This window comes from Ornithorhynchus anatinus, chromosome 5 (genome assembly GCF_004115215.2).
Source record: "Ornithorhynchus anatinus isolate Pmale09 chromosome 5, mOrnAna1.pri.v4, whole genome shotgun sequence".
Lineage (NCBI taxonomy): Eukaryota > Metazoa > Chordata > Mammalia > Monotremata > Ornithorhynchidae > Ornithorhynchus > Ornithorhynchus anatinus.
In genome coordinates this window covers 13,659,811-13,802,965 of record NC_041732.1, presented here as the reverse complement: position 1 = coordinate 13,802,965, position 143,155 = coordinate 13,659,811, and the positions used below count along the sequence as shown (strand labels likewise).

The 143,155-nt window shown below is 48.1% G+C and overlaps 2 protein-coding genes and 1 non-coding gene across 9 annotated transcripts; 2 read left to right on the top strand and 1 right to left on the bottom strand.

The window, feature by feature from the left end:
* The first annotated feature begins 24,005 nt into the window (after positions 1 to 24,005).
* On the top strand, positions 24,006 to 44,592 carry SCAMP5 (secretory carrier membrane protein 5). Of its 7 annotated transcripts, XM_029065112.2 has the most exons (10): positions 24,015 to 24,175; positions 25,186 to 25,254; positions 27,267 to 27,279; positions 33,707 to 33,779; positions 34,496 to 34,624; positions 35,607 to 35,728; positions 38,971 to 39,127; positions 40,131 to 40,232; positions 41,860 to 41,977; positions 44,047 to 44,592. In XM_029065112.2, exons 5-10 carry the CDS (start codon positions 34,545 to 34,547, stop codon positions 44,239 to 44,241), a joined length of 774 nt encoding a protein of 257 aa, XP_028920945.1. In that variant the 5' UTR covers positions 24,015 to 24,175; positions 25,186 to 25,254; positions 27,267 to 27,279; positions 33,707 to 33,779; positions 34,496 to 34,544; the 3' UTR covers positions 44,242 to 44,592. The 7 variants fall into 7 exon arrangements, with proteins under 7 accessions (XP_028920949.1, XP_028920945.1, XP_028920944.1 ...); XM_029065111.2 differs by lacking the exon at positions 27,267 to 27,279; XM_029065115.2 differs by lacking the exon at positions 35,607 to 35,728 and having other exon boundaries at positions 24,019 to 24,175.
* Positions 44,593 to 56,573: 11,981 nt separating this feature from the next.
* On the top strand, positions 56,574 to 95,712 carry PPCDC (phosphopantothenoylcysteine decarboxylase). Its single transcript, XM_029065807.1, has 6 exons — positions 56,574 to 56,621; positions 70,581 to 70,790; positions 89,655 to 89,750; positions 90,576 to 90,704; positions 94,388 to 94,556; positions 95,399 to 95,712. The coding sequence occupies exons 2-6, from the start codon at positions 70,632 to 70,634 to the stop codon at positions 95,482 to 95,484; spliced, it is 639 nt and encodes a 212-aa protein (XP_028921640.1). The 5' UTR covers positions 56,574 to 56,621; positions 70,581 to 70,631; the 3' UTR covers positions 95,485 to 95,712.
* A 43,991-nt stretch (positions 95,713 to 139,703) lies between these two features.
* LOC114812664 lies at positions 139,704 to 139,841 on the bottom strand. Its single transcript, XR_003760315.1, has one exon. It is a non-coding gene; the product is annotated as a small nucleolar RNA SNORA7 (small nucleolar RNA).
* Between the last annotated feature and the right edge of the window lie 3,314 nt (positions 139,842 to 143,155).

The following is a 143,155-nucleotide window of genomic DNA, read 5'->3' as shown; positions in this document are numbered from 1 at the left end:
CACGCAGATCTACATCTCCGCCCCTGTCCTCTCCCCCTCCCTTCAGGCTCGCATCTCCTCCTGCCTCCAGGACGTCTCCACCTGGATGTCGGACCGCCACCTAAAACTCAACATGAGCAAGACTGAGCTCCTCATCTTCCCTCCCAAACCCGGTCCTCTCCCAGACTTCTCTATCACCGTGGATGGCACGACCATCCTTCCCGTCTCTCGGGCCCGCAATCTCGGTGTCATCCTTGACTCGTCTCTCTCGTTCACCCCACACATCCTATCCGTTACCGAGACCTGCCGGTTTCACCTCTACGATAACGCCAAGATCCGCCCTCTCCTCTCCACCCAAACGGCTACCTTACTATTACGGGCTCTCGTTATATCCCGGCTAGACTACTGTGTCGGCCTTCTCTCTGACCTCCCTTCCTCCTCTCTCTCCCCGCTCCGGTCTATTCTTCACTCCGCTGCCCGGCTCATCTTCCTGCAGAAACGATCTGGGCATGTCACTCCCCTTCTTAAACAACTCCAGTGGTTGCCTATCAACCTCCGCTCCAAACAAAAACTCCTCACTCTAGGCTTCGAGGCTCTCCATCACCTTGCCCCTTCCTACCTCTCCTCCCTTCTCTCTTTCTACCGCCCACCCCGCACGCTCCGCTCCTCTGCCGCCCACCTCCTCACCGTCCCTCGGTCTCGCCTATCCCGCCGTCGACCCCTGGGTCACGTCCTCCCGCGGTCCTGGAACGCCCTCCCTCCTCACCTCCGCCAAACTGATTCTCTTTCCCTCTTCAAAACCCTACTTAAAACTCACCTCCTCCAAGAGGCGTTCCCAGACTGAGCTCCTCTTCTCCCTCTACTCCCTCTGCCCTCCCCCCTTTACCTCTCCGCAGCTTAACCCTCTTTTTCCCCTTTTCCCTCTGCTCCTCCACCTCTCCCTTCCCATCCCCACAGCACTGTACTCGTCCGCTCAACTGTATATATTTTCGTTACCCTATTTATTTTGTTAATGAATTGTACATCGCCTCGATTCTATTTAGTTGCCATTGTTTTTACGAGATGTTCTTCCCCTTGACTCTATTTATTGCCATTGTTCTTGTCTGTCCATCTCCCCCGATTAGACTGTAAACCCGTCAAACGGCAGGGACTGTCTCTATCTGTTGCCGACCTGTTCATCCCAAGCGCTTAGTACAGTGCTCTGCACATAGTAAGCGCTTAATAAATACTATTGAATGAATGAATGAATGCAGTAGGAGTTCAATAAATACTGCTACTGACTCTTCAAGGAGACTTTGAGGTGACATTTATTTTAAAAAGGAGACAAAACTGTTATCTGCCCTGGATGGTTCAGGCATTCATTTATTTGGAGGCAGGGAGCTGAATCATATGACCTGTTCAAATGTCCAGGATTCTAGGATTCAACAAAAACTTCTCACCACTGGCTTTAAAGCTCTCCATGACCTTGCCCCCTCTTAAGTCATTTCCCTTCTCTCCTTCTACAACCCAACCCCCACACTTCGCTCCTCTGGTGCTAACCTTCTCACTGTGCCTTGATCTCACCTGCCTCACTGCTGACTACTGGCCCATGTCCTACCTCTGGCCTGGAACGCCCTCCCTCCTCAAATCTGCCAGGCCGTTACTCTTTCCGGCTTCAAGCCTTAATAAAAGCACATCTCCTCCAAGAGGCCTTCGCAGACTAACCCTCGCTTTTCCTCATCTCTCACTCCCTTCCACATCACCCTGACTCTTTCCCTTTGCCTTTCCAACCTCTCCCTGCTCCACAGCACTTACGTATATATCTGTAATTTTATTTAGTTATATTGATGTCTGTTTACGTCTATTGATGTCTGTCTCCCTGACTCTAGACTGTGAGCTCGTTGTGGGCAGGGATTGTCTCTCCTTATTACTGTATTATACTTTCCCAAGCTCTTAGTACAGTGCTCTGCACATAGTAAGTGCTCAATAAATGCGATTGAATGAGTGAATGAACCCCTTTCCTGATTCATCCTTCCCTGGTCACCCAAACCACATTTCCTGGGCCTGAAGTGCTGACTACCTTCAGTCTCTAAAACTGCCTTTCTATAAGGGCAGGAGCTACAGACAGAATCATTTCTGGGAGTCCCCTGTTAGCCGAAAGGGGATTAATCCAGCAGTCCAACCTCAGTGCCTCCCGCTAGGGCCCGGCTGTCTCAGACCTAGTTGGCAGCTGTACCAGAGTGCATGGTAGGTAAGGCCAAGCCTGGCGTTGGAATGGGTCACGTGTCTCTCTTCAGGTGAAAGTTAGCAGTAGGAGATGAGCTGCTGGGCTAGGCCGGCCATTTTTGGGATGGGGATGGGAGGGAGAGCAGATCTCTCCTTTCAATTGGAAGCTCCTCTCTCTAGACCGTAAGCTCCTTGTGGGCAGGGATCGTGTCTAACAACTCTGTTGTATTGTTCCCAAGTGCTTAATTCAGTGCTCTGCACTCAGGAAGCACTCAACAAATGCTACTGATGGATTGATCGATTGATTTGTCTTGACTACTGAGCCTCCTCATTGACCTCTCTGTCTCCTGTCTCTCCCCATTCTGGTCCTTCACTCTGTTGCTGGGATCATTTTTCTAAAAAAAAATTCAGTCTATGTATCTCTACTCTTCAAGAAACTGCAGGGGTTGCCCAACCACCGCCACATCAAACAGAAACTTCTTACAATTTTTAATAATAATAATAACAATAATAAAAATCATTATTGTTATTATTATTACTGTATTTGTTAAGCACTAGCTACATGCCAGACACTATACTAGGTGCTGGGGTAGACACAAGCAAATCATGGTGAACTCATTCACTCCCATGGCTTCAACTATCATCTCTACACAGATGACACACAAATCTACATCTCCTCCCCTGTTCTCTCTCCCTCCCTCCCTCCCTCCCTCCAGGCTCGTATCTCCTCCTGCCTCCAGGACATCTCCAGCTGGATGTCTGCCCTCCACCTAAAACTCAACATGTCCAAAACTGAGCTCTTTATCTTCCCTCCCAAACTCTGTCCTCTCCCTGACTTCCCTGTCACTATGGACGGCACTATCATCCTTCCCGTCTGACAGGCCCGCAGCCTTGGTGTCATCCTAGAGAAGCAGTGTAGTTCAGAGAAGCAGTGTGGTTCAGTGGAAAGAGCATGGGCTTGGGAGTCGGACGTCATGGGTTCAAATGCCGACTCCGCTACTTGTCAGCTGTGTGACTGCGGGCAAGTCACTTAACTTCTCTGTGCCTCAGTTACCTCATCTGTAAATGGGGATTAACTGTGAGCCTCATGTGGGACAACCTGATTACCCTGTATTTACCCCGGCGCTTAGAACAGTGCTCTGCACTGAATGAATGAATGAATGAATGTAAGCGCTTAACAAATACCAACATTATTATCTTCGACTCTGCTCACTCATTCACCCCACACATCCAATCCGTCACCAACACCTGCCGGTCTCACCTTCACAATATCGCCAAGATCCACCCTTTCCTCTCCATCCAAATGGCTATCATACTGGTACAAGCTCTCATAATATCCCAACTGGATTATTGTGTCAGCCTTCTCTCTGATCTCCCTTCCTCCTGTCTCTCCCCACTCCAGTCTATTCTTCATTCCGCTGCCCAGCTCATTTTCTTATAGAAAAGCTCTGGGCATGTCACTCCCGTCCTCAAAAACCTCCAGTGGTTGCCTATCAACCTTCATACGGAACAAAAACTCCTCACTCTTAGGTTCAAAGCTCTCCATCACCTTGTCTCCCCACCCCACCCCCACCTCACCTCCCTTCTCTCTTTCTAGTGCCCACCCCGTACTCTCCGCTCCTCTGCTGCTCACCTTCTCACGGTCCCCCGTTCATGCCTGTCCCGCTGTCGACCCCGGCCCATGTCCTCCCACTGTCCTGGAATGTTCTCCCTCCTCACCTCTGCCAAACTAACTCTCTTCCCCTCTTCAAAGCCCTACTGAGAGCTCACCTCCTCCAGAAGACCTTCCCAGACTGAACCCCCCCTTTCCCTCTGCTCCTCCTCCCCTCCCCTTCCCCCCTTCCGCCCTCTTGCTCTTCCCCCTTCCCCTCCCCTCAGCACTATGCTTTTTGTATATATAATTTATTACCCTATTTATTTTGTTAATGAGGTGCATATCTCCATGATTCTATTTATCTTGATGATGTTTCCTTGTTTTGTTTTGTTCTGTTTTGCTTTGCTGTCTGTCTCCCCTGTTTAGACTGTGAGCCCGTTATTGGGCAGGGATTGTCTATCTGTTGCTGAACTGTTCATTCATTCATTCATTCAATAGTATTTATTGAGCGCTTACTATGTGCAGAGCACTGTACTAAGCGCTTGGAATGAACAAGTCGGCAACAGATAGAGACAGTCCCTGCCGTTTGACGGGCTTACAGTCTAATCGGGGGAGACGGACAGACAAGAACAATGGCAATAAATAGAGTCAAGGGGAAGAACATCTCGTACTTCTTAGTACAGTGGTCTGCACATAGTAAGTGCTCAATAAATACTATTGAATGAATGACTGTTGGACACAGTCCCTGTCCCACGTGGGGTTCACAGACTCAATCCCCACTTTATAGATGAAGTAACTGAGGCCCAGAGAAGTGAAGTTACTTGCCCAAGGCAACAGACAAGTGGCGGAGCTAGAATTAGAATTATATTAGAACCTATGACCTTTTGACTTCCAGGCCTGTACTCTGTCCACTATGCCAAGCTGTTTCTCACTGACATTATTCTTATTCTTATTATTAAGTGCCATCGAGTCATTTCTGATTCATAGCAATTCCATGGATATACTTTCTGCAGAACGTCCTGTCCTTTGCCACAATCTTCAACCTTTCTAATGGTTCTTCTGTTATCGTTGTTATGGTCTCTATCTAGCTGCTGGTCTGCCTCTTCCATGTTTTCCCTGGACTTGTCCTAGCATTAATTAGTATCTTCTCCAGAGAATTAGTCCTCCTGGAGAACTTTAAAGCACTTTAAAGCACTCAATCAGCTTGTTTTTTCCTACTTTATTCCTCAGATCTCCTACTACAACCCAGCCCACACATTTTGCTCCTCTAATGAGAAACTATTGTCCGTACCTCAGTCTCATCTATCTCACCACTGACCTCTCTCCCACATCCTCCCTTTGGCCTGGAACTCTCTCTGACAGACCCCATTGCCCCACCTTCAAACCCTTGTTAAAATCACATCTCCTCCAAGAAGACTTCCCTGACTAAGCCCTTATTTCCCCTACTCCAGCTCCCTTAAGCATTTGATATTCACCCCACCTTCAGCCCCTCAGCACTTATGTTCATATCTGTAATTTATTTTAATGTCTGACTTCTCCTTGAGACTCTAAGATCCTTGAGGGCAGGGAATGGGTCTATCAATTCTGTTATACTGTACTCTCCCAAGAGCTTGGTTTAGTGCTTTGCACACAGTGAGGGTGCAATAAATACTATTGATTGATTGATTGATTGATTTGTGTCTCCTTAAAACAGGGCAGGGTTTGAGGCTTAAATAGCAGCAAGAGGGATTTGGGAGTAAAGTCCCAACTTCACGTGGGCCTGGACCATGTGTTTTGGTCTGTTGTTCTCTCCTGAGCACTTAGAGCAGTGCTTTGCACTCAGTAGGGGCTCAATAAACACCACTGATCGATTGCTGGACCATGTGATAAACTTTCTGATCTAATCACTAGGCCTTGCTGAGATTAGAACCCAGGTCCTCTGACTCCCAGACCCAGGCTCTTTCCACAGGGCCACCAACTCAGAAAGAGGGATGTCTCCCCTGTTTTATCCATTCTCCTTGGAAAGAGCCCATCTCCTGTGCTGCTTAGCCCACAGTGTCTTGGTGTTTTGACCACCAGAAAGTACTGAGCTTCTGGCCAACGGGCAGCCTGACATTCCTTTTGCAGCTGGGCTCCCTCCTGGCTCCTGGCAGGCTTCAGGGGCAGAGTAGAGTTTGGTTCCTGGGGGCCAGAATTGGAAATCAAGGAAATTAGGCAAGGAGAAATCCAGCTCTGGGCTAGCAAGACTTAATCCAAATTAAAATGCATTCTTCCGGTCAGGGTCTGTACTGGTATTTTGGGGTTTTTTTTTGAGATGACGGCTGCTGCCGCTGCTTCTGCTTCCGTCCTCCGGTTGCCTCGTTGCTATGACACTGCAGTGGGTGGGCAGGGTTGAGGAACACAATGGCAGGCTGATGGGGAAATAGGATGGAAGATTTAACATTGGTTTCAGGAGAGGAACAGTATCTCCTTTCTGACATCTGCTAGGGGGCTTAGGTGCACGGAGTTAAGGGAGGGAGGTCTTGGCTGAATTTTTTATTGTGCTTTTTTGGCCAGTGTGCTTCCACATCGACTAACTCACAGTACTTTTGGAAGGGAGGGTGAGCCACACATTATTCTCTTCATTTACAAGTGGGAAACTACTGCCCAGGGAAGTTTAGTGGATTGCCCCAAGGCCATTCAGCAAGTCAGCAGACTAAACTGCAAACTCCTCCATGAGACTGGACTCTCCTTGAGAACAGGGATTGTGTGTAATAATCATAATGATGGTATTTGTTAATGCTAACGGTGTGCCAAGCACTGTTCTAAGTGCTGGGGTAAATACAAGGTTATCAGTTTGTCCCCCGTGGGGCTCACAGTCTTAATCCCCATTTTACAGATGTGGTACAGAGAAGTTAAGTGACTTGGCCAAAGTTACACAGCTGATGAATGGCAGAGATGGGATTAGAACCCATGACCTCTGACTCCCAAGCCCATGCTCTTTCCACTAAGTCTTCCTGCTTCCCAACTCTAGTGTACCAACTCTACCCCTCTATTACTCTCCCAAGCGCTTAGTACAGCGCTCCACAGGCAGTAAATAGTCAATAAATACCATTGATTAGCTGACTGATTGATGGCATCACCTAATTGTTATTCAAAAATTAAATGCTCAAGGATTGATCCATTTAAAGATTGGAAGTGAAACAGGCCTGTGTCCATAAATCCTCTGATGCCAAATTATAGGAGGCTCTGGAAAAGTAAGTCTGACCTGTCTCCATCAATCCATTGGATAAAGGTTCCCTTTTTAGTATATTCTGAATGAAATAGCCTTGGTGTGGGTGGGGCCTTGGTAAGGATGGAGCCTGATTGTGGATGGAGCCTGATTGTGGTTGGAGCCTTGGAGTGAATAATAATAATAATGATGTTGATATTGACTAAGTGCTTATTAGTCTAGTTGATATTGACTAAGCACTGTTCTAAGTACTAGGATTAATTCAAGTTAGGTCAGACACAGTCCCTGTCCCACATGGGGCTCATAGTCTAAGTAGGAGGGAGAATAGGTATTTTAGAATCCCTATTTTAACAGTTGAGGAAACTGAGACACAGAGAAGTTAAGTGACTCGCCCAGACAGGTGGAAGATCTGAGATTAGAACCCAGGTCCTCTGACTTCTAGGTCCTTGCTCTTTCCACTAGGCCATGTTGCTTCTCTAATGCAAACATTCTTCCACTCAAATCATTTCCGTATAAGTCAGTTATTGTAAGTCTCTCTCCTTGCTGGCAGGGAGAGTGTTTACTTACTTTAAGAAGTAGTATGGCCACATAATAGTAATAATAATAATGGTATTTCTTAAGCACTTACTATGTGCCAAGCACTGTTCTAAATGCTGATTAGATACAAGGTCATCCGTTTGTCACACATGGGACTCACAGTCTTAATGTCCATTTTACAGATGAGGTAACTCAGGCACAGAGAAGTTAAGTGGCTTGCCCAAGGACAAGTGACAGAGCCGAGATGAGAACACATGTCCTTTGACTCCCATGCTCTTTCCACTAAGCCATGCTGCTTCTCTAGCTCAGGCCTGCTAGGAGAAGTAGCGTGGCTCGGTGGAAAGAGCACGGGCTTTGAAGTCAGAGGTCATGGGTTCGAATCCAAGCTCTGCCTCTTGTCAGCTGTGTGACTGTGGGCAACTCACTTCACTTCTCTGGGCCTCAGTTACCTCATCTGTAAAATGGGGATTAAGACTGTGAGCCCCACGTGGGACAACCTGATTCCCCTGTGTCTACCCCAGCGCTTAGAACAGTGCTCTGCACATAGTAAGCGCTTAACAAGTACCAACATTATTATTATTAGTCAGAAGAGCTGGGTTCCAATCCTGATTTTGCCATTTGACTGCTTTGCGAACCTTGGAAAAGTCACTTTTCTATGACTCAGTTATTTCATCTGTAAAATGGGGATTCCGTGCCTGTTCTCCCTCTTATTTAGACTGTGAATTCCATGTGGCATGAGGACTGCCTTGTATCTAGTACACAGTTCTTAATAAGCACTTAACAAATATCCCAGTTATTACTTCTTTAATACACTCCTCCAAATGTTCAGTGCAGGGCTTCGCATGCAGTAAGGGCTCAGTAAATGCCATTCACTTTATAAATGCCATTAATCGATTGACTGATTCATTCATTCAATTGTATTTATTGAGCGCTAACTGTGTGCAAAGCACAGTACTAAGTGCTTGAAAGAGTACAATATAAAAATAAGCAGACACATTCCCTACCCACAGTGAGCTTACAGCTTAAAGGGGATGACAGACATTAATATAAATAAATAAATGACAGATATGTACATAAGTGCTGTGGGGCTTGGGATGGTGGGGGGATGAATAAAGGGAGCAAGTCAGGGTGATGCAGAAGGGAGTGGGAGAAGAGGAAAGGAGGGCTTAGTCAGGGAAGGCCTCTTGGAGGGGTTGTGCCTTCAATGAGGCTTTGAATGTGGGGAGAGTAATTCTTTCAGATTTAAGGAGGCCAGAGACAGGTCGTGGGAGAGAGGTTGGCAGAGAGAAAGATGAGATCGCGGTACATTGAAAAGGTTGGCATTAGAAGAGCGAAGAGTGTGGGCTGGGTTGTAGTAGGAGAGTAGTGAGCTGAGGTAGGAGGGGACAAGGCGATTGCTTTAAAGCCAATGGTGAGGAGTTTCCATTTGATGTGGCGGTGGATGGGAAAACACTGGAGTTTCTTGAGGAGTCAGAAAACATGGCCTGAATATTTCTGTAGCAAAATGATCTGGACAGAAGAGTGAAGAACGATACAGGAGTTGGGGGAGACCAGAGGCAGGGAGGACTCTCTTAGACCAAGCAAATTTCTGCCCATGGATCAGATGCAGTGATTCAATCCAGTGCAAGGGACAGCTCTGGTACATTTCTGAGCCCACCACTTCTGCCTCTGGAATCTACCTGGCTACAAACCAGCCATGGGTGCAGTTATCAATTTCCTAGAACAATGGTGGGTGTGGACTCCTGGATATAACCCCAGGTAGCCAGGGGCTTTTGCAGTTTAAATCCCATTGCTGTCATAAAATAGCAAATAGCAAACAGCATAGTTGCCAATCATAATAATAATTGTAGTATTTATTAAATGCCAAGCACCATACTAGACACTGGGGGATTTACAAGATAATCAGGTTCGATTCTGTCCCTATCCCACGTGTGGGTTCACAGTTTACTGGGTAGAGAGCAGGTATTGAATGAAGTGACTAGCCCAAGGTGAGCTTGTATGAGAACCCAGGTCCTCTGACTCCCAGGCCCAGGCTCTTCCACTAGATCATGCTGGCCTGGATCCAGCACTGCTCTGAAGGCAGAGTTGCCCATCTGCCTGTGGGCCAGGAACAAGCTGCTGTTCTGCTCTAGGGTCAGGCTCATTAACCTGGTAGGTGTTGGTGTCAATTCTCTTTTTGGGGCTCCTGGCTACCGTCCTGGGCCCTCTTGTCTGCCCTGGATTTACTGAAAACAACCTCCTGAAATAGAAGATGGCATCATCACCAAAAGCAGCTGCTGGCATGAGTGCCAGCCTTTTCTCTGTTTTAGGAATCGCCAAATCCTGTCAGAAGGGCCGGGAGGTGGGGCCTGGGGAGAGGCAGTGGAGGGAGTTGTTGGGGGGTGGGTGGCGGTGAAGGACAAGACCGACCTGGAGCAGGAAGGTTGGCGACTTTGGGGTAGTGACTGTCAAGGTTCAGGAAGGGGGCAAGTTCTCGCTGCAGGGGAAGAGAGATGAGGGAAAGCAGGAGGAAGGAGGAGGGAGAAACCAGCAGAGGCAGAGAAGAGATCTGAGAGCTGGGTGGCTTGATGCCCAGACAGATGGTTTAACAAGGTATAGAGAAAGAAAAGAGAGAAGGGAAGGAGATTGAGGGAGGTAACGGATATTAGAATTAAAATTACTGAAGCTGTCACTGCTCACAGAAAAACTGTATCCATGAGTGTCATTGGAACCGAGTTCTTTTGCCCAGTTCCGCTTTGCCCAGGAGGCTACAGTCACGGGTATTGTGGCTTCTTGTCAGTCAGGGTGGGCACTGAACAGACCCAGAAACAGACAGCAAGGTGGAAAGGTGGGTCCCACTGCCAGTAAGAGATGTGTTTGGAGTGTTTTTTTTGCGGGAGAGGGGCTGGTTGGCACAGAGCCATCCACACGTTCTCTGCCAATAGAGAAGTGGAATGAAGGCACTATGAGGCAGCTGGTAGGGAGAATGGGTGCAGTCTGGATCTGGGCCAGGATTCTCCAAAACCTCAGCAGCAGCAGACACCACTAGGCTTGAACCTCTAGCAGCTTGGCATATTGGACAGAACACAGGTGGGGGGTCAGAAGGTCATGGGTTCTAATCCTGATTCCACCACTTGTCTGCTGTGTGGTCTTGGGCAAGTCACTTCACTTCTCTGTGCCTCAGTTACCTCATCTGTAAAATGGGGATTAATTCTGTGAGCACTACTTGGGACATGGACCTATTTGCATGTATCCACCCCAGTGCTTAGTACAGTTCCTGGCACAGAGTAAGTGCTTCACCAAAACAGTAATAATAATAATAATAGTAAGCTATGTTAAAATGATATCCAGAGTGGCTCTGTAAGGACGGGCTGGGAGATGATTTCCCACCATCTGGTGAAACTCTGGAGACAAGCTAACACCAAAAACAAGAAAGCAAGGAGAGAGATGGAGGGGAACAGAAAAGAGACAAAGAGAGAGAGTTATAAAAATGCTGAGTTCTGGAGATGTGGAATTCCAGGTCAGAATCTGGCTGTGGAAGGAAGCCCCGACCCTCTGAGACTCCAGAGCAGGGGCCTCTGTGGAGCAGGGGTTGGGAGGCTTATGAAAAACCCTCCATTTGCTCTTGGCTTTACTAGGTATCTGTTGCACATTTATATCTTCCTCCCTTTCCTCCACCCTCATTTACAGAGGCACAGGAAGGTCCATGTCTTAAGAAAAAGAGAGGCCATGTGGTCTAGTGGATAGAGCACAGGCCTGGGAGTCAGAAGGACCTGGGTTCTAATCCACCCTTAGCCACCTGTCTGCAGTGGGGCCTTGGGCATTCTGAGTGCCTTCGTTAACTCATCTGCAAAATGGGAATCAAGACTGTGAGCCCCACGTGGGACATGGACTGCGTCCAATCTGATTAGCTTGTATCTCCCCAGTGCTTAATACAGTGCCTGGCACCTAGTAAGCACTTAACAAATACCATAAAAAAAGAGGAAATGAGGCACAGATAAGCCAAGTTACTTGTCCAAGGTCACGCAGCAGAACAACGATATAGCCGGGATGAGAACCCAGGTCCCCTGATGCCCAGGCTTGGCTTCTTTCCACTGGGCTCTTCCCTGTCTTGGTTACCAGAGGACAAGCCCATAAGGAGGTTTAAGCTATCACTGAAGCTATCATCATCATCATCATCATCAGTGCTATTTATTGTGCACCTACTATGGGTAGAGAGCACTGTACTAAACACTTGGGAAAGTAGAGTATAACAGTACTCATTCACTCCCATGGCTCAACTACTCCTTCTATGCAGATGATACCCAAATTTACATCTCCAGCCCTGATCTCTCTCCCTCTCTGCAGTCTAGCATTTCCCCCACCTCAGAGAAGCAGCGTGGCTTAGTGGAAAGAGCCCGGGTATGGGAGTCAGAAGTCATGGGTTCTAATTCTGGCTCCGCCGCTTGTCAGCTGTGTGACCATGGGCAAGTCACTTCACTTCTCTGTGCCTCAGTGACCTCATCTGTAAAATGGGGATTCATTCGATAGTATTTATTGAGCAATTACTATGTGCAGAGCACTGTACTAAGCGCTTGGAATGAACAAGTCGGCAACAGATAGAGACAGTCCCTGCCGTTTGACGGGCTTACAGTCTAAACGGGGGAGACAGACAAGAACATTGGCAATAAATAGAGTCAAGGGGAAGAACATCTCTTAAAAACAATGGCAACTAAATAGAATCGAGGCGATGTACATTTCATTAACAAAATAAATAGGGTAATGAAAATATATACAGTTGAGCAGACGAGTACAGTGCTGAGGGGATGGGAAGGGAGAGTGGAGGAGCAGAGGGAGACGGGGGGCGGGGGAGGAAAGAGGGTTAAGCTGCGGAGAGGTGAAGGCGGGGCGGTAGAGGGAGTAGAGGGAGAAAGGGAGCTCAGTCTGGGAAGGCCTCTTGGAGGAGGTGAGTTTTAAGTAGGGTTTTGAAGAGGGGAAGAGAATTAGCCTGGCGGAGGTGAGGAGGGAGGGCGTTCCAGGACGGCGGGAGGACGTGGCCCAGGGGTCGACGGGGGGATAGGCGAGACCGAGGGATGGTGAGGAGGTGGGCGGCAGAGGAGCGGAGCGTGCGGGGTGGGCGGTAGAAAGAGAGAAGGGAGGAGAGGTAGGAAGGGGCAAGGTGGTGGAGAGCCTTGAAGCCTAGAGTGAGGAGTTTTTGTTTGGAGCGGAGGTTGATAGGCAACTTGGGACAGCCTGATGACCTTGTATCTACCCCAGAGCTTAGAACAGTGCTTGGCACAAAGTAAGCGCTCAACAAATACCATCATCATCATTATTATTACATTCTCCCATCACCTCAGACCCATTCCCTGTCCACAACAAGCTTTAAGCTATAATAATGATAACGAGCTCCACCGTTAAACTGTTGTCAGATCTCTCTAGCTCCCAACTCTCTGGAGATCTCTCCGGCTTGCCCTGTCCTCTCTAAAGCCGGAGAGCAGAGTTGAGGGGGTGGTCTTCAAAAGACCACCCGGACCTGGGAAGCCCCAGCTCAACAAAAGGGGAGAGAATGGGCCGGGAAAAGACCAAAGAGCCAAGGCGCCCTCATGTGGCCTTGGCGGAACATTTCCTGGGCCTGGGACAAAACGTCCCACATCAGGAGCGGCCTACAACCTCTCCATTTAATGGAATTGATCCAGGGCCTACAGGGAGCAAAGCACTGAACTAAGGGCTGGGGAAGCTTACAGTGAAAGATAAACCACACTCTGTCTCTGGCCACCTTCAACTGTTCCCTATCTAATGGCTTCTTCCCCACTGCTTTCAGACGTGCCCTCTCCTAAAAAAAAAACCCCTCCCGTGATCCCACGGCTCCATCCAGTTATTGCCCCATTTCCCTCCTACCAGTTTTCTTGTTTTTGTCCGTCTGTCTCCCCCGTTTAGACTGTAAGCCCATCAATGGCCAGGGATTGCCTCTATCTGTTGCCGATTTGTACATTCCAAGTGCTTAGTACAGTTCCCTGCACATAGTAAGCGCTCAGTAAATACTATTGAATGAATGAATGAATGAATGAATGAATTCCTCTTCAAACTTCTTGAGCTAGTTGTTTATACCCACTGTCTCAAATTCCTTTCCTCCAATTCTCTTCTTGACCCCCTCCATTATGGCTTCCATCCCCTTTGCTCCACAAAAACCGCCCTCCCAAAGGTCACCGATGATCTTCTTGCCAAATCCAACGGTCTCTACTCCATCCTAATCCTCCTTGACCTCTCAGCTGTCTTTGACACTGTGGACCACCCCCTTTTCCAGGAAACACTATCCAACCTTGGCTTCACTGGTACGGTCCTCTCCTGGCTCTCCTCTCATCTCTCTGGCCGTTCATTCTCAATCTCTTTCATGGGCTCCTCCTCTGCCTCGCACTCCCTAACTGTGGGGTCCCTCCAGGTTCAGTTCTGGGCCCTCTTCTATTCGCCACCTATACCCACTCCCTCGGAGAACTCATTCGCTTCCATGGCTTCAACTACCACCTCTTTGCGGATGATTCTCAAATCTACATCTCCAGCCCTGATCTCTCTCCCTCTCTGCAGTTTTGCATTTCCTCCTGCTTTCAAGACATCTGTACTTGGATGTCCTCCCATCATCTCAAACTTAACATGACAAAGCCAAACTCCTTATCTTCCCACCCAAACCCTGTCCTCCCCCTGACTATCCCATCACCGTAGATGGCACCACTATCCTTCCTGTCTCATAAACCAATAACCTCAGCATTCTCCTTGACTTCTCTCTGTCTTCAAGCCACATATTCAATCCCTCACTAAATCCTGTCGGTCCCACCTTCACAACATTGCTAAAATCCACCCTTTCCTCTCCATTCCAACTGCTACCACATTAATCCAATCACTCATTCCATCATGCCTGGATTACTGCATCAGCCTCCTTGCTGACCTCCCAGCCTCCTGTCTCTCTCCCTTCTCCAGTCCATAGTTCACTCTGCTCTCTGGATCATTTTTCTACAGACACATTCAGGACATGCTTCCCCACTCCAAACTCCAGTGGTTGCCAATCCACCTCCGCATCAAGCAACAGCTCCTCACCATTAGCTTCAGAGCACTCCACCACCTTGCCCCTTCCTACTTCACCTCACTACTCTTTTACTACAACCCAGCCCACACACTTCGGTCCTCTAATGCTAACCTTCTCACGGTGCCTCGATCTCATCTATCTTGCCCACGTCCTTTCTCTGGCCTGGAATGCCATCCCTCCTCAAATCCAACAGATAACTACTCTCCCCACCTTCAAATCCTTATTGAAGGCATAGCTCCTCCAAGAGGCCTTCCCTGACTAAACCCCCCTTTCTTCTTCTCCCTTTACCTGGCCTTCTGTGTCACCGTAACTTGCTCCCTTTATCCTTCCCCCCTCCCAGACCCACAGCACTTATGTACAAATCTGGAATTTATTTATTTATGTTAATATCTGTCTCCCCCACTCTAGACTGTAAGCTTCTTGAGGGCAGGGAATGTGTCTGTTTATTGTTGTATTGTACTCTCCCAATCGCTTATTACAGGGCTCTGCACATAGTAAGCACTTAAGATATACAATTAAAGGAATGAAAGAATAGTAGGTAAGATGGATTTTAAAATAAGTGACAGGTAGGGGAAGCTACAAAGTATAAGGATATGGACATAGGTACTGTGGGGGAATCTCCCAAGTGGCTGGATATGTAAGAATTTTCAGTGATGTGAGGCTGGTCAGTTCCATTCTTCTCCACAGGTCTTGACACTCAGGTGGTGGTGAGGGGACAGGTTAGGACCTCACTCTTTAAATGTCATTTTTTTTAAATGGTATTTAAGTTCTTACTATTTGCCAGGCACTGAATTAAGCACCGGGGTAGATATACGATAATCAGGTAAGATACAGCCCATATTTCACCTGGGGCTCATAGTCTTTATCCCCGTTTTACAGATGAAGAAACTGAGGCATAGTGAAGTTAAGTGACTTGCCCATGGTCACAAAGCAGACAAATGATGTAGCCGGGTCCTCTGACTCCCAGGCCCATGTTCTTCCCACGAGGCCATGCTTCTCATAGTTGCAGCAGGTCATTCATTCATTCAATCGTATTTATTTAGCGCTTACTGTGTGCAGAGCACTGTACTGAGTGCTTGGGTGAGTACAATACAATAGTAAACAGATACATTCCCTGCCCCCAGTGAGGTCAGTCATGGTGAGCAAGGGCTTACACATAACCTTGTCAATTCCTTACAGGATGGGTGGGAAGGAATTCCCTGGGGAAGCAGAATCAGACTTATTACTACTACTAATAATAATAATAGTAGTAGTAGAAATATTAATGTGGTGTTTGTTAAAAGCTTACTAGATGTCAAGCATTGTTCTAAGTGCTGGAATAGATGCAAGTTAATCAAGTTGGATATAGTCCCTATCCCACATGGGGTTCACATTCCAGGTAGGAAAGAGGACAGGGACTGAATCCCCATTTCACAGATGAGGAAATTGAGGCACAGAGATGTGATATGACTAACCCAAGGTCGCACAACAGACAAGTGGCGGAGCTGGGATTAGAATCCAGTTCCTCTGACTCCCAGGATCAGGCTCTTTCCACTAGGCCATGCTGCTCCTTTGAGATTTTAAGATCTTCAAGGTTCAGCAGTGGTCTGGAATTTGCTCCCACAAACAAGCCTGACCTTCCTGGTTTCAGATACACAAATTTGATTCAGAGCTGGGAGAGGGGGTGGGAGCAAGGAAGAGGACAAGGGTTAGAGAGGCTGGAAGGGGAGGGGAGAAGAGGAGGAGGAAAAAGAGGACGAGGACGAGGAGGAGGAGGACGAGGAGGGGAAGGGGGAACCAGTACCTCTGGCTCTTAAGGAAGCCAAAGTGTTAAATGTGTTCTCATCTTGCAGAGGGATATCAAACCGAATCAATCAGTGGTGGTTATTGAGCATTTTTTATAACAGTATTTGTTAAGCGCTTACTACATGCCAGGCAATATAATAAGCAAAGGGGTAACTACAAAATAATCAGGTTAGACACAGTCCCTGTCCCACACAGGCAGGGCTCACAGTCTTAATTCCCATTTTACAGATGAGGTAACTGAGGCCCAGAGAAGTGAAGCAACTCGCCCAAGGTCACATAAAAAATTAGCCACTCTCTGAATTAGCTATCGGAGAACGGCAAGACTTCAAATACATTAAACTTTGGCACAAATCCAAAGCCTGACCCTTGGCCACACAAACCCATTGCATTCCTCTTCTCTCCAGATCCTGGCAGAGCCAGGATTAGAACTCTGGTTCTTCTGACACTCAGGCCCATGTTTTATTCACTAGACCACACTGCTTCTTGTTCCTGAGCACTGTAGTAAGGGGATGAATGATATCTGAGAATGATTTCAAAATCAAAAGTCAGGCTAGGAAATCAAAGGTCAATTGGAAGCTACTGATCAGTAACTCAGTGAATTAAGACACAGCATGGAAAGCAAGATCCCATCTCCAGCAGGGAGCATAGTGTATACTTTCTTCTTTCAATTTCTGAGGTTCCAGTTGTCTCCTTTTGCCAAACCAGCCTCCTCTTCATCTAAGACTGGGGTGCAGAAAACTCCATACCACCCTCCTCACCCCCCGGCCACCCGGGAATGTTACAATGCCAAAATTTACAGTCTTGCTTTCCCCCCAGGTGTCCTTGTTTTCAGCATGGTTGCCCTGACTGTGAGTTCGACAACGACCAAGCCCCTTTTTAAAAAAAAAATTACATTTGTTAAGTAAGTCAAGCTTACTGTGAGTCAAGCATGGTTCTAAGTTAATCAGGTTGGACACAGTTATTATCTCACTTGGGGCTCACAGTCTAAATAGGAGGGGAACTCCTATTCAGTTCATGTTTTGTAGAGTAACGGCTGACCTCAGGGTACATGAATAACCTCCTGGCTTGTCCTCCCCCTTGCATCAGTGGTCCATCTTTGAACCATTTCACTACCGTTTTTTAAATGGTGTTTGTTAAGGGCTTACTATGTGACAAGTACAGTTCTAAGCACTGGGGTAGGTATAAGTTTATCAGGTTGAACTGAGTCCCTGTCCCACATGGGGTTCACAGTCTAATAACAGGAATTGAACTCCCCTTTTGCAGTTGAGGAAATGGAGGCACAGAGAAGTTAAGTGACTTTCCTAAGGTCACACAGCAGGCAAGTCGTGGAGCCGGCATTAGAACCCAGATGCTCTGGCTCCCAGGCCTGTGTTTTATCCACTAGGCCACTCTGCTTCCCAACTCCTCCCCATCTCCCTGCCGGCTTCTCCACCACTGTAGGCCCCAGAGCGGAGAATGGAGGACAGGCACCAGTCAATACCCAATTGGAGCAGATTTAGAGGATGGACAATATTTGAAGCCAGGAGGAATGGAAAAATACATTTTTGGTTTTCCTATAGGTTTCAATCAACTAGGCTCCCTCTGTCCTCCATGGTATGGACAATTGAGAGTTTAGTTATAAGTCAGAATTTATCCTCTTTTTCTCCAATTTCAAGTTGGGTTTCTCTGAGAAACATGGAGACATTTTTCTGGCCATCTCCTAATAATAATAATAACAATTATTATTATTACTATTATTGTATTAGTTAAGCACTTACTATGTGTCAAGCACTGTTCTAAGCACTGGAATAGATGCAAGTTAATCAGATTGGATTCAATCCCTGTCCCACTTGGGACTCACAGTCTAAGTAATAACAATAATAATGATGATGGTATTTAGTAAATGGATACTATATACGTGCTATCTGCTAAGCACTGTACTCTGCTCTGTTTCGGATTCAAGATCATCAAATCAGGTATAGTTCTGGTACCACATTTGGCTCCCAGTCTAAGGTGGAGGAAGAACAGGTATTTCACCCCCATTTTACAGTTGAGGAAACAGAGGCACAGATCATTTAAGTGAATTGCCGAGGGTCACATAGCAGGCAAATGACAGGGCTGGCATTAGAACCCAGGACCTCTGACTCTTGGGTTCATTCTCTTTCTACCAGGCCACGCTGTTTCTCTGGACTATTTTAGTCCAGGTCTTTGGGGTGATTCTGTCTTCTGTAGACTGTGAGTTCCTTGTGGGTGGAGAGCACGTCTTCCATCTCTCGTGTACTGTACTTTCCCAAGTGTTTAGTACTGTGCTCTGCATACAGTAAACACTCAATAAATACTATTAATTATTTGATTGATTGGCTCCAAAGCAATTGCATTTGGAACCCTATGTATCAACAAGATGGCCACCGAGAGGTGATGCGTAACTGTGTTCAACCTGATTGTCTTATGTCCCAGCACTTAGTAAGGTGTCTAGCCCATAGTAAACACTTAACAAATGCCATTTAAAAAGTCTCCTAGAGTTCTTCAAGTCAAGGATAGATCTGCTAGGCAATATGCCCTAGCCCATATCCTAAGAGTCTTAAAGGATCAGGCAGGCGTTAAAAAAAAGAAAGCAGTGGGCGTAAATAACTCTTGATACATTCTATGCACTTATTTCACTTGGAATTATGAACCAGAGAAGACTGTGGAATTTCTTCAGGGAGAGGCTTCTGTTCTCCAGCCAAATGAGATTTGGGAGCAGGAGGAGGGAAGCAGATACTGGGAAATATCAATCAGTGAATCACTGACATTTATTGAGTGCTTACTGTGTGCAGAATATTTTACTAAACACTTGGGAGAGTGCAGTACAACCGAGTTAATAGACACATTTCCTGCCTATAAGGAGTTCAGGTAAATGGGGCTCATTTCACAAGTTGGATGAAGTGTTTGAAAGTCTAGGAGAGGTACCCACCTGCCTCAGAGGGCTTAGAAACAATCTCATCTGGAGACAGAGGGATGGACAGCATGATCTCTGGAAAACACTTCCAAGTCTGTGTTTTAATGGATCCACAAGATCTTGAAGACTATGGATCAACTCAAGCTAAATTATACAGTAATGGCTGTCCAGTAGTTTGATAGAGAGGGGATTACTTCTCTGTTCTGCTGTTTTTCAGGTTCCCTTTGTATTATCCTCAAGATGGAAAGGAAAACAGAATCCCTCTCCCAACTGTTGCAGAGACTAGGGGCAAGCTCAGGTTCTAGGGAAGGGCATGAGCCAGGTAGAGTCAGGCTGGGATGGTGGGATTAGAGGGGATCCTCTATTTTGCCACCAACTCCTTGACTACATCCTCCCTCTGGTCTGGAACTTCCCCCTCTTCATATCTGTTGGACCAAAGTTCTCAATTTCAAAGCCCTCCTAAAATCACAACTCCTTCAAGAGACCTTCCCCAACTAAACTGACACTCCGCCTACTCCCATTCCCTTCTGCATCACCTATATGTACTTGGATCTGTACCCTTTAAGCCCTCGTTTTCTCTAATCCCTCTCCCTCCTGTGTCACTCCTGCACTTGGATTTGTACCCTTTATTCCCCCCACTCTCAGCTCCACAGCACTTACATACCTACCCATAACTGATTTTAATATCTGTCTCTCCCTCTAGACTCTAAACTCCATGAGGGCAAAAAAGGAGTTACCAACTTTATTGAATTATACACTTCCACCTGTTTAATTGAATCCCCATTTTGCAGATGAGGGACCTGAGGCACAGAGAACTTAAGTGACTTGCCCAGGTTCACACAGCAGATATATGGTAGGGGCCAGGATTAGAACTCAGATCCTCTGACTTCCAGTCCTGCACTCTTTCCACTAGGCCACACTGCTTCTCCTACACTGACTTGTCCAAGATCTCATACCAGGAGATTGGCACAGCCAGGATAGAGAGCTCTGCACACAATAAGTGCTCAATAAATATCATTGATTGATTGGTAGTCTAAGTAGGAGGGAGAACAGTTTTGTTCTGTTTTTATCCCCATTTTACAGATGAGGAAACCTAGGCACAGAGAAGTTCATTCATTCATTCATTTGTATTTATTGAGTGCTTACTGTGTGCAGAGCACTGTACTAAGCGCTTGGGATGTATAATTCGGCAACAGATAGAGACAATCCCTGCCCAACAACGGGCTCACAGTCTAAAAGGGGGAGTTGTGACATAATAGTCATTATAATAGTAATAGTATTTGTTAAGTGTTTACCATTTGCCAAGCCCTGTACTAAGCTCTGGGGTAAATACAAGATAATCCGTTCTCATATGGGGCTCACAATCTAGGAAGGAGAACAGGTATTGAATCCCCATTTTGCAGATAAGGCAACTGAGGCTCAGAGAACTTAAGCGACTTAACCAAGGTCACACAGCAGGTACATGGTGCATCCAGGATTAGAACCTAAGACCTCTGACTTCTAGGCCTATACACTTTCCACTAGGCCACGCTGCTTCCCACACTGACTTGTCTAAGATCTCATACTAGAAGAGTGGCACAGCCAGGGTAGGGTGATATGAGGAGAGATGGCAAAGAAATAAATGGAAAGAGTGAAATAAAATGTCAGAGAAAGTTACAGGAAGAGACTGAGAGCTGCATGCCCCCAGAGAGACAAAGAACACACACAAATACAGAGACAAAAACGGGGCCTCTCAGTGCTTACATATTTATTTATACCCTTTCTTAGTATATTTGTTTATTCAATTTTGCATTCAATTATTCTTTTTTATTACTCTGTTTATATTTTTTTCTTTCTGTCTTTCCCACTATTGTGTAAGCTCCTTATGGGCAGGGGTTGTGTCACTTGTCTCTTTTGTACTTTCCAAATACTTAGTACAGTGCATTACATCCAGTGGTTACCCAATAAATGTTATTATTACTTCTACTTGAACTATACTACAGAAAAACACAGAGGCAAAAGAGGAACAAGAAAAAAAAGAAAGAGCATGATGTGGGGAGCCAAAGGCTCTAAATGGGGAGGAAATATACCTGTTCTCCCTGCCCCTTAAACTCTGAGCCTGTGCGGGACAGAGACTGATTGTATTGTATCTATCGTAGTGCTTAGCACAGTACTTAGGCCAGAGTAGGGTCTTAACAGATGATAATATTATTATTAATGTAATCATTATTATTATTCTTAATACCAATAATTTTGCACAGGGTGAACCCAACCACGGGTTGAATACTTTTGCAAAATGCATGTTTCTGGTTCTCTAAGAATATTTCTCTTGTTAGCCAAATAACATTAGGATGATGTATTACTTTTTTTGTTTAGCATTGTGCAGATAAGAACTCAGAGTGGAATTGTATAGAGGAAGATGAATTTCAGAAAATGTGCCTCTGAGAGACAGAAAGAAAAAGCAGATTCTTGGGTCTGAGGTGAATCAGTCTGGGCCAAACTCTCACCAAAACCACCCAGCCAGCATGGCACAGAGAGCTGCCAGGCTAACTGGCTAATCTACCCTCTGTTCATTCGAGCTTCTGGCCTGTCTGCTGTGCCCAGAGACTGAAAGAAGGTTTTCTTTGGGAGAGAGACACTGGTGGGGTTTATTTGCCTGGAATAAAGGCTGATTGTTTGCTGCTGAGGGGCACTCTGCTCCTCCAGCTCTGAGGGCAAGGCAGATGGGCAGTCAGCTCTAGCAAGAGATAGGCAGAGGTGACAGTGGTGGCCTTAATGGAGGGGGGGAGGTGAAGAAGGGACCTCCATGACCCCCACCTAGGGAGGGAAGGAATCAATCAATCAATCAATCAATGGTACTTATTGAGCACTTATTGTGTGCAGAGCTCTCTATCCTGGCTGTGCCAATCTCCTGGTATGAGATCTTGGACAGGTCAGTGTAGGAGAAGCAGTGTGGCCTAGTGGAAAGAGTGCAGGACTGGAAGTCAGAGGTCATGGATTCGAATCCAGGCTCCACCCCTTGTCAGCTGGGTGACCTTGGGCAAGTTACTTCACTTCTCTGTGCATCAGTGACCTCATCTGCAAAATGGGGATGAAGACTGAGAAACAGCATGGCTGAGTGGAAGGAGCCCGGGTTTGGGAATCAGAGGTCATACATTCTAATCCCGGCACCACCCCTTGTCACCTGCGTGTCCTTGGGCAAGTCACTTCACTTCTCTGTGCCTCAGTTCCCTCATCTGTAACATGGGGATGAAAACTGTGAGCCCCACGTGAGACAACGTGATCACCTTGTCTCCCCCCAGCGCTTAGAACAGGGCTTTGCACATAGTAAGCACTTGACAAATACCACCTATTATTATTATTAAAATGGGGGTGAAGCCTGTGAGCCCCAGGTGGGACAACCCGATGACCTTGTAGCTAAGCAGTGCTTAGAACGGTGCTTGGCACGTAGTAAGGGCTGAACAAATCAGCACATAGGTCATGGGTTCGAATTTCAGCTCTGCCACCTATCAGCTGTGTGACTGTGGACAAGTCAATTTACGTCTCTGTGCCTCAGTTCCCTCATCTGTAAAATGGGGATGAAGACTGTGAGCCTCATGTGGGACAACCTGATGACCCTGTATCTACCCCAGTGCTTAGAACAGTGCTCTGCACATAGTAAGCACTTAACAAATACAAAAATTATTATTACAGTGCTCTGCACGTAGTAAGCGCTCAATAAATACTATTGAATGAACAAATACCAACGTTATTATGACCCCGTATCTCCCCCAGCGCTTAGAACAGTGCTGTGCACGTTAGTAGTAGTAAGGGCTGAACAAATTAGTACAGTGCTCTGCGTGTAGTAAGCGTTCAATAAATACTATTGAATGAACAAGTACCATTCATTCATTCAATAGTATTTATTAAGCGCTTACTACGTGCAGAGCACTGTACTAAGCGCTTGGAGTATACAAATTGGCACAGATATTCATTCATTCAATAGTGTTTATTGAGCGCTTACTATTTGCAGAGCACTGTACTTAAGCGTTGGAATGTACAAATCGGTAACAGAGACTGTCCCTGCCCATAGATGGGCTTACAGGCTAATCGGGGGAGACAGACAGACAAAAACAATAGCAATAAATAAAATCAAGGGGATGTACATCTCATTAAAACAATAGCAAATAAATAGAATCAAGGGGATGTACATCTTATTAACAAAATTAATAGGGTAAGAAAAATATATACAAATGAGCAGACGAGCACAGTGCTGAGGGGAGGGGAAGGGAGAGGGGGAGGAGCAGAGGGAAAGGGGGGGAAAAGGGGGCTTAGCTGAGGAGAGGTGGGGGGGGCAGAGAGGGAGCAGAGGGAAAAGGGGAAGCTCAGTCTGGGAAGGCCTCTTGGAGGAGGTGAGCTCTCAGTAGGGCTTTGAAGAGAATTATTAGTAGAAATAACCAACGTTATTATGACCCTGTGTCTCCCCCAGCGCTTAAAACAGTGCTCTGCACATAGTAAGCGCTCAATAAATAGTATTGAATGAACAAATACCAACGTTATTATGACCCTGTATCTCCCAGCGCTTAGAACAGTGCTGTGCACATAGTAAGCGCTTAACAAACTATGAGGGTGCTCAGTGGCGCCCCCTCCCGGCCGTGTCCCCCCCGCAGCACCTCGGACAGCACCGGGGGGGGGGGAAAGAGCGGCTCCGTCTTCTCGCGAGAACTAAGGGCTCCACCTTGAAAAGGTGGGCGAAGATCTCGCGAGAGGGATTGCTGCAAGAGGCGAAAGCCCAGCGGCCGGCCGCGGGGGGAGGGGCGGCTGCTGCTGCAGCTGCAGCTGGAGCTGCGGGACCTCGTGCTGCTGCTGCTCCTGCTGCAGCCGAGGCTGCGGGAGCGCCAACCCAGGAGCTGCAGGCCCGGAACGAGCCCCTGCATCCTCCCCCCCGGGCATTGCATCCGTCTCCCTGCGGTGAGTCCTTGGGCTGCGTTTGGAGGGTCCCCGATCCGGCCAGTACATAGCCCGCACGATCCTGGATTAGAGCGCCCAGCGCGCTGACGGCTGCTGCAGAGACCGAGCCTCCCCTGGCCTTTTACCTCCTGCAAAGTGTGTGGGGGGTGGGGGGGCTTCCTGCTGGACCAGCAGGCCGGGTGACCTTCTCCCCCTCTGCAGAAGGGTGGGAGGCTAAATGGGATGCACTGCTGAAGATGCCTTCGGAGTTTCTGTGCTGAAATCCGCGCCCCCGCCCGCCCCAACCTTCTCCCTTCCCCCGGAGGGAGATGGTGACTTCTTATTGACGTAAGGATTTATAGATCCACAGCCTGCTCGGTTACTTAGGAAACACCAGTTGGGGCCCGGCTTCTTTTTAAAGCCTTTCCTCTTTGGGGCTGTCAATCACCACCATCAATCGAGGGTATTTAGCGAGGGCTTACCTGGTGCCCCAGCGCTGTCCTTAGCACTTAGGGGAGAGTACAGTACCGCGGAACTGGAGGACCCAGATCCTGACCACAAGGACCTTATAATCCTCAGGGAGGGGGGGATTGAGAATATGGAAGGCGGGAATGCCATCTTTTCCTCTGCTTTGGGCTGATTGCCAACAAGCGGCTCTAGGTCGTGGATTTAGGAGTTAGGCCATTTAGCAAAGTACTGTAAATCTCTCTACAAAAGACAGGTAAGGGACACTTGGATGGGGGATGTTTATATTTTTTTTATTGTTCCCCCCCCACCCTCCGCTCTCCTTATCCGACCACCTGGGCGACTGTGGACAAGTCACTTCCTCTCTGTCGGCCTCAAGGCATCTCCCCCCAAACGATTTTGGGGAGAGTATGAGATAATGAGTGAATGATTTTGATCTCTTTGGAGATTGGTGCAGAGCGTTGTCACCTTGTTATGATTTTCTGAAAGAGACTTGCCTCCTAATTTCTTCTTTCTCCTCTTTTTTCCTTCCTTCCATCCCGATCTCTTTCCACTTTCTCCTCCAGGATCTTTGCTTTCTACCCAGATTGGACTCTTCCAGAGAGCATTTGGACATTTGCCCAGTGGCTTTTGGGGTAAGCTCTTTTGTGCAGTATTTGGGGGTGGTAGGGAAGAGAAAGGGAGCAGCCTGCCCCTAATTCTGTCTCCCACTGATGTCATTCTGGATATCAGTCATTCCCACAAGGCTCGGTCAGCCAGTCAATCATCTTTATTGAGCACTTACTGTGTGCAGATCACTGTACTGAGTGCCTGGGAGAGTCCAATAGAACAGACACATTCCCTGCCCCAAATGAGCTTATAGTCTGGAGGGGGAGAGAGACATCAATAAAATTAAATAAATGAAAGATATGTACATAAATTCTGTGGGGCTGGAAGCAAGCCAGGGTGATGCAGAAAGGAGTGGAAGAAAAGGAAAAAAGGGGCTTAGACAGGGAAGGCCTCTTGAAGGAGATGTGCCTTCCATAAAGCTTTGAAGCATAGAAGAGTAATTGTCAGATATGAAGAGGGAGCGTGTTCCAGGCCAGAGGCAGGATGTGGATGAGAGGTCAGCAGCAAGACATGAGCTTGAGGTTCAGTGAGAAGGTTAGCATTAGAGAAATGATGTGTGTGGGCTGGGTTGTAGTAGGAGAGTAGTGAGATGAGTTAGGAGGGGGCAAGGTGATTGAGTGCTTTAAAGCCGATGGAAAGAATTTCTGTTTGATGGGGAGGTGGACGTTTAAACCACTGGAGGTTCTTGAGGAGTGGGGAAACATGCCCTGAACGTTTTTATAGAAAAATGAGCTGGGCGGGGAAGGAGAACAGGTATTGAATCCCCCATTTTGCAGATGAGGGAACTGAGGCACAGAGAACTTAAGTGTCTTGTCCAGGGTCACACAGCAGGTACATGGTGCAGCCAGAATTAGAACCCAGGTCCTCTGACTTCTAGGCCTGTACTCTTACCATTAGGACACGCTGCTTCCCCTACATTGACTTGTCCAGGATCTCACACCAGAAGAGTGGCACAACCAGGATAGAGCGATGTGAGGAGAGATGGCAAAGAAATAAATGTAAAGAGTGCAAGATAGTGTCAGAGAAAGTTACAGGAAGAGACAGAGCCGTACACCCCTAGAGAGACAAAGAGCATGCACAAAGACAAGAGACAGAAACAGTGCCTTGGACAGGATTGGGTAGAGACAGGAGGGAGGGAGGTCAGTGAGGCATAGGATAAATACTTAGATTAACATTCTAGCCCTTTGGATGGAGAGGAAAGGGCAGATTTTAGCAATGTTGTGAAGGCGGAGCTGATAAGATTTGGTGATGGATTGAATATGTGTATTGAGTTAGAGAAGGGAGTCAAGACTTGTGAGACGGGAAAGATAGTGGTGTCATCTACAGTGATGGAAAAGTCAGAGAAAGGATGTTTGGGTAAAAAATTAAGGAGTTCTGTTTTGGACATGTTAAGTTTGAGGTGATGGTAGGACATCTAAGTAGAGATGTCTGGAAGGTAGGAGGGAATGCAAGATTGCATAAAGGGAGAGAGATCAGGGCTGGAGATTTGGAAATTATCTCCATAGAGGTGGTAGTTGAAGCCATTTGAATGAATGAGTTCTCCAAGAGAGTGGGCATAGATGGAGAATAGCAGGGGACCCAGATCTGACCCTTGAAGGACACCCAATGTTAATAATAATAATGATGGTATTTGTGAGCGCTTACCATTGGCCAAGCACTGTTCTAAGCACAGGGGTAGTTACAAGGTAATCAGGTTGTCCTTGTACATAAATCCTTTCTAGACTGTAAACTCCCAGTGGGCAGAGAACGTGTCTACCAACTCTGTTGTATGAGGGGGCGGGAGGCAGAGGAGGAGCCTGCGAAAGAGACTGAGAAAGAGAAGCCAGAGAGATAGGAGGAGAACCAGAAGAAGATGGGGTCAGTGAAGACGAGGTTGGATAATGTTTCCAGGAGACAGGGATGGTCAACAATGTCGAGGGCAACTGAGAGATTGAAGAGGATTAGGTTAGAGTGGAGGCCATTCCCACTTGGAAGCTGTCTAGGATTTAGGAATGCTGGAATTGCTGCCTCTAATTTATTTTCTTTTGTCTTCCCCAAGACAGGGGACATTGGTAAGTCTTTTCCCATCTCCCTTGAATGTTGAGAGGCTGTTCTGAGGTCTGTGCATGGAAAAAGAAACTGCCCTTCCAATGACTCTTTATTTGTCCTTATTGTTCTTCTCCCTTTGCTATCGGTTCTTGTATTTTAAGTGACTCAATCAGTTGTATTTATTGAGCACTTATTATGTGCAGAGCACTGTACTAATTGCTTGGTAGACTACAATATAACAGAGTTGTAGACACTTTCCCTGCCCACAGGGAGCTTACAGTCTAGAGGAGGGGTGACAAAGTAAATTATGGCTGTGTACGGAAGTGCCGTGGGGCTGAGGGTGGGGAGATTATGGATACAAATCCAAATGCCAGGGCAATACATAAAGGAGTGGGAGAAGGGGAAATGAGGACATAATCAGGGAAGGCCTCTGGAGGAGATCCGTGTGATTTTTTTTCATAATAGTAGGGAAAACGTGGGCTGGAACTCTTCTGGTCCTGTTCAAGGTCATATTTAGTGGTAGTAGCAGGAGCATTTATTGAGACTCACCGTCCAATCAATCAGTGGTATTTATTGAGTGCTTACTGTGAGCAGAACACTGTACTAAGTTTTTTTGTTTGTTTTGTTTTTAATGGTATTGGTTAAGTGCTTACTATGTGCTAGGCATTCTACTAATGCTGGGGTAGATACAAGATCATTGGGTTGGACACAGTCCCTGTCCCACATGGAGCTCGCAGTCTTAACCCCCATTTTACAGATGAGGCAACCGAGGCATACAGAAGTTAAGTGACTCGCTCAGATCACACAGCAGACAAGTGACAGAGTGAGGATTAGAACCTGGAACCTTCTGACTCCCAGGCCCGTGTTGTATCCACTTGGCCACACTGCTTGGGAACATACAATACAATGGAGTTGGTACACAATCCCTGCCCACCAGGAGCCTACAGTCTTCAGAGGGGAGACAGATATTAAGGACGGAGGAATAACAAGCGCTTAATACAGTGCTCTGCGCATAGTAAGCACTCAATAAATACTATTGAATGAATAACAGAGTATAGGGATATGCATATAAGTGATGTAGAGCTGGAGTATCAAAGCGTTTAAGGGATGCCCAGCCAAATGCATAGGCGATGCGGAGGGAAGGGCGTGTAGGGAAAAGGAGAATTTAGTCAGGGAAGGCCTCTTGGAGGAGAGGTAATTTTAGGAGGGTCCCTGGACCCATTACACCGGCCCTCTGCCTGCAGATGTTAAATGGACTCATTTGGGGGCTCCCCTGGAAATTGCGGTGGATCATCTCACTGCCTCTGCTTGGCTTCAGGTTTTTCCCGCCTCGTTGATGGTTGGACACATTATGGGGTACTCAGGGCTCTGGGATTCTAGTTCCTAGAAGGTTGGTGGGGCCTGGGTCACCTACCATTAATTACCCTCTCTGGGCCTCTTCCCCATCTCTAAACCTGCACTGTGCCTCGCAGGGCTGGGCTAGGGATGAATTAGATACACATGGGAAACACTTTCAGTTCCAGTGAAAAGCTGCTAGCTGAGCACATTTTTCTTAACTATAAAGGCCTTTAGAGCTGTTTATCTTAGGGAAGAGCTTCACCCCACCCCGGTAGCCATTCAGTTCAATAACCCTGTGAGACTATTTGATTTTCTCCCCCTTTTACAGATGGTGGGGTGGCGTCTGAGGCACAGAGAGGTTTGGGTTTTCTCCAGGATCACAGAAGACCTTGAGACAGAATTTTTGTATCTAATTTGCCATGTTGCCTCCTTTCTGTGCTAGAGGTCACCATTCTTTCTTTGGTCCTCTGTCATCTGTCCTTGTTTCTTCATTCCTCTTTGACGACCACATACCTGGGGGGTGGGAGGGCCAGGGAGGAACTGGGTCTCTCCTGGAAATGAAGGGTGGCTGGGGTGTTCTGAAACCATGGTAAAAGTGATGATTTTGTCCAAATTAAACTGCTTAGCACAGTGCTTGGCACATAGTAAGCCCTTAACATTCATTCATTCTGTAGTATTTATTGAGCGCTTACTGTGTGCAGAGCACTGTACTAAGCGCTTGGAATGTACAGTTCGGCAACAGATAGAGACAATCCCTGCCCAATGATGGGCTCACAGTCTAATCGGGGGAGACAGATGACAGAGCAAAACAGAATGAAACAAAAATGAGACAACATATCACGATAAATAGAATTGAAGGGATGTACACCTCAATAACAAAATAAATAGGGTAGTAAATAATATATACAAATGAGCCCAGTGCGGAGGGGAAAGGGGGGAGGAGCAGAGGGAAAGGGGGCTCAGCTGAGGGGAGGTGAAGGGGGAAAGGGGAGGAGCAGAGGGCGGAGGGAGCCGAAGGAAAAGGGGGTAGCTCAGTCTGGGAAGGCTTCTTGGAGGAGGTGAGCTCAATTGTTGTTCTCAGCAAACCCTGAGAAGCAGCGTGGCCTAGTGGATGAAGCCCCGGCCTGGGAGCCAGAGGACCTGGGTTCTAATCCGGGCTCTGCCACTAGGGTGACCTTGGGCAAGTCACTTAACTTCTCTGTGCCTCAGTTACCTCATCTGTGAAATGGAGATTAAGACGGTGAACCCCTTGTAGGACAAGGACTGTGTCCACCCTGAATATCTAGTATCTACTCCAGCGCTTAGTATAGTGCCTGGCACATAGTAAGCACTTAACAAATTCCGTTAACTCTAAGTCTCTGACATCTTAGTATAGTAAGCACTCAATAAATACTATTGAATGAATAACAGGGTATAGGGATATGCACATAAGTGATGTAGAGCTGGAGTATCTAAGTAGTTAAGGGATGCCCAGCCAAATGCATAGGCGATGCAGAGGGAAGGGCATGTAGGGAAAAGGAGAATTTAGTCAGGGAAGACCTTTTGGAGGAGAGGTAATTTTAGGAGGGTCCCTGGACCCATTACACCGGCCCTCTGCCTGCAGATGTTAAATGGACTCATTTGGGGGCTCCCCTGGAAATTGTGGTGCAATGACATCTTCATGGCGAACTCATTCAGCTGAAGCTCTTTCTCAGTATTCCCCAGCGAGCTGCTCAGCTAAGCAGTGCTCTCCTGGCCCCCTCTGAACCCACCACCCAATTCAGCGGCCCACAAAGCTCAGCTTTCCCACACTGTCCACCCAGCAGTGACCACCCAGCTCTTCTGCACAGCTGCCCACTCCCTTCCTGAACGAAGCCTGATCCCACCAGGCTTTACTCATGGTGCCCTGGCGAGGAGAGGTGAGGAGGGAAGGACTCATCTCCCCACTCCTCAAGAACCTCTAGTGGTTGCCCAGCCACCTCCTCATCCAACAGAAATGTCTCACCATTAGCTTTCAGGCACTTGGCTCTCTCCCTCCTACCTTACCTCGCTCATCTCCTTCTACAGTCCAGCCCACACAATTTGCTTCTCTATTGCCAACCTACTCTCCAAACCTGTCTTCTCTTTCATTCATTCATTCAATCGTATTTATTGAGTGCATACTGTGTGCAGAGTAGTAATAATAATAATGTTGGTATTTGTTAAGCGCTTACTATGTGCAGAGCACTGTTCTAAGCGCTGGGGTAGACACAGGGGAATCAGGTTGTCCCACGTGGGGCTCACAGTCTTAATCCCCATTTTACAGTACTGAGCACTTGGAAAGTACAGTTGTGCAACAAGTAGAGACAACCCCTACCCAACAACGGGCTCACAGTCTAGAAGCGGGGAGACAGGCAACAAAACAAAACAAGTAGACAGGCATCAGTAGCATCAATCTAAATAGAATTATAGATATATGTGCATCATTAATAAAATAAATAGAATAATAAATATGTACATATATACATAAATGCTGTGGGGCAGGGAGGGGGTAGAGCAGAGGAGGGAGTAGGGGCAATGGGGAAGGGAGGAGGAGCAGATGAAAAGGAGGGCTCAGTCTGGGAAGGCCTCCTGGAGGAGGTAAGGCTTTGAAGGGGGGGAAGTGTGCTAGTTTGGCGGATGTGAGGAGGGAGGCCAGAGGTAGGACGTGGGCCAGGGGTCAACAGCGGGACAGGCGAGGACGAGGCACAGTGAGGAGGTTAGCGGCAGAGGAGCGGAGTGTGTGGGCTGGACTGTAGAAAGAGAAAGGAGCTGAGGTAGGAGGGGGCAAGGGGATGGAGAGCTTTGAAGCCAAAAGTGAGGAGGTTTTGCTTGAAAACTTCATGCTGCCAAGCCCTTGCCCACGTCCTTCCTGTGGCCTGGAGGGCCCTCCTCATTCATATCCAACAGACTACCACTCTTCCCACCTTCAGAGCCCTCCTAAAATCCTATCTCATCCAAGAGGCCCTCCGTGATTGGGCTTTCACATTCCCTATTCAGCTTCCCTTCTGAGATGCCTGCGCCCTTGTATCTATATCCCTTGAGCACTTTGATTTTCACTCCAGCCCAACAGCACTTATGTACATATCCTTCTATAATTCATTGTAATGTCTGTATCACCCCTTCTCTCTCTCAGCTCCAGTGGGACAGGGATTGTACTGTACTCTCCCAAGCACTTAGTATCAATCAGTCAATCGTATCTGTTGAGGGCTTACTATGTGGAGAGCACTGTACTGAGCCCTTGGGAGAGTAGTATACAACAAACAGTATTAGCAGACACATTACCTACCGTACTAAATGCTCAATAAATACCATAGATTTTATTGAATATCATCAATTCAGACACAGTTCCTGTCTCACATGAGACTCCCAGTTAAAGAAAAATAGAGGATAGGTATTTAATCTCCATTTTCAGTGAGGAAGCTGAATCACAGAGAAACAAAGTGACTTGTTCAAGGTCCCACAGCAGGCAAGTCAGACTCTCAGGCCCAAATTCTTTGCTCTAGACTGTAAGCTCGTTGTGGCAGGGGATGTGTCTATCAGTCAGTCAATTAATGGTATTTATACTCTGCTGAATCAAATTCTCCTACATAGTGCAGTAGTCTGAACACAGTAAATGTTCAATAAATACCCTTTATGTATTTAGATGCCCCCTTCTCCAGCCAGCACTTAATATTCAGTGATGGGGCTGGGTCAGCTGGGGGACTTTGTATCAAAGTGCTTTCAATTAGGCTCAGATTTCCTTCCACAATTTCAAAACCCCAACTCCGGTGAAAGGCCTCGCCTGGGCTTTCTCAGTCATCACACCTGCCACCCGCTCAGCCTGGCTGTGCTGAAACCATTGCTTCTCTTGACCGTGAGCTCGTTGTGGGCAGGGAATGGGTCTGATGTTATGTTGTACTCACCAAAGCACTTAGTACAGTGCTTTGGAGATCCTTGGGTAGAAGTAAATCCAGCAACCCACCCCACTGACTCTGGGGCCACTGCCTTGGGAATGTAGTGTGGCAGGGACCACCAGAGGCACAGGGAGTGAGGGGGTCTTGAATTGACTTCTCAGAAGCCTCGAGCACCCCTGGCTCTTTACTTCCATGTGGGCTGTGAGGGACGGTCGGCAGCCCTGCCTCCACAGGAAGGCTCTGTTACTTGGCTGGAAGGAGTTTCTCGGCCAGGGCCTTAGCATCTGATAGGCAAAACGGGTATTTTCCCAGCCCCCTCGGGTATTTGTAGGAGCCCTTGGGAACATTTCTTCCAACTCTGTCGTATTGTACTCTCCCAAGCATTTAGTACAGTGCTCTGAACATAGCAAGTGCAACATAGCAAGTGCTTAGTAAATACCACTGATTGGGAAGGGGAGAAGATGTCTTTAGGAGTTGATAACTCAAACAGTCTCGGGAGAGTGGGACAGAGTGATACCTGGGAACTGGCCAAACTGTCCCTTCCCCTTATAAGGCCCCATGTCTTCCCTTCTCCCTTGTTCTCAGAGCAGAGCAGATGTTTCAGGCCTTGAGGCCCAGCCACTTCCTTCAGAGGGATGGCTGGGAGAATGGTATCGGGGTGGGGGGGTGTAAGACTCCTCTGGATCTTCACTCTGGTGTCTCGACTGGGTGGGTGTCTCTGTAGGGGAGAGTGAGGCAGCGTCCCAGCCCCCGATATGGGGCCGAAACAGGTCACATGCAGGTGGGGCCACCTTTTGCGAAGCCCTGTGGCTGAGGGGGCCAAGGCACCTTTGGAACTGCCTCAGTGATGATTATCAATCAATCAGTGGTATTTATTGAGTGCTTCCTATGTGCAGAACACTGTTCTAGGCACTTGGGAGAGGTGGCTGAAATCCTTCGGGAGATTTCAGAAGACCCTATAAATCAGGTTCCAGCTGGCAGGACAACCCTCTGTCTGGAAGCCTTCAGGCAGAGCGTGACGAGAGCCTTGTTCTCTATGCCTCTTGTCCCACCCTCCCTCTCAGGAAGGAAGTATATTAGTCATATTTACCCAGCAGTCAAGTGAATTGATCCGGGCTGGGGAAGGAGAGATGTCGGGCTTTGACCCCAGAGGGAGAGGGTGGAGTCGGTGAGGTTGGACTTCAGAATGCCTGGGCCTGACCTCTCCGATCTCTTCCAGCTCAGGACTGGAGTGGTGAGCAAGTCGCAGACCAGCTGAGCTGCCCACTAACGGGCTGGTGCCACCATGGCAGGTAAGGAGACACCTGGGGAGAGGGAGCTTTTGGGCACACACCAGTGATACCGGAAATTCTGTTACTGGCCCCTGACATTGTGAAGTCTCATTCAAAGCAATTCTGAGCCTGCCTTTTCCCCTCTGTGGAGAAGTTAGCCAGCTGTGTCCGGGCATCCTTGCGAGCTGAAGGATTAGAAAGCCTGGGGTTTTGCCTTCTGTTTCATTTGGGCTCAAAGGTGATCCAGGCTCCTGCTGAACCGGCCCAGTTAGGACAGGAAGTAGCTTAGGGATTGCCCCAGGTGTGCCTGGCAGCCTCTGGGGGCCAGGATTGGGTTCTGGATGGGCTACCCACAGAAAGAGGAGTGGGAGCTGAGGGCATCACAAAGCTCCTTCTGGTGGGAGCTGCTGACTGGGCTACTCCAGGACCTCCAGCCTGACCCTAGCGGGCTCTCGCCTCCTTCCTCAGCTGTACCCCACCATCCATCTGCCCCTCCAGTGCCCAGAATTCTGGAGGGCAGACTAGGCGGTGGCCTGGAGTTGTGGGGGGCTTGTTCTTGCGGGCCACCCGGGCCCAGGGATTTCAGCGGTGGCCTGGGGGACGATTGATTCGCCATCACTCAGCGATGGACTCCTTCTCGGAAACCCCCGGGAGTGAAAAGAGCCACCGGGAACCCCCGCCCCCCCCCCCCCCCACGTTCCCTTCCCCATGGGACATTTCTTTTGTCGCTGCTCTAGAGAAAGTGAACAACTTCCCCCCGCTACCGAGGTTCATCCCCCTGAAGCCATGTTTCTACCAGGACTTCGAGGGCGACATCCCCCCACAGCACCTCACCATGGCCAAGCGCCTCTACTACCTCTGGATGCGTGAGTCACAGGCCGGGGCCCTGGAGAGGGAGGTTTGGTCCATCTGGGTCTGCTCTGTTCCCCTCAAGGGTTGCAGGTCCTCAAGGCTGGTCCTGTGGAATCTGGGGTGTTTTGGGGTCCCCTTTCCACTCCCATACTCTAGTTGGGCCAGAGGCCTATTGGATCCAATCCCCAGCTTCCTTGTGAGTTTGTGTCCTTCTCGAGGCCTCAGTTTCCCTCTCTTTAAAGAGTGCAATAAACTTCCTGGCTCCCTCCCTGCTCTATTGGCCATGTCCAGCCTCAATCTGTTCCGGAAAGGCAGTAGACCAACTTTGGGCCCTGTTTATTGTTAGTATCCCTGACCCTTCTTCCTGTGGAGGACAGGGGAGGGCCCATTTCCTTATCCAGGAGGCCCTCTCTCTTGACTTGACAGGGTCTAGGTAGAGTAGGGGAGAGGTCCTCCGCATGGGGTGGAGGGCACAGATGGTCTCTCCCCACCTGAGTGCTTTCCTCGCTCCAGCTTTCCTCCTCCAGTGGCGGCCTGTGGAGGAAGCCGAGGGACCAGCTGTGACCTCTTATTGCCGGGGCAAGCTCAGAAATCTAATCCGTGTGTGAGAGAGATGGGTTGGAGAGGAAGGAGTCATCCTATTCCAGTCGTGTTTTCCTGTTACTAAAAACTGCTCCTAAGGGAAATGGCCTAGGTCATCTTGGCAAACTGAGGCCCCCAGCCTGCCAGCCCCTTCCTAGCCCCCTCTGGGCCCACCCCCCACCCTTTGTCTTTCAAGCTGATTTCACCAGCAGTGGGAAGCCCAGAGGTTCTGTTTGGGGGTGAACAGCCACCAGGGAGACAAGATTTGGGTTTCCAGGGCCGGTGAGGGGAGCCACCTCTGCCCTGCAGGATGGGCTCTGAAGTCAGGCCCCCGTTGCCACCCCAACCATGGAACGACTTCTGGCTTTCCCGTACCTTGCAGTCTTTGTGGCGTACCCCTTTTCTGTTCCGCAGGAGGGCTTGGGACCCTGGAGGACCCTCGGGAGAGAGGTCCTTTATTTCTTCCCCGCATCACAGACCAGAGGGAGAGAGGGGATGTCTCTCTGACTGGAGCTGTTCAGAACAAAGTGAAGTGGGTGAGGAGAAGGTTTGGAAATCAAGTGTGAATTTGTGCCACATGGAGAGGCAAACAAGGTTATTCACAACCCCAAAGTGATCTACATTAATCAAATTAACTAGATAGGGTTTTTTTGTTTGTTTTTTAAATGGTATTTGTTAAGTTCTTATCAGGGAATGTGTCTATGAACTCTGTGGTACTTTCCCTAGCACTTAGTACAGTGCTCTGCATACAGTAAGTGCTCAGTAAATATCATTGATTGATTTGATTATGTGCCGGGCACTCTAAGTCCTGGGGTAGATGCAAGCTAATCAAGTTGGACCCAGTCCACGTCTCATGTGGGGTTCACAGTCTTAATCCCCACTTTACAGATGAGGTCACTGAGGTACAGAGACGTTAAGTGACTTGCCCAAGGTCAGACAGCAGACAAGTGGTGGAACTGGGATTAAAACCCAGTGCCTCTGACTCCTAGGCCAATGCTTTTTCCACTAGGCCGCTCTGCTTCTCTGCCAAAACTATACTTCCTTTTAGCCCTGGGTTTACCTAACTCCGAGTCTAACTCCCCTGCCATGACTTCCTTAAATGAACACTATCTATAGCCACCCTCCTGAGGGAGAAATTCAGAAGGTGGACTTCATGGTCACCGTCCAGTTCTCCTCTGGAGCTGGGGCATTTGCTGAGCATGAATGCATTAGTTTTATTGTTCTGTTGTACCCACCCAAGTGCTTAGTCCAGTGCTCAGCACACAGTAAGTGCTCAATAAATACGATTGATTGATTGATCTTATTTACAAGACCATGTTAAAGCTTGATCATTGAGCAGGGCTATGACCCCAGGGTGCTGTTGGGACAGTACTTATCAGCCGATGAGAAACAGCGTGGCCTAGTGGAGAGAGCCTGGGCTTGGTAGTCAGGGGAACTGGGTTCTAATCCCAGCTCTGCCATTTAACTGCTCTGAGACCTTGGGCAAGACACTTAACTTCTCTGGGTATCAGTTTCCTCACCAATAAAATGGGGTTTCAATACTTGTTCTCCCTTCCCTTTAGACAGTGAGACAGGGACTGAGTCTGATCTGATTATCTTGTACATACTTCAACACTTAGTATAATGTTAGGTTCATAATAAGCCCTTCACAAGTACCACAATTATTATTATTATTGTTATTATTGACTTGTTCCTGGGCCCATACTATGGCCCATCTCTTCTCCAAGAAATTTAAACAAACCCCCAAATTGGGAGAATCTCAGGTGTCTGTAAAATATTTGGCTACCTTAGAGGTCTCTCTCCAAGCAGCAGAAAGCATAGGGATTTTGTTTTGTTTTTTCAAGTTTTAGGTGTCCTCTTACTTCTGCCGCTCCAACAGGAGAGGAAGCAAAGTGAGAGGCAGGCTACCCCCAGCTTTTCATTCTGCTGCAGCTCCCCTCTCCCCAAGCTAATTTGGCTCTGAAAGAAGCAACGTGGCCTAGTGGATAGAGCTCGAGCCTGAGAGTCAGAGGACCTGGATTCTATCCTGGCTCTGTGTTATGTCTGCTATGTGACCTTGGGCAAATCACTTATCTTCTCTGTGCCTCAATTAGCTCATCTGTAAAATGGGGATTCAGACTGTGAGCCTTATGTGGGACAAGGAACGGAGTCCAACCTGATTATCCTGTACCTATCCCTGCGCATAGTATAGTGCCTGGCACATAGTAAGTGTTTTAGTAAATAACACTGAAAGAGAAAAAGACAACGCCCCCCCCACACCCCACATATGGCCCAGTTCTAAAACCATCAGATCCTTGTTGAGAGGAGGGAGCCCAAGCCTGAGGGAGTAACTTCTGCTGTTGCAGAGCCTGGGCCCAGCCTCTGTCTCTGCCCTACCTTCTCCCCTCTCTCTCACAGTGTCCACCTTCCCACCCTGGCTGGGGGTGGACGGTGGCACCGGAGGAGATCTACCCCAGCACTTACCACAGAGCTTGGCACCTAGCAAGCACTTAATGGTATCACAATGAGTGGTCTTCTTTTTATTATTGTAAGAGATAGAATAGAACCCATTGCCTCAGTACCCCAGGAATGGGCAATCTTCTCAGACTGTGGAGGAATTAGGGGTGGGAGGCTCCTGGAAAGGGGTGTAGGGGTCAAAATCCAGAAGCTATATCTGATACCACAGTTCTCTCTTCCAGCAGCCTCCTTCACTGCGTTCAAGGCCGGCCACGCTCTGAGGTCCAAAGCCTCCAGCCTCACATCCCCACACTCGCCGTCGTTGGTCTCAGCTGGCAATTGCATCTGCCCTGCCCTGTCCTCTTGCCCTCCTTCACCCTCCCTTTGGTCCTAGTTAGGAGTCTTGAGTAAAGTCACTTCTCCTCTGGAGGCCTTAGGGTCCCCCTTCCTAAACAATCACTCAATCAGTGGTAGTTATTGAGCACTTACTGTGTGCAGAGCACTGTACTAAGCACATGGGAGAGTACAGTATAACAGAGTTGGAAGACATGTTCCCTGCCCACAGTTTATTGTTTAGGCGGGAGTGTATCTATTGATGAGATTTCCAAGGAGAAATTAAATATACTTGGCATTCTTGGGAAGACAGGTGCTCCAGGGCTGTGCTGAAAAGATGCCAAGGCAAGCTGGGGACTATATCCATGAACTCAGAGATGATTTGAAACTGCTTGCGACGAATAGCAGTGCACCAATCCCAGCCTTCTGCCCCAGCTTGAGATAAAGAAGAGATTGATGTGAAGTGGGGAAAAAGCCTGGAGGAAAGAGCACAGGCCTGGGAGTCAGGAGATCTGTGTTCTAATCCCGGCTCTGCCACTCACCTGCTATGTGACTTTGGGCAAGTCACTTAACTTTCTTGTGTCTGTTCCCTCATCTGTAAAATGGGGGCAGCATATTGATTCTCCCTCCCCCTAAAAGAGTTTCCCCCAAGTGGGACAGGAACTGTGGGTGCTAGATTATCTTGTAATCCACCCCAGACCTTAGAACAGTGTTTGGCAAGTAAGCACTCAACCAATAGCATAATTATGATTATTATTATTATTATGTGCATATCCCTCCTTGGTCAGGCTGGGAGCCATAGGCTGAAGGAGACACTCCATGTCCCCTACCTTTAGGAGCTCACCAACCTACTGGTTCTGTTTTTATTCTTGGGGAGCAAAGCCTCAGACTCTATCACCCCCCCGCCTTGGAAAAGGTCATTTCTACTCCTGACTTTATTTTCCCACATTTTCTGTGTGCTCCTTTGCTGTGTGTGTTTGTGTGTGTGTGTATGTATGTGTGTTTGCAGTGAACAGCATCACCTTGGCAGTGAACCTGATAGGCTGCCTGGCATGGCTGATTGGAGGCGGTGGAGCGGTTAATTTTGGACTGGCATTTCTCTGGCTCATTCTCTTTACACCCTGCTCCTATGTCTGCTGGTTTCGCCCCATTTACAAAGCCTTCAAGTAAGTGAGCGCTGTTGAGCTCAACCTTGTTTTCTCTCTCGGTCTCAGTCTCTTGGTTTCTGTTTCTCTCTATCTCTGTCTCTGTTTCTATGTTTGTGTGTCTCTGTCTCTCCTTAAAAGGCTGTCCGACCATCCTGCCCCTGCCCCAGCCCTAGATCCCTTGATCTTGTGGTGGTGACACAGAGTGACAGTCTGTCCTCTCAGCTGATCCCAAGCCCAACGTGAGAGGCTCAGCCTTTCAGAGCCTGAGGAATCAAAAGGGGGGGGTGGCGTAAAGTCATTTTTATTGAGCGCTTACTGTGTGCAGAGCACTGTATTAAGCTCTTGGGAAAGTACAATATAACAGGCAATTCAAGTACAATACAAGGCAGCCATGTCCCAACTTGGCTCAGGCTGTCTCCTCTTTGGGATTCCTGGGTCTCTTCAGCCTCTGGGTGGAGAAGGGCCATGGTTCTGGGCCAACCACCTCTTCCCGGAAGCCCTCCAGACAAAGGCCCTGCTGGGTCCTACTTCACTGAACAGAGCCTTTGCGGGGTGCCAAGAAGAGCATCGTGCCAGGTTTCCTTCCCAGGACTAAATTTAAGGAGAAAATTTCTAACTCTTTCCTTCTATCACCCTAATTCCTCTCCCACAATGGACTCCCATGACTTCCTATCCCTCTGCCAAAGAGACTTCATGATTTGTCATCTTGTCGATGTTGCAATGGATCTTATAGCTGGGGGCTGTAGGGGGAGAGGAGCAATCAGCCAATCGATTCCCAGTATAGACTGAACACTTCATGGGTGCAGAGCACTGTGCTGAGTGCTTGGAGAGACCCAAGAGAGGGACCCCTCAGTGTCTACCTCTGCTACTGAGGCACTTTATAGCCCCCGACTTCCTTGGAACTCCTCGGGTGTCCCCCCCCCAGCCCCCACCCCGCCCCATCCATTTCCAAGATCGTCTCCTGGAGCGATCCGAAGGTGCTTGGAACTTCTAGAACCAACAGGGCTGTCTCGGTTTGCAGGACGGACAGTTCCTTCAGCTTCATGGCTTTCTTTTTCACCTTCATGGCCCAGCTGGTGATCAGCATCATCCAGGCTGTGGGCATCCCAGGCTGGGGAGTCTGGTAAGGAGAAAGAAATCACGTTGGGCAGGATGGGAGATTCACCAGTCTGGGTGGAGGGTTGCCTTTCAGCCTTGGTGGGCACCTGGGTGAACTCTGAGGGAAAGGAGCAACCGTCTGGAGTCGGAGTTTGAAAAGTAAGGGGAAGTTGGGGGAAGTGAGCTTTGAGAGACTGGGCTTATAATGGAGGGCAGAGAAGAATGGGCTCGCTCTCACAAAGGAGGAGAAACATCTTGGAATGGCTCTTTACGAAACAGTTCATGTGGGGGTTCAAAACTGGTCTCCTGCAAGAGGGGTTGGGCACAGGGAGTGTCTGGTGAGCAGGGAATCCCCAGGTAGATGAGACATGGTTCTTCCCTGTCAGTCAGTAGTGCTTACTTACTGAACACCTACCGTGGACAGAGCAATGTACTAAATTCTCGGGAAAAGACAATAAAGGTAAAGGAGAAGCAGCGTGGCCAGGTGGAAAGAGCACGGGTCAGGGAATCAGAGGGCCTGCGTTCTAATTCCGGCTCTGTCAGTTGCTTGCTGTGTGACCTTGGGCAGGTCACTTCATTTGTCTGTACTTCAGTTTCCTCAGTGGTAAAATGGGGATTCAGTGCCTGTTTACCTTCTACTTAGGCTGTGAGCCCCATGTGGGACAGGGACCGTATCCAAGCTGATTAACTTGTGTTTATCCCAGTGCTTAGAGCAGTACTTGGACACGTAGTAAGGATTTAACAAATACCGTAATGATAATAGTCATAATAAAAAGATGCCTGCCCTTAAAGAGCTTACAAGGAATCATGTGTACCCACTCTACTAAATTGTCCTCTCCAATGCACTGAGTACAGTGCTTTGCACATGGTAAGTGTTCAGTCAGTAGTCAATCAAGATTGATTAATGGGAGACAGACACAAAATACTTTACAGTTAGGAGGAAGAAGAGAATGGAAAGTTAGGTAAGTTTTTAAGTACTAGAGTAAGCAATAGTAATAGTATTAAGTGCTTACTTGCTAAGTGCTGGGAAAGAATACACAATTGGGAATTGGACCTACTCCCTGTTGCCTGGGAAGGGCTCAAAATCTAAAATTGATATGTTCCAAAGTGCTTCAAGTGTGTAGGAAAGAGCCCCAATCTGGGAGTTAGAAAGACCAGGGTTCTAATCCTCACTCTGCCACTTGTCTGCTTTGCAACCTTGGGCAAGTCACGTTACATCCTGTGCCTCAGTTCCCTCATCCCTAAAATGGGGATTAAGACTGTGAGCATCACTACAGGGACTGTATCCAACCTGATTATTTTGTATCTACCCTAGCATTTAGTACAGTGCCTGGCACACAGTAAGACTTTAACAACTGCCAGAGGAAAAAAAAAATTATAGCGAGAGCTGTAGTCTGGAATATTTGAAAGGGCAGAGAGTTTTGGCCAGGGAAAGAGCACGACAAGGGACTGGAGACAGATGATTTGAGAATGAGGCACAGTGAGGTTAGCTTTGGAGGAACAAAGACTGCGAGCTAGGGTGTAGTGGGAAGAGAGAGTGGTTAAATAGGAAGAGTGGGAGCAGTGGGCGCCTTAAAGCCGGCGGACGGGAGTTTCTGGTGGATGCGGTGAAGAATGGCAGCCGTCAAACTCTCTCCGGACTCTCCCCGCAGCGGCTGGATCGCAACCATCTCCTTCTTTGGGACCAACGTCGGGGCCGCAGTGGTGATGCTCATCCCCACCATCATGTTCACGGTCGTGGCAGTCTTCGCCTTCATCGCCCTTAGCATGGTAGGTGGTTCCTGGGGGTGGGGGCGGACGAGACCAAGGCCAGGCATAGTGGGGAATGGGCAAGAACCAGCCAGCAGAAGCTTGGCCTAGTGAAAAGGGTCCGATCCTGGGAATCAGGGGACCTAGTTCTAATCTTGGCTTCCCCATTTGCCTGCTGCGTTACCTTGGGCAAGAGACTTCAGTTCTCTCTACCTCACTTTCTTCATCTGCAAAATGGGGATTCAAACCTGTCCTCCCTCCTACTTAGCCTGTGAGCCCCATGTGGGACCTGATGATCCTATATCTACCCTAGCGCATAGTACAGTGCCTGGCATGTAGTAAGCACTTAGCAAATACCACAATCATCATAATCAGTCAACTCTGTTGTGGGGTCTGAGCCTTCTGCCCTATAAAGTTCTGGGATGGGTGCATTACCCTGGGTTACCTCATCTGCCCCCAGTACTCCTCAATCAGTCTGTGGTATTTAATAATAATAATAGTAATAACAATGGTATTTGTTAAGCACGTACTATTGCCAAGCACTGTTCTAAGCATTGGAGCAGATACAAAGTAACCAGGTTGGACACAGTCCCTGTCCCACATGAGGCTCACACTCTTAATCCCCATTTTACAGACGAGGTAACTGAGGCACCGAGAAGTGGAGTGACTTGCCCAAGGTCACACAACAGACAAGTGGCGGAGCCGGGATCAGAACTGGGGGGAGAATAGGTACTAAAGATTAGGTATAGCTGACCCCTGGCCACAAGGAGGTTAAGCACTGTGGCTAGGTGGAAAGAGCACGGGCTTGGGAGTCAGAGGACATGGGTTCTAATCCTGCTCAGTCACTTATTTGCTGTATGATTTTGAGCCATTTAAGCTCTCCATGCCTTAGTTACCTCATATTTAAAATGGGGATTAAAAATGTGAGCCCCATGTTAGATAACCCGATTACCTTGTATCTACCCCAGCACTTAGAACAGTGCTTGGCACATAGTAAGCGCTTAACAAATACCATATTAATAATAAGTAGCTTGCAGTGTAAAGGGGGAGGCAGTCGTTAATATAAATAAATGAATTTATGCATATTTACAAAAGTTCCATGGGGCTGTGGGTGGGGTGATTAAGGGTACAGATCCAAGAGCAAAGGTGACGCAGAAGGGAGTGGTAGAAGAGGGAATGAGAACTCAGTCAGGGAAGGCTTCTTGGAGGAAGTCCCTGGTGATAGTTCCACTGTATTAGGGAAAGTGTGGGCTGGGAGTTGGAACTCTCGTATCCTATTCAGAGTCATATTTTGTGGTAGAGTAGCAGTAACACTTATTGAGTGCCCACTTGATGGAAGGCCACTCTACTAGGTCCTTGGGAAGTACCTGCCTACAAGAAGCTTGACCTCTATCAGGGGACACAGAAAAGTGATATAGCTGTTGTACCGATCAGGGTCCCACATAATAGAGGGCCCCACCAGGTGGGGAAATGTCAACATCGGGCTTCTCTACTGGCCTCACTCTGGCCACACCGGAGTGACCAGCATTATTAACCTGCAGCGGCAGGAGCCTGAGAAGGTTGAGTGCTTTCGGGGCAGGAAAGGGAGCCCCCCGCCCACCCACTCCTATACCACCCATGAGCCCCTGAAGAAGGATCCATACTTACAGAAAGGAAAGTTCATAGAGAGGGGGAGGGTGGGAGGGGTAGACAAGCTCTACATCCCTCAGTCAAGCAATGGTATTTATTGAGCACTTATTGGATGCAGAGCACTGTTCTTGGGAGAGGACACTACAATAGAGTCGGTAGACACGTTTCCTGCCCACAATGAGTGAACAGTCTAGAGACGAGCTTACGTCCTTCTCTTGATTCCTCTAATTCCCCACGTTGTCCCATTTCTAATCTGGCCCTGACATGAGTGACCTTGAGCGAGTCCCTTCCCCTCCTTTCTGCTCCAGGTCCCATTAGTGAACCGGGGAGAATGGACTCTGCCCCCCCCCCCCAGCCCCCCTCAAGAGAGGGGTGCACATCTGCTGAGGTCTCAGAGTTGTCGGATGGGATAGGGCCAGCCCACTCCACCCAACACCCTTCTTGTTTCTGTCTCATTCTAGGTTCATAAATTTTACCGGGGAAGCGGAGGAAGCTTCAGCAAAGCCCAGGAGGAGTGGACCACGGGGGCCTGGAAGAACCCTCACGTCCAGCAGGCGGCCCAGAATGTGGCTGTGGGGGCTGCCCAAGGTGCCATGAACCCGCCTCAGACGCAGTACTCTGCTACCCCCAACTACACCTATTCCAATGAGATGTGAGCTGGAGGCTGCCCGAGGCAGCGGTGGCATTGGCGGGAGTGGGAAAGGGGGCAAGAGGTCGAGCTGAGACCACTTCACACCATCTTGGTGATGGTGTGTGGGGGGGAGAGGTCCATTCTTTTTCTTTTATCTCCCTTCTACTTTGTAAAAATATATATTATATATCTCCCTCCCCACCCCCCACCACACACACACAGACACAGACACACACCTCTCCCCTCTCCCCCGTCTCCCGGGTTTTCAGTTCTCGGCATTTGAAGAAGTCGTGAGTCAACCTGCAGGACAATTGTGCTGTGCGGTAATGCCTGTGTGTTTGTGTTTCCTTGTGAAATAGTGTACAGTGGAGATTTACATTGTCGTGGTAGGTGTGTGTTTAGGACTATATCAACTAAGAAACCCACAAAATCAGCCAACAACGTATATAGCTCACTGGACCCTGTATCTGCCATGAGCTAAATGGACCTCTCTTCCTGGATTGAAGAGGGATCAGGCCAACCCGCTCACGGTGTCTTCTCGGGGGCCGGGACCGATCTGAGAGGAGAATGGAACTAACCCATCCCAACCCAGGAGTTTTCCTTTGGGCCTGTATGCCGATGGCCCCCTCCAGGACACTTGTCCCCCTGAGGCTGGGGGGAATGGGATCTCAGGACCCTCTTCTCCTGGCATCAGCCAATAAGTTTCACCCCCTTGGCAAATGGGCCTTTTATCCCTTGACGTGTGGTCAGTATTAGAGTGCAACTGGAGTTCGTCGGGCACAGATGCCAGGGAGGGGCGGTGGCTGTCCCTCCAGAGAATGGGGTCAGCCTCCCCCTTCGCTGTATGCCCTGGGGCTCACCGGGGACTTCTGATCCGGAGAATGGCGGCAGGTGTCTTCCGCCTTATGACGGAGAATGACATTTCCCTTCACAGGGCCACGTGGAAGTCGGGGGGGAGCCGATTTGGTGGGGAGGGTGGGGTGGATGTGGGCGGGGGGGGGGGGTGTGGAGATGAGTTCGCCCCGGAGCCAGGCTAGATTCAGCATGTGCATCCTTGTACAAATGCGAGAATCCGAGAATCCGGGCTGTGCAGATGTGGGAGGGGAAGGGCCCCTGCTGGTTGTTGACCTCCGGCCATTCTAAATGACACGTGTATACAAGCCCAGTTTTTTGACTGGCAAATGCCATCTGAACACTCCCACTGAATTGTGGGAACTGACTGCATTGTAGGAAAGGGATCCTCTGGAAAGGAAATTCCGCCTAACTTTTTTCCAGAAAGTAAACCCTGCCCAATCTCTTCCCCTTCCTTCTTTCTCGCTCCAACCACTGAATTTCTGTGCAAGAGTTTCAGTGTATCAGCTGGTTGTCAGGCCTCAGACTAAGAACCTCACCAACTTCTCTGAGATTTGCCAACTGTTGACACCCCCGCCCCTTTCTCCTTAGGCTGATCCTGACTCTCTTATGCAGGACTTTGTGATGAGTCCTGAGCAGGGCAAACACTTTTCTTTTAATGGAATCACTCCTTGCCAGTCCCTACGGCTTTTCAGGACCAGCCTGGAAGAATGCATCTTGATTAGAAAGGAAATCTAGTAATCATTAATTTATGGGGGAAGACTAGGCCTCTCCGACCAGCTGAACCAGTTCTAGTTATGGTGCCATAAAGCCAGGATGCCGTTCCCCTGGCAACAGGAAAGATTAGCTTTGGGCCTGGTCCTTACCAAAAGCCTCAAAGCCTGATCTAGGAAGGCTTCACTGCTTCTTCCCTGAAAGGGATTAGATCTCTACAGAGGAGATGAAAGAAAGCAGAGATCTGCCAAGGCTTTCCTGCTCAGGACCCACCCCTCTTTGATTGGGTCCCCAAAGTCACCTGGAGAATTGTCAACCTGAAACCCTCAAGGGAAGTGAGATGGAAGCCTCTCTGCATCTGAGAATTCTCACCAGCTAAACATTCCTCATCCCGAGAAACCCAAGGGAGGGAGAAGAGCATGTTTCCTGGGAAATCTCCCCTGATTTTTGTTCCCTTTTTCGAAACCAAGGAAACTCCTGAGTCTCTGAATTTCACTCCTGGGATACCCTTGGATCCCACTGCCTCTCCCCTTCTATCCTGCCTTCCCCACGGTGCAATCTGTCCATTGTTTATCAACCCCAGAGGGCAGGTTCTAGCTAAACCTAGACCCTGGTTCCCAGAGACATAGGCATTTCCCCATCTGGCAGGCGTGGGCACATAGTCCTGTCATTTACCCCAGGGGAAGGTCTTGGTCCTCGGAGAAGCGCCATTTTGGGTATGGTCAACCACAGTGGACAGCTTTTAGAACTAGAAAGAAAAGCAATCCCGTCCCACCCTCCCCTTCATGTCTATATTCCATTTCCCTACCGTGCACTGAATTCTGTATAGTACCGGTTAGTATGTCCCTGGAACAGACTTTGGAAACCCTTGGAGAGGGAAAAAATCCAGAATTTCAGTTCCATAGGTGGCATTTAAAGAAATCTATTGTCAGATGTGGCTGTTGGCTTTAATTATGCTTCTCTCCCTAAGCTCCTCCCTGCACTCAAGCTCATATTCTGCTTGTTGTCCAACAAGTCTCTGGGTAGAGCTTGGATGAGTCTGTCTTGGTCAAAACACAACTGACATTGACCTTCTGAAAGGCCTTTTCTGCCCCGGTTGCCATGTCATCTCATCTCCCGACATTCTTGATCCTTTCAAGAATCCTTTGTTCCCCTCCTCCCTTTCCAGCAGCGAATCCCCAGCTGATATCCGAGGAAAGACCCCTTGCTTAGCGGTTTGAGCCGGAAATGGGAGCTCCTGGATTCTCATCGTCGGCTTCCAGGGTAGAGTTCTTCACTTTTCTGGATCTCAATTTCCCTGCAGGTCCAGTAGGGCTTCCCGATTGAACTCCTTTAAGAGGATTATGAGCCAGGAACGCAAAGTAATATCTGCAACAAGATACAGTTAGTTGTTGGATTTGAAGAAAACACACCAAGAGATGAAACTTGTTCTTTTTCTCTCCCCGGATCTCTGAAAAAGGCTATTTCCTTTTCAAACTGATCCGGTTCTTTACCCCCCTTCTGCTTCCTCCCTTGGGAAATGGCAATAAGAGCCCAGGTCAGGGCCCGGATTTTTCTGGTGCTGTTGATCATATCTCATTTAGATCTGGGTGTAACTGGTATGACTTTCTTCGTTTAAGCTGAAATATCTGCTTTTTCCCTGGAAAAGGATGAAGTCACGAGATGGGGGTAACTCCCTCTTCTCTGCCCATTTCCTAGAGGGCATTCTCTCCAACTGGGACTTAAGGTCAGACTAGATTGACTCCAGTTCTCTCCTCAAGTTCAATCCACTCAAACCCACTCCGGTTCCCTGGGCCCACCTGCTGTTTGGGGGCTAGTCATCTTGAGGAAGAATGTCCCGACGACTTCTGGTTAGTTATCCATGTATGCTGGTCCCACCTACAGGGTCAACTCAACCCACCTTCTACTTTGTAGGGGAGGACCAGGCCAACACAACCAGCTGGGAGAGGGAGATGGCCAGGTGGTGTCCCCCCCATGTGTCTATGTATCTCTAGGCACTGGTCCTTGGGCACCCCTTTTTTGGTGGGGTTTGCTTGCTGCATGAGGCCTGACTGGAGTTCAGACTCAAATGGGACTCTGCTGGCTTCGAGCAGGGAAAAGAAGGGCAAGAAAATGGGAGGGAGACGATGTAGGGACACCAGTGCGAATGAATCCCACTGTGGTGTGGATGGTTATGTCTCTTTGTTTGTAGACTAATGCCTTTTTTATTTTTTTTTGGAAATACTAAACTGAATGGAAATTATTTTTATGTTACTTGGGGCCACTCTCACGAGTCAACTGAAAAGCTGCTGTTTCCTCCAAGCCATTCCGCATCTGTTCCTGATAACTCAAAGTCAACTCTTGAAACTGATTAACAATAAATGAAAATCCTGATTGCTGCTCAATGTGTCCTTCCTGGCTTGCATTGGTGTGGGATTTGCTGAATCCAAAAGCCCATTGGGCAGGGGGTTGAGGGGAACACCTTACCCAGTTGTTAATAATTGTGGCATTTATTAAGTTCTTACTATGTGGCAAGCACCATACTAAGTTAGATACAAGGTAATCAGATCAGACACAGTCCCCACCCCACATGGTGCTCTTAATTCAGTAGAAGGGAGAACAGATATTTAATCCCCATTTTACAGAGGAATCATGCTTGCTGTGTGACCTTGGGCAAGTCACTTAACATTTCTCTGTGCAAGTGGCAGAGCCAGGATTAGAATCCAGGTCCTCTACCTGGCCCAGGTTCTTTCCACTAGGCCAGTTTTTCCCTTTTTCTAGAGACAAAACCAAGTCATAGTCTTGGAGCTCTGTCACTTCAGTTAAGGCTGAAAGGAGAAGGTCCCGGTGTCCAAGAAAGCCCAGCTAACTATAAATCTTTGAGAGCTAAGAAGGTAAAATGAGGAAGAGGACATAAACGTTAGAGTCAAAAAGAAGGCAGGGTTTTGGTGATGTCAAAGAGAATGAGTGGTGAGAGAAAGGGGTTGGATGAGTATATAATAATAATAATTGTGGTATTAAGCACTTACTATGGGTCACAGCCCAACTCTCTCTATATAGTTCAAGTATATGTATACTTGTGGTAGGTGTAATGAAAGGGAGGTGTCTTTCCTGCCTCTACACCCAGAGCATCATCCCCCTCCCCTACCCTGGAGAAGGGGCTGAATCTGATTAGACTGGGGGTCCCCCACTCCCCACTTCTGGGCTTCAGTGTCTGCACCCTCTTGGACTGAATCTTGTGTGGAACAGGGACTGTGCAATCTGAAGATCTTGGGTCCACCCTAACCCTTAGCAAGTGATCAACATGTTGTAAGAGCTTAATACATGCCTCCATCAACCATAAAGTAAAGGTGGGGGGTACTGATCTCAATAGGGCACAGACAATAAAAGGTACTTTTTATTGTAATGTTCTCAGATCTAGGGTCTTCCTACCCTAATCTTTTTAAACAGTTCCCTCCTTGGCAGGGGGTCCTAGACCTCTGCTGTCTTCCTTGTCATGACTCAAGTTCCACAAACCAACTTGGGGCTCACCCTCCTGCCAGAGGGAAGCAGTGTGGCCTAGTGGGAAGAGCAGGGGCCTGGAAGTCAGAGGACCTGGTTCTAATCCTGGATCCACCAGTTATCTGCTATGTCACCTTGGGCAAGGCACTTCACTCTGTTTCTTCATCTGTAAAATGGAGACTAAATAGCCCTTTAGAATGTGATCCCCATGGGGGACCGAGACTGATTCTGACCTGATTATCTGATATTTACCCCGGTGTTTAGGACAGAATAAGCCCTCACAAGTACCACATTACCAGGGGCCTCCCTCTTCCTGTTCAGTACTACTAATAATGATGGTATTTGTTAAGCACTTATGATGTGTCAAGCACTATTCTCAGGGCTGGACAAAGAGGTGTCCCACAAGGGGGTACAAGGCAGGCCCTGAGGTGGGGTGTCATGGTCAGTGGGGACAGGATTGGGGAGGGGGACCCCTGGACAGTTCCAGGGGGACACCTCCCAACTAGCCAGCTGCCTCCAGAGAGGTATCATTGTGTGGGAAAGCAACGGAAGGGTTGTCTGAGGCCCTTCACCGGCCTCCATCCCTCTAGCCTCTCCCACTTCATCTTCTTGAATGGTCCTTTGGCATACATCTCTCCACTCCTCAAAATCCTTCATTGATTCCCATCTCATTCTGTATCAAACAGCACTCAGCTGAGTTGGCTTCCAGGCTCTCTATCACCTGGCCCCACCTCACCTATCTGCTGTCTTCACCTACTTAGCCCCAAACCCGCCAGGCTCTTTATTTAATTCCCAAACCAATTTTCTAGCTGTACCTCACTCTAGACTCTCCTGCCTCTGTCCCCTCATTTATTCTATTTGCTATGCATCCCGGCTAGACTACTGTATCAGCCTTCTCTCTGACCTCCCTTCCTTCTCTCTCACCCCGCTCCAGTCTAGTCTTCACTCCGCTGCCCGGCTCATCTTCCTGCAGAAACGATCTGGGCATGTCACTCCCCTTCTTAAACAACTCCAGTGGTTGCCTATCAACCTCCGCTCCAAACAAAAACTCCTCACTCTAGGTTTCAAGGCTCTCCATCACCTTGCCCCTTCCTACCTCTCCTCCCTTCTCTCTTTCTACCGCCCACCCCGCATGCTCCACTCCTCTGCCGCCCACCTCCTCACCGTCCCTCGGTCTCGCCTATCCCGCCGTCGACCCCTGGGTCACGTCCTCCCGCGGTCCTGGAATGCCCTCCCTCCTCACCTCCGCCAAACTGATTCTCTTTCCCTCTTCAAAACCCTACTTAAAACTCACCTCCTCCAAGAGGCCTTCCCAGACTGAGCTCCTCTTCTCCCTCTACTCCCTCTGCCCTTCCCCCTTTACCTCTCCGCAGCTTAACCCTCTTTTTCCCCTTTTCCCTCTGCTCCTCCACCTCTCCCTTCCCATCCCCACAGCACTGTACTCGTCCGCTCTACTGTATATATTTCCATTACCCTATTTATTTTGTTAATGAATTGTACATTGCCTTGATTCTATTTAGTTGCCATTGTTTTTACGAGATGTTCTTCCCCTTGTCTCTATTTATTGCCATTGTTCTTGTCTGTCCATCTCCCCCGATTAATAATAATAATGATGTTGGTATTTGTTAAGCGCTTACTATGTGCCGAGCACTGTTCTAAGCGCTGGGGTAGACACAGGGGAATCAGGTTGTCCCATGTGGGGCTCACAGTCTTAATCCCCATTTTACAGATGAGGTAACTGAGGCACCAAGAAGTTAAGTGACTTGCCCAAAGTCACACAGCTGACAAGTGGATGTTGGTATTTGTTAAGTGCTTACTATGTGCCAAGCACTGTTCTAAGCGCTGGGGTAGACACAGGGGAATCAGGTTGTCCCATGTGGGGCTCACAGTCTTAATCCCCATTTTACAGATGAGATAACTGAGGCACCGAGAAGTTAAGTGACTTGTCCAAAGTCACACAGCTGACAAATGGCAGAGCCGGGGTTCGAACCCATGACCTCTGACTCCAAAGCCCGTGCTCTTTCCAGTGAGCCACGCTGCTTCCCTAGCGTGGTTTAGGATTAGACTGTAGATTTAGCGTGGATTAGACTGTAAACCCGTCAAACGGCAGGGACTGTCTCTATCTGTTGCCGACTTGTTCATCCCAAGCGCTTAGTACAGTGCTCTGCATATAGTAAGCGCTCAATAAATACTATTGAATGAATGAATGAACTCTCACACTCTTCAAATCCAACAGACCACAGCTCTCCCCACACTCAAAGCCTCTTAAAATTCCCTCCTCCTTCAACAAGCTTTCCCTGCTTATTCCCCAATACCCAAGCTGTATAAACCTGTCAGCCATTTCTTGAAGTTCATTCATTCATTCATTCATTCATTCATTCATTCATTCATTCGTATTCATTCAGCGCTTACTGTGTGCAGAGCACTGTATTAAGCGCTTGGCAGAGCACAATACAACAATAAACAGTGACATTCCCTACCCACAACGAACTTACAGTCGAGTAGGGGTGACTAGCTTAGTGGAAAGAGACCGGGCTTGGGAGTCAGAGATCGTAGGTTCTAATCCCAGCTCTGCCACTTGTCAGTTGTGTGACTTTGGGCAAGTCACTTAACTTCTCTATGTCTCGGTTACCTCATCTGTAAAATATGGATTAAGACTGTGAGCCCCACGTGGGACAACCTGATCACCCCAAGTTTACTGATCACCTCAAGCTTAGAACAGTGCTTGGCACATAGTGAGCACTTAACAAATACCATTATTATTATTTTTATATTAATAAATAAATTACAGATATGTACATAAGTACTGTGCGGCTGGGAGTGGGGAAGAACAAAGGGAGGAAGTCAGGGCACTGGAGAAGGGAGTGGGAGAAAAGGAAAGCGGGGCTTAGGGAACACCTCTTGGAGGAGATGTCCCTTCAGTAAGGCTTTGATGAGAGTGAGAGTAATTGAGGATGGAGGACATTCCAGGCCAGAGGCAGGATGTGGGCAAGGGGTCAGAGGCGAGATAGACAAGATCGAAGCACAGTGATCGAGGTTAGCATTAAAGGAGTGATGTGTGTGGGCTGGGTTGTAGTAGGAGAGTAGTGAGGTGAAGTAAGAGGGGACAAAGTGATTGAGTGCTTTGAAGCCAAAGCAGTCAATGGTGAGGACTTTTAAATTTTTCTTCTTCTTCTTATTAATAACATTAGTATTTGTTAAGTGCTTACTGTACTTCCAAACACTGTACTAAGCACTGGGGTGGATACAAGCTAGTCAGGTTGGACACAGTCACTTCCCCATGTGGGGCTCACAGTTTCAATCCCCATTTTACAGATGAGGTAACTGAGTCCCAGAGAAGTGAAGTGACTTGGCCAAGGTTACACAGCAGACAAGTGGCAGAGCTGGGATTAGAACCGGGGCTCTTCCCCCCTTCAAAGCCTTATTGAAGAGGCCTTCCCAGACTAAACCCCACTTTTCCTCATCTCCCACTCCCTTCAGCGTTGCCCTAACTTGCTCCTTTTGTTCTCCCCCACCCATCCCAGTCCCACAGCGCTTATGTATATCTTCATAATTTTATTTACTTATATTGATGTCTGCCTCCTCCCCTCTAGACTGTAAGCTTGTTGTGGGCAAGAATTGTCACCATTTATTGTTGCATTGTTCTGTCCCAATCACTTAGTACAGTGCTCTGCACACCGTGAACACTTAATAAATATGATTGAATGAATGAATGAACCCATGACCTTCTGAGTCCCAGGCCCATGCTCTATCCATTAAACTATGCTCCTCAGCATTTGTGTATACATATTTGTTCAAGTGTACATTCAACTCTTCATTTTAGGGTATTCCACTTGTAAATATTCACATACTTCTCTTCCCTGTTAAAGTATAAGCTCCTCGAGGAAAGCAGTGTGGCCTAGAGGAAAGAGCCCAGGCCTGGGAGTTGGGGGAAATGGGTCTTAATCCCAGCTCTGCCACTTGCCTGCTGTGTGACCTGGGGCAAGTCATATCACTTCTCTGGGTCTCGCTTTCCTCATCTGTAAAATGGGGATGGAAAGCTGTTCTCCCTCCCACTAGGCCTGTGAATCCCTGTGGGATAGGGACAAGGACTGTGTCTGCCCTGATTATTCTGTATCTTCTCCGTGACCTTGGTCTCGGCAGAGTAGCATTTGATCAATTCAGACTTCCTTCTCACCCCGCTCCCAAGCCTTCGGCGGCCTTGGGAGAGGTGTGGGACTTGGGAGGCCTGATGTCATTACCAGTACTCCAAAAGCCTGAGAACTGAAAACACAGATCATCTCTGGGATGCAGCATGGTCTAGTGGAAAGAGTCTGGGCCTGGGAGTCAGAGGATCTGGGTTCTAATAGCTCTGCCGTGCGTCTGCTCTATGACCAATTTCTCTCTGCCTCAATTCCCTTATCTGCAAAGTGAAGATTCAATCCCCGTTTTCCCACCCACTTAAATGTGAGCCCCCCGTGGGATCTGGTTATCTCTCACCTACCCCAGTGCTTAGTATAGTGCTTGGCACTTAGTAAGCACTTAACAATACCACAGTTATCATTATCCAAATTCCTTTCCCAATCTGTTCTCAGAACCACTGAGCCAAAAAGGACCAATCTTTTAAGCAGAGTTGGTCAAATGGGAAATATGAGGGAGAAGGAATTCTAGATGCCTTTTTTTTGGCCCTTTGTCCCAGTACCCTGAGAAAAATTCCTGGGAAGCCAAAAAGTCTTAGTTTTAAAAGTCTGAGAAATGAGCCCTACTGGCCTTTAGAGGGTCTTTTCCATCTCTGGTATTGTCATCTCTAAGACAAGGGCCTGGATAATCACATAAAGTGATTAACTCTCTAGAGCCTGGGCAGGTCACTTCATTTTTCTGAGTCTCGGTTTCCTCCTCTGTAAAATGAAATACCTATTCTCCTCCTAGACCATAAATTCCTTTTGGGCAGAGAACCTGTCTAGTATTTTACTCTCCCAAGACCTTAGTAGAGTGTTCTGCATACAAAAAGCACTCAGTAGGTGCCATTCACTGATACATTGCTGGCTAATTACTAACTGGATAATGCAGACTTAACTGTAGTTCCCTCATGAATTTCTTCCCAACCTCAGTTGGGGAGGAGAAGGAGTTGGCCTCTGCTCCCTTGGGTGAAAGATTAGTTTCTGCTTAGGGGTGTGTCTTTGGGCCGAGGCACTCCTGCACATACTGAGATATTCTGGCATCACACATGCCGCCAAACGGCAATTTATCGGGCACATTTTTCTAATAAAAGCTGAACTGAACTCCACCACCAAGACCTATCACCCCTGGGAGTCAGGGAACCTGGGTTTAATCCCAGCTTGGCCAGTTGCCTGCTGTGTGACATTGGGCAAGTCACTTAACTTCTCTGTGTTCTCTTCCTCATAAGTGAAATGGGGGTTTCAACACCCGTTTTCTATTCTTTGTAGACTGTGAACCCCGTGTGGAACAAGGACTGTGTCTGATGTGATTGTTCTGAATCTATGTCGCATAGTGTAGTGCCTGACACCTAGGAACTGCTTTACAAATACCACAATTACTATAATAGAAGCAGTGTGGCATAGTAGGTAGAGCGTGGGCCTGGGAGTCAGAAGGTCATGGGTTCTAATTCCGGCTCCGCCACTTGTCTGCTGTGTGACTTTGGGCAAGTCACTTAACTTCTCCAGGCCTCAGTTCCCTCATCTGTAAAATGGGGATTAAGACTGTGAGCCCTTGAGGGACAGGGACTGTATCCAACCCAATTTGCTTGTATTTACCAAGATACACTACCAGAATGATTGCAGATGGAGGCGGGGTGCTCTGGGAGAGATGTGTCTATGGAGTCACTGTCGGTCAGATACCCCAGTGCTTAGAACAGTACATTCATTCAGTAGTATTTGTTAAGCGCTTACTATGTGCAGAGCACTGTACTAATCGCTTGGAATGTACAATTCAGCCACAGATAGTACATGGTTCTAAGCACATAGTAAGTAATTAACAAATACCTCAAAACCCTCCAGTGGTTGCCTAGAGAAGCAGCATTGCTCAGTGGAAAGAGCACGGGCTTTGGAGTCAGGGCTCATGAGTTCGAATGCCAGCTCTGCCACTTGTCGGCTGTGTGACTGTGGGCAAGTCACTTAACTTCTCTGTGCCTCAGTTCCCTCATCTGTAAAATGGGGATTAAGACTGTGAGCCCCACGTGGGACAACCTGATTCCCCTATGTCTACCCCAGCGCTTAGAACAGTGCTCGGCACATAGTAAGTGCTTAACAAATACCAACATTATTATTATTATTATTATCAACCTTCGCATGAAACAAAAACTCCTCATCCTTGGCTTCAAAGCTCTTCATCCCCTTGCCCCCTCCTACCTCACCTCCCTTCTCTCCTTTTCCAGCTCAGCCCGCACACTCCGCTCCTCTGCCCCCGCTCACCTTCTCACTGGGCTTCGTTCCCGCCTGTCCCGCCATCGACCCCCGGCCCACGTCCTACCGCTGTCCTGGAACGCCCTCCCTCCTCACCTCCGCCAAACTAACTCTCTTCCCCTCTTCAAAGTCCTACTGAGAGCTCACCTCCTCCAGGAGGCCTTCCCAGACTGAGCCCTCCTTTTCCCACTGCTCCTCCTTCCCTCCCCATTTCCCCGACTCCCTCCCTCTACCCCTTCCCACAGCACTTGTGCCTATTTCTATATATTATTGTTACTCTATTTATTTTATCAATGATGTGTATCTATCTATGATTCTCTTTATTTTGATGATATTGACGCCAGGCTACTTGTTTTTGTTTTGCTGTCTCCCCCTTCTAGGCCGTGAGTCCGTCGTTGGGCAGGGATTGTCTCTATCTGTTGCCCCGTTGTCCGTTCCAAGCGCTTAGTACAGTGCTCTGCACATAGTAAGCGCTCAAGAAGCAGCGTGGCTCAGTGGAAAGAGCACAGGCTTGGGAGTCAGAGGCCATGGGTTCGAATCCCGGCTCTGGCACTTAGCTGTGTAACTTTGGGCAAGTCACTTAATTTCTCTGTGCCTCAGTTGCCTCATCTGTCAAATGGGGATTCGCTGTGAGCCTCACGTGGGACAACCTGATTCCTACCCCAGCGCTTAGAACAGTGCTCTGCACATAGTAAGCGCTTAACAAATACCAACATTATTATTATTATCAATGAATGAATGAATGAATGAATAAATGAATAAATGAATGAATGAGCAAATGCCGCCATTATTATTACAGTCTTCGGGCTCCCGGGGAAAAACTACATTTCCCACAAGGCCGCGCGATGCGACGAGTCTCGCGAGACTTCTGGCCAGGGCGGCGGTGGCCGTTGACGGCGAGGCCCAAATATCGCGAGAGTTGGTGGGTGAGTGCGGGAGGAAGGAGAACAATGCCCGGGTGAGCAGTGGGGTCAGGGGTTGTGTGATGTTGGGGTGGAGGCGGGAATGCAGGGGGGCGAGGCGGGGAAAAGGAAAAGCCGGTCACGTTGGACTGCTGCAGTCTTCTAAATTACCTCCCAGCAAGGCACTGTCAGGGTGGAAGGACTGAGCATAACAATAATAATAATGTTGGCATTGGTTAAGCGCTTACTATGTGCAAAGCACTGTTCTGCACATAGTAAGCGCTCAATAAATACTATTGAATGAATTATAGTAAGCGCTCAATAAATACTATTGAATGAATTCTGCAAGGATACAAGGTGATCAGGTTGTCCCACGTGGGGCTCCACAATCTTAATCCCCATTTTACACATGAGGGAACTGAGGCACAGAGAAATTAAGTGACTTGCCAATGTTGGTATTTGTTAAGTGCTTATTCTGTGCAGAGCACTGTTCTAAGCGCTGGGGAGATAGAGGGTAATCAGGTTGTCCCACGTGAGGCTCACAGTCTTAACCCCCATTTTACAGATGAGGTAACAGGCCCAGAGAAGTTGTGGCTCAGTGAAAAGAGCGTGGGCCTCGGAATCAGAGGTCATGGTTTCGACTCCCGGCTCTGCCACTTGTCAGCTGTGTGACTGTGGGCAAGTCACTTAACTTCTCTGTGCCTCAGTTACCTCATCTGTAAAATGGGGATTATATGTGAGCCTCACGTGGGACAAACTGATTACCCTGTATCTGCCCCAGCGCTTAGAACAGTCCTCTGCACATAGTAAGCGCTTAACAAATACCAACATTATTAAATGACTTGCCACTCAGCTGACAAGTGGCAGAGCTGGGATTCCAACCCATGACCTCTGACTCCCAAGCCCAGGCTCTTGCCACTGAGCCACGCTGCTTTTAGTTGTCCAATCTGTAATTAATAATAATAATAATGGTATTTGTTAAGTGCTATGTGCCAGGCACTCTTCTAAGCGCTGAGGTGGATCCCAGCAAATCAAGGTGGACCCAATCTCTGGCCCACATGGGGCTCAACCATCTCAATCCCCATTTTACAGTTAACTAGGCCCAGAGAAGTGACTTGCCCAAGGTCCTACAGCAGACAAGTGGCAGAGCTGGGATTAGAACCCATGGCCTTCTGACTCCCAGGCCTGTGCTCCATTCATTCAATCGTATTTATTGAGCGCTTACTATGTACAGAGCTCTCTACCAAGCGGCTGGAATGTACACTTCCGCTACGCACGATGTGCTAAATGCTTTGGTAGACCCAAGATGATCAGGCCCAACCCTGCGTGCCCTCGTGGAGAGAGCCTGTTTCAGGGAGTCAGAGGACCAGGGTTCTAATCCCCGGTCTGCAACTCGTCCTGTTGTGTGATGATGATGGTATTTGTTACATGCTTGCTATGTGCCAGGTACTATTCTAAACGCTGGGGAGATACAAGCAAATCGGGTTGGACAGAGTCCCAGTCCCATGTCAGGCTCACAGTCTCAATTCCCATTTTACAGATGAGGTAACTGAGGCCCAGAGAAGTGAAGTGACTTGCCTGAGGTCACACAGCAGACAAGCGGCCGAACCAAGATTAGTACCTTCTGACTCCCAGGCCCGAGCTCTATCCGTTACACCAAGTTGCTTCTTGGGCAGGTCACTTTTCTTCCCTGTGCCTCAGTTTCCTCATCTGCAGAATGAGAATTCAATGCCAGCTCTCCCTCCTATTGTAGACTGTGAGCCCCATGTGGAACCTGATTATCTTGAATTTACCTCCATGCTTAGTGTAGTGTTTGACACATAGTAAGTCCTTAACAAAGATCACAATTATTAATTATTATTATAATAAACACTTAACAAATACATAATCAGCTACTGAGGGGAGTAGACCCAATCGTCTTCTCCCATCGTTAACCTGGGGCAGTGGGCCCTAGTTTTTCATCAAAGCAGTACATCAGTCAAAATATTAATGGTATTTATTGAGCACTTACTGTAAACTGAGCACTGTAGCAAGCAGTTGGGAGAGTACTAGCATCTTGGGAAAGAGCAGCGTGATTTAGTGGAAAGAGCCTGGGCCTGGGAGTCAGAAGGTCGTGGGTTCTAATCCTGTTTCTGCCACTTGTCTGCTGTGTGACCTTAGGCAAGTCACTTTATTTCTCTGCCTCAGTTCCCTCATCTGTAAAATGGGGATTAAGACTATGAGCCCCATGTGGAACAGGGATGGTGTCCAAACCAATTTGCCTGTATCCCCCTTCCCCATCTCTTCCTTCCCAGTGTTTAGTACAGTTCCTGGCATATAGTAACCGCTTAATAAATACCATGATGATGATTATTACAATACCACAGTTGATAGACATGTTCCCTGCCCACAACGAACTTAAGCCAGGTAATACACCCTAGATGGGGGCAGGTATATAGTTGTAGAGGGGAGGGTGGAGAGGGGACTTCATTTCCCCTAAGAATGAAGTCTTAGGGAAGGCTTCTTGAAGGAGATTAATCAATCATATTTGTTGAGCACTAAGCACGTGGGACAGTTAAAAAAAAAAAGTTGGTATTTGTTCAGCACTTACTATGTGCTGAGCACTGTTCTAAGCGCTGGGGTAGACACAGGGGTATCAGGATGTCCCACATGGGGCTCACAGTCTTAATCCCCATATTACCTCTGTAGATGAGGTAACTGAGGCACAGCGAAGTTAAGTGACTTGCCCACAGTCACACAGCTCCCTGACGCTGTTTAGTGCCATTGTTCTTGTCTGTCCATATCCCCCGATTAGACTGTAAGCCCGTCAAACGGCAGGGACTGCCTCTATCTGTTGCCGACTTGTTCATCCCAAGCGCTTAGTACAGTGCTCTGCACATAGTAAGCGCTCAATAAATACTATTGAATGAAGTGGCAGAGCTGGGATTCGAACTCATGACCGCTGACTCCAAAGCCCATGCTCTTTCCACTGAGCCACGCTGCTTCTCTACAACACAACAATGTAACATATACACATTACCTGCCCATGAGAGTCCAGAGGGGGAGACAGACATTAATATAAATTATGGATATATACATAAGGGCTGTGGGGCTGAGGGTGGGTGATGAGTAAAGGGAGCAAGTTGGGACAGCGCAGAAGGGAGTGGGAAAAGACGAAATGAGAGCTTACTCAGGGAAGGCCTCTTGGAGATGTGCCTTCAGAAAGGCTTTGAAGCTGGGGAGAGAAGGGAGAGTAATGATCTGTCAGTTATGAAAAGGGAGAGCGTTACAGGCCAGAGGTCACAGGATGTGGGCAAGAAGTTGGTAGCGAGGTAGAGGAGATGGAGATAGAGTGAGTGGGTTAGTATTAGAGGTGCTAAATGTGTGGGCTGGGTTGCAGTAGGAGAGCAGCGAGGTGAAGTAGGAGGGGGTAAGGTGATTGAGTGTTTTAAAGCCAATGGTGAGGAGTTTCTGTTGGACGCAGAGGTGGATGGGCAACCACTGGAGGTTCTTGAGTGGGGAAACATGGGCTGGACGTTTCTGTAGAAAAATGATACAGGCAGGATGTGATGTGATATGACCTTCTGGGTGGAGGAGTCTGCAGATGGGGTCCTGGGGTGGTTGTGTCTGCAGGATAGTCAGGGCTGCTGGGAAGCCCCTATTTCAATCAGTGCTGTTGATTGAGTGCTTCTGGAGTGCAAAGCACTGCCCTGAGCACTAGTTGTATTTATTGAACACTTATTGTGTGTAAAAATTGTACTAAGCCCTGGGAAAGAATACACATGTGGGAATTAGGGCCCCCAGCCCATAATAATAATAGTAATGATAATAGCTGGAATTTGTTAAGCTCTTACTAGGTGCCAAGTACTGTATTAAGAGCTGGGTAGAGACAAGAAAATCAGATAGGAACAGTCTCTGGGGGCATACAGTCTAGGTAGGAAAACCAGGCATTTAATCCCCATTGTGCAGATGAGGAAACTGAGGTGGGAGAGACATGATTGAGGTGCAGCCAGAAGGTGGGTTTGAGAGGGAGGAAGAGAGCGAGCTGGAGAGTAGTGTGGGGGGGACCCAGCGCTGAGCTCGTGAAAGAGCTGCAGATAGGGGTGATGAAGCAGAAGAGGAGTCGACGAGCGAGGGTGGAAAGAAGCAGTCAGGAGAAGAGCCAGGTTAATACGAAAGCGAGGCCTGATGAGGTTTCCAGAAGAGAGAGGGCCCAGAGAAGTAGTGTGGTCTACTGGAAAGAGCCCAGATCTGGGAGTCAGAGGACCTGGGTTCTAATCCTAGATCTGCCACTTGTCTGCTGAGTGATCTTGGTTGGACAAATCACTTGACTTCTCTGGACCTCAGTTTCCTCATCTGCAAAAATGGAGAGTCTGTTCTTGTTTTCCCTCCTTACTTATAGTCTCTGCCCCTTATGGGGCTCACAGTCTGTCCCCCCAATGATCTTGTATCAGACTATCAATTGTATTTAATGATGATAATAATAATAATGATGGTATTTATTAAGCGCTTACTATGTGCAAAGCACTGTTCTAAGCGCTGGGAGGGTTACAAGGTGATCAGGTTGTCCCATGTGGGGCCCACAACTTTCATCCCCATTTTACAGATGAGGGAACTGAGGCCCAGAGAAGCGAAGTGACTTGCCCAAATCACACAGCTGGCGAGCAGCAGAGCTGGGATTAGAACCCATGACCTCTGATTCCCAAGCCCAGGCTCTTTCCACTGAGCCACACTGCTTCTCGTATTTATTGAGCACTTATTGGTTACAGAGTACTGTAGTAAGCACTTGGAGAGTACATTATAAGAATGTAACAGAATTGGTAGACACGTTCCCTGCTTATAATGAGCTTACAGTCTAGAGGGGGAGACAGACATTAATATAACTATATTACAGATATGTACATAAGTGCTGTGGGACCAAGTCGGGGGTTGAATAAAGGGAGCAAATCAGGGTGACGTAGAAGGGAGTGGGAGAAGAGGAAATGAAGGCTGAGTCAGGGAAGGCTTCTAGAAGGAGTTGTGCCTTCAATAAGGCTTTGAAGATGGGGATGTTTGTCGAACATGAAGAGGGAGGGTGTTCCAGGCCAAAGGCAGGACGGGTGAGAGGGGTCCGTGGTGAGATAGATGAGGTCAAGGTACAGTGAATAAGTTGGCATTAAAGGAGCGAAGTGTGTGGGCTGCGTTGTAGTAGGAGATGGGTGAGGTGAGGTAAGGGGTAAAATGATAGTGTGATTTAAAGCAGATGGCCAAGAGTTTCTGTTTGATGTGGAAGTTGATGAGCAATCCCTTGAGGACTGGGGGAACATGGACTGAATGTTTTTGTAGAAAAATGATGCGGGCAGCAGAATGAAGTATGGACTGACTTGGGGAGAGACCACTTCTTACAGGGCTCATTGCCTTGATTCTATTTAGTTGCCATTGTTTTTACGAGATGTTCTTCCCCTTGACTCTATTTATTGCCATTGTTCTTGTCTGTCCGTCTCCCCCCATTAGACTGTAAGCTCGTCAAACGGCAGGGACTGTCTCTATCTGTTGCCGACTTGTTCATCCCAAGCGCTTAGTACAGTGCTCTGCACATAGTAAGCGCTCAATAAATACTATTGAATGAATGAATGAATAAACAAGCCTGAAATCTTGGCATTATCCTCTCATTCAACACACATTTTAAGCTATCACCAGATCGTTCTGTCTTCACAGCATCACTAAAATCTGCCCCTTCCTCTCCATCCAAACTGCTACTGTACTGATCCAAGCATTTAGCATATCTCACCTTAAGTAGTCACTCAATTGTATTTATTAAACACTTACTGTGTGAAGAACACTGTACTAAGTACTTGGGAGAATACAATATAATGATAAACAGATATTTCCTGCCCACAGCGAGCTTATCCATTCATTCAATAGTATTTATCGAGCACTTACTATGTGCAGAGCACTGTCCTGAGTGCTTGGGAGTGTACAGTACAACAATAAGCAGACACATTCCCTACCCACGGTGAGCTTACAGTCTAGGGGGAAGACAGTTATTAATATAATTAAATAACAGATATGTATGTAAGTGCTGTGGGACTGGGATGAGGGGGTTGAATAAAGGGAGGAGGTCAGGGTGATGCAGAAGGGAGTGGGAGAAGAAGAAAGGAAGGCTTAGTCAGAGAAGGCCCCCGCTTACATTCTAGAGGGGAAGACAGACATTAATATAAATGAATTGCAGATGTACGTAAGTGCAGGGGGGTTGGGAGAGGGGATGAATAATGGGAGCAAGTCAGGGCGATGCAGATGGAAGTGGGAGGAGAAAAAAGGAGGGCTTAGGAAGGCCTCTTGGAGGAGATGTGCCTTCAATAAGGCTTTGAAGGAGGGAGAGTAATGGTCAGATATCAGGCTAGAGGCAGGACATGAGCGAGGGGTCGGCCGTGAGAGAGGAGATTGAGGTACAGTGAGAAAGTTACATTAGAGGAGCGGAGTGTGTGGGCCGAGTTGTAGAAGGAGAGTAGTGAGGTGAGGTAGAAGGGGGTGGTCGACAGTGTTGAAGATGGCTGAGAAATTGAGGATTAGGAAGGAGTAGAGGTCATTGGATTTGGCAAGAAGGAGATCATTTGTGACCTTTGAGAGGGTGGTTTCTTTGGAGTGAAGGGGAAGGAAGGCAGATTGGAGGGGGTCAAGGAGAGAATTGGAGGAGAGGAACTTGAAACAGCGGGTGTACACAACTTGCTCAAGAAGTTTGGAAAGGAAAGGTAGGAGGGAGGTGGGACGATAACTGGAGGAAGCCGTAGGGTCAAGGGAGGGTTTTTTTAGGTTAAGGGAGATATGGGCATGTTTGAAAGCAGTGGGGAAGAAGCCATTAGAGAGCAAACAGATGACGATGGCGGTCAGGGAGGGAGGAAGGGAGGGGGCAAGTGTTTTGAGGTGTGAAGGAATGGGGATGGATGCACAGGTGGAGGGGGTGGATTTTGAGAGAAGGCAGGAGATCTTTTCTAGAAATACTGCTGGGAAGTGTTGAATCTGTTGCTGAATTCTACATTCCAAGTGCTTAGTACAGTGCTCTGCACATAGTAAGTGCTCAATAAATGCTATTGAATGAATGAATGAAAGGGCAGGAGGACAGAGGGACTGGGGAGGGACTATTGCATCAACATTCTCACTGACTTACCTGCCTATTTTCTCTCCCCTGCCCAGTCCATACTTCAGTCTGCCACCTATATAATTTTTTTAAGAAGTTCAATCTATGCTTCCCCACTCCTCAAAACATTCTAGTGGTTGCCCATCCACCTCTGCATCAAATAGAAACTCCTTATTATTGGCTTTAAGGCCCTCAATCATCTCCCCCACTCCTACCTATCTTTATTCGCCCTCCCTTCTGCATTGCCTATGAACTTGGATTTGTACCTTGAAACACTTTTCCCCATAAAACACCTGAGACCTGAGTTCTAATCCCAGCTCTGCCACTTGTATGCTGTGTAACCTTGGGCAAGTCACTTAACTTCTCTGTGCCTCAGTTCCCTCATCTGTAAAATGGGGATTAACTCTGTGAGTCCTATTTGGGATGGGGATTGTGTCCAACTCAATTTCCCTGCGCTTAGAACAGCACCTGGCACATAGTAAGCGTTTAACAAATACCATAGTTATTATTAATGCTATTTTTATTCACTGCACCCTCAGTCCCACAGTGCTTATGTACATATCCTTATTCTTTCCCATTTCCTCTACCTGTAATTTATTTTAATGTCTGTCTCCCCCCTCTAGACTTTAAGGTCACTGTAGGCAGGGATCGTGTCTACAACTCTATCATATTCTTCCAGGTACTTAATAGAGTGCTATGAACACAGTAAGTGCTCAATAAATACTGTTGACTGATGGATCCTGACTCCAGTCCAGGACTCGTTTCATTAGGCCTCACTGTTTTCCAGAAGAGGAAGTAATAAGAGTATTAAGATATAGACAAAAAAGCTACTGGTGACTGTGAGTACTTAAGTACTTAATAATAGTAATAATAATGTTGGTATTTGTTAAGCGCTTACTATGTGCAGAGCACTATTCTCAGCGCTGGGGGAGATACAGGGTACAGGGTCTGTCCCACGTGGGGCTCACAGTCTTAATCCCCATTTTCCAGATGAGGTAACTGAGGCACAGAGAAGATAAGTGACTTGCCCACAGTCACACAGCTGACAAGTGGCAGAGTTGGGATTCAAACCCATGACCTCTGACTCCCAGGCCCATGGTCTTTCCACTGAGCCACGCTGCTTCTCTAATTTGAGAAGGACTCATGACCTAGTGTAAATATTAATAATAATTGTGGCATTTGTTAAGCACTTACTATGTGCCAAGCACTGTACTAAGCCCTGGTGTCTTGTCTTATGCTGTCGAGTTGTCTCCTACCCATAGCAACGCCATGGACACATCTCTCCCAGAACGCCCCTCCTCCATCTGCAATCGTTCTGGTCGTGTATCCTTAGAGTTTTCTCGGTAACAATATTCAAGTGGTTTACCATTGACTCCTTCCAAAGCACTGGGGTTAGATACAAGATAATCAGGTCTCACAGGGGGTTCACAATCTAAGTGGGAGGAAGAACAAGTATCGAATCCCCATTTTGCAAGTGAAGGGAACTGGAAAGAGCATGGGTCTCGGAGTCAGAAGACCAGGATTCTAATCCTGCCTCCACCACTTTTCTGCTCTGTCACCTTGGGCAAGTTACTCGACCTATCTGGGCCTCAGTTTCTTCATCTGTAAGATTCCTGTTCTCCTCCCCATTAGACGTTGAGCCTCAGGTAGGTGGCGGAAACTGTGTCCGATCTGATTGGATTGTATCTACTCCAGGGTTTAGCACAGTGCTGGGTACATAGTCATCCCAATATGTATGGTCTCTAATTGAGAAGTCTGTCTCCCCCAGTAGATTGTCAACTCCTATAAGGCAGATACCACAATTTCTGATATACTCTGGTCTCCGCCTCCCAGGGATACAATAAATGTGATGGATTAATTGTTTTGCAGGCTTTAGGAAGGTGTTCAGTGTAGCCAACTTAGATTTCCTTGACTGTAATGTAGAACTCTTCCCTCTGGTCCGGTCCTTGCGGGAAATAAAATGTTGTTTACTGTCCCTCTTATTGCTGGATATTTTCCCACGGGAGCTAAGAACAGCATGTTCATTGCCAGTAGCATTCTCAGTTGGGAAGGGACCCTCACTTTTGTGGGTAAATCAAGCCTTTGACCGAACCCTTCCCACCAGCTAGTTTCCAACGGAGCAAAGAAGAACCAGAAGGCCCGAGGCCCGTGACTCATCTCATGCAGAATCCGCTGACGAGCCAAGTGCCACTTTGGGAAACCAGGAAGGACTGTCTTCAGCCCACCCCACTGGGCAAATAAATGGGTCCCGCAGGTTCAGAGTAGAGTGACAGTTTTACATTCCCATGTCCTGGTTTGGGTTTTAATCCCAGCTTCAAACAAATACAAGGGAATGGCTCTAGGATTTCAGGCTCGAAGCACGTTTTCCCAGTCTTTCCATTGCCCTGGACGGCAGAGGGGTGAAGGAAGCGGAGGTGTCGGTGATGAGGGACCCTGGTCTCTAGATGAGTGGTTGGAGAAGGCAGGACTCCTGGGTTTGGGACCTGACTTGTGGCACAGGCGCTGTTAGGTAATCGCCTCTCTGAACTCCAGCTTTCCCTTCTTCTGGAACGTTACCCCTGTGGACTACAGAGGTGTTTTGCAAATGGGGAAACTGAGCCCCGGCACGGTTAATCATTTTCCCACAGACACCTGTCTCCCGGAGCCAAGGAAAAACAAGCTTTCCGATTAAATCTCTGGTAATGGCCGGGACATTCCGTCCTGGGCTCAGTCTGTCGGACACAGGATGAGCCTCCGACTTTGGGTTTGGGATGTGAATGGCAGGAAGACTCTGCTCCTGCCACCCACCTCTGGTACAGAATGGCCCGACTCTCTGGGTAAAACAAATAGGGGCCTCACCCTCTTCTGTTTAACCCCAGAATAAACGGGCATATTGGCAGTCCTGAAGATCGAAAACCTAAGTCTTCCGCATCCTGTGTCTTGCCCTTGCAACCCCCGCCCCCTCCTCCCAAACCCCGACAGTGGGGGCGGAGTGCGTTTTTCAACTCAACCGCCTTGAGCTGGTCACTGAGGCAGACGTCCGGGGTCACTTAGGGTCAGTGGGGAATGCTCATTTCTGGGTTGTCCATCTGTGACCTTGGGAAAATAGGAGCAGTTTAGCCTAGTAGAATGAGCGCAGACCTGGGAGCCACTTATCTGCTGCATGACCTTGCACAAGTCACTTCACTTCTCTGGGCCTCAGCTTCCTCATCTGTCAAATGTAAATTAAATCCTACTCCCTCCTTAGACTGTGAGTTCCACGTGGGACAGGGACTGTTTCCAACCTGATTAACTCATATCTGCCCCAGCACTAAGAACAGTGTTTGACACATAGTGATTGCTTAACAAGCAACATTATGGATGTCCTCCCGTCACCTCAAACTTAACGCGTCCCAACCAGAGCTCCTTATCTTCTCACCCAGACCCTGTCCTCCCCCTGACTTTCCCATCACTGTAGATGGCACCACCATCCTTCTTGTCACACAAGCCCGGAAACTTGGCGTTATCCTTGATTCCTCTCTGTCATTCAACCTGCATATTCAGTCCGTCACCAAATTCTGTCGGTCCCATCTTCACAATATCTGCCCTTTTTCTCTCCATCCAAACTGCTACTACGTTGATACAATCACACATCCTATCCCACTTGGATTACTACATCAGCCTCCATGCTGACCTCCCAGCTTTCTGTCTCTCCCCACTCCAGTCCATACTTCATCCCATTGCCGAGGTCATTTTTCTATAAAAACATTCCCCTCCTCAAAAAACTCCAGTGGTTGCCCATTCACCTCCGTATCAAATAAAAACTCCTCACCATTGACTTTAAATCACTCCATCACCTTGCCCCCTCCTACCTCACTCACTTCTCTCCTTCTACTATTTAGCCTGCACACTTCACTCCTCTAGTGCTAGCTTTTTCACTGTGCCTCGAACTCGCCTGTCTCCCTGCTGACCCCTAGCCCACATCCTGCCTCTGGCCTGTTCCACCCTCCCTCCTCAAATCTGACAGACAATTACTCTCCCCCCATTCAAAACCTTATTGAAGGTGCATCTTCTCCAAGAGGCCTTCCCAGACTAAGCCCCACTTTTCCTCATCTCCCACTCCCTTCTGTGTCACCCTGACTTGCAGCCTTTGCTCTTCCCCCTTTCCCAGCCCCACAGCATTTATGTACATATCTGTAATTTTATTTATTTGTGTTGATGTCTGTCTCCCTGCCTCTAGACCGTAAGTTCGTTGTGGGCAGAGAATGTCACTGTTTATTGTTGTATTGAACTTTCCCAAGCACTTAATACAATGCTGTGCACACAGTAAGTGCTCGATAAATATGATTGAATGAATGAATGAAAAAAAAGAACCCTACCCTCTCCTCTCCTAATGAATGGTTCCCATCGCTGACATGACTGCTCTGAGACCCTAGAGTTGAGTTCATCCCTGTCAATCAATCGATGAATGTATTTATTGAGCACTTACTGTGTGCAGAACACTGGACTAAGCGCTTGGGAGACTACAGTACGAAAGAGAAATTATAGACAATTTCTGCCCACAAGATCCTTACAGACTAATGGGAGGAGCAGACAATAAAATAAATTTGAAGTGGATATCAGTGGTATTTATTGAGTGCTCACTATGTGCAGAGCACTGTACGAAGCACTTGGGAGAGTACTTTATAGCAGAGTTGGTAGACACGTTCCCTGCACCCAAGGAGTTTACAGTCTGGAGTGGAATATGTTACGTAAATGTCATTGATAACCTGGGTGCTTCTCTAACTGAAAATCTTAGAGAAGCAGCGTGACCTAGTGGAAAGAGCACGGGCCTAGGGGTCAGACCACCAGGGTTCTAATCCAGGCTCTGCCACTTGTCTGCTGTGTGACCTTGGACAAGTCACTTTGCCTCTCTGAGCTTCAAGTTACTTCATCTGTAAAATGGGGATTAAGACTATAAACCCTATGTGGGACAGGGATTATGTCCAACTTGATTATTTTATATCTACCCAAGTGATTAGCAGAGTGCCTGGCACATGATAAGCACTTAATAAATACCATTTTTAAAAAATTCTGCTGACTCTTGTCCATGTTGAAGAAAAACCCACAGCTCTAGTTGTTTAAATTAGCCCAGCAGGTCTCTTTTTTTGTTTTTCCACCACCCTTCTTCCCCTTCCATTCACTTTATTTCCCCTTCTTCCCCTTCTATTCACTTTATTTATTCCCCAGCATGGGGGCTGGGAGAGTCAGGTGGGAAAAATGGGGCTGGATTGTCCCCTGAGACCCTTTTGGCCAAGAGGACCCATGGACCCATGAGAGTAGTTGGCAGTCGGTCGTGGTCATGGCATCTACTGAGCACCTATGAGGTGCAGCGCACTTTACTGAGTCCTTGGGAAAGTACCACAGAAGTACAAGATACATTCCTGGCCCAAAAGGAGCTTACAGAGAAGCAGTGTGGTCTAGTGGAAAAGAGCCCAGGCCTGGGAGCCAGGGCTCCTCAGTCCTGCTCTGCCACTTGCCTGTTATATGGCCTCGGGCAGGTCACTTAAATTCTCTGCCTGTTTCCTCTTTTGTAAAATGGGAGTTTAACCCCATTTTCCCTCCCCCATAGGCTGGAAGCCCCTGGTGGGACAGGAACTGTAACTTTATCTTGACACACAGTAAGCGTTTTACAAAATCTATTGTTGTTATTATTATTATTATTATTATTATTATTACATCCTAATGGGAGGAGATAAATATAAAACTGTTTTCCGCTCCCCGGATACCCTCACCCTAAATGTGGCTTCTGTGTTTGCATGCTGATTTGTACAGTCCTGCTAGATTAAAAACTCGGTGAGGGAGGGGTTCGTGCCCTCCTACTCTCTTGTTCTCTCCCAAGCGCTTAGTCCAGTGCTTTGCACACAGGAAGTACTCAATAGATACTAATGATTGTTTGGCTTGGTTGGTTCTGGGAGGGAACTGTACATCATTCTCCCATGTGGTTGGGAATCCTCTAGACCGTGGGCTCATTGTGGGCAGAGAACATGTCTGCCAACTCTTTTGTACTGTACTCTCCCAAATGCTTAGTACAGTGCTCTGCGCAGAGTAAGCACTCAGTCAATACTACTGATGGGTGGGTTGGGCTGGGTTCCTTTTCTCTGATTCTAACTTTCATGGGGGTAGGCACTTACCAGCAGATGCACCTGAGTGAGAAATGTTTAATACTACTACTAGTAATAATAATTGAGGTATTTATTAAATGCTTCCTTTGTGCCAAGTACTGGGGAAGTTTCAAGATAAGCACATCAGACACTGCCCCGATTCGAATGGGGCTCACAGTCTGAGGGAGAGTGGGTATGGAATCCCATTTTATGGATAATGAAAAGAAACGAAGTGACTTGCCCAAGGTTATATAGCAGACACGTGGTGGGGTCAAGATTAAAACACTCCTGACTACCAGTCCTGTGCAGTACCCACTGGGCTGGGCAAAGGAAAAGACGGAAGCTGAACCTGAACATTTGATCTTCCCCACTATAGAACGGAGCTGGCTCATTCCCGCTCATTCTTGCCCTGGGTCCCTCTTCACTCCTCTTGGCCAAAGCTTCCTGAGAAGGCTGGTGCAGCGTGGCCTAGTGGATAGAGCAAGGGCCTGGGAGTCAGAAGGTCATGGGTTCTAATTCCGGCTCCCCCATATGTCTGCTCTATAACCTTGGGCAAGTCACTTTGCTTCTCTATGCCTCAGTTACCTCATCTGTAAAATGGAGACTGAGACTGTGAGCCCCACGTGGGACCGCGACTGTGTCCAACTCTATTTGCTGGTATCCCCCTCAGCGCTTAGTACAGTGTCTGGCACATAGTAAGCACTTAACAAATACCATCATTGTTATTATTGGCGTGCCCGTGGAGTTTCTCAGCCTGCTGGGCGACCACCCCCCAGCTGGCGCTGCCCACTGGAAGATGGTTCCTTTTCTGTTTTTAGGCCCCAGCTCTTGCCGAGGAAACACGAAGGTGCAGCTTGGGTGTCTCCTTAATGTCTGAATCCCAAGTCACCCATCCAAAGGCAGTTCCCCTGCCGCCTGACAAGTCAGAAGCTCCTCCCAGGACGCTCCACATCCTCGTAGGAGTCACCGGGAGTGTGGCTGCCCTGAAGTTGCCCCTTCTCATCTCTGGCCTTTTGGAGATCCCAATGGTGAGTACACCACCCAATTGAATTAACTAATGTGCCAAGCACTATTCTGAAGCACGGCGGTCCCTTTGAGGGAGGGAAGGAGAGGACCCCGTGTTCCGCTGGACATTAAGGTTCTAGAAGAATGAATAAGAACCCTAATAATTATGGCCTTTAAGTGCTAACTGTGGGCCAATCAATTAGTCAATCATAAAGTACAGTTCAATAGAGTTGGTAGATAATCAGGCCCACAAGGAGCTTATGGTCTAGAGACACATAGCGCTTAACAAATACCATGATAATAATAAATATTCTTAGAAGGGGAGACAGACAATACAATCAGTTTCAGATAGGGGAAATGGCAGGGTGTAAGGATATGTACCTAAGTGCTTTGGGGCTGAGGGCAAGGTGCAGATCAGGGGCTTAAAGCTTACAAATTTGAATGCCAAGCACGTACTAAGTGGAGGAGTAGACACAAGATAATTAGGCTGGACACAGTCGCTGTCCCACACAGGGCTCGCAGTCTAAGCAGGAGGGAGAAGAGGCATCGGATCCCTGTTTTACAAAATGAGGAAGCTGAGGCATAGAGAAATGAAGTGACTTTTTATTTTTTGTGCTTTTTTTAAAATGCTGATTACATGCCAGGCACCGTGCTGAGAGAGATCCACGCTAAACAGATTGAACACAGTCCATGTCCCACATGGGGCTCACAGTCTTAACTCCCGTTTTACAAATAAGGTAACTGAGGCACAGAGAAGTTAGGTGCCCTGCCCTAGGTCACATGGCGGACAAGTGGCGCAGCTGGGATTAGAACCCAAGTCTTCTGAGCTCTTTCCACTAGACCACCCTGTTTCTCTAGGCCACTCGAATTTTGCAGGCAGTGGCTGATAAGTATTTAGGAGAATCAGTCCACCGAGAACCAGTTCCAGGGCTCTGTGCCAACGGAGAGGTAAATAAATGCTGACTGGTAGCGCCTAGTGGGCAGCGGATATGTCTGCCAACTCTTTTATATTGCACTCTCCCAAGCGCTCAATTATTCATGCAATCATATTTATTGAGCACTTACTGTGCGCAGAACACTGTACTAAGCACTTGGGAGAGTACAATATAACAATAAACAGACACATTCCCTGCACACAGTGCTGTGCACACAGTAAGTGTTCAGTGAACAGTATTGATTGAATGACTGATTGAAATGACTGAGGAAGTTCTTCATTTCAGTCATAGGATGCTCTTAGGGAGCTGAGAAAGCTTTTACATGTCTGTCGCCTGCTCAGTCTCCTTCGTGTTTTTAGATTGTGAGCCCAGTGAGGGCCAGGGATTCTGCCCATTTCCCATCTGTGTATTATTTCCCAGAGTTTAGAACAGTACTCTGCACACAGAAAGTGTTTAATAAATTCTACTAATACTACTGAAGCAGCGTGGCTCAGTGGAAAGAGCCCAGGCTTGGGAGTCAGAGGTCATGGGTTCTAATCCCGGCTCCACCACCTGTCAGTTGTGTGACTTAGGGCAAGTCACTTCACTTCTCGGTGCCTCAGTTACCTCATCTGTCAAATGGGGATAAAGACTGTGAGCCTCACGTAGGACAACCTGATTACCCTGTATCTACCCCAGCGCTTAGAACAGTGCTCTGCACAAAGTAAGCACTTAACAAATACCAACATTATCATTATTATTACTATTATTGTTATCATTCTCTGGGCCTCAGTTCCCTCATCTGTCAAATAGGGATGAAGACTGTGAGCCCCACATGAGATAACCTGATCACCTTGAATTCCCCCCCTCCCAAGTGCTTAGAACAGTGCTTGGCACATATTAAGTGCTTAATAAATGTCATCATTATTACTGGCTCTTGCAGTTAGCTGCCTTCCCTGCCAGCCATCATGACTAATAATAATAATAATAATGATAATGTTGGCATTTAAGTTCTGACTGTGTGGAGCACTGTTCCAAGCGCTGGGGTAGATACAGGGTAATCAGGTTGTCCCACGTGAGGCTCACAGTTAATCCCCATTTTACAGATGAGGTAACCGAGGCACAGAGAAGTTAAGTGACTTGTCCACAGTCACACAGCTGACAAGTGGCAGAGTCGGAATTCGAACCCATGACCGCTGACTCCCAAGTCCGGGCTCTTTCCACTGAGCCACGCTGACTATGTCCAGTAGGTGGCGGTGTTGCCATTGGGCCAGCATCTCGTTTCTGCAATTCCGCAAGAAACTTTCCCCCTTTTGGATCAAACATTGCCTCCTTTCCTGCACTCCCCAGCTCTTTCATCCCCCCAGAAAAGCTAAGCGTAATCTGCAGAAACAGTCAACCAAGCATCACCGTCATCAGCATTAATAGTATTCATTGAGTGCTTAATCATTCAATAGGATTTATTAAGCACTTACAGTTGTGCAGAGCACGGAGCTAAGGATTTGGGAAAGCACAACAGAACAATAATCAGTGACATTCCCTGCCCACCACGAGCTCACAGTCTAGAGGCAGGGAAACAGACATCCATACAAATAAATAAAATTGCATATATGTACATAAGGGCTGTGGATTTGGGGGCGGGGGGGAGAGCAAAAGGAGCAAGTCAGGGTGATGCAGAAGGGAGTGGGAGATGAGGAAAAGTGGGGCTTAGACTGGGAAGACCTCTAGGAAGAAATCTGCCTTCAATAAGGCTTTGAATGGGGGGGAGAGTAATGGTCTGTCAGATTGGAGGAAGGAAATTATAGGCCAGGGGTCCGTGGTGAGACAGGTGAGATCGAGGCACAATGAGAAGGTTAGCACCGGAGGAGTGAAGTGTGTGGGCTGGGTTGGAGAAGGAGAGAAATGAAGTGAGGTAGGAGAGGGCAAGGTGATGGAGTGGTGTGAAGCCAATGATGAGTTTTTGTTTGAGAGGGAGGTGGATAGGCAACCATTGGAGATTTTTGAGGAGGGGAGTGGCATGTCCTGAATGTTTTTATAGAAAGATGATCCTGGCAGTGGAGTGAAATATGAACTGATGCGGGGAGAGACAGGAGGTTGGGAGATCAGCCAGGAGGCTGATGCAGTAATCCATGCAGGATTGGAGAGAAGGATTGGAGAGTACAGTATAACAATATGTCACAATGTGCCCACAGTGAGCTTACAGTCCAGAGGGGCGGGGGGGACAGATATTAATATCAATAAATAATAATAATGTTGGTATTTGTTAAGCGCTTACTATGTGTCGAGCACTGTTCTAAGCGCTGGGGTAGACACAGGGGAATCAGGTTGTCCCACGTGGGACAGTGGGACAGTCTTCATCCCACAGTCTTCATCCCCATTTTACAGATGAGGTAACTGAGGCACCGAGAAGTTAAGTGACTTGCCCAAAGTCACACAGCTGACAAGTGGCCGAGCCGGGATTCGAACCCATGACCTCTGACTCCAAAGCCCGTGCTCATTCCACTGAGCCACGCTACTTCTCTGAAGAGAACACCACTGTCTCCCCGTCGAGGAATCTAACCCCCGTCTCCCGCGTGACAGGCGGGGATACTCACCACTATACTAACGAGGAAACGATAATAATAATGTTGGTACCTGTTAAGCGCTTACTAGTGCAGAGCACTGTTCTAAGTGCTGGGGGAGATACAGGGTAATCAAGTTGTCCCACGTGAGGCTCACAGTTAATCCCCACTTTCCAGATGAGGGAACTGAGGCACAGAGAAGTAAAGTGACTTGCCCACAGTCACACAGCTGACAAGTGGCAGAGCCGGAATTCGAACTCATGACCTCGGACTCCCAAGCCCATGCTCATTCCACTGAGCCACGCTGCTTCTCTAATTAAATCAATAAATGAATTATAGATATAAGTAGTATTGTAGTGCTGAGGAGCAAATCAGAGTGATGCAGAATGGAGTGGGAGAAGGGGAAATGAGGGTTTAGTCTGGGAAGACTTCTTGAAGGAAATGTACCTTCAACAGGGCTTTGAAGGTGAGGAGAGTGATGGTCTGTCGGATATGAAGACGGAGGGTGTTCCAGGCTGGACGCAGAATGTGAGTGAGAGGTCGACGGTCTGATAAACGAGATCGAAGTGCAGTGAGTAGGTTGGCAGTAGAGAGAATGTGCGAGCTGGGTTGTATAGGAGAGCGATGAGGTGAGTTTGGAGGGGTCAAGATGATTGAGTGCCTTGAAACCGAAGGCAAGGAGTTTCTGTTTGATAATAATAATGTTGGTATTTGTTAAGCGCTTACTATGTGCCAAACACTGTTCTAAGCACTGGGGTAGATACAAGGCAATCAGGTTGTCCCACACGGGGCTCACAGTCTTCATCTCCATTTTACAGATGAGGTAACTGAGGCACAGAGAAGTTTAGTGACTTGCCCAGGGTCACACGGCTGACAAGTGGTGGAGCCGGGATTAGAACCCATGACCTCTCACTCCCAAGCCCAGGTTCTTTCCACTGAGCCACATTGAACCACTGGAGTTTCTTGAGGAGTGTGTTGACATGTCCTGAATGTTTTTGTAGCAAAATGATCTGGGCAGCAGAGTTCAGTATGGTCTGGAGTGGGGAGAGACAGGAGGCAGTAAGGTCAGTGAGGAGGCTGATACAGTAATCAAAACTGGGTAGGATAAGTGCTTGGATTAACTTGGTCGCTGTTTGAATGGAGAGGAAAGGACAGATTTTAGTGATGTTGTGAAGGTTGAACCTATAGGATTTAGTGATAGATTGAATAAATGTGTTGAATTAGATTAAAGGCTTGAGAGACAGGAAGGATGGTGGTGCCATCTACAGTGATGGGAAAATCAGTGGAGGACATTATTTGGGTGAAAAGATAAGGAGTTCTGTTTTGGACATTTTAAGTTCGAGGTGTTGGCAGGACATCCAAATGGAGATGTCCTGAAGGCAAGAGGAATTGCAAGGCTGCGGAGAGAGAGCAAAATCAGGACTGGAGATGTAGATTTAGCAATTATCTGCATAGAGGTGGTAGTTGGAGCCTTGGGAGTGAGCAAGTTCTCCATGGGAGTGGGTGTAGGTGGAGAATAGAAGGGGACCTGGAACTGAACTTTGACCACAGTTAGGGAGTGGGAGGCAGAGGAGGAGCCCACAAGAGACTGAGAAGGAGCAGCCAGAGAGATAGGAGGAGAGCCAGGAGAGGACAGTGTCAGTGAAGCCGAGTCTGGATAATATTTCCAAGGGAAGGGGGGTGGTTAGCAGTGTCGAAGGCAAGAGAGAGGTCGAGGAGGATTAGGATGGAGTAGAGGCCGTTGAATTTGGCAAGAAGGAGATCATTTGTGACCTTTCACAGGGCGGTTTCTGTGGAGAGAAAGGGATGGAAGCCAGGTTGGAAGAGGTCAAGGAGAGAATTCATTCATTCATTCATTCAATAGTATTTATTGAGCGCTTACTATGTGCAGAGCACTGTACTAAGCGCTTGGGATGAACAAGTCGGCAACAGATAGAGACAGTCCCTGCCGTTTGACGGACTTACGGTCTAATCGGGGGAGATGGACAGACAAGAACAATGGCAATAAATAGAGTCAAGGGGAAGAACATCTCGTAAAAACAATGGCAACTAAATAGAATCAAGGCGATGTACAATTCATTAACAAAATTAATAGGGTAATGAAAATATATACAGTTGAGCGGACGAGTACAGTGCTGTGGGGATGGGAAGCGAGAGGTGGAGGAGCAGAGGGAAAAGGGGAAAAAGAGGGTTAAGCTGCGGAGAGGTAAAGGGGGGGTGGCAGAGGGAGTAGAGGGAGAAGAGGAGCTCAGTCTGGGAAGGCCTCTTGGAGGAGATGAGTTTTAAGTAGGGTTTTGAAGAGGGAAAGAGAATCAGTTTGGCGGAGGTGAGGAGAGAGGGCGTTCCAGGACCGCGGGAGGACGTGGCCCGGGGGTCGACGGGATAGGCGAGACCGAGGGACAGTGAGGAGGTGGGCGGCAGAGGAGCGGAGCGTGCGGGGTGGGTGGTAGAAAGAGAGAAGGGAGGAGAGGTAGGAAGGGGCAAGGTGATGTAGAGCCTTGAAGCCTAGAGTGAGGAGTTTTTGTTTGGAGCGGAGGTCGATAGGCAACCACTGGAGTTGTTTAAGAAGGGGAGTGACATGCCCAGATCGTTTCTGCAGGAAGATGAGCCGGGCAGCGGAGTGAAGAACAGACTGGAGCAGGGCGAGAGAGGAGGAAGGGAGGTCAGAGAGAAGGCTGACACAGTAGTCTAGCCGGTATATAATGAGAGCCTGTAACAGTAAGGTAGCCGTTTGGGTGGAGAGGAAAGGGCGGATCTTGGCGATATTGTAGAGGTGAAACCGGCAGGTCTTGGTAACGGATAGGATGTGTGGGGTGAACGAGAGAGACGAGTCAAGGATGACACCGAGATTGCGGGCCTGAGAGACGGGAAGGATGGTCGTGCCATCCATGGTGATAGAGAAGTCTGGGAGAAGACCGGGTTTGGGAGGGAAGATGAGGAGCTCAGTCTTGCTCATGTTGAGTTTTAGGTGGCGGGCAGACATCCAGGTGGAGACGTCCTGGAGGCAGGAGGAGATGCGAGCCTGAAGGGAGGGGGAGAATCAATCAGTTGCATTTATTGAGTACCTACTGTGTGCAGGGCACTGTACTAAACGCTTGGGAGAATAAGTACAAACACCAATATAGCAGAACCTTCCCTGCCCACAATGAGTTCACAGTCTAGAGGGGGCAACAGGCATTAATATAATTGAATTATATAATGTTATAATTATATATAATATATAAAAGAGAATTGGAGGAGAGAAACTTAGACAATGGGTATGGACAATCCTGGCTCTACCAATTGCTTGCTATGTGACCTTGGGCAAATCACTTAACTTTTCCATACCTCAGTTTCCTCTCCTGTAAAATGGGGATTTAATCCTACTCCCTCCTACTTAGACTATGAGCCCCGTGTGGGCCAGGGACCGTGTCCAAATGGATAAGTGTGTTATCTACCCCAGTGCTTAGAATGGTGCTTGACGCGTAGTAAGTACTTAACAAATACCATAAAGCAAACAGACAAGGAGTTTGGAGAGGAATGGTAGGAGAGAGATGGGACAATAACTGGCGAGGGCCCTGGGGTCAAGAGAGAGTTTTCATAGGATAGAGAAGACATGAGCATGTTTGAAAGCAAAGAAGAAGCCATTGGAGAGTCAACAGTAGAAGATGGCAGTCAGGGAGGACAGAAGGGAGGGGGCAAGTGCTTTGTTAAGATGTGAAGGGATGGGGTCAGATGCCTAGGTGGAGGGGGTGGATTTTGAGAGAAGGCAGGAGACATCTTCTTGAGTTTCTTCTAGGAAAGATGGGAAAGTTGAAGAAGGAGCAGAAGGAGGGTGGGACTGGAGAGGAGCAGCAGAGGTTTTAGGGAGATCATGCCTGATAGTTTCAATTTTCCCAATAAAGTAGGTGGTGAGATAATTAGGGACAAAAGCTAGGGGAGGCCGGGGGGGAGGGGAGTATGAGGAGGGAGTTAAAAGTCTGGAACAACTGAAGAGGGCATTGGGCATGGGTGTCAGTAAGGAGGGAGAAATAATTTTGCCTGGCAGAGTTAAAACACACAAGGATGAACACGAGGTGGATGAGGTTGACCTGCTATCTAGATTTCCTCTGGCAGCGCTCTGCAGCTCATGTACAGGAGAGAAGGAAGCGAACTGCGGAGGTGACCCAGCACCGTGGGTTAGTGGTGCGAGATTAACAAAGGGATAAGGGAGTCAGTGAATTGAGATCATTAGAGAGGGTGGTGTTGAGGGTGTCAGTTTCATCATCAAGGGAAGGTAGTTTGGGTATGGAGGTTAAATGGGGCATGATGACTTGCGAGAATTGGGTGGGGCCAAAGATCAGCGGTCCCGTGGGGGAACACGACAGATTTGTGGGGAGGAGGTGTGTGGGAGAGAAGGCAGGTGAGGAGGTTGTGGTCAGATAGACGGATTTCAGAGTTGGTGAGGCCAAAGGTTATGCAGTGACTAGAGATGAGCAGAGTACTGTTCTTAGTGCTCGGGAGTGTACATGTAAGAGAGGGAGAAGCAAAGGGGAAGCTGGTGAAGTTTACTGTCAGAATGGGCAAATCTATAATCCAGTTCTAGGGTTTGGTGAATTGATAATGCCTCCTGGATGTTCAAAACTGGGATCCATGAGTCTCTAAAGAGATAGTTTGGGGAGGATAAGATTTCTGAGGGAATAATGGTAAGTAGTAGATGACCAGGGAAGTGGATCAGCCAATTTGTTGAGAACCTACCATGCGCAATGCATAGTCCTAAGCTTTTGGGAGAGTACTAGTAGAGCAAGACACTTGTAATTCAGCGGGGTAGACGGACATTAAAATAAATTATAGCGTTAAGGGCATTGGGTGTCTACTCCACCACGGTTTACCATGCTAAGTGTCCGGGGAGTTGAAAACAAGCAGTAACACAGTCCCTACGCAGAAGGGACTCATTACATGCAAATGAGAGGTGGTTATAGAATATAAACATAAGTACATAGTGCTTCAGTGGGTAGGGATAGAGAAGGAAGGGGTATCCAAAATGCTTAGGTAGTGTGGAAACATTGAAATGGCATTAGAGGGGAATATAGGGTGGGGAGATGAGATATTAATCTAGAAAGGCCTCCTGGAGGAGATGGCAATTCAGAAGGGCTTTGAAGTTGAAGAGAGTGGTGGTCTGCCAGATGGCAAGCAATCCAGCAGACTGGTTCCAAGTACTCAGTGCACTGCTTGACGAGAGTGAGGCCCAGTGAGTAGGTTGACTTGAGAAGAAGGAAGCGGGCGAACTGGGATGTAGTGGGAGAGGAGTGTAGAAATAGGAAGGCGGGAGCTGACTGAGTGCCTTAAAGTAGATGGTCAGGAATGTCTGCTTGGTGCAGAGATGGACGGGCAGCCGTTGGAGTTTTTGAGGAGTGGGGAGGTGTGTGGGTGGAGGTTTACTGCCGTTCCTTGGGGAATGAAGCTAAGACTGCAGCGCATTTTCCCATGTCCTCCAGGATCTAGACCAGACAGAGATGTCCCAGTAAACAGATGGAAAGCCAGTAGGATGACTGATTGTGGGAGCTGACTCACCCTCACACTCCCCTCCCCCCTCTCTCACATTCACATCAGGATTTCCTGGGGTTTAGGAGGAGGAGGGAGAAGAGGAGGAGGAAGAAAATGGGAGGGGGGGCAAGAGGAGGAGGTCTGAGAGGGAGACCCCGACCACTCTCCTATTCAACTGAATGTGTATCTGGAGGATTAAAGAGGTAACAGTTTCCTCCGAAGTTGTTGGTGGAAAAATAGTCACTCGTGAAGCAGCGTGGCCTAGTGGAGAGGACCGGGGCCTAGGAGCCCAAAGACCTGGGTTCTAATTCTGGCTCCGGCACTTGTCTGCTGCATGACCTTGGGCAAATCAATTCACTTCTCTGTGCCTCTATTTCCTCAGCTGCAAAATGACAGTTCAATGCCTGTTTTTCCTCTTATTTAGACTGGGAGCTCCCGGAGGGACAGGGACTGTATCCAGCTTGGTTATCTTGTGTCAATCCCAGCACTTAAAACAGTGTTGGTCCAAAGTAAGCTTTTAACAAATACCATTATTTAAAAAAAGCATAAAACTCCCCAGTTCAGGGTTGACCATAAAGTCTGGGAGTCTCCTCCTTTGGACCCTGAGCTCACTGTGGGCAGAGAACGTGTCTACCAATTCTGTTGTATTTTCCCAAGTGCTTAGTACAGTGCTGTGTCCCAAGCACTCAATAAATACAATTGATGGTGACGATGATGATGGTGAATGCCAGATAAACCTCTTTTCCTGGGGAACGAATAGTAGGAACTACGGTGGCCTTGTTCACACTGGGTCCCCTTGTACAGCTGGGACACTGGGCCGGGTTTCCCACCCTGGCCAACATTTTGTTGAGAATTGGTGATCCAAGTTATACAATCCCAGATGTAAATCCGGCCCGAGCCTCGATCAGCTTATTGTGTGCAGAGCACCATACTAAGCGTTGGAGAGTATACAACACAACAATATAACAGACACATTCCCTAACCACAACAAGCTCCTAGTCTAGAGGGACAAACAGGCATTAATATAAATAAATAAATTACGGGTACATACATAAGTGCTGTGGAGCTAACAGTGGAGTGAATAAAGGGAGCAAGTAAGGGCAACGCAGAAGACAGTGGGAGAAAAGGAATTCAGGGAAGGCTTCTTGGAGGAGATGTGCCTTTAATAAGGTTTTTGAAGGTGAGGAGAGTAATTGCCAGATATGAAGAGGGAGGGCGTTCCAAACCAAAGGCAGGACATGGACGAGAGTTTGGTGGTGAGGTAGATGAGGTTGAGGTACAGTGAGTAGGTTGGTATTAGAGGAATGCAGTCTGCGGGCTAGGTTGTAGTAGGAGAGTCGTGAGGTGAGGTAAGTGGGGACAAGTTGATTTAGTGCTTTAAAGCCGTTGGTATGGAGTTTCTATTTGATGCAGAGGTGGACAATTACTGGAGGTTCTTGAGGAGTGGGGAGACATGGCCTGAACATTTTTTAGAAAAGTGGTCTGGGCAGCAGAGTGAAGTATGGACTGGAATGGGGAGAGGTTGGAGGCAAGAAGTCAACAAAGGGGCTGGTACAGTAATCAAGGCGGGTTAGGATAAGTGTTTGGATTAACGTGGTTGCAGTTTGGATGGAGAGGAGAGGGCAGTTTTTAGTGATGTTGTGAAGGTTGAACCAACAGGATTTACTGATAGATTGAATATATGCATTGAATGGGAGAAACAAGTCAAGGATACCACCAAGTTTTATGGGCTTGTGAGAGAGGAAGGATGGTGGTGCCTTCTACAGTGATGGGAAAGTCACGAGGAAGACAGGGTTTGTGTGGGAAGATAAGGAGTTCTGTTTTGGGACATGTTAAGTTTGAGGTGATGGCAGCATTTCCAAGAAGAGATGTCTTGAAGGCAGGATGAAATGTGAGGCTGCAGAGAAGGAGAGAGATCAGGGCTGGAGATGTAGATTTGGGAATCATCTGCATAGAGGTCATAATTGAAGCCATGAGAGTGAGTGAGTTCTCCAAGTGTGTGGGTGTAAATGGAAAATAGAAGGGGACCTAGAACTGAACCTTGAGGGACTCCCACAGTTAGGGGGTTGGAGGCAGAGGAGGAGCCCACAAAAGAGACTGAGAAGGAGTGGCCAGAGAAATAAGAGGAAAACCAGAAGAGGTCAATGTCACTGAAGCCAAGGTTGGATAAGGTTTCTAGGAGAAGGGGGTGGTCAGCAGTGTTGAAGCTAGCAGAGAGGTCAAAGAGGATTAGGATGGAGTAGAGGCCAATGGATTTGTTAAGAAGATCATTTGTGACCTTTCGTGTAGGCAATTGGCTGTAGGAGTTTGGAGAGGAACGGTAGGAAGGAGATAGGACACTAACTTTAGGGACCCTTGGGGTCAAGGGAGGGTTTATTTTAGGATAGGGAAGATATGAACGTGTTTGAAAGTTGTGGGGAATATGCCATTGGAGAGCGAATAGTTGAAGAAAGTTGTCGGGGAGAAGAAGGGAGTGTTTAGATAAGGTGTGATGGGATGGGATCACAGGTGGAGGGGGTGGATTTTGAGAGAAAGCAGGAGAAACCGTGTCAGGAAAACTGCTGCCAGGAGATGTTAGGGAGGAGGAGTGGCAAACAAGGCAGGAAGTCCAAAAGTCCAAAGAGACCAGTGAGACCAGCCGAGGCCATGAGGTGGAGATGGTCCCAAAGTCATGCTTACGCCCAGGCCTGGAAAGTCTTATGTGGAGCCCAACTAAGGGATTTTCCAGGCGGGGCCAGCCCAGTGTGATTCATCAGGATTTGGGGAAGAGCCAGGTTTGGATGAAACTGAACAAGAAGAATAGAAATGATGGTATTTATTAAACACTAACTGTGTGTCGGGCACTGTACCAAGCAGTCAATAGATCAGAGTCGTATCTTTTGATCCCTTACTGTATGCAGAGCATTGTACTAAGTGCTTGGGAGAGTGTGACAGAGTTGGTAGACATGTTCCCTTACCACAAGGAGCTTGCAGTCTAGAAGGGGAGACATAAATTGAGGATATGTAATATAAGTTCTGTGGGCTGAGGGTGGGTAAATAAAGGGTACAAATCCATGTGCCCTAGGATAGATACAGGACAGTCAGGTTGGAAACTGTCCCTGTCCCACTTGGAGCTCCTAGTCTAAGAGGGAGGGCAAATAGGTAGCAACCCCATTTTTCACATGAGGAATAATAATAATTGTGGTATTTATAATAATAATGATGGCATTTATTAAGCGCTTACTATGAGCCAACCACTGTTCTAAGCACTGGGGAAGATTCAAGGTAATCAGTTTGTCCCATGTGGGGCTCACAGTCTTAATCCCCATTTTCCAGATGAGGTAACTGAGGTCCAGACAAGTGAATTGACTTGCTCAAAGTCACACAGCTGATCAGTGGCGAAGCTGGGATTAGAGCCGACGACCTCTGACTCCCAAGCCCGTGCCCTTTCCACTGTGCCACGCTGCTTACTACGTGTCAGGCACTGTACTAAGTGCTGGGCTGGATCCAAGCAAATCAGATTGGACACAGTCCCTGTCCCACGAGGGGCTCACAGTCTCGATCACCATTTTACAGACAAGGTATTTGAGTCCCAGAGAAGTGAATTGACTTGCCCAAGGTCACAAGCTGACAAGTGGCAGAGTCAGGATTAGAACTCCATGACCTTCCGACTCCCAGACCTAGGCTCTTCCTACTAGGTTATGGGTGGGTTGTGTGGGATCTTTGTGCTGGTTACGATTAAATGAATGACACTCTGCTTAGTCTTAACCATATTTTTTAATTCTAGGTAAGCTAAAAGATGTTGGCTTGGGTGAGACTAATGTTCATCTACCATTTTGTCTTTAACAATGACAGCCAGATATTTTGTTAGGATGCGTTTCATCACACATAGGGATATAGCGTTTAACATCTCTAACTTTTCTCCCTCTTCATCCCTAACTGTGTCTTCCGTTAGGCTACTGTGGGCAGATTTGTCCAAACCTTCTGGAATCTGCCACTCTTTTTGGCCTGTACAGCTTCTCGAGGTATCAGATTCGTTATGCTGACTGCCTGCTGGGTGAACAAGATTTTCCTTTTTTCACTTTGAAGTTTCAACCAATCAATGATATTTATTGAATGCTTACTGTGAGCAGAACACTATACTAAACGCTTGGGAGAATCTAATTCAACGAGGTTATCTGTACCCTGCTGCTGAGAGAGAACAGTAGCTGCTTATAACTCAGGTCCCAGTCCACCTGCCATTGCAGATGAATGTTGAAGAAGAAAATAGACAGGGATGGTTTTTCCATAGGGAAAGTGAAAAGCAACATGGCCTAGTAGGAAAGAGCACAGGCCCGCGTGTCAGAGGACCTGGGTTCTAATCCCAGGTCTGCCTGCTGCATGTCTCTGCACAAGTCACTTCACTTCTCTGTGCTTCAGGTTCCTCATGTGAAGGATGATGGTAAGCCTCGTGTTAGACAGAGACTCTGTATAACCTGATTATCTTGAAGCTTCCCCAGCATTTAGTACAGTGGTTTGCTCATAGTAAGCACTAATAAATACCATAATTAATTAATCCAGTTGTGATGATAGTATTTATTAAGCGCTTACAATATGCTAAACTCTCTGCTAAGAACTGGGGCAGTTAACCAGATGGACCAGAGACAGTCCCTGGCCCACAAGGGGCTCACAGCCTAAGAAGCAGCATGACCTAGTGGTTAGAGAATAATGTTGGTATTTGTTAAGCGCTTACTATGTGCCGAGCACTGTTCTAAGCGCTGGGGTAGACACAGGGGAATCAGGTTGTCCCACGTGGGGCTCACAGTCTTAATCCCCATTTTACAGATGAGGTAACTGAGGCACAGAGAAGTTAAGTGACTTGCCCAAAGTCACACAGCTGACAAGTGGCCGGGCCGGGATTCGAACCCATGACCTCTGACTCCAAAGCCCGTGCTCTTTTCACTGAGTAGAGCACAGGCCTGGGCATCAGAAGGACCTGGGTTCTAATCCCAGCTACGCCACTTATTATCTGCTGTGTGACTTTGGGCAAGTGACTTCACTTTTCTGTGCCTCAGGTACCTCATCTGTAAAATGGGAATAAAGACTGTGATCCCCATGAGGGATAAGGACTGTGTCCAACCAGCTTGTATCTACCCCAGTGTACAGTGTCTGGGGAGTGCTTAACAAATGTCATAAAATAAAGGAGGGAGAACAGGTCATTTCATTCCCATTTTACTGATGAGGACACTGAGTCCCTAAAGAACGAAGTGACTTGCCCATGGTTACCCAGCAGTGAAGTGGTGGAGCTGAAATTAGGACCTGGGTCTCCTGATTCCCAGGACCATGCTCTCGCCATTAGAGTAAAGCTGTTTCACTCCCCCATTCTCACACTCACAGTCATAATAATTGTGGTATTTGTTAAGGACTTAGAATGTGCCAAGCACTAAACTACATGTTGTGGTAGACATAAGATCATCAGGTCCTCTATGGGACTCACAGTCTAAGTAGGAAGGAGAACAGGTATTGAATCCCCACTTTGCAGAAGAGGCAATTGTAGCACAAAGAAGAGAAATGACTTGCCCAAGGTCACACTCCCAACAAGTGGTGGATCTGGGATTAGAACCCAGGTTCTCTGACGCACAGGCTCTTTCCACCAGACCATGTTGCTTTTTTTGGTCATCTAACTGAGGAACCAGGGCTCGGTGGCTGGAGAGGATTCTGTTTCAGAGGATTGGTGGGGGGAATCCCCAGGGCAAGGAAATTTGGGATTAATCTTGGGCCTAGCCCAGGCCCTAACCTAAGTAAGCACTTAACAAATACTATTCAAACCCACTGCCCCAAAAACACAAACGGTATCCAATCTGGTGACCTTGTATCTAACCCCCATGTGTAACAGTGCTTAGCATACAGTAAGCACTTCACAAGTTATAGTGCAGGGCCAGACTGCCCCTGTCTGCCTGCCTACTGACCAGTGCCTTTTTCTGGAATGGACTGGGAAGGTTCCAGCTCTGGTCCTGGACCAGTCTCTGGAGCTGGAGCCCCACCGTGACTGGAGAGAGGCCTGGAATTCGTGGCTCTGCTGAAGTAACTGAAAGTACCTTCCTCCCACTCTTTATCTTGTAGCAGAGAGCGTTCTTGCCAGATGCAGATGCTGAAGGCTGGGGGCCACTTCTCTGTCCTTTACTTCCCAGTAGGGGTTTTCCTCAGGCTCCGATTTTTTCTTCAATTAACCTGCACCGCAAGGTGGAGATCTGGAGGGGATGTGGCTCTTTGAATGGGTGATAGTTGCGGCCCCAAGAAAACAACCGTGGTATTTATTAAGCACTTATGTGCCAAGCACTGTACTAAGCTCTGGGGTCATAAAAGCTCATCAGGTCCAAAGTGGGGCTTAAAGACTGAGTAGGAGGAGGACCAGGCATTGAATCCCCATTTTGCAGGGGAGGGAACTGAGGCCCAGAGAGGTCAAGTGACTTGCCCAAGTTCACACAGCAGGTACGTGGTGGAGCTGGGATAAGAACCCAGGTCCTCCTTCCACTAGATCATGCTGCTTCCCTAGTGGCAGCTGCGCTCAGAGTAGCGCGAAACCCAAACCAAAGGAAAATTGAATGTTCGCTTAGCTCCCTTTCCTTGCCCTCCCTTCCCCCTTGTCTGCCTCATCCCCCCTTGGGCAGGCATTGGCAGCCGGAAGGAAAGGCTGATTGAGCTCACCCCAGCCCAGTTGGGTTTAGCTGTAGGATAATAGTGACGGGATTTATGAGGTACTTACTATGTGCTATACACTGGGGCAGATTCAAAGCCATCAGATCGGGCACAGCCCAAGATGTTGGGTGACTTGCCCAAGGTCTGCATAGCAGAGCTGGGATAAGAACCCGGGTCGTCTTTCCACGGTCCCACCTGGAACTCATGGCCTAAGAGGGAGGGAGAACAAAAATTTCATCCCCATTGTGCAGATGAGCAAACTGAGGCTTAGAAAGGCTAAGCGACTTGGCCAAAGTCAGGCATTCTGCCCCCCTCCCCAGAGCCAAGGGTCCTGGGGCTCAGGGGAGCCACAAGCTGACCGACCAGGTCCCTGGGAGGAGCTCTTCTCGGCTTTAGGCCCCGGACTGACAGCGCCAGGATCCAAAAGACTGTGTTGGCTTTTGTTGACTCTAATCTCCCCGTGGGCAGGGATCACGTCTACCAACTCTCTTGTACTTTCCCAAGCTCTCAGTACAGTGTTCTGCACAGAACAGTCACTCGATAAATAGCATTGATTGGGTCTGCCTCCCCTGTGTTCTCTTGAGTTCTCGGGGGAGAGGGGGCACTGAGACAGCTGCCCCTAGAAACATGCCCCACTCGCATAGATTACCCCACCCAGCTCTCCCCTCCACCCAATATACACACGCTGCTAGGATGCCCGATTCAGTGTCGGTTACTTAACTGGCAAGGCAGGCCCAAGGGCATGGCCAAAGTCAACACGCCAAATCCTGTATCTGGGTCTCCCCAACCGAACGAAGTCCTGTTTGGTGTGGCCGCTCCCAGTGGCCGAACCTGCCCTGGCCTCGAGACCCTTTTCTCACTCCCAGACTCTCGCTCCCCTCTGGGGCGGGGGCAAAATTCAGTTCTCCACGTGACAGATACCACCAGCCAAGAACATGTTGTTCTTCAGTAAAATCTTCGAGATTTCCAGCCCTGGGCTTCTCTGGCTTTGCTCTTCAATTTTTAAGTGTTCCCGGCAGGACTCGTTGCCCTCTTTCCCGGCTGAGGATGTGTGTTCATTCATTCAGTAGTATTTATTAAGCACTTACTATGTGCAGAGCACTGTACTAAGTGCTTGGAATGTACAAATCGGCAACGGATAGAGACAGTCACTGCCCATTGACGGGCTTACAGTTTAATCGGGGGAGACAGACAAAAACAATAGCAATAAATAGAATCAAGGGGATGTACATCTCATTAAAACAATAGCAATAAATAGAATCAAGGTGATGAACATCTCATTAACAAAATAAATAGGGTAATAAAAAATATATACAATTGAGCAGATGAGCACAGTGCTGAGAGGAGGGGAAGGGAGAGGGGGAGGAGCAGAGGGAAAGGGGAGGAAAAGGGGGCTTAGCTTAGGAGAGGTGAAGTGGGGGGTAGAGGGGCAGCAGAGGGAGCAGAGGAAAAAGGGGAAGCTCAGTCTGGGAAGGCCTCTTGGAGGAGGTGAGCTCTAAGTAGGACTTTGAAGAGGGGAAGAGAATTACTTTGGCGGAGATGAGGAGAGAGGTCATTCCAGGACAGCAGGAGGACGTGGCCCAGGGGTCGACAGCGGGATAGGCGAGAATGGGGTACGGTGAGGAGGTGGGCGGCAGAGAAGCGGAGCATGCAGGGTGGGGAGTAGAAAGAGAGAAGGGAGGAGAGGTAGGAGGGGGCAAGGTGATGGAGAGCCTTGAAGCCTAGGGTGAGAAGTTTTTGTTTCGTATGGAGGTTGATAGGCAACCAGTGGAGGTTTTTAAGAAGGGGAGTGACATGCCCAGAGCGTTTCTGCAGGAAGATGAACCGGGCAGCAGAATGAAGAATAGACTGGAGCAGGGAGAGACAGGAGGAAGGGAGTTCAGAGAGAAGGCTGACACAATAATTCAGCTGGGATATTATGAGAGCCTGTACCAGTAAGATAGTTGTTTGGGTGGAGAGGAAAGGGCGGATCTTGGCGATATTATAAAAGTGAGACCAGCAGGTCTTGGTGATGGTGTTGTCAACAAAGGCTACTGCATCCCTGATGGACATGCTTCCTGCCCCTCCCTCCCTCAGCGGATGGTCTCATTGTGGGCAGGGAATGTGTCTACTTATTGTTATATTGTACTCTCCCAAGCACTTAGTATTATCCTTTGCACACAGTTAGTGCTCAATAAATACGATTGAATGAATGAAGCTCCCCCAGACCAAGAGGAAGGGAGGGAATAGGGGCAGGGAGAGGTGATTTCTGCCCCTGCCTCCTATGTCAGCCATATTCTTTCCTTCCAGACTTCCCGCCCTGAACAATAATAATAATAATAATTATAGCATTTGTTAAGCGCTCACTATGTACCGTGCACTTTATTAAGCACTGGGCTAGATACAAGGAAATCAGTTTGGACACAGTCCCTGTCCCACATGGGGCTTACAATCCCTGTCCCCATTTTACAGACGAGGTAACTGAGGCACAGAGAAGTGACTTGCCCAAGGACATGCAGCAGACAAGTGGCAGAGCCGGAATTAGAACCGAGGCCCATGCTCTATCCGCTAGGTCACACTACTTTCTAGACTGTAAACACGTTGTGGGCAGGGAACGTGTCTTCCAGCTCTGTTGTACTGTACTCTCTGAAGCTCTTATACAATGCTCTGCCCACAGCAAGCGCTCGGTAAGTATGATTGATAAATCCAAAGGGCAAGCTGGGTGATCAAGTCCAGTAGCATGTCCCCATCTCTCTGAGCAACTTCCAAGTCCCGAGAATCAGGCCGACCCTGACTCTAGAGGAACACCCGTCTGCCTGACTCTGGTTCTAAAACCTCCCCCTGAGGAGCTGCCTTCCTTCCCCGGGTCCCCTCTCCCCTCCTCCTCTCGCCTCTGCTTCTCAGCTCCTCTCTGTCAGGTTGACCAGAGTTTGCTGAGATATATATACTGGGAGCCTAATGACTCATTCTTCAACAGCCCCAAATCACCCCCTCCCCCACCACCCACCCCGCTCAGCCCCTTCGGACAAGGAACTGAAACCGCAAGCACCTGGTTGGGTCTGACCTTTCGGTGACGGAGGAAGTGGCTATGCAAATACGAGAAATGGGCTGGTGGGGAGGTCCTCTCAGAAGGGTAAGGGCTGAAATGAACTATTTTCCCATCCAGGTCCCTTCTGGGGCCCCAAAGCCTTCTGTTTGAACCTGCAATAACTGTCTCTCTCTCTCTGTTTCTCCATCTCTGTCACTCCCCTCCCTCTTTTCTTCTTGGCAGCTGGAAGTGGCGGTGGTAACAACGGAAAGGGCCAAGCATTTCTACAGCCCCGACGCAATTCCCACCACTCTCTATAGCGATGCTGACGAATGGGAGGTCAGTGCTTTTAGAACAGGTCCCGCTTTTCACGTGGTCACCCAGCCCATCTTCCCTTCCCCCTTGAGGAATCCAAACACACTTCTCGACTCAGGCCCCGCTGGGCCGGATCCGATCCGACGGTCCGGCCCGGGACCGGTGGCCAAGATCTCATGGGAAGAGGGGAAGGGAGGAAACCAGTGGCCCAGCAGTTGCCCTGCTGCACTGGGCAGAGGCCAGAGGGAAGGCCCTGCTGCCCCACCTATTAGAGATCGGTTTATGCCCAAGTCCCAAGTTTCAGAGTCGTCATCGTGGCTGATGAAGCCACGAATGAACTCAGCTCCTTTGGCCTATGGCCACCATGGCAAGATCATCCAGCTGTCTTCCGTGGCTGGACTGACATTCAGTTCTGCTCTCCTGCGGCCATGAATTCCACAGGTTGATTCATCAGCCATAAAACATGGGCCCCCGGGCAGCCTTTCAGAGAGTTTTAAGAAATCGCCAGGACTCACAGAAACTCTGTTACTGCCTCACCCACATTTCCCAATGTCACCCTCCCCCTCCGTATGGGTCCCCCTGTTGTTAAACAAAGAGAACACAAGCAGGTCCCAAGAGCCAAGCTCAGACCCCCACCCCTGCCTCTCGCACCCAGGTTCCCCCAAACAGTAAACAGAGAGGACCGGGGTGGGAGATTCAGAATTCATTCACTTCTCACTGGGGTTTGGCTTTGGCTCTAAGGACCAAGGAACTTGTCCAGTGAAGGGTTTTGGGGAGGAGGGTTGTGGTAGGGTCAGGGAGTATCCGGAAAAGAAGTACGGTCCGGGGATTTGTCTCCCCCGTTTGCAGATGTGGAAGGGCCGCTCCGATCCCGTCCTGCATATTGACCTGCGGAGATGGGCTGACCTCATGGTGGTGGCCCCTCTGGATGCCAATACCCTGGGGAAAGTGGCCAGTGGCATCTGTGACAACCTGCTGGTGAGTATGGCTCGTCTCCCCATCTTTCACTCCCTACTGGGTAGGGCCTTAGGACCATGACCCATACCTTTTTCTTCCAGGAGCCAATTCACTGCCTCCTTTCGGGCCTATAAATTGTGCCATCCAAAAGTTCCCATCATTACACGTCGTAGCTTAGGGTGACCTTTTGGCCAGGAACTCTGAGAATCGCCCATTCCTGGTGCCATATGAGAGTTTTTTCCTGGAGGACTTACCCAAAGCCCCTGCTCCACCACAGTAGACCCAAGCAGGTGGGCTGATGGAGTGGGCAAGCCAAAGTTTTCCTTTTTTTGGATGGTATTCGATAAGCAGTGGTATTTTTTGAGCACTTGTTGTGTGCCAACCACTGTACTAAACAATTGGGGTAGATACAAGATAATCAGGCTGGACAGGGTCCCTGTCCCCTATGGGTTTCATAGTCTCAGTGGGAGGGAGAACAGGTATTGAATCCCCATTTTCCAGATGAAGAAACTGAAGCACAGGGAAGGGAAGTGACTTGCCCAAGGTCACACAGCAGGCAAGTGGCAGAACTGGGCTTAGAACGCAGATCCTCTGACTCCCAGGCTTATCCTCTTTCCCCTAGGCCGTGCCGCTTCCCGATAGATCGCTAGGCCAATTACTGGTCACCAGATCACATGACTCCTTCTGATGAAGTAACTCCAGCTCCAAACCTCTAATGGAATCCTCCTCCTTTCTTCCCTCTCCACGCCCCGTTGCCTGAGTTCTGGCTGCCCCCTTTCACTTCTTCCTTTCCCCATCTCTTTCTCTTCCCCAGCTTTCTCGCACTCCCCCAGTTTCATTTTTTCCATCCTCACCCTCCACCCCTTTGGTTTCCTTGATCTCCACTTTCTCGGTATAGTCTGGAAATACATTTGTGAGATCAGATAAGCATGTTTACTTCCTGCCAGTCCTCACTCTCACCATCAAAAGCTCAACTGCTCTCTCCCTGTCGCACACACCAGCACGCTCATCTGTGTCGGCGCCTCAGCCACAGGGTTGAGGTGCAACTTTTCTGACCCGCAGAATAGTCTTGAGGTGGTAGAGGAAGGAAGGAAAGAAAAAGGGGGTGTCAGCTGCTGAAATGACAGAGAGGGGTGCCTTGGTCATCAGAGGCCCATGGTGTTTAAACAGTTGTAACCCAGAAGGGAAATGGAGGGATGGAAGCTTCCACAGGGGAGTGTGCATGCTTGTGGAGCCAGAAGGATATAATACATAATGGCATTTGTTAAGTGCTTACTATGTGCCAAATACTGTACTAAGTGCTAGGGTAGGTGCAAGATATAATGAAAGACATTAGTCTTAACTGTGAACCACATGGGACAGGGGCTGGGTCTGACCTGATTATCTTGGGTTTACCCTAACATTTTGCACAGTGTTTAGTCCACAGTAAGGTCTTAACAGATATTAGTATTATTATTACTATGTTCTACCCCAACTCCTAGCACAGTGCTTGGCCCATACACAGTAAACCTGTAACAAATACCACAATTATTATAGATTCATTTCTTCCTGCCTAAATGCCCTGGCTAGGCAGAAGTCCCAACAGACTCCTACTTTGCTCCACTTGGAAACTGGCCCTCAAAATTACAGAGGCTCTAGTTAAAAATATCAGAAGACCTGGGTTCTGATTTGAGCTCTGTCACTGATTATGTGGCCTTTTTGATGTCTCAGTTTCCCCAAATGTAAAATTGGGCATCATCAATAGTATTTTTTATGTGTCCGCTTACTCTCTTGATGGTATAACAAATACTATTATTATTATACCCCCCCAAGGTGTGTTGTATAGCGCCCGATATATGTCATTTATTTCTCTATTTTAATTTAATGTCTGCCTCCTCCTCCAGACTGTGAGCTCACTGTGGACAGGAATGTGTTTATTGTTATATTTTACTCTCCTAAGCACTTAATACAGTGCTTTGCATACAGTAAGCACTCAATAAATACTAATGAATGAAAGTTGTTGCATTTCTAATACTTCACATGCTGCTCACCCTGAATGAACTCTCCCAAAAGGAGGAAGGAAAATAAGGCTTTTAATAGTCACTGCCCAGGTAATAATAATAATTGTGGTATTTGTTAATAATAATTGTAGTATTTATTAAGCACCTACTACGAGCCAGGCACTATACAAGATAATCATATCCTACATGAGACTCACACTCTAAGGAGGAGGAAGAACAAGTATTGAATTCCCTATTTACAGATGAGGAAACTGAGGCACAGAGAAATTAAGTGACTTGCCTAAGGTCAAACAGCAGATACATGGTAGAACTGGGATTAGAAACCAGGACCTCTGAGTCTTAGGCCTAAACCCTTTCCACTGGGTCCTATAGCTTCTCAGGGCAGAAACTGAGCTCAGAGAGGGGAAGCGCCTTGCCCAAGATCACGAAGCAGAGAGCGGCAGAACGGGAAACAGAGCCCAGGGTTCCTAATGGTGAAGCAAGTGTTTTCCCCATGTTGCTTTCCATCTGAAGGGCCACGTAGGCTAAGAACACCAGCCTTGTTCCCTCTTAACACACCTGAAAGGCCAAAAGATATGGAACTCGATCCTGCCCAAGCGCTCAGTACCATGGTTTGCACAGACAGTAAGTGCTCAACAAATACCATTTATTGATTGACTGATGGATTGATTGGACTGACAAGCAGGTGTCTGGGCTCCCAGGGTCTCAAGCCTCAAACAGCTAAACAGCACTAAAGCATTCTGGTGTTCTGGTTGTGCCCACCTTTTGCAGATCTTGATTATCAGGGTCACTTGGAAAGTTGGGGTCCCTCATTTCCCCCACCAGCTGCCTGCCTGTGCAATTGAAGGGGACTCTTCTCCACCCGCAATTTCTGCATAAGAAACTGTGGCAGAGAGCCAAGCGGAAGCACAACCGAAACTGCCCACTCACTGCCCATCTCTCAGTTGCTTTAAATGGGAGGCGGCGAGGGGGAAATGCTTGGGCCACGGCCCCCTGGGTGAGGCAGATAGCCAGCTTTCCAAGCATTCTGTGTTCCCCAGTTCTCCTCAGGGGAAAGGGCCAGGGGCACCTAGACAAGCAACGTGCCCAAGAAGCTGCTTATTACCGATTGTTTGATGAGACTATTTTACCACTGCCCTTTTCAGGACCAGTTGGGCACTGCTTGGTCCAGGGTGATCCCTGCCTGCCTCTTTTGCTGGTCAGCTGGTCCACTGAGGGGCAGCGAGGCCTCTCGGGGTCCCACCAGCTCCAACATGTGTTTCGTGTCAGGCATGGACGAGAAGAGCTTCAGGAAATAACCTCCTAGGGAGGTCCCAGCTCTCACCCTGAGGAGATCCTCCTCCCCTTTGTGATCATTCTCCCCATCCTCTACTTCTGGCTCTAGTTCAGAGCGGCAACTTAGGGGACCCCTCAGAAGCGCTCAGCGGGATGGACCAATGTCAGCCATTTAGAAAGGTGGTTTGCTGGGGGGCTTAGTGTCCCAAAACGCTGGGAGTTTTGGTCAGCTGAAGGTTAGTGTGATTCCATTTGATGCTCACAGCGAACTAGCCTCCTCCCGTTCACTCTCGTCTTTAGAAAAATATGAGCCCTTTCCCCTTCCCAAGCCTTGGAGTTAGGAATGAACTTCAAGGAATCAGTTGGCAGGAAGGAAAAGAGAAGGAATGGGAGTGGGTGGGGAAGGCCCGTCTCTCCTTTCCCTTGCAGACCTGTGTCATCCGAGCCTGGGATCGGAAGAAGCCCTTACTCTTCTGCCCCGCTATGAACACCGCCATGTGGGAGCATCCCATTACAGCCCAGCAGGTGAAGCAGTTGCAGGACTTTGGCTATATGGAAATCCCCTGTGTGGCAAAGAGGCTGGTATGTGGGGATGAAGGTGAGTTTCTTGCAAAGCCCAAGTCCATTTTCTCACCATGACCACCTCCCCACCTTGGAGAGCTGGCAAACCTGCTCCACCCTGTTTCAGGAAGAGCTGGAACCTCAGAGTGGGGAGGATCACTGAAAGTGGAAGCTGGAGAGGCTGGAAAATACCCAGGAACAGGGGGACAAGGGCAGGGGGAGTACACGTCAGGTTTGTGCCTCGCCAGAGGTCCTTACTCCAGTTCTTTAGGAAACAGCATGGACCTTGGAGTCCGAGGACTAGAGTTCGAATTCCTGCTCCACCATTTGTCTGCCGTATCACCTCGGGCAAGTCACGTAACTTCTTTGCGTCTCAGTTACCTCATCTGTAAAGTGGGGGTTAAGACTGAGCTTTGTGTGGGACAGGAACAGTGACCAACCTGATTAGCTTTTATCTGTCTCAGCACTTAGTACAGTGGTAAGGGCTTAACAAATACCATTACAAAAAAAAAAAACTAAGGTGGTTTGGTCAGGAATGAATCCTACCTCATTCATAGAATCCCTGGATTTATGAGTTTATGATGGAAGGAGGAATTCTTGGTCTTGGCCTCCCTGGGTTAACTGGATTTCGGTACGGTGTAAAGACGTTGCTAGTTGGTGTCAGCGTCTCAGTGAACAGGCAGTCGATCGGTATTCTTTATTGGGTGTTTACTTTGTTTACAGACCTGGACTGAGCATTAGGGAGAAAATGCGATCAAGGAGCTGATAGTCTAGCCCACAGTAACACAGAAGGGCTGTAGATGTATTTGGAACCAGTCAGCTCAAAGAAGCCCCCTGGCGTGCCCCAGGATTTCATCCATACATGTCTTTGCTCTCCAGGTCTGGGAGCCATGGCAGAAGTCCAAACCATTCTGGACAAGGTGAAGGAGATCCTTTCGGAACTGAACTTACTCCATCAGAGTTGATCCTGGCATCGGATTCCTCGTCTCCTTTCCATCTCCCAGCAATGGGAACCTGTTTCAGGAAGAGCCAGAGCAAACCATTCCCTCTGCCCTCCTCTCATCCACCCACTCGGGAGCTGAGGCCCAAGATCCGTGACCTGCCCACCCCTACCCCCACCCCCAGCCACCAGGACGTCAACTCTGGCAGGGAGAGCTTGGTAAAGACCTCGACACTGATCGGCCTGAAAACCACCCCGGCAGTCTGTGTCCTTCTTGCCTTTTATCCTCACTGCAGGAGGGGTCTCATTTTCTTATCTCAGCTCAACTGCTGGCTTCCTGCCTCCCAGTCACGGAGGTGGGAGCTGTGGCGGCCGCAGCAGCCAGTCCGGTGACAGAGATGGGGCTGGCTGCAAGGAGCTGCGGTCATGAGACATCTTGGCCAAGAGCAGAGGCCATGCCCCGAGCCTGGGCATCACTACCAGATTCAGCAGAGGGTGTGGTCTAGGCCCCCAGCAGCCACCACCTTTGACCTCTTTTTTTTTTTAATGGTATTTGTAAAGTGCTTACTATGTGCCAGGCCCTGTATTAAGCACTGAGGTAGATACAAGGTTGGACCCAGTCCATGTTCCACATGGGGCTCTCAGTCTTAATCTGCATTTTACAGGTGAGATAACTGAGACTCAGAGAAGTTAAGTGGCTTTCCCAAGGTCACACAGCAGACAAGGGGTGGAGCCGGGATTAGGGCCTGGGTCCTCAAACTCCCAGGCCCATGCTCTTTCCACTAGGTCACGTGGTTCCCATGCTACTTCATATGTGTAACCTCATTTATTCCTTTGATATAAATGTTTTTTATCATTATTATTATTGTTATTTCATTATATTAAGCACTTTCTATATGTCAAGCACTGTTCTAACTTGTCCCCTTTGTGGTGAATTCACCTTTGGGTTCGGGTTCCAGAGATGGTATTTAAAATTTGGAGAGCCGAGAAATGGGCGAGAGTGGATCCTTGGCTCTTGGGTTTTCTGTGGGCAGGGATCCTCAGGCAAGCTCCTTAACTTCTCTGTACCTCAGTTTCCTCATCTGTAAAAAGGGGATGAAATACCTATTCTTCCTGCTATTGAAACTGGAAACCCCATGTAGGACAGGGACTATGTGCCACCTGATTATCACATATCTACCCCAGCATTCAGCACAGCACTTGGCATATTGTAAGCATTTGACAAATCCCACCAGCATTATTATGAATTCAGAGATACTCCCCAAACCACTTTCATCACCAATTGCTGCTTTCTCCCTTACTCCGGCTCTGTCACAGGGACTGCTAGTAAGTAGCCAAATAGATCCATTTACATTTTAGCCCCCTCTCTGTCTTCTTCCCTACACATTGGAAGTAGCATTTGAGAGCAGTTGAATGATAGGCCGAAAGAGAGAGCAGGAGCAGCGGAGGACCTGCCTGAGTGATCTCTAAACTAGATAACCAATTCCCGAATTGGACTATTAAAGTCAGTTCATAAATGCCACTAAAGCAAGAGGTTTGGTCTGCTCAATTTCAGTGGTTAGGAATTCTGTTAAGGAATTCTTCCATTAAGGAATTTCTCCACAGGAAACTCCTAGAAGAAATTAGGGAGCAGCCAACTAGAACCCTCTGTGGCACAGGGACTGTGTCCATCTCGATAAACTTGTATGTACCCCAGCACTTAAAACAGTGCCTCACACTGAGTAAGCTCTGTGGAAGCACAGTGATCAGGATCTTGCATTTAACCCTTCTCTTCAAACCATCCCCTCTGAGCTGTTTTTCCTCTAGGCCCACTTGATTGCCTCATAACCATTGTTTAATTGAACAAGAGTAGCTCTGGTGACTTGGGTCTCTTGGAATGGTAGAATTCCAAGGGACTCCTTTAGGCCTGGACTCCATTGTGTCTGGCCAAACCACTATTTACTCAAATCAGGCACATCATGTATCCTCCCCTCCTTTGTTCATCCTGTCCCTTTTCAGTGAGCTTGCCATGTTAAGGTCCTGAGACAGGATGGAGTTGTTCCTCCCTTAGCAAGGTCAGGACCTCTGGCCAGCTTATCAGTGGTATTTGCTCACCTGACCTCCAAAGGAGGAGAACAGGCAGGGCCAAGCAATTAACTCCACTAGAAATTTACTGCTGCCTGTCTTAGGGTATTTTGTATCATGCTCTCTGATCAATTGATCGATCATGTTTATTGAGTGCTTACTATGTGCAGAGCACTGTACTGAGTGCATAGGAGAGTAAAATACAATAGAATTAGAAGACAATTTTCCTGCCCCAAATGAGCTTATGGTCTAGACGGGGAGACAGACATTAATATGAATAAGTAATTTAGAATATGTAATGTAAGGTATGTACATAAGTGTTGTGGGGTCCAAAGGTCACAGATTGAGGTGCATAGAAGACGCAGAAGGGAGAGCAAGTGAGGGAAAAGAAGACTTAATCGGGGAAGACCTCTTGGAGGAGATGTGACCTTAGTAATGATTTGAAGATGGAGAGAATGGTGGTCTGGCATATATGAAGTGGGATGGAGTTCCAGGTTAAGAGGGTGACGTGAGAGAGGGGTAGGTGGTGAGATAGACAAGAACAAGGCACAATGAGTAAGCTGGCACTAGAAGAGCAGAGCGTGTGGTTGGGTTGTAAAGGTATGGTAGGAATGGTAAGGAGTTTCTCTTTGATGCAGAGGTGGATGGACAGCCATCAGAGTTTCTTGAGGAGTGGGGGAACACGAACTGAATGTTTTTGTTGGTAAACGATTGGTGCAGGGGAGTGAAGTGAGGATTAGAGAGGGAAGAGGCCGGTAGGTCAGCAAGGAGGCTGATACAGTACTCTAGGTGGGATACGATAAGTGCTTGGATCAGCATGGTAGCAGTTAGGATGAAGTGGTAAGGGTACGTTTTAGTAGTGTCGGGAAGATAGAACTCACAGGATTTGGTGACTGAATATGTGAGTGAAATGGGAGAGATAACCCGAAGACAACGCCAAGGTTTTGGGCTTGGGAGGTAGGGAGGATAGTAGTGTTGTCTACAGTGATGGGAAAGACAGTGTTTGGGTGGGAGGATAAGGAGTTCAATTCTGGACATGTTTAATTTGAAGTGTCAGCGGGATATCCGAGGAGAAATGTCGTAAAGGTAGGAGGAAATGCGAGATTGCAGGGCTGGAGACATAGGCATGCGAAGCTCGGATGCTGTACCAACTGTATATAAAGAAACTGTATTGTTTGATGCTGAGCTGGTTTACCTGACAGGCAATCAAATTCATGGAGCACTTACTGTGTGCAGAGCATTGTACTAAGAACTTGAGGGAGTACAGTATAACAATAAACAGACACATTCCCTTCCCACAATGAGCTTACAGTCTAAAGGGGGAAGAGACATTAATATAATTGCCTGTTGAATATGAGGAGAGAAGGCGTTCCAGGCCAGAGGCAGGATGTTGGCAAGAGGTCAGCAGTGAGATAGATAAGATCGAGGTAGTGACAAGGTTAGCATTTGAGAAATGAAGTGGGTGGGCTGAGTTGTAGGAGAGTAGCTGGGTGAGGTAGGAAGGGATAAGGTTATTCAGTGCTTTAAAGCCAATGGTGAGGAATTTGATGTGGAGGTTGATGGGCAGCCACTAGAATTTCTTGAGTGGGGAAACATGGCCTGAACATTTACGTAGAAAAGTGATCCAGTCAGCAGTGTGAAATGGACTGGAGTGGGGAGAGGCAGGAGACAAAGAGATCAGCAAGGAGGCTGATAAAGTAATGAAGGAGGGATAGGATGTGATTGGATTAACGTGGTAGCAGTTTGGATGGAGAGGAAAGGGCGGATTTTAGCAAGGTTGTAAAGCTCGAGCTGACAGGATTTAGGGATGGATTGAATACGTGAGTTGAATGATAGAGAGGAGCAAAGGATAATGCCAAAGTTAAGGGCTTGTGAGACAGGAAGGATGGTGGCACTATCTACAGTGATAGGAAAATCAAGGGGAGGACCGGGCTTGGGTGGGAAGATAAGAAGTTCTGTTTTAGACATATTAAGTTTGAGGTGAAAGGAGGACATCCAAGTAGCAGTGTCTTGAAGACAGGAGGAAATGTGAGAAGAGAGAGAGAGAGAGAGAGATATCAGGGCTGGAGATGTACATTTGGGTATCATCCACATAGAAGTGGAAGTTGAAGCCATGTGAGCAAATGAATTCTCCAAGGGAATGGGTATAGGTGGAAAACGGAAGGGGACTCAGAACTGAGCCTTGAGGGACAACCACAGCTAGTGAGTAGGAGGCAGAGCCAGAGCCTGAGAAGGAGACTGAGAATAAGCAGCAAGAGAGATAGTAGGAGAACCAGGATAGGATAGTGTCAGCGAAGCCGAGATTGGATAATATTTCCAGGAAAAAGGGGCTGGTCAAGTGTCAGAAGCAACTAAAATGTCTAGGAGGATTAGGATGGAGTAGAGGCCGTTGGAGATCGTTGGTGACTTTTGAGAGGGTGATTTCTGTGGATTGAAGGAGAGAAACCAGATTTGGGAGTTGGGGGGAGAAAATTGGAGGAGAGGAACTTGAGACAGTAGATGTAGACAACTTGCTCAAGGAGTTTGGAGAGGAACGATAGGAGGGAGATGGGGCAACAACTGGAGGGAGCTGTGTGGTCAAGGGAGGGTTTTTTTAGGATGAGGAGACATAGACATTTTTGGCAGGGGAAACCCTGTCCATCAACCACCACTCCCTACTAGAGCTAGTAGAAATAAACTTGTCTCTTATATACCTGCTTGAACTCAATGGGTATAAGTGCTGGGGTAGATAAAAGATCATCTGGTCTCCCCCAGGGCTCACAGTCTAACTAGGAGGGAGAACATTTATTGAATCCCAGTGGAGTTTTCTTCTATAGCGCTTAATAAATACCATCACGATGTAATAGAGCATCCTGTCTAGGACGTAAGAGCTTCAGAGGGAAAGGTGAACTTATGATTCTCTCGGCTCAAACCATCAAGGGTAAAGTGCCTCTGCTGGTCAGGGTTCTCCTCCATCTTGGCCTCAGTCTCCCAAGGGGTTACCACCAAAATGTTGGGGCAGTTGTTGCAACAGTTTCTGGTACTGCCTCCCCCATTTTGCAGGTAGGAAAATAGACTTTATTCAAGACCAATCTGCAGTTATAGCCATGCGGGCTTCAAAAACCACTGTAAACGAGCCCCTTAATCAATCAGCTAGTAATTTTTACTGGGCTTCTACTGAGTGCACAACGTTGTTCTCAAGGCTTGGGTGAATAAGCCAAGTGCTTTTTGTTACTCATAACTTATTTTTGTCTGTCTCCCCTCCTTGATAGTCAGCCCCTTCAGGTCAGGGACTGTGTCTATTTACCGTGCCCTCCCACACACTTAATACGGCGTTCTTCTCAGATTAAGTGCTCAGTAAGTGTGATTAATAGCAGAAGCTAGTCACACATACCCTGCCCTCGAGAAGTATATAATTTACTGTAGTGGAATCTTTGATCTCCCATGGGCCATACCAAAGAGATCTGACCATGAGGGAAAATATTTTCTCTGAAATCTGGGCAAGAGCATCCAAGAGGGCAGGCCCATCACAACTTGCTTCTGCAGTAAGTCAGAAATGAGGGATATGGGGAAACCCTTTCCTTGCTGGACCTTGGCTGGAGTCAAGATCCTGGGTGCATGGACACTTCCCCTTTCTGGGCTTCTCTTGGTTACAATAATAATAAGAACCACGGTAATTGTTAAGCATTTACTATGTATCAAGCACTGCACTAAGTACTGGAGTAGATACAGATTGTCAGGATCCCACACGGGGGCTCACAGTCTAAGTAGGGGGAAAAAGAGTTATTGCAGCCAGGGAAGAGAGGCACAAAGAAGTGAAGTAACTTGCCCAAGGTCACATAGGCAAGTGGCAGAGCGGGGATTAGAACCCAGATCCTCTGACTCCCAGGCATGGGCTCTTTCTGCCAAGCCAATCCTGGGGGACCAGTTAAATTTGACCTCCAATTTACTGAGCTATCAGGTACTAATTAAGACAGTTGTGTTTGTCTGTGAGTTTTGTTTTAAGCCTGCTTTGAGCATTATTGTGGTTTCCAATGCAATATAAAAATCAAAAGTGTTGACAGATTGCATCTGTGTAAAGAGACATGAAGTCAGACCAGACATCCTTGGCGACTGCTGGGTTGTTTACGCTGAAAGCTTCCTGATGGACGCGAACCCGAGCCGTTTGGGGTACCACCTAGAGCAAGGCCTAGGGCTCTGGTCAGTGGTGCCCTTAGCTCTCTGACACCAAAGGAATGTGCTGTGGCCAGGGGGAGGACAGATTGGTTTAATCTTGTAATTTCAGGGAACTCAGAGTCTCCACCAGCCTGATTCCTGGAGTTTGATCATGGTTCATTCATTCATTCATTCATTCATTCATTCAATAGTATTTATTGAGTGCTTACTATGTGCAGAGCACTGTACTAAGCGCTTGGAATGAACAAGTCAGCAACAGATAGAGACAGTCCCTGCCGTTTGATGGGCTTACAGTCTAATTGGGGGAAACGGACAGACGAGAACAATGGCAATAAATAGAGTCGAGGGGAAGAACATCTAGTAAAAACAATGGCAACTAAATAGAATCAAGGCGATGTACAATTCATTAACAAAATAGGGTAATGGAAATATATACAGTTGAGCGGACGAGTACAGTGCTGTGGGGATGGGAAGGGAGAGGTGGAGGAGCAGAGGGAAAGGGGAAAAAGAGGGTTTAGCTGCGGAGAGGTAAAGGGGGGGTGGTAGAGGGAGTAGAGGGAGAAGAGGAGCTCAGTCTGGGAAGACCTCTTGGAGGAGGTGAGTTTTAAGTAGGGTTTTGAAGAGGGGAAGAGAATCAGTTTGGCGGAGGTGAGGAGGGAGGGAGTTCCAGGACCGCGGGAGGACGTGGCCCAGGGGTCGACGGCGGATTAGGCGAGACTGAGGGACGGTGAGGAGGTGGGCGGCAGAGGAGCGGAGCGTGCGGGGTGGGCGGTAGAAAGAGAGAAGGGAGGAGAGGTAGGAAGGGGCAAGGTGATGGAAAGCCTTGAAGCCTAGAGTGAGGAGTTTTTGTTTGGAGCAGAGGTCGATAGGCAACCACTGGAGTTGTTTAAGAAGGGGAGTGACATGTCCAGATCGTTTCTGCAGGAAGATGAGCCGGGCAGCGGAGTGAAGAATAGACCGGAGCGGGGCGAGAGAGGAGGAAGGGAGGTCAGAGAGAAGGCTGACACAGTAGTCTAGCCGGGATATAACGAGAGCCCGTAGCAGTAAGATAGCCGTTTGGGTGGAGAGGAAAGGGCAGATCTTGGCGATATTGTAAAGGTGAAACCGGCAGGTCTTGGTAACGGATAGGATGTGTGGGGTGAACGAGAGAGACGAGTCAAGGATGACACCGAGATTGCGGGCCTGAGAGACGGGAAGGATGGTCGTGCCATCCACGGTGATAGAGAAGTCGGGGAGAGGACCGGGTTTGGGAGGGAAGATGAGGAGCTCAGTCTTGCTCATGTTGAGTTTTAGGTGGCGGGCCGACATCCAGGTGGAGACGTCCTGGAGGCAGGAGGAGATGTGAGCCTGAAGGGAGGGGGAGGACAGGGGCAGAGATGTAGATCTGCGTGTCATCTGCATAGAGGTGGTAGTCAAAGCCGTGAGAGCGAATGAGTTCACAGAGGGAGTGAGTGTAAATGGAGAACAGAAGAGAGCCAAGAACTGACCCTTGAGGAACTCCAACAGTTAAAGGAGTTCCCCCCCACGGTTGGGGGGGAAGGGTTGGGGGGAACAGACATAGCCAGTCACGCCTGTCCTAGCAGAAACACAGTTTGGGCAAGCGTGGCCCTGTCCCTGAGATGCACTAATTTCCCTCCAGCCCGATCTCTCTCAGGATCAGATGACGGCCCCTTCGCCTGCTAACCTAGATAGCTGGTCCTCGGGGATCAGAAGCTGCAGGGAACTCTCCCAGGAAGTAATGTAGATTCCTGGAGGTGTGGTGTTAAGTTCAAAGGTTCCCTGTGCTTCACGTGGGTGAAATAGGGACTGCTGATGCCTCATATTGAATGTGAGATTGACAGGGAGGTCAGGAGTAGCCCACAGTGGGAGAGGGCACGGGAGGCTCCGTGAAGGGAAGATAAAATCGCTCAGGTGTCCGATGGGCCAGAGGTTGGGAGTTGTTGGGAATATTCAGCCTGGTGATTGGAATTCTTTCCCTCTGGCTCATGAACCTCGTGGTTCACCAACTTCCAAAAAGGGCTCTGATAACAGGTTGTGAGCGATGCCTAGGAAGTGAGTTGAGGGATAATAATAATAATAAGGGTATTTGTTAAGTGCTTACTATGTGCAGAGCACTGTTCTAAGTGCTGGGGTAGATACAGGATAATCAGATTGTCCCATGTGGGGTTCACATTTTTTAATCCCCATTTTTGCAGATAAGGTAACTGAGGCCCAGAGAAGTGAAGTGACTTACCCAAGGTCACACAGCAGACAAGTGGCGAGGTCGGGATTCAAACCCAGGACCTCTGACTCCCAAGCCTGGGCTCTTTCCACTAAGCTACACTGCTTCTCCCCTGGTGTTTGTTAAGCCCTTACTGTGTGCCTAGCACTGTACCACGTGTGGGTGGCAGATGTACTAAAAGCAGACCGGACCTTGCTTACATGGGGCTCACAGTCTGAGTGGGAGAGAGAGTAGGTTTTTACAGATGTCAGACTGAGGCCCTGACCAGGTAAGTGATTTGCCCAAGGTCCCATAGCAAATGGCAGGCTGGGATTAGAACCCAGATCTGCTGACTCCCAAGCCCATGCTCTTTCCACTAAGTCATTCTTGGGAGGAAGAAGAAGAAAAGCATAAATATCCTTTTTTTTTCCATAAAAAACATAAAGAAACAACAAACTCAGTTTTAAATTGAAAGAGTGTAGATTGACGTGTACCTTGCAGAACTAGGTAAACAATTATGATGCTATAAAGGAGAAAGGTCAGTTGACGGGGAGTGTGTTTACTGCTTTATGTCGTCACTTCAGTGCTTCTTCCTGGAAAAAAGCAAAAGATGGATCGCGGCCTGACTGGGTGTGGTCCGGTATAGGGAGAAGCATCGAAGGGGTCAGTATGACATAGTTGAGTACAGGAAGGCCCCAAGAGGCAGTTAAAGGGGGCTCCCCACCTTGGTTTCCGTTCAACTCCTGTGCAAATAGGTGCTTCTAACTCGTCTGTTCGCTACTGATCCCTGGAGAAGAGCATGCGGTTTTGTGGTGAGAACAGTGGACTTGGGTGGGGGAGAGGCTGAAGACTTCTGCAATCTTTTTCTGTCTCTGTGGTCAGCTGGCTATGTGACTTTGAATCATAGACTCCTTGAACTAGAAAAAGGTTCCCCTACCGTCTGGTTTGAGCCCCCTGCCCGCATTGAATTATCTCAAACTTGTGGGCTCCACTAGGAATTTATCCAGAAATGGAAAAGAGCTGAGTCACAGGATATGGCCTTTCATTTTATAAATGTTTGCACAACCTGCCTGGACTCAGCTTTCTAATGAAAATTAAAAATATGATAAATAAATTGTGGTACTAAGTACTTAGTATGTGCCAAGCACTGTATTAAGCACCGGTGTAGATACAAGGTAATCAGACCCCACATGGGGCTCACAGTATAAGAGGAGGGATTACAGGTATTGAATCCCCATTTTGCAGGTGAGGGACCTGAGGCATAGAGGAGTTGTGACTCATCTAAGATAACACATCAGATAAGTCAAGGAGCCAGGATTAGGACCCAGGTCCTCTGATTCCCAGGTCTGTGCTCTTTCCACTAGGCCATGCCACTTCCAAGTTGGAATTTACAGTAAAATTGTCTTAAAATGCTCAGGCCTGGTCTCAAAGCTTTATATGTAGGAGGTACTTAATAAATACCATTTATTGATTGTTGGATTTTTCTCTGCTCTTCTTCCTACCCACCCATTCTTACTGCCCCAATGTCTGTAGAGTAGAGGAGGGAGATTTACAGAACCAAAGTGAGGATGATTGGAAGGGGAGAAAAGGGTTCTGGACTTTGCAAGCCACTGCTTCTGGGGTGCTGTTGGGAAAACAGTATTCATTCATTCAATTGTATTTATTGAGAGCTCACTGTGTGCAGAAAACTGTACTAAGCACTTGGACTTCGGCAACAGAGATAATCCCTACCCAGCAACGGGCTCACAGTACCTTCAGTTGTCCTAGACTTGTAGGTTATCTTGCTGGATATCAGGTGGACACAGTCCTACTTGGGGCTCACACTCTTTAACACCGTTTTTACAGATGAGGTAATTGAGGCCCGAGAAGTTAAGTGACTTGGTCACCCAGCAGACGTGGGGCAGAGCTGGGATTAGAACCCAGGTTCTTCTGACTCCCAGGGCCATGCTCTATCTACTCAGCCACACCATTTTTCTAAATTCTCCCTGTTGCAAGTTAAAAAGACTGTGACCATGGAAAATGGCAAGTCATCATTTGGGTCTAAGAAGTCCTTTATCAACAGGACAGTTGAGTCCTCCCCCAGGCTTCTCCAGGAAAAATACAGTGAAACTTCATTTTAATGCAATGGAGGGACTGATTTGTGGGAGTGGGATTCTGTCATATTGGAACTCTTGGTTCAGGAACTACTTAACTTTCCCAGTGAATTGCTGGGACAAGCAGAAAATTTAATTTCCTGTACTCTAAAGTATTCTGTAGAAATCCCATTTTCTGATCTATTAGTCAAATCCTTTTCCATCTGAGGGGCCTTAGTTTCCCTTTCCAAAATGGTAATAAACATGGTTGGTTCCGCTATTTTTTTATGGTATTTGTTAAGCACTTACTACATGTTGGGCACTGTACCAAGTCCTAGGGAAGATGACAGCTAAACAGTTGGACACAGTCCATGTCCAACTTGGGGCTCAGTTTTAATCACCCTTTTACAGACGAGGTAACTGAGGCACAGAGAAGTAAAATGATTTGCCCAGAGTCACACAGCAGAAACGTATGTGGCTCTGCCACACCTAAGTCTTTCTGATCCCAGGCCCATGCTCTATCCACTAGACCACACTGCTTCTCATTTATATCTTTTTCAGTGTCTATCTCCCCCGCTAGCTTGATAGCTCCTAAAGGGCAGGGATCATGTTTATCAACTCTATTGCATTCTCCCAAGTTCTTAGTACTCTAGCACATCGAAGGTACTCAGTAAATATCACTAATGGATTGATTGGTATTTATAATGATTTAACTAGGGGTCAGTACTCTTAGCTTGGTCCAGTGAAAGAGCACAGGTCTGGAAGTCATAAGATATGGATTCTAATCCCAGGTCCACCATTTACCTCCTGTGTGACCTTAGGCAAGACACTTACCTTTTCTGTGCCACAGTTCCCTCATCTGCAAAATGGGAACTCAATAACTATCCTCCCTCCTACTTAGACCATGAGCCTCATTTGGGATCTGATGATCATGCATCTACCTCAATGCTTAGTTTGGTGTTTGGCAAATAGTGAGCACTTAACATATAACACTTAACACAGTTATTATTATTATTATCATTATAAAGTGCTGTGGCTCTTGTTTATTTCCCAGCATGATCAGTTCATTCCTGGGGTCTCACACATCCTCACATCATCCCTGGGAGGCAGGCAAGCCTCCATCTTACTCCTAGAGAAGTGGAGCTGTTTGTTTTTTGGCCACCTGGTGACTCCATGCTGTATCTGGACCTTTCTTTACCTCAATCCTTCTGGACTGGGTCATGCTGCTTTTCCTTCTTAGGTTAGGGGCACCATTTGAGGATGGACTAGTGCAAAAGGAAGCAGCATGGCCTAGTGGAAAGAGTACAGGCCTGGGAGACAGAGGACCTGGGTTCTAATACTTGCTACTTAGTCTCGAGTCCCCATTTTACGGATGAGGAAACTGGGCACCGATAACTGAAGTGACTTGCCCAAGATCAAATAGCAAGCAGTTGACGGAGCCAGGATTAGGATTTATGTCCTCTGACTCTGAGCCTGTGCTCTTTCCACTAAGTCATGCTGCTTCTCTGTGATAATTATTATTTGGGGGCAGAGATTGAACCTCACTGAAGACTCAGTTTCCACTTTTGTGGCCTGGATTATTGTCTTGGACTGGAGGTGACCTTTGAGAATATGTGTGGAAGGATGCAGGCCTATAGGCCTAATTACCTGCTTGGGTCACATTGACAAATCTTCCTACATCAACATCTGATGACTCAGAGGATGGAGACTGAGTGTTCCCTTGCCTCTCGCTTCCCTTCTGCCTTGCTCAATCAGGGACAGGGCTTGCCTCTGTCCTTAATCATTAATAGTCATGGTATTTGTTGAGGCCTTACTATGTGTCAACCACTGTACTAAGCACCAGGGAAGATACAAGATAATTAAGTTGGACCCTGTTCCTCCTCTGCATGGGGCTCGCAGTCTAAGGAGGAGGGAGAACAGAGATTGCACCCCCAATTTACAGATGAGGAAAGTGAGGCCTAGAGAAATTAAGTGTCTTGCCCAAGGTCACATAGTGAGTAAGTCGTAGAGCTGAGATTAGCATCCAGGTCCTCTTACTCCCTGACCCGGGCTCTTTTCACTAGGTCATGCTGCTTCTTGAAGCTCCTGGTCTCTTCATCCTTCCCATGAGTGAGCTGGAGGAACAGTCCACACTGGACAGTTCTGCACAAGGCAACCACTCAACCTTCATCCCCAAAGCACTCAAATCCACATATTTTCATGGCCCCAAATTGTCCCTTTTCATTCAGAGTAAGCTCCTTGAGGGCAGATATTGTCTCTTCCAACTCTATAGTACTGTACTCTCCCAAGCTCTCTGCCCACAATACGTGCTCAATAAATACCATTAATTGATTGATTGATAACAAAAATTTGGGAATTGGATCAAACCAATTGGATCAAATTACCCATGTGCATGTTGTAGACAGGGAACATCTACCAACTCCCAAGCACTCAGTACAGTGCTCTGCCATTGTAAATGCTTAATAAGTACCATTGATTGATTGACTGATCACATACCTGTCTCCACTAGAGAGCCTCCTGTTGCCAGGGGTTTCTGGGCAAGGCTGGGGGGTGCTGTGGACCCTAGGGCCTTCCTCTGCAGACCTCCAGTGTGGCGCTGGAGCCAAGGCCTGGAATGTTCTGTCAGTCAGGTGGACCAGCTAAAGCTCAGATCTTAGGCCTGGCTCAGGGCAACTCTAGTGAATCCTGCCTCTGAAGGCATCATCCCTGCAGGCCCAAAACTCCCTCTACAAGTAGGTCTTGAGAAGCAGTGTGGCCTACTAGAAAGAGCCTGGACCTGGGAATCAGAGGATCGGGGTCCTCATCCCAGCTCTGTCATTTGCCTGCTCTGTGACCTTAGGCAAGTCACTTCACTTCTCTGTGCCTCAGTTCCCTCATCTGTGAAATAGGCATTCGATTCCTGTCCTATCCTACTTAGACTGAGAGCCTCATATGGGTCCTGATGATCTTGTATCTACTGCAGAGCTTTAATACAGTGCTTGTCTAATAGTAAGTATGCAGTAAAACCAGTTATTAAGTAGTATTTACTAGGCCCTCCTGTGGGACAAAAGTAAATGGATGAGAGAGGGCCTCATGTCCCTAGAGGGCAACCTCTAGTAAGGGAGGGAAGGGACTGGCAACAAAGAAGAACGATGAAAGCAATACGCCTAGTGACATTAGGAAGACAATAAATGTGTTAAGAGAAGCTGGGCAGTGGGTAGAGAAGCAGGGTATCCAGCCCCTTGCTGCTCAGCCCAACAGTCTCCAGGGTCACAGCCATCACCATGACTGTGGCCTCCCCAGTGTTCTCAGTGATCAGAAGGCCTCCATCTCTAGGTCTTGAGTCCTTCCTGGAGAGGGTAGAGAGCTTGGAGGGGGCAGGTGCTTGATGGAATCCCCAATCAGAGATGATTGCCAACACTCCAACTCAGCAGGCTGTTGTTCTTTGTGGGATTCAGCTGGGGTTGGGCTTCCAAAATGGTCACCAGCCCCCCATGACCACCAGCTCCCCCTCTCTTACTCGCACCCTCATTTACATCTAGTCTGCTCTTTGCTGTGAAGCAAGTAGACATTCACATTTTGTATCTTTTTTTGGTGTAGGTGGTCCCGGATTTCTCTTCTGCAGCCTGGGTCTTATGAACACAGACACTCTTCCTTGAGGGTGGACAGTTCTGGACCTGAGGGGAGGAGCTCTTAGCCTTCAGCTTCCTGTTGCACCTCAGCTCTAATGGAATTCTGCTTCTTATGGCTTCCTGGACACCTCCCCCATTCTCTGATCTCGCCTCTTCTGACCTTTTCCAAGTGTTAATGGAGATTTACCACTCATTCAATCAATTGACAGCATTTATCGAGTGCTTCATAAGTGCAGAACACTGTACCGAATGCTTGGGAGAGTAGAATACAGTCCTCTAGAAAAACCCGCTCTTGACCCCACTTCCCCCTCCAGTTATCGTCCTATCTCCCTACTACCCTTCCTTTCCAAAATCCTAGAACGAGTCGTCTACAATCGATGCTTAGAATTCCTTAACTCCCATTCTCTCCTAGACCCCCACCAATTTGGCTTCCGTCCCCTCCACTCTACCGAGACTGCTCTCTCTAAGGTCACCCATGACCTCCTTCTTGCCAAATCCAATGGCTCCTACTCCATTCTAATCCTCCTTGACCTCTCTGCTGCCTTTGACACCGTCGACCATCCCCTCCTCCTCCATACCTTATCTCACCTTGGCTTCACGGACTCTGTCCTCTCCTGGTTCTCCTCTTACCTCTCTGGCCGGTCATTCTCGGTCTCCTTCGCTGGAGCCTCCTCCCCCTCCCATCCTTTAACTGTTGGAGTTCCTCAAGGGTCAGTTCTTGGCCCTCTTCTGTTCTCCATTTACACTCACTCCCTCGGTGAACTCATTCACTCTCACGGCTTTGACTACCATCTCTACGCAGATGACACGCAGATCTACATCTCCGCCCCTGTCCTCTCCCCCTCCCTTCAGGCTCGCATCTCCTCCTGCCTCCAGGACGTCTCCACCTGGATGTCGGCCCGCCTCCTAAAACTCAACATGAGCAAGACTGAGCTCCTCATCTTCCCTCCCGAACCCGGTCCTCTCCCAGACTTCTCTATCACCGTGGATGGCACGACCATCCTTCCCATCTCTCAGGCCCGCAATCTCGGTGTCATCCTTGACTCATCCCTCTCGTTCACCCCACGCATCCTATCCGTTACCGAGACCTGCCGGTTTCACCTCTACAATATCGCCAAGATCCGCCCTCTCCTCTCCACCCAAACGGCTACCTTACGGTTACTGACTCTCGTTATATCCCGGCTAGACTACTGTGTCAGCCTTCTCTCTGACCTCCCTTCCTCCTCTCTCGCCCCGCTCCGGTCTATTCTTCACTCCGCTGCCCGGCTCATCTTCCTGCAGAAACGATCTGGGCATGTCACTCCCCTTCTTAAACAACTCCAGTGGTTGCCTATCGACCTCCGCTCCAAACAAAAACTCCTCACTCTAGGCTTCAAGGCTCTCCATCACCTTGCCCCTTCCTACCTCTCCTCCCTTCTCTCTTTCTACCGCCCACCCTGCACGCTCCGCTCCTCTGCCGCCCACCTCCTCGCCGTCCCTCGGTCTCGCCTATCCTGCCGTCGACCCCTGGGTCACGTCCTCCCGCGGTCCTGGAACTCCCTCCCTCCTCACCTCCGCCAAACTGATTCTCTTTCCCTCTTCAAAACCCTACTTAAAACTCACCTCCTCCAAGAGGCCTTCCCAGACTGAGCTCCTCTTCCCCCTCTACTCCCTCTGCCATCCCCCCTTTACCTCTCCGCAGCTAAAGCCTCATTTTCCCCTTTTCCCTCTGCTCCTCCACCTCTCCCTTCCCATCCCCACAGCACTGTACTCGTCCGCTCAACTGTATATATTTTCGTTACCCTATTTATTTTGTTAATGAATTGTACATCGCCTTGATTCTATTTAGTTGCCATTGTTTTTACGAGATGTTCTTCCCCTTGACGCTGTTTATTGCCATTGTTCTTGTCTGTCCGTCTCCCCCGATTAGACTGTAAGCCCGTCAAACGGCAGGGACTGTCTCTATCTGTTGCCGACTTGTTCATCCCAAGCGCTTAGTACAGTGCTCTGCACATAGTAAGCGCTCAATAAATACTATTGAATGAATGAAAAGCTCCTTGGCGCAGAGAACCTGTCTATGAACATCTATGAACTCTTTTATATTGTACTCTCCCAAGGGCTTAGTAGTCTGCACACAGTAAACCCTCAATAAATAAGATTGATTGATCAATACATTACAACAGAGTTGTGAGACACAGTCCCTGCCCACAAGGAGCTATCAGTATGTAAGTGCTTTGGGACTGAGGGTGAGAGTAAATACCAAATGCCCAAAGGATATAATTCAGTTCAGTGCTTTATGTTTGGTTTCAGGATCCTTATCTGGTCCTTGGTGAAAGTCATCAGAGTCCATTTCTTTGTCTTCATTTTTGTTGCCCCCAAGCACGCACGCATGCACACACACACAAACACACACACAGACACATGCACACACAGGTTGCCAGGCAATCTTCAGCTCTGAGCGTTGTAGATTTTCTCGGAATTGATTTGCGTCACAAGAGGAATTTTCCACTAGGAAAATCCTCTCAAAAAATCGGTCTTGTCTGGGGCAGAACTGCTACCTGGAATTAGAGTGAGGTTTCTTGAGGGCAGGGATTGAGGCTTTACTTCTAGGGTCAGAGTCCAAGGGCCCACTCCAGAGTTTTGCACATAGTAGTGCCCAAGCAAGGCCAGGGTGCAAATGGGCTTTAGTCGGACAGTAGGTTATTACTGTAGAATAGAGTTTGTTAAGAACTTACTCTGTGCCAAGCCCAGTACTGAGCTCTGGGGTAGATAAAAGATAATCATATTGGTAATAGTCCCTGTCACACATGGAGCTTATAGCCTTAATTCTCAAAGGGGACATTTTTTCTTCCCTTTAAGGTACTCCTTACTCTCATGCCAGGCACCGTCCTAAGCACTGGGGTAGGTAACTAATCATTTTGGAGACAGTCCCTGTTTCACATGGGGCTCACAATCTTAATTCTCTTTTTCAGGTGAGGTAAATGAGATACAGAGAAGTTAAGTGATTTACCCAAGGTCACACAACAGGCAAGCAGTGGAGCCGGGATTAGAGTACAGGTACCCAGACTCCCAGGCCCATGCTCTGTCCACTAAGCCACATTGCTGTCCAGCCTCAAGACTGCAGACCTGCCCGTCCTGGGAGGTTGAGACTGTTCTAATCTTTTGGGAGGAGGGAGAGGCACCCAGTCCCCCTCTCTTGGTAGTCTTCCTCCAGCTGTCTGGGGGCCACCCAAAGCCCCCAGTCTGGATGGACGGTTAAGCTTTCTCAACAGAGGGCTTGATTGAAGGATGCTCTGCTCTTGGAGACCTGAATGAGAGCTGACTGAAACTCCTACTGCACAGGAAGGAACACCCAGCCCAGCCTCCCGACCTCTGGCAGTGCCCACTGGGCATGCCAGAGATGTGAGGCCAGATAAACCGGGGACAGGAGGGCCAATTTAGGAGCCGCTGGGTTGGTGGGGGATGTATCTCTGGTCCAAGGGGAAGGCAGGCTGAACTGCCCCTGGCAGGAAACACACAATGTGTGCCGGGGTAGAGCAGCTTTCCTGAAAGTCGGAAGGTATCCGCCAACTCTCTGCAGGCCTTTGATCTTGGTCCAGATGGTACAGAACGCTCTGAAACCAGAACGGGTCACTCTACCCCTGAGATCATCTGGGAACTTGGGCCTGGCCCCCGGCCCCTGGACAGGGAGAGCCTGTCCTTCAGCTAACCTTGGCCTCCTGCCCAGCCCCATGGGGGCCATCCCTGAGGGAGGGAGAAGGAAGAACCGGACACAGTGGGTGGGGACCTCCCTTGAGCTCCCAGGCTCTGTGGGGGTCATGGGGAGGATCCCAGAGGAGACTCAGAGCATGGAGTGGGAGAGGCCAGCCGGTGAGCAAAGGGATAGTGGGGTCGGCCATGGAAGGACAGCTCCGGGCTAACTGGAGTGAGCCTCTGGCCTTGGAGTTTAGCATCTCTGCCTGTCTGCAGTTCACGATTCCCACCAGGAAACTAAGACTTCCCATCGTTGACCTCTCAGAGAGCGGCCAGGGATTGGTTCTTCTGGTGGGAGGAGCAGCCCAAACGTCATCTCAGTATATCCAGGGAAATGGGAATGAGGGAACTACGCGAGGGCTGGGCCTGGAGGGGTCCGGGGCCCGAGGGACTGGCGGTAGGGGGGGAGGGAGTTGCGGAGGGGTGGCGGGGGTCCCCCAGACGTTTCCTTCACCAGCTCCTCCCTCAGCAATTTGGCTTCTTTTTGAAGAGGTGACTCTAATCCTGTGGTGTGTTGCCTTAGAAGGGGCAGTTGCATCACAAAGCAGCAGTCTGGTCTGAATATGCACTGCCTAGTGAGACTGGACTTCTACAGTTAGCCAAGTATTTTTTGTCTGGTTCTGTTTTGGCTTTTTATGGTATTTGTTAAGCACTTACTATGAGCCAGGTAGCTAAGCACTGGGTTAGATACAAGATAGGTTGGACACAGTCCATGTCCCTCATTCATTCACTCATTCATTCAGTTGTATTTATTGAGCACTTATTATAGGCAGAGCACTGTACTAAGCACTTGGGAGAGCTCAGTATAACAATAAACAGACACATTCCCTGCCATGGGGCTCATAGTCTTAATCCCCATTTCAAAGATGAGGTAACTGAGGCGGAGATAAGTGACTTTCCCAAGGATACACAGCAGACAAATAGTGGAACCGGCATTAGAACCAAGGTCCTTCTGACTCCCAGGCCCAAGCTCTATCCCCTAATAATAATAATAGTATTTATTAAGTTCCTGCTATGTGCCAGGCACTGTACTAAGTGCTGTAGTAGATATAAGATAATCGGGTCAGACATAGTCCCTGTCCCACATAAGGCTCACAGCCTTTGTCCTCATTTTATAGAGGAGGAAACTGAGGCATAGAGAAGTTAAATGACTTTCCCAAGGTCACACAGCAGACGTGTCAGAGCCAGGATTAGAACCCAGGTCCTCACTAGGCCATGTGCCTTTCCCACAAGTGAGAAATCCAGGCTCTAGATGTTCTCTAGAGGGACTGAGTTATCCACTGGGGGTCTGGAGCTGTTGGCAGGGTCCCAGGTTAGTTGAATCATTCAGCTTGAATCAGTCAGTTAGTCAATTATATTTAGTGAGTGTTTTCTGTGTGCAGAACACTGTACTAAGCACTTGAGAGAGTGCAGTATAACACTATAACACACACATTCCGTGCCCACAACGAGCTTACAGTCTAGAGGATCAGGGCCTGAGAATGGGACTCCCCATTGGCTGCTCCCCATTCAGAACTTTGGGATTCCAGTTGGCCTCACCCTGCCCCCAGGAGTTTCCCATAACACTGACCTCAGCCTCTTTTGTTCCACAGTCATGGATTCCTTCTGTTCTTTTCCACCGAGGACTCAATCTATTGCTCAAGAACCCTGGAACACTCAGCAATACTCATACTCAATACTCAGAAAAGTGCTCCTCCCAGGAAGATGTTGGCTAAGGAGCAGATCAAAGCGTTCTGTCTTCAGCCGTTTTCTGGGGAGTATATTGGGAAAGTTGGGAGAGGAGAGTGAAGAAAGGCAGCATGGTCTAGCAGAAAGAGTCTGGGCCTGGGAGTCACTAGCCCAAGGCCTGTCTTCCAGCTCCAGCATCAGCCTGCTGTGGGACTTGCAGCAAATCACTTAGTTTCTCTGGGTCTCAGTTTCCTCATGTGTAAAACAGGGATAGGATAGATTGTGAGCACTGATTGTTATCCAGTGTTTAGTACATAGTAAGTGCTTAACAAATGCCACTATCTGTAGTAATAAAAGAGAAATGACTCTTTTTACGGTGGACTATCTCAGGGCCGGTTTCAGGTGGTATGCGAGGTGAGCCACCACCTCAGAGCTAAACGACAGATAGAGCGGGAGTGGTGGCAAGGGGCACAGCCAGGGCGGGAAGAGACATCTGTTTTAGCATGGATGGAAAAGGCCTGAGATGGTTTTGGAGCAATGGGGAGTGGGGGGTCCAGAGTAGGTTAGGGTCCCCTGGAGAAACACTAGAGGTCGGGCGTGAACTCAATGATGTCATTCTGCGGGCGCACGCAGGGTCACTGAGTGATGAGCGATTAGTACAGTGCTCTGCCCATAGTAAGCGCTCAATAAATACTACTGAATGAATGCCATTCGGAACACAGCACAGGTAGGTACAGCTTTCACATGGTGATGCCATTAGGACCCGACTTATGGGGTGGCAAATTTTCCCATCTCAAGCTGCCAGATAACAGAAATGAGCCCTGCTTAAATGTGTAGGAAGAGATCAGGCCGACGCTTAGCATGATCAGAATGAAGCGGATTCATAATTATGGTATTTGTTAAGTGCTTACTATGTGCCAAGCACAGTTCTAAGTGCTGAAGGGAGAGGGTCCAAGGGGATGGATGGGACAGGGGAATGGAGGCAGTAATCCGACTAATGGTCTGAATCTGGCCCTGGACTTTTGGAACTGGTCTTTTTTCAGCTCTATTAAATGGAGATGAAATGCCTGTTCTTCCTCCTTATTAGATTGGGATTCCTGTGAGGGTCAGGGAATGGGTCTGACCCTGATGATGTATCTCCCCCAGTGCTTCGTACAATGCTTGGCACATACTAATGGAAAGAGTACGGCCCTGGAGGTCAGAAGGACCTGGGTTCTAATCCCAGCTCCACCACTTACATTCTGTGTGACTTTGGGCAAGTCACTTTACTTCTCTATGCCTCAGTTACCTCATCTGTAAAGTGGGGATTAAGAGAGTGAGTCCCATGTGGGACAAGGATTGTGTCAACCTGATTACCTTGTATCTACCCCAGTGCTTAGAACAGTGCTCGGCACATAGCGCTTAACAAATACCATAATAATAATAATTATTACTAATAAGTACTTACTATGTACCAAACACTGTTCTAAGCACTGGGGTAGATACAAGGTAATCAGGTTGTCCCACTTGGAGCTCACAGTCTTAATCCCCATTTTACAGATGAGGTAACTGAGGCACAGAGAAGTTAAAAGAGGCTTGCCCAAGATCACAGAGCAGATAGGTGGAGGAACTGGGATTAGAACCCACATCCTCTGACTCCCAAGCCCATGCTCTTTCCACTGAACCATGCTGCTATTATTACTGAAGCACATAGAGAAGCAGCATGGCCTAGTTGAAAGAACATGAACCTGAGAGCCAGAGAACCTGGGTTCTAATCCTGGCTCCACCAATTACCTGTTGTGTGACCCTGGCCAAGTCACTTAACTTCTCTGTGCCTCAGTTTCCTCATCTGTAAAATGGGAAGTCAATCCCTATTCTCCCTTCTACTTAGAATGTAGGCTCATGTGGGACAGAGACTGCTTCCAACATAATTATTTTATATCTACCCTAGTGCTTAGAACAATGCTTGACACTTAATAAATGTTTAACAAATACTATCATTGTAATAGTAAGTGCTTAACAATCAATCAATCGATTAATCAGTGGTATCTAGTGAGTGCTTATTTCATGCAGAACACTGAACTAAGAACTTGGGAGAATACAGTACAACAGAGTTGGTAGACACATTCCCTGCCCACAATGAGTTTAGAGTCTAGAAGTATTAATAGTGTTAATAATAATAATAATATTAATGGTATTTGTTAAGCACTTACTATGTTCCAGGCACTGTACTAAAGCTGGGTTGGATACAAGCAAGTTGGGTCAGATGCAGTCCCTGTCCTCCATGGGCTCAGGGTCTTAATCCCCATTTTACAGACAAGGTAACTGAGGCACAAAGAAGTGAAATGACTTCCACAACTTCACACAGCAGACCGGTGGTGGAGTCAGGATTAGAACCCAGGTCCTACTGACTCGTGGGCCCATGGACTATCCACTAGGCCATGCTGCTTTTGTATGTTAAAAACGCTGACTATGTGTCAAGCACTGTTCTAAGCGGTGGAATAGATACAAGTTAATCAGGTCAGACATAGTCCCTGTCCCACATGGGGCCCACAGCCTAAATAGGAGAGAAGGCAGGTGTTGAATCCCCATTTTACAGTTGAGAAGACTGAAGCCCAGAGAAGTTAAGTGATTTGCCTCATTTTGTCACACAGCAGGCAAGTGGCAGAACTGGGATTAGAACCCAGGTCCTCTGACTCCCAGGCCCATGCTCTTTCCACAAGGCTTGGCCTTGTTATTTTGTTATTATTTTTGTTGTTGATACCTTTGTCATTGTCTTGGACCCTCAGGGGCAATTGTTCTTTTCTATCTAAAGTGGCATGAGTGTTCTCCTGCATTTCATGCCTGCATTGGACAACTGTCTCCAGGGCCCTTCTCAGCCCTCCATTCCTGCACACCTGGATTCTCCCGGCTGGGGTAGCCCGGGGAGGAAGAGGAGGAGGGAGGGAGGGATGGTGTGGGGAAAGTGGTGGGTGGAAGAAGTAGGTTGGAGGTGCCTTTGGCCTGGGTACCACAACATTCCTCACAGCACACTGTGCCCTCTGGGAGAGATCTGCCGCTGCCAGCTTTTTCCTGTTTGGCTTGCTGCCTTGCCCTCCTCTCTCCCTACTCCATCCCCTCCTCTGCTCTCTCCCTAGTGCTGTTAGTGTCAGTGGAATGCCCAGGTCCCTGGGCTTCTTTTACCCCCTAAAGGTAGCCAGCCCCCAGATGTTTTAGGCTAATGGCCCCAAGCAGCAGGCTGGCAGAGATCTCTTGGGGAAGGTGGCCACTCCCGTCCATCTTCAGCCTCTGGTCCCTACTCAACCCCGTCACGTGGCCCACCTTGTCCTGAGGGGAGGGGGCAGGGAGGGAAAGATAATAATAATCTTTATGGTATTTGTTAAACATTTACTATGTGTGAAACACTGTACTGAGTGCTGGAACAGACACAAGATAATCAGATCAGGCCCAGTCACTGTCCCAGATTAGGTTAATAATGTTGGTATTTGTTTGTTAAGCGCTTACTATGTGCAGAGCACTGTTCTAAGCGCTGGGGTAGATACAGGGTCATCAGGTTGTCCCACGTGAGGCTCATAGTCTTCATCCCCATTTTACAGATGAGGTAACTGACGCACAGAGAAGTTAAGTGACTTGCCCACAGTCACACAGCTGACAAGTGGCAGAGCCGGGAGTCGAACCCATGACCTCTGACTCCGAAGCCCAGGCTGTTTCCACTGAGCCATGCTGCTTCCCCTACGGGTTCACGGTCTAAGATGGTAATAGTAATAACTGTGGTATTCGTTAAGTGTTTACTGTGTGCCAGACACTGTGCTAAGCACTGGGGTGGATCATGTTGGACACAGTCTGTGTCCCACATGGGGTTCACAGTCTCAATTCCCATTTTACGTAAGAGATAACTGAGGCATAAAGAAGTGAAGTGACATTATTATTATTGTGATGGTATTTAAGCACTTAGTATGTGCCAAGCACTGTTCTAAGCACTGGGGGAAATACAAGGGGAGAAGCAGCGTGTCTCAGTGGAAAGAGCCCGGGCTTAGGAGTCAGAGGTCAGGGGTTCTAATCCTGGCTCTGCCACCTGTCAGATGTGTGACTTTGGGCAAGTCACTTTACTTCTCGGTGCCTCAGTTACCTCATCTGTTAAAGGGAATTCAGACTGTGAGCCTCATGTGGGACAACCCGATTACCCTGTATCTACCCCAGCGCTTAGAACAGTGCTCGGCACATAGTAAGCGCTTAACAAATACCAACATTATTATTATTATTACAAGGTAATCAGGTTGTCCGAGGTGGGGTTCACAATCTTAATCCCCATTTTACAGATGAGGGGACTGAGGCCCAGAGAAGTGAAGTGACTTGCCCACAGTCACCCAGTTGACAAGTGGCAGAACCAGGATTAGAACCCATGACCTCTGCCTCCCAAACCCATGCTCTTTCCACTAGGCCAAGCTGCTTCTCCCAAGGTCACACAGCAGACAAGTGGTGGATCTGGAATTAGAATCTATGACCTTCTGATTCCCAGGTTCATGCTGTATCTACTAAACCTTGCTGCTTAGAGTGGGGGAGTACAAGTATGGAATCCCAAATTTGCAGATGAGGAGACTGAGGGCCAGAGAAGATAAGTGACTTGCTCAAGGTCACACAGCAGGCAAGTGGCAGAGCTGGGATGAAGTGGTCCCGGGGGTGGGCAAACAGCTTTGTGTCCATTGCAGTCTGGGGTTGGTGCTGGGCAGAGACTGCAACAGCCCCTGATTCGAGGAGCTCCAGAGAACTCCCTGAGGGGATCCACAAGCACTCTCGCTTCCTTCCCGCATCACCATCCCTCCCCTGCCTGCTTTTTCGGGTCCTTAATTTGTGCACATTCCCCTGACTGAAGCAGTTGCAGGAATTTCTGTGATAAGCCCTATCCTTGGGGCTCAGAATGAACAAGTCTTGCAGAGTGGAAAGCTCCGATTCTTACTCCTTGTCCGCGGCAGACAATGAACTGACAATTCGCGTGGACTATTGCCAAGATCTTGCAGTCCACACTACCCTCTACCTCCCCCTCCACTCCCACTCTGAGAATAAAGTGGATTTTTTAATGAGGGTTAAGGCTACCCTGTGTTCTTGGAAATTTAACCCCCAAGGGGACTGGGACTAGCCAATTGATGAATTACATGGCTTTCAGGCAGCTTTCTGATGGAATCCCCCACCTCCCTCACCCTAATGGTGGTAATAATAATTATGGTATTTTTTAAGCACTTACTTTATCAGGCACTATACTAAGCGCTGGGGTGGATACGAGCAAATCGGGTTGGACACAGTCCCTTTCCCACATGGAACACAGTCTAATCCTCATTTTACAGATGAGGTAACTGAGGTTGAGAGAAGTTTAGTGACTTGCCCAAGGTCACACAGCAGACAAGTGGTAGAGCCAGGATTAGAAACCATGACCTTCTGACTCCCAGGCCTGTGCTCGATATCACTTCCTTCTCACTGGACCAAGCACTTAGCAGAGGAGGAAAACCTTGCTCTACCACTTGTCTGATGTGTGACTTTGAGCAAGTCACGTCACTTCTCTGTGCCTCGTTTCCCTCATCTGTAAAATGGGGGTTAAGACTGCGTGCCCTGTGAGGGACATGGACTGTGTTCAACCTGATTATCTTGTACCTACCCCAGCACTTAGAACAGTGCCTGACACATAGTGAGCGCTTAACAATACTGTTAGAAAAAAAAAATAGAGCAGTGAGAGCTGACCCCTGCCCTGTCCTCAAAGAGTTTACAATCTGACCAGTAAGATGGCCCATCCCAGGCAGGTGGATCTATATGGTTTCCCAAAGTGAACTTTCTCAGAGAGAGGGGGATTTGGAGCCTGGGTTGTGGGGGAGACTCCCATTCAGGCAGCCTCTCACCTGGGCCCTTTGGCTTCCTCGTCATTCCTCTGCCTCTGGTAAACCCTCGAGATTCTAAGTTTCTTGTGGGCAGGGATTGTGTCTACCAACCCTGTGGGATTATACTCTCCCATGCTGTAAGGACTCTGATGACTACAATTGCTTCACTGTTTTCCTTTGTCCAACTGGTGAGTGAAAGTGGCCTAGTGAATAGAGCACCGGCCTGGGAGTCAGAAAGTCTTAGGTTCTAATCCCGGCTCTACTGGTTGTCTGCTGTGTGACCTTGGGCAAGTGTCTTCTCTGTGCCTCAGTTACCTCGTCTGTAAAATGGGGCTTTTCATTCGATAGTATTTACTGAGTGCTTACTATGTGCAGAGCACTGTACTGAGCGTTTGGAATGTACAAATCGGTAACAGATAGAGACAGTCCCTGCCCTTTGACGGGCTTACGGTCTAATCGGGGGAGACGGACAGACAAGAACAATGGCGATAAATAGAATCAAGGGGAAGAACATATCATTAAAACAATAGCAAATAAATAGAATCAAGGTGATGTACATCTCATTAACAAAATAAATAGGGTGATGAAGATATATACAGTTGAGCAGACGAGTACAGTGCTGAGGGGATGGGATGGGAGAGTGGGAGGAGCAGAGGGAAAGGGGGGAGAAGAGGGTTTAGCTGCGGAGAGGTGAAGGGGGGGTAGAGGGAGCAGAGGGAAAAGGGGAGCTCAATCTGGGAAGGCCTCTTGGAGGAGGTGAGCTTTAAGTAGGGTTTTGAAGAGGGGAAGAGAATTAGTTTGACGAAGGTGAGGAGGGAGGGCGTTCCAGGACCGCGGGAGGACATGGCCCGGGGTCGACGGCGGGATAGGAGAGAACGGGGGACGCTGAGGAGGTGGGCGGCAGTGGAGCATGCGGGGTGGGCAGTAGAAAGAGAGAAGGGAGGAGAGGTAAGAAGGGGCAAGGTGATGGAGAGCCTTGAAGCCTAGAGTGAGAAGTTTTTGTTTTATGACTGTGAGTCCTATGTGGGACAGGAACTGTGTCCAACTTGATCAACTAGTATCTACACCAATGTTTAGTGCAGAGCCTGGCCCGTAGTAAGTGCTTAACAAATACCATGAAAGAAAATATGTTTCTTGGAAAGTGTTTACTATGTATTTTGTATCTAAGCACTGGGATAGATATGAGTTAATTAAGGTGGTCATAGTTCTTGTGCCACATGGGGCTCACAGTCTAAGAAGGAGGTAATATGATTTCATTCCCATTTTACAGATGAGGAAACTGAGGCACAGAAAAATTAAGTGACTTACACAAAGTCTCATTTCAGAGTAGTGGAGCCAGAATTAGAACCCAGGTCTTTTGACTCCCAGGCCCGGGCCCTTTCCACTAGGGCACATTGCTTCAACTGCAGTGATGTCAAAGATGTATGTATGAATACAATAGTGAGAAGAATGAATTGAAAAGGGAAAGAGTGGTTCATAGAATGTGCTGAAAGGTGGAGAATGCATTGAGGGGTATTCATGGAAGGAGGTGACCTTGTGTTATTGAGTTTCCAGGTAGATGGCATGAAGAACAGCAGCAAGGGAGCTACACATCAGTCGTTGGTAACTACTGAACACTTAGTATATGCAGAGCACTGTATTAAGCGCTTGGGGAAGTACACATGCTTAAGTTATCATTATTATCAAGAGCAAGCTCATGGGAAAGAGATAATTCAGGGTTTCTTGGGGCTGAGTTTATGTCTGGAAGTCCAGAAAGCAAGCCACAGGGTGCCTGCTGATCCCTGCCTAGGTCTTTGGTTCTCCTTTATCAGGCCAGGATCCCGAGAGGCCAGCTGATAAACTGCTATGCTGTGGCTCTGCTTTGAGAAGCAGTGAGGTCTACTGGAAAGAGCCACTTGCCTGCTGTGTGATCTTGGGCAAGTCACTTGTCTTCTCTGAGCTGCAGATTCCTCATCTGTTAGATGGAGGTCGAGTAGGCTTCCCCCTTAGACCGTGAGCCCCATGTGGGGTAGGGATAGTACCTGGCCTGATTACCTTGAAACTACCCGAGCACAGATGTTTTGGGGCTGACTCAGCTGTAGCCTTACCATGGATCTTATGTGTAATTGAGCCAACCCTGACACCCTCACCACTGTGTCTGGAGCCGAGCCTCCGGTCGTCGAGAAGGTTGGTATCTTCCCTTTTATCTTTCCTTTTCAGCACCTTTTAGGTTATCTTCCCTCTTCAGCACCACTACCTTGCTCGGGCACAGTAAGCATCAGCTGAAGAGGCTAGGGAGGGTCTGAGTCAGGTGAGACCCCGGAACTTCTAGAGGGAAGGAGATGGGTTAAGTAGATGCCCAAGGAAAAGTGGGACCTTAGGAAGAATTTACTGGGGTAACACATTCCCCAGGGATGATAGAGAGTCGATGATAACACTATTAATTGTGGTATTTAGTAAGCACTATATGCCCAGCTCTGGGTTACATACAAGCTAATCAAATCAAAGACAGCCCCACAAGGGGCTCCCAATCTAAGGGGGAGGGATAACAGGTATTGAATTCCCATTTCATAGCTGAGGAAATCGAGGCCGAGAGAAGTAAAGTGACTTGTCCGAGGTCACGCAGCAGGAAAGTGGCAGAGCCAGGATTACAACCCAGGTCCTTTGAATCCCGTGCCCAGGTTCTATCTGCCAGGCCACGCTGCCTCCCTCTCTGTGTTCCCTCTCAGGAGACAGTCAAGAGTCGGGATGGACCGGAGTGTGGGAGGGGTGGGTTGGCAGGACGCTGCTCAGAGGAGGGGGAAGGAGGGGCTCTCAGATGTGATCTTCCTCCTGAAGGAGGCCGATCTGGGGTCGGGAGCCTCCTGGGGACCGGATGAGCCAGGATGTTCCAGCACTCCCTTGGCTCCCCCAGGCAGCCGACTTATTTCTTGGCTCTGAAGAATCCCACCATTTCCTTATGCTTTTCTTCCTTGTCCTTCCAAGGGGCCCTGCCGGTGCTTTCCCCAGGCCCAGAAAGAAATAGGACGGACAAAGAGAAGGCAACCCCACTCTTCAAACGTAAGACCCCGGGGTGAGGGGGCGGGGGGCGGCAGGGAGAAGGACTAGTCAGTCCGCTTGAAGCTTTTTTGAGCCAAACCTCAGTGGGCTGGGCAGCAGCTGCAGAGTCAGACTGAGCAGAGCGGGGGTGGGATGAGGTTTTATATCGGTCCCAGGATGCAGGCGCCCTGTCTCTGACACGCAGGGGGAAACTTGCACTTGCAAATAGCAACACCGCATGCAAATCGTGGGCAGGAGGGCCTGAAATGGTGATTCTGGGCCTGCAGAACCGGGGAAGTAGGGGCAGAGGTGCACCAGACGAGATGAAAGCAAAGGTCTAGGCAGCCTCCCCATCCCGGACCCTGCTGTCCTACTGGATGGGTGGCCCAGCCGGAGACACAGCTGGGAGGCCAGGGCAGCAGTGAAGGAGAGTCCCTCTGGACACTTTCTCCCCTTTCAGTCCACTGAAGCAGGCCGGCCCCCAACTCAGGGCCTTCCCATCCCTCTTTTCAGATTTTGGTGAAGATAAGATAATTTTTCCAAAGGTGAAAGAGTGATGTGTGCTGACTCTGTCAAACATAAGCTATAAATAAATGTAAATAGACTTTCAGGTTGGACGAGTCCAGGGGTCCCTGCCAGAGGCAGGAAGGGAGGAGGAGGGGCAAAGGAAGGAGGAAAGGAGAGAAGGAAGGAAAAAATGAGGAAAGGAGGGAACGAGACAAAGAAGGAGAGAGTGAAGAGAGGGAGGCAGGGAGAGGGAGGGAAAGAGGAGAGAGAGAGAAGAAGGAAAGGAAGAAAAGAGGAAGGGGAAGAGAGGATGGAGGGAAAGGAGGGAAAGAGAGGACAGAGGGAAAGAGAGAAAGAAGGAAGAAAGAAAGGAAGGGAAAGAGGGAAGGAAGGAATGAGAGGAGAGAAAGAAGAAAAGTGGAAGAAAGGAGGGAGCCAGGATCCTGATGGCAGAAATTATGGGAGTCACAGTGAGGGGGCAGGAAAGAATCAGCCTAGGAAGAAGTAGGCAGGAGAGCTGGTGTGAACCCCCAGGTCACTGCCCCAGAGAGCCAGGAGTTTCCGAGGCTCTGCTGGCCACTGTCTCCCTCAGCCACCTCCCCCCAGCACCCCAGGCCTGGCTGAGTCTCTTTCCTCCCTTCTGTCTGGGCGCAAATTCATTGGCCAGGGACTGCTTCTGATAACCAGCAACAGCCTTGCTGTCTTAGCAGATCTCTCCATCTTGGTCCCCAACTGTGGAGAGACGTGGAGAATTTAGAGAAGTGAGAGGAGAGTCAGAGAGATGAATAAATGGTTAGAAAACAGATTCTCTGAGGAAAAGCGAGAGGAACTGGACTCCTCTAGCGTGGGAAAGAGAAGGCTGTGGGCCAACTGCCCCGATCTTCAAAAGGGTCCGGGCTGAGAGCAGAGGCGGGTGACCCGTGACTCTCCATTTCTAATCAGGATAGAACAAGGGGAAATATTTGAAGCTACAGCAGGAGGGATTTAGGCTAGACATAAGGACTTAGCTCCAGACCGTGAAGGCTGACAGACCATGAAATGGGTGATCTAAGGGAGATTATAAAGATACTTAGAAATAGGAGAGATGAATATCTGTCTGAGATGATGAGGGGTGGGGGGAGCCTCATCTGTGTGTATATATGGTGTGTGTGTGAGTGTTCTGGCTGCAGTCAGAGGGATGGGAGGAATGATCTCCTGGCCTGGGAATTCCCATGGTTCTCGACATTGGAAGGTGATTACATTGGAAGGTGATTCCATTTCTGAACTAGGTCCGGGTCCTTGGAAGGCAGGGTGCTTTAATTTCTGGCACCCGGAGTGACGCCCTCAGACAGTCATCTTCCGATGCAGCAGTTTTCTCCCAGCTCTGCTTTTTTTTTGGAGATTACCGGACGTGTTGTCCGCAAGCAGCACTGGGAAGGAAACCAGGAGACGTCAAGCTGATTCTGGGGTGGTGAGAGGGGAGAGTCAAAGATCAGTGAACCCAAGTTGCACCCGCCTGGCCTGTGTACTCAGAGCATGTCAGGCCCCCTATTGTTTCCCATTCCCCACCATGTGCCTCCTTGCTCCCTTCCAGGGACCTCGTGGAGCTGGGACTGGGATATTGGCAGCCTCCGTGCTTCAGTCTGTGGAGAGCTTCTGGCCTCAGAGGGTGGCCAAAGTGCATGGCAATATCATAGGGGCCAAAGACAACGATCACCAGGATCTTGGGGGAGGGAAACTGAGGCACAGAACGGACAGAGATCTGCCCCAGGGTGCTGGCATGCCTGAATTTAATAGTGGGGGTGTATGTGGTGCCACTTTTACTCTCCCATCTCTGCCAGCTACATGTCCGCTGGGGTGGAGAGGGCGGTGAGAGGGGCTGGCATAAGGACACGGAGGACCCCCGAGACATAACTTGTGTGGGCATTGGACCACTAAGAGGAGGCCAGTACTCTTGAAGCTGAAGTTCTGTTTCCACTGAGTCTTCTGTCACCCAGGGCTCTTCTCAACCAGTCTGAATACAGAGCCCTGCATTAAGCGCTTAGGAGCAGGCAATCCATCCATGTTTCTTGCCCACAGGGAGATTACACTCCAATGCTCTCATGGGGACCTGCCTTCCAGGAGTCAGCGAACTGCGAACATTCGGCCTGGCTTTCGGCTCCAGTTCAGTGGGGGGAACATGGGAGCCTGCCCCATTCTACAGATGGGTCTCTGATTGTAGTTTTCCAAGAGCATAGTTCAATGATTCTGCACTAAATACTCAATAACTATCATTAATTGATGGATTGATTGATCGGGGAAGTAGCATGGCCTAGTGGAAAAAGCATGGGCCTGGCAGTCAGAGAACCTCAGTTCTAATCCTGGCTCTGCCACTTACCTGCTCTGTGACCTTGGGCAAGTCATTTCTCTGTGCCTCAATTCCCTATCTGCAAAATGGGGATTCAATACCTGTTCTCCCTCCTACTTAAACTGTAAGCCCTATGTGGGACCTGATTAGCTTAATAATAATAATGATGGTATTTGTTAAGGGCCTACTATATTCCAGGCACTGTTCTAAGCACTGGGGTGGATACAAGCAAATCAGGTTGGACACGGTCCCTGTCCCACATGGGCTCACAGTCTTAATCCCCATTTTTCGGATGAGGTAACTGAGGCCCAGAAAAGTGAAGTGACTTGCCCAAGGTCACCCAGCAGAAAAGTGGCAGAGCCGGGAGTAGAACCCATGACCTTCTGATTTCCAGACCTATGCCCTGTCCACTACTCCAGCTCAGTACAGTGCTTGGCACATAGTAAGCGCATAAATAGCACGATTCTTATCTGCCAGGAGAGGATGGGAGGTTTCATGCCCAGGGCTATCTCCCAGACTGGGGAAGCCCAAGTGGTCTACTGGGCCCTCTTTCTCTGTGTGGTGGTTTCCTGTTTTCTTATTCCTTGCCACCCCCAACAAGGCCCCTCATGTCTCTCCAGGCTGCCCTTTGATTCCTACTTGGCACTGCAGGCTGGCTCGCTGGCTGATGCTTAGCGGACTTGGGGCTCTGAGCCAGACGATACCCCTGCAAGGCCTGGCTTGGCTGCAGAGGAGGCTGGGAGTTGTTGCGCCTCGGGAGGTGGGAGCCACCGGGATGATAACTGTGGGTGGGGAAGGCTACACTTTGAGGTACTGACGCTGAGCCTGGTCCTTTGAGGAGGAGAAAGAACCTCGCGGGGCCAGATTTGGGATCCTGTGTCTGGTCTCTGTGGTACACCTCTAGAGCTCGATTTATGCTGGTTCTGGCATGTGAAGCCTGAGGTCTTTTAGCCTGAGGCTGACACTCTCTCTCTCTTGCGGTTCTGCTCAGAGCACACTGGGCTGAACAGCAGATGTTACCGCGATGGTTGGGAAATGGCTGAAAGGGTCCTGAGAGAGGAGTGAAAATCTTATGGCCTCTCTCCTGTCTCCAGACTTTTTCCTGCTTCCTGCCTCTTGCTTCATATGTCTTCCCCACTTCCTGCCATTTCCTGCTTCCTACTTCACACTTCTATCCCACTTCCTGCTATCTCCTCCTTCCTGTTCCCTGCCTCTCCCCTACTTCTTGCCATCTTCTGCTTCTTGCTTCCTGCCTCTCCCCTGCATCCTGCCCTCCTCTTACTTCATGCCTCCCTGTAGCTAGCCAAGCAGTTGAGCTGAACCATGCCAAGAGCAGGTGCCAAGAGAGAGGGAGACAGGCATTTAATCCACATTTTACAGATGTAGAAGCCAAGGCACAGAGATGTTTAGAGACCTGCTCAAGATCACATGGCAGTCAAATGGTGGAGCCAGGATTAGAACCCAGGTGCTTCTGACTCTGGGGCCCATGGTCTATTCTCTAGGCCCTGCTGAGGCTACCAACTCTTTTGTATTGTTCTTTTCCAAGTCCTTAGTACAGTGTTCTGCACACAGTAAGTGCTCAATAAATGCCACTGATCGATTGCACATGGTAAGTTATCAGTAAATACCATTGATTGATTGACTGATACAACTCTACCATATTATTCTCTCTCAAGTGCTTAGTACAGTGTTCTGCACCCAATAAGTATTCAATAAATGCCATTGATTGATTGATGGTCACTTCAGCCGCATGAACTGGACTCCTAACCTCACTTATCCGGGGTCTCTGACATCTGAGGATTTCCAAATGAGGCTGAAATGGACCCAAATTGTGGCCTTCTGCTCACTGGCTCTCTGTAGTCTAACCGTTGCAGTCCCAATCCTTAATCCTGAACCCCGAATCAAGCTCAAAATGAAAAGTTGGCACCTACGACCAAGAGTGTGGCAAGAAAAGTTTTTTTGGAAGGAAGACTCTCCTTTCTTGGGTGTCACAACAGTACCCCCCCCCCCCCCGACAACACTCCAGCTGAGAAGCTGAGAGATGGGTTGGGCAAGTAGCCATTCCCATCAGTAGTCCTGACTCTTGCTGCCGAGAGCCCTCAAGGGATGGCTCTGTCAGTCAACCAATTGATCAATCCATGGTTTTCAAAGAGTTCTTACTGTATGCAAAGCACTGAACTAAGTATAGACTAGTGGAAAGAGCATGGGCCTGGAAGTTAGAGGACCTGGGTTCTAATCCCAACTCCTTCACTTGTCTGCTGTGTGAACTTGGGCAAGTCACGACTTCTCGGTGCCTCAGTTACCTCATCTGTAAATGGGGATTAAGAATGTGAGTTCCATGTGGGACATGAATTGTTTCCAATCTGATTAGCTCATTTCTACCCCAGTGCTTAGGATAGTACCTGACACATAGCAAGGACTTAACAAATACTATTAATAAAGAAGGAGCTGACAGTCTAGAGGGGGAGCTTAAGCCTGGGGAACCTGGGAGTATCCCTCTGGACCGGAGACCCAGCAGGGCCTTCCATCTCCAGCCTCACCTCGGTCAGGGTGGGCTCCCCTCTTTTCCAATGCCCCCTTCTTTAGCCCCCAAACACCCTCTGCGAGGAAGCAAGGTCAGAGACATTTTTGAAGTTCTGCTTCTCTTAATAATAATAATAATGTTGGTATTTGTTAAGCGCTTACTATGTGCCGAGCACTGTTCTAAGCGCTGGGGTAGACATAGGGGAATCAGGTTGTCCCACGTGGGGCTCACAGTCTTCATCCCCATTTTACAGATGAGGGAACTGAGGCCCAGAGAAGTTAAGTGACTTGCCCACAGTCACACAGCCGACAAGTGGCAGAGCTGGGATTCGAACTCATGAGCCCTGACTCCAAAGCCCATGCTCTTTCCACTGAGCCACGCTGCTTCTCTTCTGGGGCTCCAAGCCAGACCACTTCCTTAACCCTCTGTGGACTCTATTTGGGGAAGAGACTCACACTCAATCCTTGGAACTGAGCTAAGCCTTACCCCAGCCAGACGCTGTCCAGCAGAGCTCACCCATGGAAGACTCTGCCTGCTGAAGCCAGCACGTCTCTGCGGGAAGGGCTGCTTCAGTGACACAGAGCCACTGGTCCTGCCTCCCCTCTGGCTCTGCCCAGCCCTGCTGGCCTTGCCCATTGCCCAGCTGGTCCTCTCCAATAAGGTTCACTCTACCAGCCTCATCGGCCCCGGCCACTAGTTCTGTCCCCTTGGTCCCACCCCACTTATCCTACCCCATATGTCCCACCTTGCCCAACTGCCCTGCCCCTCGGGCCCCGTCCCACTGACCCCACACTGCTGGCCCTACCCTACCAGTCCCACCTCACTGGTCCTATCCTGCCAGGCTTCCCTATGCACTGCTGGCCCCGACCAGCTGCCCTGACCCCTGAGGTGGGACTGGTTGTGGTTGAATTAACTGTCTCTGAATTATGGACCACGTTCATGATTGCTGCCCTCAGAGAGCTTACAATCTAGCCGAGGATACAGGTATGAAATAATGGTAGCAGGAAGAAACAGATGTGTATTTAAGTGATAACGTGGACAGTGGGGATGGGGGGTGAGGAAGGCGCAGGTGACCTGGGGGACAGTAGCCTGAAGCCCCTATTGGTCCCCTTGCCTCCTGATCTGTTTGACCTAGAGCTGTGTCTTTAATGCTGTTTATCTTGGTTTTATGTTTCTTTTGTTTTCATCTTTCCCTTAGGTGTCACCAAATTCCCCCCATCTCCTCCACCCACCTTATTCTGAGATTGTGAGCTCCTGGATAGTCAGGAATCAATTTAATTTTTTTAACATTATTTGTTAAGCACTTATTATGTGCTAGGTACTGAAATAAACACTGGGGTAGGTAACACTCATAGTCTTAATCCCCAATTTACAGATGAGGTAACTGAGACAGAGAAAAGTAAAGTGACTCGCCCAAGATCACACAGCAGACAAGTGGCAGAGCCAGGGTTAGAACCCAGGTCCTTCTGATTTCCAGGTCCATGCTCTACTAGGCCATGCTGCTTCTTTCCCCTGTAATTTTTCCCAGCATATAGTACAGAGCTCTGCTCACAGGAGGCACTTAATAAATAGTACTTCTCCTACAGTTATTACTATTATGATGACGACTATGCTCTGGGCAAGTCACTCCCCTCCTTAAAAACCTCCAGTGGTTGTCTCTCAACCTCCGCATGAAACAAAAACTCTTCACTCTTGGCTTCAAGGGTCTCCATCACCTTGCCCCCTCCTACCTCACCTCCCTTCTCTCTTTCTACTGCCCACCCCATACACTCCACTCCTCTGCTGCTCACCTCCTCACTGTCCCCTGTTCATTCCTATCCTGCCATCGACCTCTGGCCCACATCCTACTGCTGTCCTGGAATGCCCTCCCTCCTCACCTCCGCCAAACTCTCTTCCCCTCTTCAAAGCCCTACTGAGAGCTCACCCCCTTTTCCCTCTGCTCCCCCTTCACCCTCTGCTCCCCCTTCACCCTCTGCTCCTCCCCCTTCCCCCTTCACCTCCCCTCAGCTAAGCCCCCTTACCTCTGCTCCTCCCCCTCCCTCTTCCCCTCCCCTCAGCACTGTGCTCATTTGTATATATTTTTTTTATTACCCTATTTATTTTGTTAATGAGGTGTACATCCCCTTGATTGTATTTATTGTGATAATGTCTTGTTTTTGTTTCGTTCTGTTTTGCACTGCTGTTTGTCTCCCCGATTAGACCGTGAGCCCTTCATTGGGCAGGGATTGTCTTTATCTGTTGCTGAATTGTACATTCCAAGCGCTTAGTACAGTGCTGTGCACATAGTAAGTGCTCAATAAATATTATTGAATGAATGAATGAATGACTACTACTACTACTGGGCAGCTAAGAGGCCTGCTGGAAATGAAATTGTCCAGAATAACACTAGGTAAATGGCTATTTTAGTTCCCTGAACAGGCTTCAGGTTTTGGCAAAAGTCCACCCTCGCTTTGATTTTCTCTGCCCTCCCCGATGGTGCCCCATGCTTTGGGGAACTTGGTAAACGTCCCAGGCTGGTTTGGGGGACCAGCTGCTTCTGAACTCCAGAAGCCTGGGGACTTTCCTCTCCTGGGGTTCTGCTTCCCACTAGGTTCGGCCCACAGACCTCTCTGTCTGTCCCCCTGAGAGGGGCTCCAAGGCACCATGAATTTCAGCAGAGAGCCGGTCTGGGTGGCAAATAGTCACACCCGGGCTGGGGCCTTCAGGCTGGACACATGGGACAGGAGGGGTGCAGAAGATGACCGGACAGCCCCTGGCCACTGGGGAAGCTCTGGCCTTGGGAGAGGAACCAAGAGCCAAGCTCAGGGGAACCAGAGGAGGAGGCAGGAGGAGGAGGAGGGAGAAGTGAGAGTCGTGATTGTGAAAATTGCAGATGTGAAACAGCTGGTGGGCTCTCCCATCACTGGCGGCCTGACTCTAACCTCTAACCTCTCCCCCACATGGTCTCACTCTTGGGAATCACCAACTGGAGAAATGACATTGCTGCAAATAATAATAACAGTCTCGATAATAATAACTGTGGTATTTGTTAAACACTTACTACGCATCAAGCACTGTTCCACGTGCTGTGGTATATACAAAGTAAGCATGTCGGACACAAGGGACTTAGTCTAAATAGGAGAGAGAACAGGGATTGAATCTCTATTTTACAGATGAGGAAAGTGAGGCACAGAAAAGTCAAGTGGTTTGCCCAAGGTCACACGGCAGGCAAGTGGCCATGCTGGGATTAGAACCCAAGTCTTCTGACTCCAAGGACCGTGCTTTTTTCACTAGGCTACTCTGCTTCTCTTGTTGAATCTGCTGGGCTTGCAGACTCCACAGGCCAAGAAAACAAGGATGCACCTCAGGCTAAAAAAAAAAAAAAGTCAAGCTACAGGTGAGAAAAAAGATCTGGCTAAGAATCAGTGTTCATTCCAGGGCCTAGAGGCTGCCTTCCTCTGGGCTTCTGATGTTCTCTGCCTTCAGACACATTTTTGCTGGAAGTCTGGGAATGAGAGAAAGGCTAAGAAAGAGGTTGAACTGAAGGAATATTTGAAGACATTTCAAAGCTGACACTAAAAATAGCAAAAAGACAGTGGGTTATGAAGCGCCGTATTGTCATCGATGAGTTTGAGTCTGCCTTTGTAAAGGGAGAATGGGCAAAGCTATAACTACGCAGATCTAAGTGGGACATCCCCTCCCCTCCCCAAAACTCAGAATATAGAGGTTTCCTGGGGAACCACATCAGATAAGGCCACACCTCAGCTATGAGCATTACCATAAATGTAATAACTACTAGTAATAATAATAATGCTAGTATTTGTTAAGCACTTTGTGTTAAGAGCTGCGGTAGATACAACACTATCAGAAGACCTGGGTTGTAATCCCTTAATTTAAATTCTTTGTGCCTCTTTTACCTCATTTGTAAAGTGGGGATTTAGAGTGGGAATTAAACAGGTACTGAGTCCAACCAGATTAGCTTTTACCTAACACAGAGCTTAATAAAGTGCTTGGGATATAGTAAGCACTTAACCAGTATAGCAATTATTACAATAATAACGATGATCCTTAATGACACCCATGCCCCTTGCCCTCACCACTTGTTCCATATGACAACTCACTCCTCAAACCCCCTGTCCCCACACCTCCCCCATTCCTTGCCCCTACTGACCTGGCCTCTTACTTTATGGAAAAAATTGAAAATGTCGGGCATGATCTCCCTAAAATCTCCCTTGCTCCTCTCAAGTTCCTTCCTCCTCCTGACCCTTCTTCAACTCTCCCATCTTTCCCAGCAGTATCTCAAGAAGAATCTCCTACCTTCTCTCAAAATCCACCCCGTCCACCTGCTTATCCGACCCCATCCCTTTGCAACTTATCACTACACTTGCTCCCCTCCCTTCCTCCTTCCCTCACCACCATCTTCAACTGTTCATTCTCCAATGGCTTCTTCCCCACTGCTTTCAAATATGCTCGTGTGTCTCCTATCCTAATTAAACTTTTCCCTTGACCCCCACGGGTCCCTACAGTTATCACCCCATCTCCCTCCTACTATTCTCTCCAAACTCCTTGAGCAAGTTGTCTACACCTGCTGTCTCAAGTTGTTCTCCTCCATCTCTCTCCTTGACCCTCTCCAGTCTGGCTTCTATCCCCTTCACTCCAAAGAAACCGCCCTCTCGAAGTTCACCAATAATCTTCTAGACAAACCCACTGGCCAGTACTCCATCTAATCCTCCTCAACTTCTTAGGTGCTTCCAACATAATCGACTGCCCTCTTCTCCTGGAAACATTATCCAACTTCAGCTTGACTGACACTGTCCTCTCTTGGTTTTCCTCCTTCCTATCTCTCTAGCTACTCATTCTCAATCTCTTTTGGGGGCTCCTCCTTTGCCTCCCACCCCCTAACTGCAGGTGTCCCTCAAGGTCCAGTTCTGGATCCCCTTCTATTCTCCAACTACACCCACTCCCTTGGAGAATCATTTGCTCCCATGATTTCAACTACCACCTCTATGCAGATGATTCCCAAATCTACAACTCCAGCCCTGACCTCTTTACTTCTGCATCCTGCCCTCAAGGCATCTCTACTTGGATGTTCAGCCTTCACCTCAAATTTAACATGTCCAAAACAGAACTCTATATCTTCTCACCCAAACTGTGCTGCCACTGACTTTCATTCATTCATTCATTCAGTGGAATTTATCGAGTGCTTACTGTGCACAGAGCACTGTACTAAGTGCTTGGGAAAGTACAATATAACAACAGACACATTCCCTGCCCACAACGAGTTTAGACTTCCCCATCACTGTAGACTGCACCACCATCCTTCCTATCTCACAAGCCCATAATCTTGGCATTATCTTTGACTCTCCTCTCTCTCATTTAACCCACTATTTCAAGCTTTCACTAATTCCTGTTGGTTCAACTTTCACAACATCGTTAAAATACGTCCTTTCCTCTCTATCCAAACTGCTACCACCTTAATCCAATCACTTATCCTATCCCACCTTGATTACTGTATCAGTCTCCTTGCTGACCTCCCAGCCTCCTGTCTCTTCCTACTCCAGACCATACTTCACTCTGCTGCCCAGATGATTTTTCTAGAAAAATGTTCAAGCCAAGTTTCTCCATGCCTCAAGAACCTCCAGTGTTTGCCCATCCACCTCCACATCAAACAGAAACTCCTTATCATCAGCTTTAAAACATTCAATCACCTTACCCTTCCTACCTCACCTTCTTACTCTCCTACTACAACCCAATCTTCACTTTACTACTCTAAGTACTGGGGTAGATACAAGTTAATCACATTTGACACAGTCCTTATTCCACATAGGGTTTAAAGTCTAAATAGGAGGGAGCAGGATTTAATTCCCACAGCATGTATGTACATATCTGTTATTTATTCATTTATTTATTTATTTATTTATGTTAATATCTGTCTCTTCCTCTAGACTGTGAGCTCACTATGGACAGGGAATGTGTCTGTTTATTGTTATATTGTACAAGCACATAGCACAGTGTTTTGTACACAGTAAGTGATCGATAAATAAGATTGAATGAATGAATCCCCATTTTACATATGGTGTAACTGAGGCCCAGAGAAGTGACTCACCCAAGGTCACACAGCAGACACATATTAGAGCTGTGATTAGAACCCAGATCCTCTGAGTCCCAGGTCTGTGCTCTTTCCACTAGACCACATTGCCACCCCCTCATACCTGACAGATCATTGCTCTGGCCATCTTCAAGGCTCTTCTGAAATCCCAGGCCAGGAGGCTTTCCCAGATTAATCTCTCATCTCCCCATTCTGTATCTCCCTACAATTATCACTTCAGCGCTTCCAAGTCACCTAGGCACCAGAGCATGGGCCTGGGAGTCAGAAGGCTGTGAGTTCTAATCCAGCTTCCACCACTTGTCTGCTGTGTGACCTTGGGCAAGTCACTTCACTTCTCTGTGTCTCAGTTACCTCATCTGCAAAATGGGGAATGAGACTGTGAGCTCCATTTGGGACAGGGACTGTATCCAACCCAATTTGCTTGTATGTACTCCAACGCTTAGAACAGTGCCTGATACATAGTAAGCGCTTAACAAATACCATTATTATGACTACCATACAAGAACAGTCTAGAAGGGGAGACAGACATTAAAATCAGTTATAGAGAGGGGAAATGGTAAAATAAGTGCTATGGGGCTGAGGAAGGGCAAATAGGGGAAATGAGGGCCTAGTTAGGGAAGGCCTCTTGGAGGAAATGTGATTTCAGGGAGGTTTTGAAGGTGAGGAGAGTGGTGCTCTGTCACATGTGAAGGGGGAAGGAGTTCCAGGCAAGAGGGAAGACCTCATTATGGGCTCAGCAGCAAGACAAATGAGATAGAGGGCAAGGAGAGAAGGTTGGTGTTAGAGGAGTGAAGTGTGCCCTTGAGTTATAGTAGGAGATAAGCAAGATAAGATACCACGGGGTGAGCTGATTGAGTGCCTTGAAGCCGATGGTGGTGAAGAGTTTCTGTTTGTCGTAGAGATAGATGACCAACCACTGGAGGTTTTTGAGGAGTAGGAAGATGCGCAGACAACAGTTTTGTGGGAAAATGTTCTGGGCAGCAGAGTGAAAGGGAGAGACAGGAGGCAGGGGGAAGGCAGATGCAGTCCTTAAGGAGTCAACAGGAGACCAATGAGGTGTTAACGCCTGAAGTCATTGATATTGTCCCTTCAGATAGAAGATCTTGAGAACAGAAGGGGTGGAGTGAGGAGGTGTGAAGTATGCAAGCCTATCAAAGGCAGAGGGTGTATAAAGGAGGGAGGAAAAGCAAATGATAATAACTGTGGTGCTTGTTAAACGCTGGGCTAAGTACAAAATAATCAAGTCCCACATGAGGCTAACAGTCTCAGCTGGAGGGAGCACAGGTATTGAATCACCATTTTGCAGATGAGGGAACTGAGGCTCAGAGAAGTTAAGTGACTCGCCCAAGTTTGCACAGGAGGTGTGTGGCAGAGTTGGAATTAGAACACAAGTCCCCTGACTCTCGTTTTCCTTCCACTAGTTCACGCTACTTCCGTCACCTAGGCTCACCTTCTTGCCCTCCTCTAGGGGATTTCCTCTCAGTGCTCTTGGAGTTTGGTGCTCTTTCTTTGCTCTTGGGTCTTCCCATTCCTGCATCCTGCTGTCTCCTGCCTCGCTCACTGCCAGGTGTTCAACAGATTGGACAGTCCAGGAGGCCAGCTGGTTTCTCTAACTCTGGTTGGCAAATAAACCTTACCTTAAGCCTTCGGGGACTAACTCCCTATTGAGTCCGAATGCTGCTGAGGAACAAATAAAGCTACTCCCTGGGAGTCCTTACATCAGTCAATAGATCAATAGTATTTATTCGAATGGTATTTGTTCATTCATTCATTCAATAGTATTTATTGAGCACTTACTATGTGCAGAGCACTGTTCTAAGCACTTAGAATGTACAATTTAATAGATAGGGACAATCCCCGCCCAATGATGGGCTCCCAGTCTAAACTGGGGAGACAGACAGCAGAGCAAAACAGAACAAAACAAAAACAAGACAATGTTATCTCGATAAATAGAATCAAAGGGATGTACACCTCATTATAAAAATAAATAGGGTAATAAATAATATATACAAATTAGCACATTGCTGAGGGGAAGGGGAGGGGGAGCAGAGGGTGGGGAGGGGAGGGGGAGTAGAGGGTGGGAGGAGAGGGGGAGCAGAGGGAAAGGGAGCTCAGATGAGGGGAGGGGATGAGGGAAGGGGGAGGAGCAGAGGAAAAAGGGGGGAGCTCAGTCTGGGAAGGCCTCTTGGAGGAGGTGAGCTCTCAGTAGAGCTTTGAAGAGGGGAAAAGAATTAGCTTGGTGGATGTGAGGAGGGAGGTTAAATGCTTACTATTGGCAGAGCATTCATCCATTCATTCAGTTGCATTTACTGAGCGCTTACTGTGTGCAGAGCACTTTACTAAGCACTTGGTAAGTACAGTTCAGCAAGAATAGAGACAATCCCTGTCCACAACAGGCTCAGAGTCTAGAAAGGGGGAGACAGAAATCAAAACAAGTAAATAGGCATCAGTAGCATCAATATAAATAAATAGAATTATAGATCTATATACACATCATTAATAAAATTAATAGGATTATATGTACATATATACACACACAAGTGCTGTGGGGTGGGGAGGTGGGGTAGAGCAGAGGGAGCAAGTGGAGGCAGTGGGGAGGGGAGGGGGAGCAGAGGAAAAGGCAGGCTTAGTTCGGGAAGGCCTCCTGGAAGAGGTGAGCTTTCAGTAGGGCTTTGAAGGGAGGAAGTGTGCTAGTTTGGTGTATGTGAAGAGGGACGACATTCCAGGCCAGAGGTAGGACGTGGGCCAGGGGTCGATGGTGGGACGGCAGGATAGGTGAGAATGAGGCACCGTGAGGAGGTTAGCAGCACCAGAGGAGTTGTGCGGGCTGGGCTGTAGGAGGAGAGAAGGCAGGTGAGGTAAGAAAGGGCAAGGTGATGGAGAGCTTTGAAGCTAATAGTGAGGAGTTTTTGCTTGATGTGGAGGTTTCTGAGGAAGAGGATGACACACCCAGTACTTTTCTGTAGAAAGATAATCCAGGCAGCAGAGTTTATTCATTTAATCATACTTATTGAGCTCTTACTGTGTGTAGAGCACTGTACTAAGCACTTAGCACTGTACTAAGTGTGAAGTATAGACTGAAGTGGAGACAGGTTGGGTAATCAGGAAGAATGCTGATGCGGTAATCCTGTCGGAATACGATAAGTGATTGAACTAACGTGGTAGTGGTTTGGGTGGAGATCTTGGGTTGATCTTGGCGATGTTGTGAAGGTGAGACCGCCAGGTTTTGGTGACTGATTGGATATGTAGGGTGAATGAGAGAGTGGAATCAAGGATGACACCAAGGTTACGGGCTTGTGAGACGGAAAGGATGGTAGTGCCGTCCACACTGACAGGAAAGTCAGGGGTGGAGGACAGGGTTTGGGAGGGAAGATAAGGAGCTCAGTCTTGGACATGTTAGCTCAGTCTTGGTGCTTGGGAAAGCTCAATATAATGCATGACATGCATTTTAGGGTCAGTCTCTCCCCAACTAATAATAATAATGATGGTATTTGTTAAACACTTACTTTGTGCCAGGCACTGTACTAAGTGCTGAGGTGGATACAAGCAAATTGGGTTGGACACAGCCTCTGTCCCATGTGGAGCTCAGAGTCTTAATCCCCATTTTACAGATAACTGAAGCCCAGAGAAGTGAAGTGACTTGTCCAGAGTCACACAGCAGACTAGTGGTGGAGCTGTGGTTAGAAACCATCACCTTCTGACTCCCAGGCACGTGCTCTATCCACTCCTCCATGCTGCTTCACTGGACTATAAGATCCCTGTGGGCAAGAATTGTGTATACCAACTCTGTTGTAGTGTACTTTCCCAAGTGCTAATTATAGGGCTCTGCATTCAGTAAGTGCTCAATAAATGTCATCGGTTATTAAAGTTATTAATAAAAATAACTTGGTGGAATGCATTTAAACCTCTTCAGTTTGGACTCCACTAATCCAAAACTAACCATAATTTGACTTCCTCCTTCTGCTTCCTTCCCACTGTCCTCTTGGCTGCTTCTAAAGAAGATAGGCTTTGATCGAAGAAAGATCTACCTCACAGTTAGAAAAGCCGTGGTTCAGTTGCAAGCCACAGGAGATAGGCAGAAGCATAGTTGGATGAAGAAGTGTAAAAGGGACTCTTCCCCAACACCCATCTGAAATGAGAAGCTTTAAAGGGATGGCCAAAGAGACACTGACCAGTCCATTATAGAACCAGGGGTTCTATGCCAAGATTTGTGTCTTATGCCGTCGAGTCGTCTCCAACCCATAGTGACGCCATGGACACATCTCTCCCAAAACGTCCCACCTCCATCTGCATTCGTTCCAGTAGTGGATCCAGAGAGTTTTCTTGGTAAAAATACAGAAGTGGTTTATCACTGCCCCCTTCCATGCAGTCAACTCGAGTCTCTGCGATAGATTCTCTCCCATTCTGCTCCTGCCCAGCACAAGGGAGTTTTGATTTGAAGCAGATTGCCTTCCACTTGCTAGCTACTGCCCAAGTTAGGAATGGAATGGTTAAGCTTCTGCTTGACTCTCCCTCCTCTAGCCAAGACTGGTAGAGAGCTGGACATTCTCCAGGTGTAACCCTGAGAGGGGATGCCAAGATTACATGCCTGCAAACACCACCTCCCCAACACACACACGCACAAATTGGAGATTGAATCCTACTCCCTTCTACTTAAACTGTGATCCCCAAGTGGAACAGGAACTGTGGTCCACCTGATTATCTTGTATCTACCCCAGTGCTTGGTTCAGTATCTGTACATAGTAAACACTTAATAAATACCATAATTATTATTAATTATTAGTCAACAAGATAACACAGTGGACAGAGCCTAAGCGTGGAAATCAGAGGACCTTGGTACTAATCCTAGCTCCATCTTTTACCTGCTGCGTGACCTTGGGCAAATGACTTCACTTCTCTGTGTCTCAGTTACCTTATCTGTAAAATGGGGATTAAGACTTTGAGCCCCATGAGGGACTGTGTCCAACCCGATTTGCTTGCATCCACCCCAGTGTTTAGCATAGTGCCTGGCACATAAAAAGTGCTTAACAAATACAATAAAAATAATAATTACTATTATGATTATTATTTTTGGTGTCTCACCTGCAAAATGGGGAGCTCTTCTACCTCTTACTTATTCTTTAAACCCCATGTGGGACCTGATGATCTTGTATCTACCCCAGAGTTTAGTATAATGCTTGGCACCTAGTAAGTACTTAAATAGTAGTAGTGGTAGGAGGAGGAGGAGGAGGAGTAGTATACATATAGCAGCGTGGTTCAGTGGAAAGAACCCGGGCTTGGGAGTCAGAGGTCATGGGTTCTAATCCCCGCTCTGCCGCTTGCCAGCTGTGTGACTTCGGGCAAGTCACTTAACTTCTCTGTGCCTCTGTTACCTCATCTGTAAAATGGGGATTAAAACTGTGAGCCCCACATGGGACAACCTGATCACCTTGTATCCCCCAGCGCTTAGAACAGTGCTTTGCACATAGTAAGTGCTTAACAAATACCACCATTTATTTTTATTTTACTTTTATTCCGTGTTAAAATGTCACTTAAAAAGTACTTCCAACTCTGAGCTTTAACCAATTCAAACTTTTCTTCCCTCGTTGCATTGTAGAGAAGCAGCGTGGCTCAGTGGAAAGAGCCCGGGCTTTGGAGTCAGAGGTCATGAGTTCAAATCCTGCCTCTGCCACTTGCCAGCTGTGTGACTGTGGGCAAGTCGCTTCACTTCTCTGTGCCTCAGGTACCTCATCTGTAAAATGGGGATGAAGTCTGTGAGCCCCACGTGGGACAACCTGATTCCCCTGTGTCTACCCCAGCGCTTAGAACAGTGCTCTGCACATGGTAAATGCTTAACAAATACCATCATCATTATTATTATTATTATTATTATTTATTTTCAAAGCCAAGCAAAGCTGGGATAAATATGTGGGACTCATAGTCTAAAGGGGAGGGAGAACAGGCATTTCATTATTATCATTAAATGACTTGCCCAAGGTCACACAACAGGCAAGTGGTGAAGATAAATTATCTCCATTATTGATATTGTTATTTATACTTACAATTTTATTTCTCAGATGGATTTGGTTTTTAACAAATTTTTAATAATGTAGGGATTAGCAAAGAAAGTTACCATCTTTATGGCTGAGATAAAATTTTCCTGTTTATCTAAAAGCCCTGGCTTTTAAATGGAGGCCAGCCTAAGAGTCTCTGAAAGCTTCTTACCATGTTTAACTAGTGTTTTTATAGAGTCATCCCTGTTCTGGAGATGATTCTTGGTCTCATTTTGCAGTATTTTGATCCCTGCCTAAGTTTGTTTCAGCTCCTCAAACCTATTGATCTTCTCTATGCTCTTGGAACAGCTCTGCTTAGTGTCCAATGAAACAGGCACACCAGTAGATAACTTCCACTCATTCTTAAGATGATAATAAATAAATAATATGGCATTTGCTTAGCGCTTACTTTGTGCCAGGCACTGTACTAAACGCTGGGGTGGATACAAACAAATTGGGTTGGACACAGTCTCTGGCCCACATGGGGCTCACAGTCTCAATCCCCATTTTAACAGATGAGGTAATTGAGGCCTAGAGAAGAGAAGTGATTTGCCCAAGGTCACACAGCAGACAAGTGGCGGAGCCGGGATTAGTACTCATGACCTTCTGACTTCCAGGCCCATGCTGTATCCACTACCCCATGATCCAACAGCAGTGGCAATCAATTAATCGATCGATCAGTGGTATTTATTAAGAGCATACTGTGTGCAGAACACTGTACTATGACCTTGGGAGAGTACAATACAACAGAATTGGTAGATACATTCCCTGCTAACAATGAGGAGAAGCAATGTGGCCATGTAGGTAGAGCACAGGCCTGGGAGTCAGAAGGACCTGGGTTCTAAACCTGGATCCTCCACTTATCTTCTGTGTGACCTCAGTTCCCCCATTTGTAAAATGGAGATTAAGACTGTGAATCCCATGTGGAACAGGAACCGTGTCCAACCTGAGTAACTTGTATCTACCCTCACAGTGCCTGACACACAAAAGTGCTTAACAAACGCTATTTTTTTTTAAAAAAAAAAAAGAGCTTACAGTCTGGTGGAGAGGCCAAGATATGTTGGTCTGTTATCATCTGTTATCATGACTCCATCCCAGTAACCCTATAACAGCTGTTTCCCATAGCATTCTCTTTTTTTAAGCACTTTTACTATATGCCAGGCACTGTAACTAATTTTGCAACCCCATTTTGCATAGGAGGTAACTGAGGCCCAGAGAAGTTAAGAGATTTGTCCAACACCACACAGCAGACCCAGGATTAGAACCTACGTCCTCTAACTCCCAGTCACATGCTCTTTCCTCAAGGCCACATTGCTTCCCGCTCTGCTTTTTTGAATTGGTTTCTAATAATTTGGTGAAAATCCATTCAAGTGACTGATAATATAAAGGAAATTGTTCTAGCACTTTAGAGCCATATGTAGGCAAGGAACGTGTCTAACAAATCTACTATATTGTATTCTCCCAAGCACTTAGAACAGTGCTCTGCACACAGTAGGTGCTCAATAGATACCATTGATTAATTGATATTATGGTGTCTGCTGAATAATCTCCTAGTACAACTCTCTGGGTTCTCATCCTGGCTCTGCTAAGTACCAGCTGTGTGATCTTGAGCAAATCACTTACCTTCTACGTACCTCTGTTTCCTCTACCTTAAAATGGGGATTCAATCCTGTTCTCCCTTCTACTTAGACTGGCAGCTCCATATGGGACCCAATTAACTTGTATCTACCCCAGGACTTAACATAGTAAGTGCTTAACAAATATTATTATTACTGTTATTATTATTATTCATAGTAATAATTGCATGATCACATAAAGGCCAAACTTCACTTTCACTTGTCATCAAATAAGTT

Coding starts and splice junctions, on each gene's coding strand:
- SCAMP5 (XM_029065111.2), top strand. CDS start 34,545: ATGTTTCTACCAGGACTTCGAGGGCGACATCCCCCCACAGCACCTCAC. Junction 34,625..35,606: donor CCTCTACTACCTCTGGATGC/GTGAGTCACAGG, acceptor TCTGTTCCGCAG/GAGGGCTTGGGACCCTGGAG. Junction 35,729..38,970: donor TTCAGAACAAAGTGAAGTGG/GTGAGGAGAAGG, acceptor GTGTGTTTGCAG/TGAACAGCATCACCTTGGCA.
- PPCDC (XM_029065807.1), top strand. CDS start 70,632: ATGTCTGAATCCCAAGTCACCCATCCAAAGGCAGTTCCCCTGCCGCCT. Junction 70,791..89,654: donor GCCTTTTGGAGATCCCAATG/GTGAGTACACCA, acceptor TCTTCTTGGCAG/CTGGAAGTGGCGGTGGTAAC. Junction 94,557..95,398: donor GCTGGTATGTGGGGATGAAG/GTGAGTTTCTTG, acceptor TTTGCTCTCCAG/GTCTGGGAGCCATGGCAGAA.